This window comes from Lemur catta, chromosome 16 (genome assembly GCF_020740605.2).
Source record: "Lemur catta isolate mLemCat1 chromosome 16, mLemCat1.pri, whole genome shotgun sequence".
NCBI classification, from domain to species: Eukaryota; Metazoa; Chordata; class Mammalia; order Primates; family Lemuridae; genus Lemur; species Lemur catta.
Genome location: NC_059143.1, coordinates 28607518 through 28751696, shown reverse-complemented (window position 1 = coordinate 28751696; position 144179 = coordinate 28607518). Strand labels below are relative to the sequence as shown.

The 144179-nt window shown below is 35.8% G+C and overlaps 1 non-coding gene and 1 pseudogene across 1 annotated transcript; both read right to left on the bottom strand.

The window, feature by feature from the left end:
* Nucleotides 1–42563: 42563 nt before the first annotated feature.
* On the bottom strand, nt 42564–125094 carry LOC123621717 (annotated as a pseudogene).
* A 7687-nt stretch (nt 125095–132781) lies between these two features.
* LOC123621969 lies at nt 132782–132885 on the bottom strand. The gene has a single exon (XR_006729347.1). It is a non-coding gene; the product is annotated as a U6 spliceosomal RNA (small nuclear RNA).
* Between the last annotated feature and the right edge of the window lie 11294 nt (nt 132886–144179).

The window sequence follows — 144179 nt, the reverse complement described above, 5'->3', positions numbered from 1 at the left end:
TACTATCAACCTCTGCTACTTGCACCAGTCAGACTGCGAAAGGTTAGCTTTTGTATTTGACCTTTTGCCTCCCCTCCAAAACCATATGTCTTGACTCTAATTTTTAATGTGTTGCCCAGAAGAGAAATTGGCTATCTTTGCCTCCTGCCCTTCAAACAAAAGGAGCAAGGGTACTTTTAAACAATGGGATAAAATCTGATTGCAGGGATACCACACACATCAACCAGAGGTAGGATCCCCTCACTGATGATTAACAGTGTTGTTCTCACCTGGTGTCCAGAATGCCTCCATCAAAGGGATATCTATCAGAAAATGGTTTTGGTAAGGAAAAAAACCAGCTTCAGTCAGGATTATCTTCTGCAAAACTAACTACTGTCACTCAAAGTATCTCCTCCATCCCCTGGGCAGTCCACCACCACGGAGCATAAGGGGAAGAGGTAGAGAAGTCTGTTGCTACTGGCCTCCAGGAAGTAGGGCAAGTTGTAGTTTGCCTTATCAGCTTCACAAAGAAGTAGAGGTAGATATATGTGGTTGAGATGATGTGTGTCATATCATAACACACCATCTAAGGAATTGAGACAGCATGACTCTCTATCTTCTGCTTAGAGGGGTACAACCCTGACCCAACCTTGAGCCCATACCATTGCCTCTTTGTTGAGAATGGGGTCTGCTTTAATGGTTACTGGGCTTCGTCTATGGAGGCAAAGGGTGGAGCAGTCAGTTACCTTAGCATTCAAAAGGGCCGGCCATAAAGTCTACATGTAAGTGCCTGCATGAGGGTGGTATGTGTGAAATGTTGGATAGAAACCTGATAGATAGCAACAGAAATCTCTAGAAAAATGTACAGCTTATTACTGGATTGATCCGTTTTATGACCAAGAGACTGAATTATACTTAAACTCTCCCACAGCTTAGATGTATCATGTGTGCCCCAAACCCAGGCAGCAGAACCCACAGGGGTGTTTCCCTGTGGCATCTATACCCAGGTCAGCGTAATGTACATATGAAGAAAGAAAGAAAACAAATAACAGTGATCATACTAATACAGGAAAAACAATGGCAACAAAGAAAATTCGGAAGCCAACTACAGAAAAACTGAATCAAAATCTCCCTAATTCAACAACTCTGTTTTCGATATTTGTGTGATTAATTTACTCCATGTGCATTGTATGGTTAGCTCTATCCACAGTAGCTACATTCATGTTTAAAATAATGGCAGTATTTAAGGACAAAAAATACACACTGATTATCGCATTCCCCTTCATAAAGGTTACTTACTGAGTGGAGCAGCACGTAGACCTGTAGACCCATTTTATGTGGCAAACCTTAATTATTCTACTCCCTCACAAGATTCCACCAGTATTTAAAGCATATTATTTTAGAATAAAGGTTTCACTTTGCCTAAGCATTAAGACTTAAAAAAAAACATTTAACTTTGACATTTCATTTATAGGCATTTTAATTATCTGGATGGTTTCCTTTAAATGCTAGATGTAGGCAGAGGAATTTTGTACTTATATAGAAGAAAATGCTTCCAGGACTCCCTAATTTTCATGTGTTATGAATTTTAATGCCTTATGCGGGTCAGGTTTTCATAGCTATGAAGAGGGAATACATTGACCTTAAACTATTGTACAGTTGTAACAGTATTTTTAGTCTCTGTTTGTTATGGGCAGACAGGAAATATATTTTGTTTATATTTTCTTTTTTAAAAGTTCTTGCAGCATAAGTAAGAGAGCCCCAGGCATCCAACAAAGGTCTCACATTTTTGCTATTTTCTCTTCTTATTTATTTATTTTTATTTTTTTAAACGATGAGGTAACAACAAGACAGACTGTATCTGCGTGGCTTTAAAATCAGTGGGCCATTGCCTAGCTTGTAAGGGCAGCTTTGCTGGCAGCAGCCTCTCCTGCAGATAGGACCAGCCATCCACTTCAATGTAAGGCCACATAAACTTGGTTATCTGTGGCCGCCACTCTTCACTCTCTGTCCCCCACTCCTGACAAAACGCTTTCACTCAAGTGCCCAGAGTCCCTGTTGCTCCTCGATGCTCAGGAATTTTCGTGGGCTGCCCTACCCAGCCCTTTCTCCCAGGGTATCAATCCTAGTTATGTATTTCTTGTGTTTTCTCATACCTTATCAAAATGTAACCGTTCTCACCACTATTCTCTATCTAGACTCTTGTTTAATGATCAGCTTTATTAAAGAATATTTTACATGAAATTATTAATATTTCACTCCCTTTAGGTGTAGTTTGTCTATCTAGACTCTTGACCAGTAATATAACCAACGGATTTAGAATAAGCTATTAGTAATAGAAGCTCTTTGTCAGTGATTGCAGATAGGGACAAGTAAACATGTGGATGGATGAAAAGGAAGATGTCAACATATTGTTTCATTTGTCATCATTTCCAGACAATACATGCCCTTCAAGTTTGGGTACCTAGAGGCACAATTGTTCAGCTATAACAAATGACTCACCAGTGGTGTATTTTCCAGCTTATAGCAAGTAGATGTTGGGTGTCTGTGCAAGTAATTAAATGTTTTTTAAAATAAAAACCTGGCCTGGCTACACTCAAGCTGACAATCTAACAGTTTGGGTTATGAAGGCAATGGAAGCCCAATTTGTGATTTTGCATGAATAACTGAAATGATGGGCAATCAGGTTTTTGTTAGTATGATAATCAAAATATTTTCTTTTCTTAACACCAAAAGTGCATATTGCCATATACAATATGATTTAATTCCTGAAAAACAACTGAGATTTAATGTTCTCCAGCAATTTGTGCATGTAAATATTGCTCTCTTCCACATGATCCCTTAAACAGCATTTTTTTGGATCTCCAGTGTCCAGCACAGGACTGAGCATGTGACAAACTATTAATAAATACTCACTATAAATACTCTTAGACTTCCCTTGTGTTTTGAAGTCCCTGCATGTCATGGAGACCACTGCCAACAAGCCTACGATGGCCCTGTGATTGCACATTTGCATCCTCCCAGGGAATCCATCTAAGTGAACTCTTCTGCATCTTAGAATAAACCCATGCCAGTTTCTTTCATGATGAAGTTAAACCACAACCCACAAACTTCAGTAAAATGAAATATTTTCAAGGTCAGAAAAACCTAGGAAGGTTTTGTCCCCCACCTCCTGAACTCCCTCCCTGGACCTGGATTGGCCATCTGTTGCTCTGGCAGATTTACAGTTCATTCACACTGTGAGTGATAGGAGGAGGAAGTGAGCAGAGCTAATCAGAGCTAAGTAGTTAACGAGCAGAGGGCTAACGAGCTGGTGAGTTAACGAGCTAAGCAGAGAGTTAATGAGCTGCTGTTTCCCACTACATGCAAGCAAATATATCTTTCAGGTGATTGTTTACCTTTAGAATTCTTAGCAGATGTCCATAATGGCATCGCTAGGTCTTTGACAATTCCCCAAACATCTCTATTTAAAGCAAATTCAGCCATATCTTTAGTCCTAGGTGTATGCGCTTTCCTTGCCACCGTTATGACCTTGAAATGAAGCCACCTTACTTTTTGACTCAAGCTGATGACCACTCCATCATGTTATTTTGCATAAATAGTATGGTCATTTACATAAAATTAATGATGATTATCTACGGGGCACCTATTCCGTACTAATTAATAGGTATAGTACTAATGATGTAGGAGAATAACAAAATTTAAAAATTAGTTTCCATCCCTTAAGAGTAGGCCATCTAATTGGGAAGAGACCTGAAGGACAGTTGAAGGAATAGAGAAAATAGAGTATCAGGTATTGGTGAGGATTGTTACTAGGAATGTGCAGAGCATGGATTCCGTTGTGTGGGAAGCCAAGAGAGGGCCTGGGGGTTCAGGGCAGACTGCGCTTTATCGGGGCCTTGAGACTGAGGTCATGAACTGAATGTTGTATTATAGGAAAGATATTTTAGAAAAGAGAAAGTAAAAATAAGACCTGAGTCAAAAGTGGCTAATTATGCCACATTACCCCAAATGTAATTTTACATCAATTAGATATGAAGTGCTTGTACCTGGGTCTGAGTCAAGTTGGCAGAGTTGCTGACAGAGGTGAGGCTCACTTGACGCTATGGGGCATCAGGCCAGGTCAGACGGGGTCTCCCAGGGTGTCACCCTGCCGTTAAGTATGAAAAGACATGCACAGTGTGGATTAGTGTATTATGAGTTCCAAGGGAGGTTGAACTAGTGAATCTTGCAAGCTTTTCCTCAGCCATGTGTTTGGCAAAGAGGAGCCAGGTGCCATGTTGCTGCTGATCACCCAAGTTAATGGTTTTCAACTGGGGATGATTTTTGCCTTCCAGGATGATGTTTGAGAATATCTGGAAACAGTTCTGATTATTAAAAATTATGGGGAAGGGCCAGGTGTGGTACCTCATGCCTGTAATCTCAGCACTTTGGGAGGCCAAGGTGAAGAAATGACTTGAGGCCAGGAGTTCAAGACTAGCCTGAGCAGCATAGTGAAACTTTATCTCTAAAAATGAAAGAAGGAAAGAAAAATTAGCTAAGTATGGAGGTGCACACCTGCAGTCCTGGCTACTTGGGAGGCTGAGATGAATGGATTGCTTGAGCTCTGGAGATCAAGACTATAGTGAGCTATGATCAAGCCGCTGCACTGCAGCCTGGGCAACAGAATGAAACCCTGTCTCTCAAAAAAAAAACAAACAAACAAACAAACAACAACAACAAAGTAATGGGAAGGCTATAGCCCCCACAACAATGAATTATCTGGCTGAAGTAACAGTAGTACTGAGGATGGGCACATCTAACTTAAACCTACTCCCTAAAAAAGGAAGATTTTTCTGTTTGTCACATAATTCACATCTAGCAACTGTTTCTTTGGCATTTTGAAGCACTTACTTCTGGCTCCTTTTGTATGCTACTTTCCCCATATCCCTCAAATTTGTCATCATATCCAATTTTTAATCATTTCTGTATTCAGTAAATATTTCTGTACTCAGAGTACAAGCTTTGTGCTTAAAGTTACAGAGAAGAAAAACTAGATATCGGGTGTGCCAGTCCTAGAGCTAGAGATATGAGTCTACACATGCAAAGATAAAAATAACAGTAGTTACCAATGCAAATTGGAAAACAGAAAAAGTCATATGGTGCTATTTATCTATATACTAAATGAGTAACAAAAATTAGCAGGCAGTTAGGGCAGGGGTCAGAAGGAGAAGGCCAACAGGATAGGAAAGTCACAAGAATGTGAATATGCTTAGCTAAGGGACCCTTTAGCTATTTATACGGACTCTTTAGTTATTTTACCTTTACCCATAACATCTTTATCTAAGGTAAAAAGGGGAATTTCTTTAATTGAGCCATGTGCACAGTTGAGGGGACAGTGTCCCTAAATAAACTGCCCTCATTAACATAGTGAAAATCACACCCACTAGCACCATGACAATTTCCAAATACCATGGCAACTCCTGAAAGTTATCCTGTAAGGTTAAGAAAGGGAAGAGTTCCTGGTTCTAGGAACTCTCCACCCCCAGGAACTCTCCACCCTTTTGCCAGAAAATGCATGAATATTTCACCCCAGCTTAGCATATTATTAGGGAATACCTTAAAAGGACAGACGCTGGGGTGGCACTGTTCTTTATTGGTGTAGTCTGCTCTCTACCATCTTTGAGAGTGTACTGTTCTTTCTATACACTGTCTTCATTAAATTGCTTTGCATGTGACCCTATGTTCAAATTCTTTATTGTGTGAAGGGTCAAGGACCCTCTTTGCCGACGCAGGTGGTGGTTTGCGCCGTTATCTCTCCCACCTCAGCCTCCCAGAGTACCGGGATTACAGGTACGGTGCGAGCCGCAATGCCCAGATGATCTTTCTTCTATATTCATTCATTCATTCATTTTTCATTCAAAAAGAATTCCTGGTTGAGTCTATTCTGTGGAAATGACTGCCCCTAAAATAAAAGTGGTGATCAAGGAAAGCAGATAGACTCATGAGGAGCTAATCTTAAATGTGAGCAGCAAGGAACAAATAAAGGAATAAAGAACATTTTTTAGATAAGTGCTAGGATTAAAAAAAAAAAGCAGAGTGAGAGGAAAGAAAGTGATTATGGGGTAGAAGTGGCAGGCTATTTTAGAGAGTGGTCAGGTCCAGGAAGGCTGCAGTTTGGGGGGCGATATTTCAGTGGAGACCTGATTGGGGAGGAAAATAAAGGTTTCAAATGATCTGAGAGAAAATCATTCCAGTTAACAAAACCTCAAGGATAAATGTTTAGACAAGACAATAAGCAGGGTTGAGCCATTCACCAATGGCAAGGAGGCCAGTGTGGGCAGGCAAGAGATGGGAGAAGAGGGTAGAACAGGAGCAGAGGCTGCCATGGAGGGCTTTGTAGGTCAAAGAAAGGAGTTCAGAGTCCATTCAAAATGGAATAGTCAGTTATTGAAGGATTTTTGGCAGAAGAGTGGCATTAAACAAATTACATTTTTAGAAGATTTATTCCAGTTGGTTCGTGTTTAAAAATGTGTTAAAATTTAAGGATTACTGAGATGAAGGAGGATGGAGGAAGAGCAGGGCTCTTGGGTGAAATAGGGGATGGGATCACAGACATCTGTTGGTTCTGGATATATTGGCTTTGAGAACACTGTGGCACTTTGGACTGCCAGCACGCTTCACAGGAGCACCATTCTGCTACATACTGTTGTCATTCATCCCCCAAAGCACAACTTCTTTTGCATCACCTCATTCATTAAAAAAAAAAAAAGTCAGTATTACCTCATTCATTGTCTACCAAATAAAATTCACGTTCTTCAGAATGGCATTCATGTTGCTCCATGTACTAGCCTCAGTCAACCCATCTACCCTGAGACTCTATTTCATAACTCTTTAAGAACTAGACAAGTCAAATGAATTATAGTTACTCATATGCAACCTATGACTTTTTTTCAAGCAGTGTATTCCTCTTGATGTCTCTATGTTCAACACGTTTTCACTTTTCCCCAACTCTATTCAAGAATGGCCTCTACCAACAAGCATTATTGCACCTCCCCTTCCTCTGAATGCTCCACATTTCTGAGTCCGTGGGGCTCTTCTTCCTCTTCTGGTAATCATTCCTTCTTCTCTGCTCTAAGTTCCTTGAAGACAAAGACCATGCCTGTTTTATCATTGCTACTTATGGAGAGCCGATCTTGGTACCTTGGATATCGTTGTTTAATAAAAAGTTTGTCAAGTGACTAGTCAGGGAAATCATCACAGAGGAAGGAGGAATTGATGTAAAGTTGGAAGATGGGGCAGGATTTGGATGTGTAGGGAAAAGAGGGAGGCATGACTATTGGGGAAAGGCACAGAAACTCAGATTTGTGAAAGTGGAGTGTGCTTGCAGAACGGCTAGGGAGAACATTCCTGAAAAGGTAGTTTTCGATCTGATTGTGTCAGGTATTAAATACTAAGCTGAGGAGTAGTGAATATTTATTCTCTTATTTTTTTCCACTTTCTTGTACTTAAAATAGACTGTCATAAAATGAAAATGTCACATTGTAGCCAAATGGAAGCCAAAGCAGAACATCTTCAAGAAGCTAAATAGTTGTCATTTAAGATGGTATCAGCCAGTATGGATTCCAAAATCTTATGTGCAAGAATATTTATAGGGCTCACAATAATCTACAGCTAGTGAACATGACATTGTTATAGATGAATCCTTGAATGCACTATGCTATGTAAAGGGCAGAAGGACTGTTGTAGTTTAGTCTCCACTGTGGAGAATTGGAATACTCCCAGGAAATCCAGCCAGTGTGACTGTTAGACCTACTGGGCGTGGATATCAAGAGGTGGGAAGAATGCAGAAGCAACACACATATTTAGGTGTACAGCCATTCTGGACCTGGGGCAGTCAGATTTATTATATATCCCACCTCCTGCTGGGAAAGCATATTCCCTCTGATAAGCACTTCTATGTGGATTCAATCAGCTGGATAGGAAAGTTCAAGGACCCTAGATTTCCATGCAATGATTCAGGGAGTGGCAGTGTGGCAGTCTCAAACATGGCTTTTGGCAGTACCTAGATCTGGTTTAACTACTTACTAATCTTTTGATGTGGAACAATTTCCGTAAGCCCCGTAAACTTCAATTCTCTTTTGTACAATGTACTTGCCTCACAGGGATGTGTGTACATCTGTATGTGTGCATTCACACACATGTGAGAGAGAATGGCATGAGATGATTTATTTAAAACTTAGAATACGGTATCTAATATACAGTAAAAATCAAACTTGGCAGCTATTATTATTCCATTTTAGAAGTGACAATAACAATAGAAACCCAACCAGAGTATAACAAGGTTGGCTTTGAAGCAGTGGGAAATAGAGAGGTTGAGAAAGATGAGTGAGGGGAGGTAAAAGGCAGAAGAATGGTAGATTTTGGACTGCCCACAATCTAATTTTTCCTGACTGGGAAAGTGAAGATGTCTAAACTCTGTGTCATGACACAGAATTTCATTCATAAAAATGCATAAAAAGACAATCTCCTTGGAGAGAGTTGTGACCTGGATATTGATTTTCAAATAATCAATTAAACCGAGCTTCAATTTTCTTATCTGTAAAATGAATATATCAAAGTTTTTTCCCACAAGATTGTTGTGTGTATCATTAAAGTCTTGAGTGTAAAAGTATCTACCTCAGTGCTTAATACATGATAAATGCTCAAAAATACTTATTCATTGAAATGTATCTGGAGTTGGATAAAAGTAATTAAGAAGCATATCAGTTCTTGACATAAAGCCACCGTGATGGTAAATTATATGTGTCAACTTGACTGAACTAGAACACCCAGATATTTGGTCAAATGTTGCTCTGGATATTTCTTGGAAGATGTTTTTAAAATGAGATTAACATTTAAATCGGTGGGCTTTTAGTAAAGCTGATTGCCCACCATAATGTGGGTGAGCATCATGTAATCGTTAAAGCCATGAATAGAACCAAGAACTGACCTCCTCTGAGCAAGGAGTTCTGCCAGCAGACTGCCTTTGGACTCAAACTGAAACTCTTCTCTGGTTTTCCAGCCTTCCAGCCTGCCCTGTAGATTTTGGAATTACCATGCAAGCCTCCATAATCGTGAGTGAATTCCTTGAGGTCTCTCATCTCTCTTTCTTTCTCTCTCTGTATGTATTGGTTGGTTCCATTTTTCTGAAGAACCCTAATACTGTAACTGAGTGCTGCAGTCAGAAAGACTTAAAATTTCCAGCAGCCAACAGATGGTCATCCTTCTTAGTGGGACAAATCAGTATGATGTGTAGACCTGGGAGGCAGTAATGTTGCAAAAGACTGACAAAAGCAAAAACAGATGTCAATGAGTACTGGGATAAAAATTCCTCCCTAGCAATAGGGATTCCCTGAAGAGGTTTTGGTACATAGCATCTGGCAGGATCCCACTGCAAGAACAATTGTATATTGTTTGAAATATGCTGCATATTTTTATGACTAGTAGTGAAACATTTGTTCATTCTATAATAAAATTTAGCTCTTCTTAATTAATTAAATCCCATCATTAAGAGAATCATTTCAGATATATTTTTTTAAGTTGAAATGCCTGAATTGAGTGTAACTTAAAGACATTTTAAAACTACTTATTGTATTTTATTTTAAAAAATTCTAAAGTATTGTAATGAACTGAACTGAATGTTTGCCGGCCCTCCCCCAATTCATGTTGAAGCCCTAATCCCCAATGTCTTTGGGAGGTAGTTATGGTTAGATGAGGTCATGATGGTGGTGCCCTCACATGGGAATGGTCCTCTTATAAGAAGAGACCAGAGTGCTTGAGCACTCTGAGGGCACAGAGAGTAGGTGGCTATCTACAAGTCAGGAAGAGAGCTCTCACCAGAAACCAACCATTCTGGCACCCTGGTCTCAGATTTTCAGCCTCCAAAACTGTGAGGAAATAAATTTCTATTGTTTAAACAGCCCAGTTTATGGTATTTTTTTATGGCAGCCCAAGACAACTAAGACAAGTATGTTATCACTAAAAATGACATTTTAAACAAGAGCAATGAAAAATTTCTATGAAATCATTCTTTTATCCTTCCATATTATGGTGCAATATTTGTCTATATACATGGGCATTTTGAACATAGCTGTTCATCATAAAAATGCCCATATTTGACGTCATTATCCCTCTGCTAACACTGGATAAATCAAATAAGTGCACGGCTTACAATTATGCTAAGCTCTTTTTAAGCAAAATTTTATGAACATGTGGGACCCAATAGATATATGGTTACTTACAAATTTAATCTATCTTAACCCACTAAAATTTTATGATCACAGATAATGATATGATGAATAATAAAAAAACACCATATATACCCTGGATGGTATCGTATGTTAACATTTGCATAAATGGTGTATGTTAACTCCATTTACATAAATGGTTTAGATAAATTGTGACTATTACTATCATTAGGTGTATTAATAATGTGTCTGGTGTCAATTTTAATGGAGTCTGTTTGCAGTTGGTGACTCTCATATTAAGCCTCTTTTTTACCATTCATTTAAAGTAGGTTTAAGTGTCTCTCTACCCATAGACCAGCATCCAACTGACCTGACACAGTGACTTTCAAAACCCTTTTCAAAATATATATTTATTAGACTAAATATGCTATCCTTTGCTATCCTTCCATGGCAAAGACATAGAATTGGAAAATTTATAACAACTTGCTTCCCACAGGCTTTAGGTAAGTGGGGAACAGCCCTGGGCATGGATTCTGGGAAGTCATTGTGAACCAGCAGAACCAGGAAGTCCTGCCTGAGAGGTCGCTAATACCCTGCCCGGCCAAGACTATGCTGTCAGGTGTCTGCTATGACTAGATGTGGACTGGTGTCTCATTAAGCTTGGCCAAGGTTACAGTTCTTGGTCAGACTGCTTGTTTTACCCTTCACTTTGATCTGAGGTCATAGATTCCCTGTCATTTCATATTTGCATAATGAGTGAAATACCCATCAGTAATAAACTTGTGAGTGTGAAACAGGTGGAGTTGCATAGGGAGCATTCACTCTTGGTAGATATAACATTTTAGTGTTGAAAGGGTTAGGGCTTGGTGTTTGTGAGAGGACCCAGGAAGGGAAGGGTTTGAAACAAAAGTAGTCATCAAATCAAAGGACTGGAACAGAGTTTCTCTGTGTGGGAGTGTGTGTGCATGTGTGTGTGTGTGAGAGAGAGAGAGAGAGAGAGAGAAAGAGAGAGAGAGAGAGAGAGAGAGATACACCACGCAACAGAGAAGGTCTTTTTACTTATTATTTTGTTGCTGGATAGGAAGACAATAGCAAGACATGAATAATGAATAGGTATTTATTTCATGTTTTGCCTTCCAAGAAAGATATCAGTTTTTTTATATGATACATGCATTGTATAACTCCCCAACGGACACCCCCTGTGCCTTTTGACACCTGTTTACAATCAGTGAGACCCTTGTCTATATATAGTCCTGTTTTCTAGTTTTATCATAAAGCTACCCAGAATTGGAGGATACCTAGAAACCCAAACTAGATATTTTTTGGGGTGGGGGGCAGGGGCAGCTTCTATACATCCAGACGAGTGTGGAATATTACATATTTATCTCTTACCTTTTCAATATTTTTCTTAATTTCTAGTTTTAAAGTAATTAATAGAGAGTACTATGAGAACACTGAGTACTGTCAAGCATAGAAGACACATAAAAGAAGGAGACAATGAAAATATGATCCCTGTAATGTGGAAAAAGCCATATGTATACCTATCTATGCATGTATACATATGATGTGTACCTATGTGTGTCTATATATATATATGTTTGTGAATATATCTACACTCACATATATATGAGAAATAATTAGGGAACAAAACAATGTGCAATTTGTTCTAGCCATATGCAACAGGAGATTTTACAGAAATATGCTGGAAGAAGTTTATAACTGTACAGTACAGGCTGTAAATGTAAGAGAGAGTAAGGGAATAAATGTGACACAGTAAGGGGTGCTGCAGTTTTAATGTGGTTTCATTTATTCCAAAATTAACTGTAGTGAAAATAATAGTCCCTTGCAACTCTATAGTGTTTTAGAGCTTTTAAAAGCTTTCTCACACATCCTTTCATTTGATTCTTTTAACCAAAGTGTAATGCAGACACAGCAGGCACTATTTACTTCCATTTTACAGATGAGGACATTGATTCTCAGGACAGTTTAGTGATTTGTACACAGTAAATGGCTAACTAGAGGATAGAATCACCTCCCTGTACACTAACTAGAGTCATTATTATTCGTATTATTGCTTTACGTGCGTCAATTGGAAGTGACCAAACCTGTCTGTCTGACTGACTCACAATATTTGGTCATTAGGAAGACGTTAGCTTTGGTGGTTTGTACCCAAAATATGGAGTTTGCTTGATGAGAACAGCTAAGTTGTTCACTTGATTAAATACTTTTACAGTTATTGAGATATATTCCTTTTGATATTTATTCTTGTTACACCTTTACCAGTAAGAAGCTAAAGAAAGAGAACTTTTTTTGAATTAAGGAGTACAACAATAATAAATAATAAGTACATGGAGACCACAAATATATATATAAATATACACATACACACACATAGTTGATTAGTTTATGAAAGCTCATATTGTTTTCTCCCTCAATATATGCCATTCTTCTCCCCACTCCCAATTGAATACCTTATTTTTTAAAGGTTTCATAATAATTGCTCAGGCTTTCTCCTAACTTGAAGGATACAGTTGGCAGTACTTGTTGGAACACCTGTTCAGAGCATATCCAGGTTCTAAGAGCCACTCTCCTGGGAAGTGATTTCAGGCTGTGCTTCTCAGTGGGAGGTTTCCTGCTGAGAACTCTCTGAAAAATCTCTGACATTCAAATGCAGGGCACTTATTTCTTGATGATATTGTTGTTATTGTTTTTTGTTGTTGTTTTAGTAACATCTTCCTCCAATAGTGTTTCATAAAATCAAATAAGGATTCAAATCTAGATGCCCATATCTTCAATTTAACCTAACTGAGGCAGCTTCAAGTCATTTTTAAGACTCTGAAACTGCTTAGCACGAAAAAAAAACAAAAAAAAACTGTATGTATATATATATATACACACACACAGTCCTGACAATTTCCTCATTTGAACAATGGTAACTCTAGGACTTAACTTGCAGCTATAAGATGAGAATAAAATCATGTGAAAAACATGAAAGTAGCTAATGTGAACCTGGCACAAATAGCACATGATAAATGTCAGAGTATATCTCTACTTAAACTTCTGTTCTTTCCTTTCTATATTATATCTTGAAAAAAGTTAAAGAACATGAGTTGTTTTTTGAATTCTATTATGATGACCTAGACCATGTGAACAGCTGATGTCTCTGAACCTCATTTTCTGAAGCCCTTTCTAGCTCCAACATTTTTATGAATTTACAAATGTTTCCATCATTGAAGAAAAATAGCTAATTCTGATCTGTATTAAAGTCTTTTAACTGCAATAATTTTCTCTAGAAATAATAATAGGAAATTTATAAAATATAGGGTCTAATGTGGATCTTATATTTAATATGGGTCTTATAGTCACCTCTTTTCAGACAAGCTGATGAGCTCCACTGACAGTACACTTTTTTCCATACCATGAGGCATGAAGTAGAAGAAAGTTTCAATAGTAGTTGTAAAAAGTCAATTAACTGTCTTCAATTTCTGGGAAATACAGTGTGAAATTTATGCTTGAACATGAGGTCAAGCAGCCAGATGCCGCTGGATTTCACACACATGCAGGAGAGAGGAGCTGTTCTCTCACATACTCTCATGGAGGATCTTCTTATAATATTTTTGTTCAAATGTTCCCATGTCATATACATCCATATCAGAAAACAGGTGATACCTACTATGACCATGATAAAAATTGTACCAGATGTCAAAGGATGACACTAACCTACTATATGAATAGCCTATTTATTAAAAAATCTGATGCATTCTAACCACTGTTTAGTAATTTTGCAGGTAGTTGTTATTAGAAAGCTGTCCTTTTACAGGAGAAGATGTAGAACATTCTGTGGTTGGATACTGCAGTCACTAGTTCTAGAGTCTTAATAATGGAAACTTCTGTATTTATTAAACATTCAATAAACCAATGAGTGATTTGGTAACTGCTTCCAAACACCTACTAAGTGGAAAGTACTGAGTTAGTAACTATAGGAGACAGTCTAATTGGGAATATAGAAGTGATACATGGGGAAGAAAACCTAATCATATATTTTCAAATGACAGAGGATTTACAATAATAGTATATTTTCAGGTGCCAGGAAAACGAGTAATGCAGACAGCAGAAGGTGTTACCATATTGAGTAATAGGGGAGCTCTCGGTGGTTTGGAACAGTAAAAGGGGTAAATGGCATCTGAACCAGGTTTTTGAGAATGTGGATACTGAAGAGAAGAGTGAGAGATTGGTTTAAGAGTGATGTCAGCAACAGTAATAGTTCTCATTGGTTCTCCATAACATTGAATAAAATTTATTTTTAGTTCAACTTAGACAAATTTATATTTCTACTAGTTATTTTTGCTAAGTAATTTTAAGGGGGAGTAAAATAAAAATAACATAAAAGTCTAGAAACTGGTTATTAATGACAAAGATTCCTGGCTCTAGCTTCTATTAATACCTGTTAGAAGCCTCCCTGAGGTCTGTCTCTCAGCAATGAGGTTGTCCCAGTCCCATAAGCAGTAAGATACTGAGCAGGATGCATGTGAATTAGCTCCAGTGCCAAGACGATGGAATCCTTGGTTCTTCCCAGAAGTTGTTTCTGGCCACTGCTTGAGGTGTGGATTCATTCTTTCTGTAGTTAGGATCCTCAGATTCTCTCCGACATATATGCATCCATACTTGGGTCTCAGGACACTATCTCTTGACTTATCCCTCACTCACTCTCAATCTGAATGTCCTGGATATGTTTTTTAAGAGTTGCTGTGTTTTGCTTGATATCATTCCATCAGTATGTTACTAAGGGTAGTTATATTCTTCACCATAACATCTAAGTCTCCATTTGGCAGTTTCTCTCCTTTTGGCAAAATAGATTTCTGTTTTTCTAATTCATGTAAACTTCCATTACTTAAGGACATTTATAGCACCTGATACAGAGTCTATAATCGATGTTTGTTGAATAATTGACAAGAAAAAAATGACTCATATGTCTTGACTCCCAGAGTGATCCAGTCTTCTGTTCTATAAATAATTGTTAGTCCTGCTCCTTGCCCAGATTTTCTTTTGATGAGGTATCATTCTGATTCTTCTCATGGGGGCTTTTCTGTTTAGAATATTGTTGCTACCATCTCAAATTTATCAAAAGATTCAGGTAAAATACAGGAAATATAGCAAAAGCAATCCCTACAAGGGAGAAAAAAATAAATAGCATAGTAAATAAAGTCTTGTGGATCTTCCAACTAAATTGCATTGATAGATGCAGTCTACCAGGGTACAGATGCCCTTTCTACAGCCCTACTAGAGGAGATGACAGTTTTCCCAACAGTAGTTTAGAAGCCAATAAATTCAGGCCCACTAGTTGTAAACTCCTGGGGACAGGGAGTATATCTCCTTTTTCTTCTGACATACTTAGTAGTGCATCACAAAGGACAATAAACGCACCATAAAAACATCAGGAAAAAAAAAAGAAACAGGACAGAAGGGATTGGAAAGAACTCTCTGTTATTTCTAAAATGAGTCCTCAATAGGAAGTTAGGGAGGGAGAGGATACTCTTAATGCAGTCCCTCCTCCCCATAGCCTCTTCTTTATCTTTTCTCCCTTTTGTTGCATCACCAAGAAAAGAGGCCAGGCAATGCTGGCGAAGTCAGTGGCTGTGCTATTGGTTCTGTCCCTGTTTGCCATAAACTGGTGGAAAATGTATATAAATATATAGTGGGAAAAAAAATCACCTCTAAAAACCAGTATGATTATAATTATTTTATAAATGATTATTGAATGTATTCTCATTTATTTGATGGGATTTTCTTTCTTTCTTTCTTTCTTTTGGAATAACAGCAAATGTTTTAGGAAACACAAATACTTAAATGCCAAAATCTTCCAAATGTAGCTGTTCACCCATATCTGTGTACGTGAAGATACTCTAGTGTAAAAAAATACAACTTTCTTGTAGTTATTAGAAAATGAAAAAGGGAATTATATGATATCCAGGATATGAGAGATTCCCAGAGAGATGTCCCTGCCCTTAATGAGAAATCACAGAGAAGGCTGCCATCGCTTGCTTGGACGCCTGGGCTTATCAGCGGGTCTCAGAGTTTAGGCCTCTGCGATATTGAGTGAAGATTATAAGCCAGATGGGCCACAAATTCTGTCAAGCCTTCTTGGCAGCTGCTCTCATTACAAAAGCCAGCCAGCCTTTTCCAAAAATAAGAATGTGAAGCAAATTGGGCTTATAGACCCTTATAATGCAATTGCACGCAGAGATAGGGGCCTGAGCGGGCAGGCAGAAATATTATTGATGGCTGGTGAAAACAGGGAATAAGATGTTATTAAGGCAACTCAGAGATAGATATCGATAGCTAATATAAAGCCTTTATTGGTTTACAGGCTCTAGGAAAAAGGGTTCATAGCTTCAACCCTTTACTTTGCTTTTAATTTCACTGGAGGTGCAAAGTTTATGAATAAAACATATCTTCACTCATGATTCTGATATTAGTCAGTACTTTCTCTGTCCCTTGTTCACTAGAAGCAAGAAACATACACTAACAACATGAACCTTAGAGGCTTTTTCTGAGCAAGAGAATTCTATATGTGTGTTGTAATGAGGAGGGACCATTTTCAAGAAACACTGAAGCTCAACAAAATAAGTAAATAAATTGCATTTAAAAGAAAGTTTCCAGAACAAAATACCAAGGTATAGCATCCCAAATAAACTACGTGATAAAAGAGACAGTAACTTGCATGATACAAAAACTCAAATTGAGAGGGAAGGAGAGGGTCACCAAAGGTCCCAATGAGTCTTACTTGTAGTGCTTAAGGAAACAAGGTTCTGCAATGATACTGACTTGAGAATAAGGGATCAGATGGAAGAATTCATTACTAGTTTCTTTGGACTTTGCATATTACAAGTGGAACTGATCCTTGGCTTCCATCTGCCAGGCAGTACCATGATGACAATTTTGTTCAGTTTCTTCCAATCTAATAGAAAATAATAGCTAAAATGCATATAAAACTGACTAAACTAATCAACCACCCATTTGATGGGCTATTATGCAATCACTACACTTTCTTTCGAAGTATTTATAAAATCAAGGGTGCTGCAACCCAGTTTGTATTACAATTAGAAATAGAGCTCAATTTGCACTACCCCTCTTTTCCCTCCCCTCTCCCACCCAGAAAGCAATGTAGAAAGCACAAGAATGGCATGTTTTGCTGATGTCTGTAAATCACTCATTGAATTGAACTCTATGTAATTTGAGAGGGTGTATTTACCTGGTATATACATCTGGCTGGGTCAAGAATAGATTTTTCAACTAGAAAACCATTTGCTTATTTTACAGACCACCCAGCAACTGTCAGGACACTCTAGAATTATGTCATCTGGGACATGTTTTTTTATACACTTTAAATTTAGATCATCACCATTTGTGTGCTTATAAGCACTTGACTAATATATCACAAATAACTTCAAGAGTAGCGATACTATGTTAAATCATCTTAAGAAAACATGAGAACTTTGAGGAATTTTTTTTCCTCACATCTCTATTTACTATTGTTTGGTTGAAATTTCAAAAGAATTCATTTTTTTAATTTTAATCTCATCAGAAAATTTATATATTTCTTGTTCCAAAAGTTTTTCTTTCAAACTAATTGCAATGCCTTTCATTTTTAAACTTTTTAAAAATGATTTTGTAACTATTGACAGTTTTTAGAAGAATTTTAATAAGTTAAGAACTTCCACTTCCAAGTTTTTGTATGTTTGCTGTGTTTCTGTGTCCAGATAAGAGTTTCTTTAATGAGTAATGCACTTATGTCATTTCTGACAACTAAATAATTTAAAAAAGGAAGCATTTCCAAATTTATGTTTTCTTTTTCTTTCTAGCTATATTGAGGTATGACTGACAAACAAAAATCATAGGTATTTAAATTGCACATCATGATGAGTTGATATATTTATACATGGTGAAATGATTACCACACTCAAGCCAATTAACATATCCATCACATCACGTAGTTATCTTTTTTCTGTGTATGAACGTGTGGTAAGTACACTTAGAATCTACTCTTTTAACAAATTTCAAGTATATAATACATGATTATTAACTGTAGTCAACATACTCTATATGAAATTTCTAGAAATTATTCATCTTATCACTGAGTGTCTGTACCCTTTGACCAACATCTCCTCCATTACCCCACTTCCCAGCCCCTGGTAACCATCGTTCTATTCTCTGTTTCTATGCATTTAACATTTTTAGCTTGCAAATATAAGTGACATCAACCAATTGTGTCTTTCTGTGTCTTGCTTATTTCACTTAGCATGATGTCCTCTAGGTTAATCCATGTCACAAATGGCAGAATTTCATTATTTTCTAAGACTGAATAATATTCTGGTATATATACCACATTTTCTTTATCCATTCTTATGTTGATGGACCCTTACACTGTTTCCATGTCTTGGTTATTGTCAATAATGCTTCAGTGAACATGGGAATGCAGATATCTCTTAGAGATAGTGATTTCATTTCCTTTGGATATATATCCAAGCATGGGATGGCTGGAGGATATGGCAGCTCTATTTTTAATTTTTTGAGGAATCTCCATACTGTTTTCAATAACGGCTGTACCAATTCGTATTCCCACCAACAGCGTACAAGGGTTTCCTTTGTTCCACATCCTCTATAACACTGTTACAGTTTGACTCTTTGGTAATAGCCTTCCTAACAGCTGTAAGGTGGTATCTTATTGTGGTTTTGATTTGTACTTCCCTGATGATTAGTGATGTTGAAAACCCTTTTTTGTAGCTTATTGGACATTTGCATGTCTTCTTTGGCAAATGCCTATTCAGTTCCTTTGCTCATTTTGAATCATGATTTTTGTTCTGTTTTCTTGTTTGGATTTTTTGCTATTGAGTTGTATGCATTTTTTTAAATATATTTTTGAATATTTTTAACCATTATCCAATATAGGAGGTGGACATATTGCAAATATTTTCTCCCATTCTGTAGGCTACCTTTTCATTTTGATGATTATTTCCTCTGCTGTGCAGAAAATTTGCAATTTCATGCAGCACCATTTGCTTCTTTTTGTTTTTGTTGTCTATGCTTTAAGGTGTTATTTCAAAAAAAATGTTCAATGTCAAGAAATTTTCCCCCTACATTTTCCTCTAGGATTTTTATAATTTTATGTCTTGTATTTAAAACTTTAAGCCATTTTCAGTTGATTTTTTTACACCGTGCTGTGAGATAAGGGTCCAATTTTATTCTTTTGCTTGTGGACATCCAGTTTTCCCAACATCATTTATAGGAGAGTCTATCTTTTCTCCATTATATACTCTTAGCACTTTTGTGAAAGATTAGTTGCCCGTATTTGTGTGGGTTTATTTCTGGGCTTTCTGTTCTGTTTATGGTTTATGCATCTGTTTTTGTGGAATTACCACACTGTTTTGACTTCGATAGTTTGTAATACAATTTGAAATCAAGTAGTGTGATGCTCAAGCTTTGTTCTTCTTACTCAACTTGTATTACCTATTTGAAGTCTTTCATGGTTCCATAAGAATTTTAGGATTTTTTTTTTTTATTTCTGTGAAAAATGCCATTGGAATTCTGTCAGAAACTGTATTGAATCTGCAGATTGCTTTAGGTAATATGGATATTTCAACAATTGCTTCTTCCAATCCATGAACATACAAGATATCTGTTCATTTATTTTTCTTCTTCAATTTCTTTCATAAATGTTTTTTAGTTTTCAGTGTACACATCTTTCAATGCCTTGGTTAAGTTTATTCTTAAATATTTTATTCTTTATGCTGTTGGAAATGGGGTTATTTTCCTAATTGATTTCAGATATTTCATTGTGAGTGTATAGAAACACAACTGGTTTTTAAATATTAGTTTTATATCCTGCAACTTCACTGAATTAATTAATGAGTTCAAATAGTTTTTTTGTTTGTTTGTTTGTTTGTTTGGAGTCTTTAGGATTTCCTATATATAACATCATGGTATTTCAAACAGAGACATTTTGTTTCTTCCTTTCTGACTTGGATGTCTTTTATTTCTTTTTCTTGCCTGATTGCTCTTCCTAGGACTTCCAGTACCATGCTGAGTGGAAGTAGGAAGCACAGTGCACACACAGATGCTCACAGTGAGTGGGCATCCTTCTCTTATTCCTGATCTTAGACAAAAAAGTTTTCAGCTTTTCACCATTAAGTATGATATTAGCTGTGGGCTTGTTATATATGGCCTTCATTATGTTGAAGTATGTTTCCTGTTTACCTGATTTGTTGAGAATTTTTATCATGAGAGGACATTGAATTTTCTGCATCTATTAGATGATCATGTGATTTTATTCTTCATTCTGTTAATGTGGGTTATCACATATATTTATTTGCATAGGTTGAGCCATCTTTGCATCCTAGGAATGAATCCTGCTTGATCATGTTGTACAATCCTTTTAATGTGTTGTTGAATTTAATTTACTAATGTTTTGTTGAGGATTTTTACACACACGTTGATCAGGGATATTGTGCTAGAATTTTATTTTCTTGTAGCATCCTCATTTGGCTTTGTTATCAGGGTAATGCTGACCTTATAAAATGATTTTGAAGTATTTTCTCCTCTTCAGTTGTTTGAAAGAGTTTAAGAAAGACTGGCATTAATTTTTTCTTAAATATTTGGTAGAATTCACCTTTGAAATTATCAGGTCCTGGGCATTTCTTTATTGACGGGTTTTTGATTGCTGATTCAATCTCCTCATTTGTTATTGTCTGTTTAGATTTTTCCATTTCTTCATGGTTCAGTCTTGGTAAGTCGTATGTGTATAGAAATTCATCCATTTCATAGTAGTCTCTTATAAATCTCTATATGTTTGTGGTATCAGTTTGAATGTTTTTTCTTTTGTTTATAATTTTATATATTTAAGTCTTTTCTCTTTTTTTTTCTTAGTCCAGGTAAAGATTTGTCAATTTTGTCAGTCTTTTCAAAAAAAGCAATTCTCAGTTTCTTCAATCTTTGCTATTGTTATTCTAGTCTTTAAAAAATCATAATTTTTTAATGTGATCTTTGTGAGTTTGTTCCTTATGCTACCTTTGGGCTTAGTTCTTCTTTTTCTAGTTCCTTGAGGTGTAATGTTAGACTGCTTATTTGATATTTTTCTTTCTTTCTTATGTTTAATGTTGTAAATGTCCATCATAAAATTGTTTTTGCTACATCTCATAAGTTTTGGTTTCTTATGTTTCCATTTTTGTTTGTCTCAAGACTCTTAATTTCTCTTTTGATTTCTTCTTTGATATATTGGTTGTTCAGGAGCAAGTTGTTTAATTTCCTCATATTTGTGAATTTTCCAGTTTTGCTGTTGTTATTATTGATTTATAGTTTCATAACATTGTGGTTAAAAAACACTTAATATGATATCAATCTTCTTAAATTTGTTAAGACTTGTTTTGCAGTCCAACATATTATCTTTCCTGGGGAATGGTCCATGTAATGTACATTTAAGAAGAATATGTATTCAACTGGTGTTGATAAAAATGTGTGTAAGTCTGTTAGATCACCATTTGATCAAAATTGTAGTTTAAGTTTAATATTTTCTTACTGATTTTTTGCCTGTATGATCTATCCATTGTTGAAAGTGGGGTATTGAAATCTCCTACTATCATTGTATTGCCATCTATTTTTCCCTTCAATTCTGTGGATGTTTGCTTTATATATTTGGAAGCTTCAATTTTTGGTTCACACATTTTGCAATTACTTCATACTCTTGCTCAGTTGATCCATTTGTTATTATATAATGCCTTATTTGTGTCTTGTAACAGTTTTTCATTTAAAGTCTATTTTGCCTAATGTAACTACAGCTGACCCTGATTTTTTGTGGTCTTCATTTACATGAAATACTTATTTTTATCATTTCAGTTTCAGCCTCTGTGTTTTTTAAAGCTAAAATGACTCTCTTTTAGGCAACATATAATTGAGTCTTAGGGTTTTTTTTTTTTTCTTGTTTGTATTTTTTTTTAGTCATTCATCCACTTATGACGTCTTTTGACTGGAAAATTAAATTTCTTTACATTTAAATAATTATTGATGGGTGAAGACTTACTATTACCATTTTGTTAATTACTTTCTCTGTGTTTTGTAGTTCCTTTGTTCCTTTCTTCTTCTCTTGCTATCATCCTTTTTGATTTGTTAATTTTCTATAGTTGTGTATTTTGTATATCTATTAGAGGTTTTTGCTTTATCTATGGTTAAAATGTGTCTTATGTAAAAGACTTTCTAGTTATAACATTTTATGTTAATCTTGTAACAATTTGACTTTGATTGCATGCAACAATTCTACACTTTTACTCTCCCATATTTTATGTTTTTGGTGTTATGATATTCTTCTTTTTATAATTTGTATCCATTAATGAATTATTTTAGTTAAATTAACTTTTAATATTTTTGTATTTTAGCATTTATACTAAAGTCAGATTGATTTATATACCATTACTGTATTAGAATAATCTCATTTTGTGTACATATTTACCTTTACTAGTAAATTTTATAGTTTCATATGTTTTTTATGTTACAAATTAGTGTCTCTTTATTTTAGCTTGATGAACTCTCTTTAGCCTTTGTTGTAAGTCAATCTACTGGAGAAGAACTCTCTCATCTTTTGTTGTCATAGTGAATCTTCATCTGTCCTTCATTTCTGAAGGATACTTTTGCCAGGTAAATTATTCTTGCTGGGAGATGTTTGTTTTTTCCTTTTTGCACTTTGACAATACCCTGCTACTCTTTTTTGATCTGCCAGGGTTTTGCTGAGAAATCTACTGATAGTCTTGTAAAGGTTCCCTTATGTGTGATGAGTGGTTTTTTTTCTTGCTGTTTCCAAAGTTCTGTTTGTCTTAGATATTTGACAATTTGATCATAATGCACCTGGGTAAAGTCCTTTTGATGCTAATACTGTTTGGGTATTTTTCAGCCTCATGGACCTGCATGAGGATACCTCTCCTATGATTTGGGAAGTTTTAAGTCATTATTTCTTTTTTTGTTTTTTTTTTTTTTATTTTTAATATTTTTAGTTTTAGTTTATTCCCCCCACACACACCAAGAGACAGGATCTCCCTCTGTTACCCAGGCTGGAGTGCAGTGGCCCAATCATAGCTCACTGTATTCTTGAATTCCTGGGATTAAGCTATCCTGCTGCCTCAACCTCCTGAAAACTGGGACTACAGTTAGAAGCCACCAAGCCTGTCTCATTTATTTTCTTGTTATTTTTTGTGAAGATGAGGTCTTACTATGTTGTCCAGATTAGTCTCAAACTCTTGACCTTAAGTGTTCCTCCTAATTCAGCCTCCCAAAGTGCTGAGATTATAGGAATGAGCCACTATACCTGACCATTATTTCTTTAAATATACTTTCTACTCTTTTCTCTCTCTCTTCTCCTTTTGAAACTTTCATAAAGTTTAAATTATATCTATTGATGGTTTGCCAAAAATTCTATACACTTTCTTTCTTTATTTTGTTCTTTATTCTATGCTCTCTTCTGACTGAATAATTTCAAATGACTTGTTTTCAAGTTTGCAGATTCTTTTTTCAGACTGATCAAGTCCACTATTGAAGACTTCTATTGCATTTTTTTTCATTGCATCATTATGTTCTTCAACTCTGGAATTTGTATTTGCTTATTTTTTTGTGATTTCTATCTCTTTTTCTAACTTCTCATTTTGTTTATATATTAATTTTCTGATTTGATTGAGTTCTCAATCTGTCTTCTCTTATAGCTCTCTAAGCTTCCTGAAAGTAATTGTAGGCATACCTCATTCTATTGCCCTTCAATTTATTATACTTGACAGATATTGCATTTTTTACAAAGTGAAGATTTGTGGCAATTCTGCATTGAGCAATTCTATCAGCATTATTTTTCAAACAGCATGTGTTCATTTTCTGTCCCCATCACACATTTGGATAATTCTCACAATATTTCAAACTTTTATATCATCATTATATTTGTTATAGTGATTTGTGATCAGTGATCTTTGATGTTACTATTGTAATTGTTTTGGAATGACATGAACTTCACCCATAGAAGATAACAAACTAAATCAATAAATTTTGTGTGTGCTCTGATTGTTCCAGCCACTAGCCATTCCTTTATCTCTCTCCTTCTCTTCTGAACTCTCTATTTCCTGATACACAATAATATTGAAATTAGGTCACTTAAGAACCCTACAATGACCTGTAAATGTTCAAATGAAAAGAAGGGTTGCCCATCACTCACTTTAAATCAAAAGCTAGGAATGATTAAGCATAGTGAGGAAGGAATGTTGAAAGCTAAGGTAGGTCAAGAGCTAGACCTTTTGTACCAATTAGCCCAAGTTGTAAAGGAAAAGTTTTTGAAGAAAACTAAAAGCACTACTGCAATAAACAGACAAATATTAAGAAAGCAAAACAGCCTTATTTTTAATATGGAGAATGTTGTTGTCCTCTAGATAGAAGATTAAACCAGCCACAACATTTCATCAAGCCAAAACTTAATCCAAACAAAGCCCTAACTCTCTCCAATTCTATGAAGGCTGAGAGAGGTAAAGGAGTTGAAGAAGATAAGTTGGAGGCTAGCAGAGGTTAGTTCATAAGGTTTAAGGGAAGAGGTAGTCTCCATAACATAAAAGTACAAGGTGAAACAGCAAGTGCTGATGTAGGAACTGCAGCAAGTTATCCAGAAGATCTAGCTAAGATCATTGATGAAGGTGGTTAGAATAAACAACATATTTTCAATATACACAAAACAGCCTTCTAGTGGAAGAAGATGTCACCTAAACTTTTCATAACTAGAGAAGATAAGTAAAATTCCTGGCTTTTTGAAAGTCAAAGCTCAAAACAGTGGCTGACAACTTCTTGTTAGGAGCTAATGCTTCAATCTAGTGATTAAAATTGAAACCAATGCTTCTATTTCATTTCAAGAATCCTGTAGTCCTTAAGAATTATTCTATATATACTCTGAGCTATCTATATTAAAATCCTAAATGATAGCACATCTGTTTACAGTATGATTTACTAAATGTTCTAAGCCCACTTTTGAGACCTACTGCTCAGAAAAAAAGATTCCTCTGAAAATATTACTGTTAATTAATAATACACTTAGTCATTCAAGAGCTCTCATAGAGACATAAAAGGATATTGATGTTGTTTTGATGCTTACTAACACAATATCCATTCTTCAACCTAGGAATAAAAAAATAATTTTGACTTTCAAGTTTTATGATTTAAGATATACATTTCATAAAGCTATAGCTGCCATAGATAGTGATTCCTCTGATGGATCTGGGCAAAGTAAATTAAAAGCCTTCTGGAAAGGAATTACCATTCTTAATGCCATTAAAAACATTTGTGATTCATAAGAGGAGGTATAAACATCAACATTAATAGGAGTTTGGAAGAAGCTGATTCTGACCTTCATGTGTGATTTTAAGGGATTCAAGAATTCAGTGGAGGAAGTGACTTCAAATGTGGTGGAAATAGCAAGAGAACTAGAATTAGAAGTAGATCCTGAAAATTTGACTGAGTTTGTACAATTTCATAATGAAACTGAACAAGTTTGGAGTTTCTTCCTGTAGATAAGCAAGGAAAGTAGTTGCTTGATATGGAATCTACTTCTGATGCAGGCGTCGTGAATATTGTTGAAATGGCAACAAAGGCTTTAGAATATTATATTAAGTCTCTTAATAAAGTAATGGCAGGGTTTGAGAGGATTAACTCCAGTTTTGAAAGAAGTTTTACAGTGGGGAAAATGCTATCCAATAACTTCACATGTTAAATATTTTGTGAAAGGAAGAGTTCATTGATATGGCAAACTTCATTATTGTCTTATTTTAAGAAATTGCCACAGCCACCCAACCTTAGCAATTACCACCCTGATCAGTCAGAGCTATCAATGTTGAGACAAGACCCTATGCCAGCAAAAATATTATGACTTGCTTAAGGCTCTGGTGATCATTAGCATTGTTTAGCAATACAATATTTTTCTGTTAATATATATACATGTTCTTTTTGTAGGCCTTGATAAACTGAAAAAAGAAAAGTGTAATTCACTTTACTTTATTGCAATATTTGCTTTATTGCGGTGGTCTGGAACTGAATTTGGAATGTCTCTGAGATATGCCTGTATTTTGAATACTTTATCAGGCAATGGTACATCTCCATATCTTTGGGGTCATTTACTGGAAAACTGTTGTTTTTCTTTGGTGATGTCATGTTTTTTTTGTGTGTGTGTGTGTATTTCTTAATGTCTTTTGTTGCTTTCTTCATATTTGAAGACACAGTCACCTCCTCTAATCTTCACTGGCTGGTTTTGGGATGGAAAAACCTTTTCCAGATAGCCTGTCTAGGGAGTGTAAAGCTCTCTCTGATCTTTACTATGGATGTTCTCATTCTGCTCTTCTTGTTCCCTTTGGGTGGGTGAGGAGAATTATTAAGATTGTCTGCCTCTTCTGAATCCCACAAATCCAGACCAGGTTTTGAGAGCCTCACATTTATTTTCCCTAGGCAGTATCCTAAAATGGTTAAGTTCGTGTGCATTCCCCTAATCCCACATCATTGAGCTACTAATTGCACGTGCTCATGAGCCATCTGCAAAAGCATATACCCACTATCTGGGGGGAATGTGAAGAAATCTTGCTGTACATGAAAGGAAAGGTACACAGTGTGTTGGGTGTGTCTGTGGGACAGTTGGGGAGTCTTCAAGCAAGGCAACCCAGATGGCTCTTGTATAGGCCTCCTGACGGAGTCCATAAAGTAGTTAGTGAGATATGTAGCTCATTGTTGAGTTTTCTGTCTTGTTTGCTGTGACCTCCTTCCTCACCTCCCTGATTCTTTCTCCTCTAGCCATGAATCCTTGCCGAACCCCTCAATATTCTGTTTTGGTTGACAAAAAATTGTACCTTTTGGGCAGCATCTCACACAACTAGGGAAGCTGGGCACTCACTCTTCATATTCCCACTTTCCCTTATGGAAGGAATAGGAGGTCAAAGGTGTTTCCCTCAGCACTGAACTGTGACATCATTGGGGATGGGTGACGTGTGAAAAGTGACACTTTTCTTACCCTCTTCAATGCATCTATTCTTAGATTTTTGTTCCAGTGGTGTGCTGGAACTTCTCTGCTGGACTCCCAGACTCTTATAAAAGTGCTTTCATCAGTGAGTAGTTGTCAAAATCAGTGCACTGTGGAGAAATGATGATAGAAAACTCCTATTCTGCCATCTTGCTGACATCACTTATTTTTTTAAGTAATCATATAGATAATAATAGTCATTGGATTGGTTGGACTAACAGAGATGAAACCTATGTATATACAAATTATTATTTTTTTCCATCTAAGTCATTGTAGTCATGTAAGTGGAAATTTGTGATATCTAAATGACCCATGATTTTCCAAAAAATTCCAGTAGTTCTGGATCATTGAGGTTATTACATCCAAAGTTTTGAAACTTTAGAAATATTTTATTCTCTGATTATATAACAATGGTCATTAAAATGTCAGAAAATAGTCAAATGCATTTCAATGTGTGTAATAATGTCAAACTCACATCAATAGTTATTTCATTTACATCTCTATGACTGACAATCAAATAATTCTGATAAATAGTTACCCAAGATTATTTGTCTATATTCTGTATATTTTAGTCTAGATTCTCCAGATAGGTTTTAAACTCATTGTAGAGAGTATTTATGACTTTAAATTTTAAATGTTATATTATTTTTGGTCTTTTTATCATGAAATACCTAATGCTAATCCATATACTTAACAAAGACAGAAAATGTGTTGAGTTATTTCTAATTTTCATCTACATTTCCTTAATGGAAACTCCTACATGGAAGATATTTTTAGAAATTGACCTTACACTATTGAGTGTCACCTGGCATTGAAAGGGACTTGTATTTCTTCTTCTCCAATCTATTTGTCCTACTCACACAGACTCAATCATTAGTAAAATGCATTTACTAAAATAATTGTAACTAAGTAAGTACGTTTTATATGAGGACAGGGTTGTAGTGGAAAGAAGGGAATGTATCAAATTTAAAAAATCACATCTACTACATGAGGGTAGGTAATTTTTGTTCTTTGTGATGCAGGCTTGGGAATAGCATAAAATTACAGTAAAAATTACCATGTCAGCACATGCAAGCCAACAGAGAAGGACCTTTTGTTCTGTCAGTTACTTTATTTCAACTCCTACTGGCTCCAGGGTCACTGAAATGATGCCTCTTTGCTCTGTGACCTCATTTTTACATCTTGTAGTGTCTATGTCCAGAGGGCCACTTGAGGGCACAGGATTCTTGTGGTGCTTTTCAGCTCTGGGCTGTCAAGTCTCCTTAGCATCAACCATCACGTTGCCTGTGAATTGGCAATTGACATACAGGAACGAGAGCTCAGAGGTTCCCATCAGACAGATTATTGAAGTATTGAGCTTAGGAGAAGAAATAGAAAACATCCTTTTGCTCTCTCCTTTCTTGCTAGTATTGCAGAATTCTTTAATTACATTGACGCCTAATCACATATCCTTGGATCCTATCGAGTAATTCTCGGATTTTTCATTCTATCCATCACCCAGAGCAAAAGTTTGGTCCAAATTTCATTGAGTGGGTAAAGGAAGCAGCTTGTCTTTGTCAAATACTGTAAATAAAATTCTATTCTACATTTTTTTCATGTAAATATTCAATAAATGAATACTGAATTTCTTAAACCACACATCTAAACATTTATTTTCAGATTTCATATTGGAGTTTTCTCCTAAATGCTTGAAGTCTCCATTGTTCTTGCTCAGCAAAGATATTTTTTAATTTGAACACAGGATAACAGTTTTGAGATTCTCTTAACTTATTAATTATTTTAGACTGAAAAAATCTTTTTTTTTCATATTGTACTAAAATGGACCTTAACTTTTTTAATCTACAAAATAAAATTATCATTTGGTTTATTTAAAAAGATCTTAATAAGAAATAAAATCTGTAAATGGAATATAAATAAGTATAAGATAAATAGATATCCTAAACTACTTTAGATCTATGGTAATATTTTGAAAAGAAAAAAAACCTCTGAAACACTCTAATATTTTCTCAGTAGCCATTGCAAAATGAATGAGAAGATCAAGTGAATTCAAGTGAATACTTCTCTGCTTTCAGATAAAACAAATGAAGAAAAACATTGGTTTATCTCTGAATGTTCTAGAGCAGAGTTTTCTGGCTGTTTCCGAAAAATTGTATTTAGGATTCTGGTTTTATTATGACAGAGAAAGAATATATCGGCTCCCCCTCCCAATCAAATGAAAACAATAGGAAAAACAAGAATCTGTCTTTGTGATAAATTTAGGAGTGATCTGTAAATCCAAATTACGATGTAGGAGAAATGGCCACCATAAACTTAGCAATGGGTGGATCATGCAAAGACAAGGACTGAAAGAGGATACCTGTAACTGTGCATTATAAGGGAGCTAAAGAACAGAGCACTCTCTCCAGAATCGGCACAGTGGTGATGGGAATAAAGCTCTATATTCGAAATAAGAGGTTTTGGAGTACACAGGCTCACTGCTGAAGATTCCTGGGGCCCCACTTGGCATTATAGAATAGCTGAGGGAGCAAGATATAGTGTACTGATGTGACATTTTTGAAAGCTCTGCCTGTCATTGCAGCGAGATGTAAGAGAGACTGGGCTTTTGTGAGCAGCCTCAGAGCTGCCCCACTTTGTCATTGAGGAAAAGTGGTCTTAATAAATCAATTCTTTTTCTCTCTGCCTTTTTCTGTCTCTGTCAGTCTATGGATTTCACTCTCTTCCCAGATTTCCAATATATACAGTCAGGCATATGTGCACAGGGATTCTTAATATGCACATGATTTTTATGACTATAGAGAACAAGAATTTGACCCATTGAAAAGAGATAAGTATAAGTGCTAAAGAATTTCCATAAAACAGACAATTTTGTGAAGAAATATTCTGAAAGACTCCAGAGGTTTTTTAACAAAATAAATAGTTTCTATAAACAAAAGCTCAAAGAAGAGACAAATGGTTTAAAGGAAGGAATACTAAAATAACAAATAGATTTTAATAACCTAGGAAAGATACGAAAAAATAAATGAAACGAAGAAAAAATTAGAAACTTCAACACAATTGAATTATCATTACTGAAACCACAGTTAGAAACACAAGAAAAAATAAGCCTGAAAAAGGGATTCAAATTAAATTTAAAATACAAAATTGAAAAGGATTGGTGATATAAAGACATAAATGAAAGATAGATAAAGTAAGGGAATATAAGCATAATTGATGTACTGGTAGAAAGACAACCAGTGAATGAGAAAAAAATACAAATCAAACAAATTTCTAGATGAAAAATGAACCCTAAAATCTACAAATTGGTAGGGGAAATTTCTTCTCAGGGAAAACTGATATGTATCATTCTGGAGATATATCCAGATATATATCTGGAGATATATCTGGTAGTATTAGTGGACTTCAAAGATAAAGAAAGAGCCCTAATGGCATAAAAGCCAAAAAATTTAAAAATCATCTCTCCTATAAAGTTAGTAAAAGTAGACTGGCTTCAAGTCTACCCACAGTATCATTCAAAGTTTTAAGACAGTGGAGTACTATGTACATTGTTCATATTTTCTTTTCATCCCAAACCGTTATGCAGGTTCAAAGTCAGTTGATAGATACATATTTTCAAGCTATAAAGAGTTTATGGAATTAAATCTTATTTAAAAGAACAGCTATAAAACAATATTCATCTGATCAAGAAGCAAATGAAGATAGGTGATGAGCAAAGAATCCATGTAAAGTAACACTAGGGATAAAACAACTGTCTGAAGCCGATGAGCATTCACTTCAGGGTCCCTTCCTTGCACAGGCACCTTCCAAGATTTCAGGGCACCTAGTATTGTGTTCGCATGTTCGTACATTTTAAAAATTGTGGGCCGGGCGCAGTGGCTCACGCCTGTAATCCTAGCTCTGGGAGGCCGAGGCGGGTGGATCGCTCGAGGTCAGGAGTTCAAGACCAGCCTGAGCAAGAGTGAGACCCCGTCTCTACTAAAAATAGAAAGAAATTATCTGGCCAACTAAAAATATATATACAAAAAATTAGCCGGGCATGGTGGCTCATGCCTGTAGTCCCAGCTACTCGGGAGGCTGAGGCAGTAGGATCGCTTAAGCCCAGGAGTCTGAGGTTGCTGTGAGCCAGGCTGATGCCATGGCACTCACTCTAGCCCGGGCAACAGAGCGAGACTCTGTCTCAAAAAAAAATAAATAAATAAATAAATAAAAAAATAAAATAAAAATAAAAATTGTGAACAAAAGATATTATAACCACTATGGGTTAGGACTTCCATCTTTATTTCAGTTTCTTTTCTGACATATTTCTTCTGTTCGAAAAGCCACAGCCATTCTTGGGAACCAGCTAAAAGAAAGTTGACTTGGGAATATCTTTTAGTTGGAATTGATGTGGTATATTCATGAGATCACTGTCATTTCCGTGGGCTTGGTGGGAATATTTCATTCCTACCACCTACTATACTCAGTGTGAAGTTACAACATTGTAAAGCCACAGGTCATATGACAATGTAAATGAATAAGCATTAAGAAGTGTGAGGGCAGCAAAAGAGAACATGTTTTGAAAAAAGATAGAGCTAGATGCTAGTCCCTGGAAAATCCTTTCAATTATCAGACATTCTGTCAACAGCTAATTAAAAGTGCATGTTTTCTCACATCAGAAATATACGCAATATGCAGTATATACAATTATAAATGCACTGTATTCATTTGTAACATTTTTTATGGAAATCATGTCAAATAGAAATGATGTATATGTAGTGTGTTAATCTGTGTCAATGCTACATACAGGAAGTGAGTCTGTGTGGGAAGTCATATCTTGTATCATTTCTTATTGTACATAGTGACATATCTTGGCCTGATGTCTGAGGTCTGCAGATGAAAGTGAATGGAAAATGACCACCAGTGCAGCACACAAAACATAAATGACAAAGAGGTTAGCAAGTGTTTTCACTGAAAGCAGAGTTTAATAAGGGTGTAAGAAAATGGAAAATGCTGTGAAATCTTACAGCTTGTTTGACAGATATTCTGATAAATGTTATCCTAATTTGATAAGTATAAAATAAATTTACATATCAAATTATAGGTTTGTAATCAATAGCAAATTATGAAACTGCAAGGAACTTTTCTACTTATAAAAAAAAATCCATGAGCTTCCTGGAAAACAGACTGAATTATATTTCTGTTCACTTTATAGAAAATATTGCAAAATAATTGTCATATAAAAAGGTTATCCAAGAGTCTGCAGCCAAAACATAGAGGGACAAAAGTATTTTAGACGTGTGTCTGATTATTAATAAACATGTATAATTTGTCTAGATTCCTGATGCTTGTATTTATTTGATTCTTGACACTTCTAATTTGTTGTGATTTCTCAGTCAAAAGAAATGTTTTCTTACCTATTTTTTCAACCATAGTTTGGATTATTTTCATTAATAAAAAACAAATTGTTTATGCTCTGAGCTCCACCAAACCCAGATTTGCCCTTGGGGTTAGAGAAAACAAAATTTTACATAATATAAATAATGACAATGTGGAAATAAACAGATGGTCAGAGTCTGTCTAAGTAGGCTGACTCCCTTGTCAGTTTTGATAGGTGAGCGTTGATAGAAATTTTTTAAACCTTATAACTCAAGTCATAGGAGTATAATTGAAAGTCATAAATAGAACAACTAAAATATCTAAGAAAAAAATATATATATAACATTGATTTCTATCAATGAAGAAAGAAAGAAAAAGAGCTGTATAAATAAAAAAGAATAGCTAGGTACTGTGGCTTGCACCTGTAATCTCTGGAGGATGGGGTGGGAGGATCGCTCAAAGCCAGGAGTTCTACACCAGCTTGAGCAACATAGCAAGACCCTGTGGTTAAAATAAAAAAATAAATTCGCCAGATGTGGTGGCTTATGCCTGTAGTCCCAGCCACTCAGGATGCTGAGGCTTGAGCCCAGGAGTTTGAGACTGCAGTGAGCTATTATTGTGCCACTGAACTCCAGCCTGGATGACAGAGTAAGATCACATCTCTGAAACCAAAAAATTAAAAAAAAAAGAAAGAAAAGAAAAAGGATGGTTCATTTCCTTCTATTTAATTGTGTGGGGTATTAATAGTTACTGACAAAGTTGGGCAACAAAAAGCAAGACGTAGAGGCATGAAAGTATTTCCTAAATTCATATTTTAAAAAAATTTAATTATTTTCATATGCATTCATTAAACCTCATGTAATTTATGACAATACTAATTTTGAATGATGGGAGAGAGAATGTTGGAATAAGTGGAAATTCAGTAATTCATTGTCATTCATATTAGGGTGCTAATAAACATTCCTTGGGGAAAAGAGAAATTAAAGCTATATATGAAAGATATAAAACAGATTGAACATGCACAAATATCAAACAAACAAAAGAAAATACACCTGATGTAGAGACATTTATGTATTAAGAAACACTGAAAACTGAGAGTGTAACAAAAATTTACATTTTAAATGAACAGTCCATGAAATTGCTTCAGAAAATGGAATATAAATGTAGTTTATTGGGACACTTGTTCTTAATGTATTGTTAAAATCTAAGTTTTTATAAACAATGCAAAGCAAGTTCTTTCCAAATTTATATAACAGATCTAGCAAAGTAATCCCTGAGTGCTATGCTGTGCAAAACCCTTGATAAACTTAAATTTTAGAAACATCACCCTACCCCCGCAAAATGGGTACATTGTGTGTATATTTTACGTGAGTGTATCTAAAATGAATTCTTTTGTAAAGGAGAATTATTTTCATAGACTGCCTTCTCAAGGCAATATAAGTTGGATTCTGTTTACAGTTAGAAAATAAACAGTTAGTTATAAATATTTTGAAACATATCCACTGAGCAAATCAGAATGAACTCTCACCCTGCCAGGGGTGTTAGTTCTAGGGCTGAATGAACAGCTCTTTTGGAACCATGTTTGCCAGTATTATAGAACTGTGCCAACAACTGGGCAGAAGTGGAAGAATGAACAGATGATTTTTTTTATTCCCCCACCAGACCTTCAAGACACATTCATTGTTGCACCCATGACATAGCTACATGGTGACTGTCCTATCACACCCACTTTGAAAAATCCACATCAAAGTCAATGCAAACAGACAGAAAAATTCACCTTCAAAACTCTTGAACTAAATCACAATCTGCAGGGTGATGTGTGGGAGCAGTCGTCTATTTATTTCCAATTACTTGAGAATAGCAAGAAAAATTTGCTTCCAATATTCTTGCACCCCAGCTGGTCTTCAGCTTTCTAGGATGTGACATCTAGAGTCATTAAAGCCAGAAGCACTCGTTTTCCAGAAGAACTGACTAAATGTTTCACTGTGCTGGCTGCTGTTGGCTTAGCTGCTACTTGCTTTAGTTGTACTTCAATTTCTCTTTTCATTTTAGGTTTTGGTCTCCCCTTTTTTCCATTATACTGAGTAATATATGACTCTGAATGATGTGTGTAATGGGAAACTGGGGTTATGTTTGTACTTTATTGACACAGCTGCCCCAAAAATGGCTTAGCCTACCTCTCTAAGTAGTATAATTTATTGTACATTATCCCCCACTCACCTACATATAATGGGAAATGAGAGAAAAAGAGTGATGAATTATAATTTCAACTCTTTCCCCAAACACTTAAAAAGAATCCAACCCCCAATCATTAAACTTGAAGCCAGCAGCTCTTTCTCCTAGGACTTTAGGTCCTGAGATACATCTTTTATTGCAACACAACTGTCCACTGGTTTTGGTGATTTCTGCTCACCCAATGGGGACAATTTGAGGCTCTGTTATCACCACATTACCCAGAGCCAGAGGCTATCCTCTAAGAATATTTCTATCTCCTTTACTAAGGAAAGGAAGTGATGTATTGTTTCTTCCACTCAACACAGAAACTTTTACCCATCCCATATTCGAGTACGGTGATGGTAAAACTTTGGGAAAGGAAATTCTTCAGTTATGGATTAGAAGACATTGTCGTTTTGTGTTTCCAGTTTGCAGCTATGAATTATAATTGATGTGAATTTCTTGGCTACTGTCTATCAGCATCTCCCTGACACAGGACAAATAAACTTATGTTTTCCAATTAATAAAATTTTGTATAAAGAATAGTGTATTTATGTACTTAAATATTTATGTTAGAAGAATTAACTAACTTTTTAAAATTAAAATAAGTACATTACAATGAGCAACCTTGGTCATCAAAAGTGTAATTGCAAGCATTGTTTAACATTTTGCCAGAGATCAAAAAATGTTACTTGGGTGTGTGTTAGGGGAATGGTAGGGGTGGGGGAGCTCTGAGAGCTTGTTATAAGGACAACATCATCCATCAAAGAAAACAACATTCTTATAGACTAAAATGCCAAGCTACAATTCTGCTGGATACTGATAGATGGTATTTACTTGCTAGGGTTTGAATACCCCCTCCAAAACTCATGTTGAAATTTAATTGCTACTGTAACAGTATTAAGAGGTGGGACCTTCAAGAGGTGATTAGGTCACAAGAGCTCTGCCCTCATGAATGGATTAATGTGGTCATTGTGGAAGTGGGTTAGTTATTGCAAAACTAGGTTTGTTGTTATTGTTATTTCTTTCTCTTTCTCATGTGACCTATGTCTTCTGCCCTTCCACCATCAGATGGACTTTCTTTATAAAGTGGATGGATTTTCTTTATAAATTATCCAGTCTGTGGTACTGTGTTATAGCAGCAGAAAAATGGGCTAAGATACTACTTTATCTAAGATTGTGTGTGTTTGTGTGTATGTGTATTTTGTTTTACATACAAACATATCTACCTAAGAATGTGTATTTTGTGTATATTTTGAAGTGTTGGAGTAAGAACACATTATTCTTTAAAAAATAAAAAATCTAGTCTCTAAAATCCTGCTTGGAAATGAGATAATAAAAATGAAAATACTATGCAAATTGTAACATGTTACACATATGCTAATAATTGCTTTTTTATTGTATTTAGTTGTTGTAATTATTAGTATATGGTAAAATGATCATTTTCTAGTAGAATAGTGAGCCACTACTTTAAGCGGTTATTCAATATTTAAATTGTTCTACATTCAAGTGTTATGTTTTAAAATATGAGTGCATGGCTCCTCTGCTATACCTCAAATCCTTAGTTGCAGAAATGAATAATGAATTCTATTTGGTACAATGTGATCTTCACTAAACTTTCTTGGCTATTTTCCAGTCACTTTTATTTTAGGTAAATATAGGGAAATTATTTTTAATTTTTTTAACTTAAATATAATTGTTTGGAATCACCAATACACAGTCAAGATAGAAAATAATCTACTTTGTAAGGCAAAATATCTGATTATTTTCAATGGAGGACTATTTTTTCCCAATATATAATCAAACCACTGATTTCTCTATGTTACTCTATTTATTCAATCAATATTTATTATATATTATTACTTTGTACCAGGCACTTTACTACCACTGCTAACATAGCTGTGAATAAATAGACACAGTCTGTCTTCTTGATACATTGTGTTCAGTGGAGACACAATTAAATACCTGCCTTAGTGTTTTGTATTTCTATAAAAAAATACCTGAGACTGTGTAATTTATAAAGAAAGGAGGTTTATTTAGCTCACAGTTCTGCAGGATGAGAATTGCAAGGATTCTGGTGAGGGCTTTCGTGGTGCCTCACAACATGGCATAGAAGCTCAAAGGAGAAATAAACATTTGTGAAGAGTGGGAAACCTGAGGGGCATCCTGGTTTTCTAACAACCCACTCCTCAGGGAACTAATCAATTCCCATGAGAACTAATCCAGTCTCATAAGAACAAGAATTCACTCACTACCTCAAGAGTGGTATGAAGTCATTCATGAGAAATCTGTAACCATAGCCCAAACACCTCCCACTAGACTCCACCTCGCAACACCACCACCTTGGGGATCAAATTTGAACATGAGCTTTGGTGGGAACAAACAAACTGTATCCCAACCATAGCAATACCCAAATGAATATCTTAACTCTAATCATTGCAAGTACCACAAGAAAGAGAAAAGAGCAGAATGAGATATGACAAACTATATGGCTGGTAAAAATAGAACAAAAGAGAGGGAATTGGTCTACAAAGATTTATGAGGATGAAAAATTTAAGAATAAAGGGGAGTTAGTAACGTATGAGTGATGAAAATAAGAGGTGTCCATGTCCTGAGACAGGCAAGAGCTTGGAGTGCTCAAGATTTGCTCAGCCTCTCAGAGAGAGGCTTTAGTGAAAGTACACCAAGGAGGGCTTTGAATTTGTCCTTGGTGAGATGATAATCTGTAGGGATTACAAAGGAAACCTGCATTAAATAATGAGTAGTATGGAGACAGAAGTTGGTGGTGGGTGGGAGATTGTGTAAGCTGGCAAGGAATGTATTCCAGGGCTTCAGGTAGGAGTTGATAGGGATGTTTTCCATCAATAAAATAACCACATATTTATGGAGATTAAAATGCTAATCTACCCCCTGATTCTCTGATGATGGATATGGAAAGGTGTCAGCTGAGACCAGATATATTTAAGAACAAGAATATACAGTATTGATTATAGATTTAATATGGAGAATGATGGGAAAAAGTTTCAATATTATCTCTTAGGATTCATCAGTAAAGTGAAATGTACTGAGATACGGGACACTGGAGAAATATAACTTTGGAGCCAGATCAAAAGTTTATTTTTCACCTCCATTTAGTTTGAGATGCCTCTGAGCTATCTTCATGGTGCTAGGGATGCCCATCTCTACTTCATGGAATAGGGTTCAGAATCAGGAAGTCCAGGGGTCTTCTTGTAAGGGCTTCACAATCCCATCAATGTCCCAGACTTCTTCAATCTTTCTTCTGTTCACATGTGGTTTCTTTGGTCCTTATTGTCACATGGTGATCACAAGATGGCTATTCTGTCTCCAGTTTCACATGCACAGTCTAAGTAGGAAGGAAGAAGGAAAAAATAAGGGGGAAAATGAAGCACCTATATCAGAAAAGCACATCTTTTTTTTTTCAAAAATCCTCTGTAGACTGCCAAGTATAGCTCCTAAGTTTCGAGGGAACGAGGGAGATGCAGGGTGTATGTGTGTTTGTGTGTGTGTGTCTGTGTGTTTGTGTGTGTGTGTCTTATTTATTTAAACTGGGTATGTTGTACTAAACACCTTCTTTCTCTTTTTCCATCTATCTCTCTATCTCAATCTCTCTCTCTCTTTCTTTTTTTCTCCTTTTTCTATCTTAGTAAGAAAAAAGAGGAAAATGGGTACTAGAAAACAAACTATCAGAATTTTCCACTCAGATGTCATTTATGACCTGAGTGAGAATAGTGTCAATGGTATAGTTGAGGCAAAACTCAAATTTAAGCCATCAGAAGACTAATTACAAGAGAAGGATGTGTCAAAAGCAAGATTGAGAAGGAAGCTTGCCTGAGAAGGAAAGGAGAAGAATGAGGCTGTATAAATGGATGTAGTGTAAATTTCTATTAATATTTACATTTTTGGGAAAGGACCCCTGGCTCTTCTGCTCTGTACTCCTGTGGCACTTAAAACCTGAATAGCCACTCAACAAATAACTGTGGAATTAATGGGCAATACTAACAATGCTGAATTGTTTTTGGTCATCCTTTTTTACATGTAAGTACAAATTCAGTGAAAAGAGTACTTTTAAATGGAACTGAAATATGCGGAGGCATCAGACCATACAGAGCTATGTAAACCTTGCTAGGACTTTTGTATTTTAACATGAGAATTGTGAAAATCAGTGAAGAATTTGTACTCGCACAGATATGATCATATTTACAGTTTCAAAAGGATGCTCTCTGGGCCCAATGTGTGTGTGGGAGGGAATCAGGCTGGAAGTCAAGAATTCAAGATCTACTACAGTAGAAAAGACAAGGGATATGAATGTTTGCACATTACTGGCAATGGTGATTTGGACTTTCCATGTTCTTTATTATTATCTAATAGAAATAATTATAATATTATAATAATTAATATATTAGTAATCTTTTGAGTGCTGCTCATGTACCAGTCATGATTCTAACTGCTGTCCCTTGTCTATATTATCTATTTGTACCCTGCCCCCTCAGCCCTTTGAATTAAATGGCATATAAATAATCCAGCTCAGCAGATTCTTGCCAAAGGTCATGCATCTGGCACATGGCCGATGGAGCCAGGATTTAAGCTCAAGTCTGTCTGGTATAAGAGCCCACAAGCTCGCCACACACTCTGGGAGGCAGCAGTGTTAGATAAGGGCTCAGGGGCTGGTCTCTCTGCAGCCTACCAAGGCGACTCAGAGCCTGCATTTCTGAGCTCGCACATCTGTGTTCAATTCCACCCTTCATTCCTTCCTTACTGTGTGAACATGGGCAATTATTTACCAACCACTCCTTGTCTCAGTTTCCTACTTGGTATTAATAAAATGAAGATGATAATAATAGTGCCCAACTCATATAGTTGATACAAAGATTAAATGAATTAATATTTTATAAGTCCTCATCACAAAGTAAGAATGACACATAGAATGATATAGGTGATCAGTAAATAAAGTAAAATTCTTCATTTGTGCTACCTATTAAACCTTCTATGCAAGTTTTACTTTGATGTACCTCATCCACTTAGATATTTTATTTTCAAGTGGATATGGAAAATTAATCTTTTATTTGACTGTGTCCTCTCATTGTTTTTCTATGTCAACTTTGACTTCAGTTGCTTGATTTACTTAATAACCTTCCCACATGCAAGATATTCAGTGCTAGTCTACAAATTTGCTATTACCTTGAAAAACATGCTTTCTTTTACATTAATTGTACATATGGTTGCGGGAAGACAGTTTTTATATCTTGGATAATTCTAGCATGTAACTAGCCTACATATAACTAATATTTCATTTTGCTCCCTCTATTGGTAGACGTGGTGTCATTTTTCCCAGACATTGTCTTGTGAAAGCAAGACCCAGAGAAGAAATAGAAAGTGTAAGAGAAACAAACCTGTATCATTGCTGGCTGTTTACTTCTAACAAACAAAAAAAGAAGTCATCCCTTCTCTGGCTAAAGCAGTTTCAGCTGAGCACTGAAAATTGCATTTTACGTTGGCTATTGCCACTACTGAAAAGTTCATTTTTTCCTCATGTGCCAGTAACAATGTATTTGCTAAACCAATCACAAGTCTAACTATAAGAAAACAGTACACTAGGCTACCTTAGGGAGGCCTGGAAGTAGTGGGATGGAAGGAAAGCCAGGTGATTTGACTAGAACTGAATTTTACTTGATCTTAGCCAAAACACCGAGAAGCGATAGAACTGAATTTCAACACTCTCAGCTTCATTTTGATAACTCAGGATTTTATCAATTACTTGGATCTGGTTTTGGGCAGACTTTTGGGGTGGGCCATTATCAATTCCAAAGCTATAGACACCCAAGAAAATGAGGAGTTTCTGTAAAGACCTAACAAAATTTGTACGCTCAGTCATGGTGTCTATCTGGAGAATGGTACATTCATAGAGTTAGGCAGTTATGGGAAAACAGGGCTGAGATTCCTTCTATAGATATCTTTTTGCAATCATGGTCTTTATGGTTTTGAATTATTCTCTATCCCTTGTGTCAATCTACCGTTTTTTTTTTTTTTGTTTTTGTTTTTTGTCTTGGGCTGCTGTCTCCATGGTGACAGCCATGCAAATAGCAACACTGAAGAGAACTTTAAATTTTACTAAATTCACAGGGAAGGAAGATGAAGAAAGAGAAGTAGATGTTTAAAAACAAATGAAAAAAAAAAAAAAACTACTTTTTTCCCCTACGCTTACAACACTACTAACACCAAATGTGTGGGTTTCTTCCACACCAGCAATTCTCCAATTTTCTGAACACCAACTGCATGTCCTAAAATCAAATTCAATTCTGACACTATCTACCTGGAAGAGTCAGATCCCACAAGTTAAGGGCTTAGTTTCACAAGACTGCTTCCACTTCAGATGTCAATCGCAACTTTGAGCCTCCAGTACTTCTGACCAACTAGCTATAAATCAAGGGGTTCTCAGGACTGTCTCTCTTAGGTTCAATAATTTGCTGAAATACCTCACAGAACTCAAAAAAAAAAAAAGCCCAAAACATTGCTTACATTTATTACAACTCAGGAAGAGCCAAATGGAAGAACGCATAGGGTAAGTTATGGGACAGGGGCATGGAGCTCCCACATCCTCTCCAGGTATGCCCGCTTCCCAGTACATCATCATGTTTTCACCAATCTGGAAGCTCGCCAAACACAATTTAGGGTTTTTATACAGGTTTCATTACATAGGCATGATTAATTAAGTCATTAGTCATTGAGGTTATTGCCTGGATACAGGGAAGGGGGCAGCAGGGGCTGTAGAAAGTTACAACCCTCTAATCACATTCTTGGTTTTCCTGGTAACCATCCCTCCTCTCATCCTTGGGGGTCTTCCAAAAGTCTTCTCATTAACGTAAACTCAGGTGGATTTGAAAGAGGCTAGTTATGAGTAACAAAAGACACTTGTTTTATCTTTATCTCTCCTGAGCTGTGTCAGGAACCCGAGACAAAAAATAAATATTAACAACAAATGATGTATAGCCCTTAGAACTTAGGAAATTACATGGGTTTAGGAGCTCTGCCCAGGACTTAGTGACAAAAACCAAAATACATATTTATTATATCATAATATTATAGATGTGATGACCTGGACATTTTCTGTTGCCTAATCATTAAGGACTAAAGCCCAAAGCTGAGGAGAAAGGATTATCAAGTAGACTAAGGGCATCCCAGCTCAAGGACATTATAAAGGGCACAATGGAAAGATGTGAATGCACCTTACATGGCTAGATTTTGTTTTTCCCTGTGTGCAAAGACTAAATGAAACTGGAGTTGGGAGGTAGGTACAGTGAAGAAAGAGCTGGTTTGGATGACAGAGTCACAAGAGTGGTCGATATTAAGGAAAATGTCATGTTCGAAGTGGGTGAAATTCATCTGGTGTACCCTTTTTTCCACTCAGAAGCCAATGAGACTCTAAGGCACCCTTCCTACAATTTGAGTGGTATTCTGTTTACTTTTTTTTTATTAGAATACCAAGTTTATTTCACATATATATTTTTGTCTCCCCACCATTTCCATGTCCTGCTACTACTATGTCCTAGCATAACATTCCATACATACTTAAAACCAAGCAAAGAATGGAGTTCCATCTTTAAAAACTGAACAGGTATTTTGGACAACGCATTCTTGGCAGTGGAACCTGGACAACATTTATCAGACACGGTAGGGAAAGTTCTCACTCTGCATTACAAAAAGTACAGCCAGATATCAACTGTTACAGAAAGCAAATAAGATGGAAAATTTTAACAAACTGTTTAAACTATTTTCTTAAAGAGACTTCCTTCACTGCCAGAGATCTTGAATAGCCTCCTGGTCAGTCATCCAGAAGCAATTCTTCACATAATTGATGAACTTGCCTTCCACTTTGGGAAGAGAACCACTTTTTTCTATACTTGCTTGCATTTTTGCCCTTAATGTCTTCCACAGAAATAGGTCCTTTTGGTGTTGTAGGAGTTTTTTTTTCCTGTTTTTTGAAGGATTTTTGACCTTTTCATCTTGGCTTTGATGCTTTTGAGTCTTTTCCATTCTGGTTTGATTTTTGTGCATTTTTGGGCTGGAGTATCTCATATAGATATCTTCACTGGAGCTTTTTCTTGAGTATCCTCATCATTTTCATCATCATCATCTTCAGCAGCAGCAAGTTTTACTTTTTTCTGTGGAACCTTGCTACCACCTCCAGGGGCAGATCACTTTCCAGATATACTTAAGAGCTTCACATCCTCCTCCTTTTCATCTTCTGACTCCACATCTTCTTCTACAGCTACTAAGTGCTGCCCACTAATATGCACAGACCCTGAACCACACTTCAACCATAAGACCACAGCCAGTGTTATTTCAAAGCCCCCAAGGGAAATCATTGGCTGTACAGACATTTTCAAAGTTGTCAGTGTTATTTTAGTTGGACTGCTTTCATAATCCATTGCCTCTTCTTCAACAATGCGCAATGCATCCTTTGTAACGCCCCTAAACTGACTGTTCTTAAAAATAAGTGGTGCTCATTTTCATCATTATCCACCTCAAAGTGATATTCTTTTGTTGGCCTTTTGTTTGGCCTCACAACCAAAATTCTGGGGCCTCAGGGGGCTCATATCCATGCCCATCGAATATTCCACAGGGTGGTGGCATGCACTTAGGTAGGAGAGAAAGCAGACACGGATACAGGACTACTTCTCCAAAGAACAGCTGCACAGGACAGAATCACTCCCTCTGTTTCCTTTTTAAATGTATGCCTAGGCATCAGATTTGAGAACTGCCACTTTGTCTGTCTGGGGAGAGCAGAGAATTGAAAAGCAATGGCAAGACCCAGAGAGGGAGCAGGCTTCTTCACTATGCAAGGGCAAGAAATTTTTACCAGGCAAGTGTCTATATGTGAAAAGGAATCCATGAGTCAGGCACACTTCATCTATGGGGACTTCCCCCTTGCTGAAGTGACTTCATAACAGAATAGGCTGAGGTCTATCAGACCCATACTACACACTTGCCTCCTCTACTCCTCGCAACCAGACCCCCCAGATCAAGGTTGTACTGGAGAGAGCAGAGTAAATGAGATATAAATTGAGTTTAAGATTCAAGTTTTAAACTGGCTTGAGTTTTTATAGCTAGATCAACTGGAAAGTTATGGTTTCTGCCCAAGATGTCATTAAAGGACAGGAAAGAGAGATTTAGCAGAGTAATGTTGAAACCTGTGGTTGGGGAAAAGATTCATATTTATATCCTTCTGCATAATTTAGAGTCATCAATAAACTGTTGATATATAACATGTATAATACACATGTAGCAAAAATTAATCTTAAATCTTCTTGTTTATTTGAGTGTTTACTTGTTTATTTTCTCTCTCCTTTCACTAGATTATAAGCTCCATGAAAATCCCAGGGAAAATAAGTGATTTTTATAGTTATGCTGCATTAAATCAGCCTAACAATTGTAAAATATAAAAAGCAAATTTTCTCAATCCATCAATGTTTATTATTATACATTTAAATTTCCAAGAATCTCCCAGTCCTCTGCTGTCCCGAGACTCAGTAATTCAATTGCTCATTTCCGCATTTATTCACTCAATAAATATGTATTCAACTTCATGCACATTGCAGTATGGTAGGTAGTGTGGGGACTGCAAACAGACTTAGAAACAGCTTTTTCCAAAGAACATAAAATTCGAGCAGGGCTGACAAGATGGAATTCAGTAAATCAGTTGAGAAGAAAGTGTGAATTGTAGAATGAAGCTGTATTTACAGATGTTGTTAGCTTTTCAGAAGACGGCAGGTTGGTCAGATGCCTGGTTATCATGGAAGCAATAACAGACTTGTGGATCATGAGGATTTGTTAGAGAAAGTGAGGATGTAGAAGAAATAAGATAGAGTCATTAATGAAATTTGAGGGCCTCTCCAAGCAAATCATTAGGCATTTGTAGGATCTGATGGGAAAGGACCTAGAAGACAGGACTGAGGAGTTTGACTTTACTGGAGAGAAAATCTTATACCCTCTCGCTGTAGGAAAGCCATAAAACAAAATCATTAGAGACTAGTGGCAGACATCTGAGGAGTATTTAAGATCAGGATTGGGCCTGGAAATTGAGATGAGACTCAGGATTCCGGTAGAGTCAAGCTGTAGGTAGCAGAAGTACACAGAGGCAGAGAAACAGGCAATTGTGTTCTTCCTTCTCCCAATCACTCTTATAAATCTAAATTTATAATCTTAATGATAATATTTGCTATATGATTACATGATTTTAGAATTGTGTTGGGGCTAATAACTGGAGAACAGAGATTCTAACCCAAACTTCCTTAGCTGACTGGTTTGAATTGAGAAATTTAGAGGGCTATGGAGAGCAGTTTTTGTCTCTATGGTATAATCCAGGAAATGTATTAATATAAGATTTTTACATTTGATGTAAACAGTCGGGGCCAGTATTCAGGGAGCTGACTACTTCTATGGTCTCATAGTTCAGCCACTGGAACATCCACAATGTGAACAAACTGAATTTAAGACCTTTTCATGTCGCTTTTACCCTTAAGAAAAGCTCAATGACTGCTGATCAATATGCTATGCAGAACTCCTTCCTGAAACTGCTGGATAATTTTTACTGCAGTTATAATTATAACATTTACTCATTTTTTGGTGTAATTACTGATGTTCACAGTAGCTCAACTTGAATATTTCAAAATCATTTGAATATTAATTTAAAATATATTTCTTCTGTTTATTCTTCTTTTATTTTTAGCTGCTACAGTTGCTTCCTTTCTAAAAGGAGCCAAAGCCAATTGCTTCCTTTTGGAAGCCTGCCCTGACCTATGCCACCAAATGATGAAGTCGTAGCACATGAATTCTGCACACTGTTCATTTGTCATTGTGATGTTGTGATATAAATAATAATAAATACATATTTGGTATTCATCCTGGGTTCCTGACAGAGGGTTCCTAAAACTCTTAGAACTTCCTGAGTGACAGGGATGAAGGGAGTGTCTTTTGTTATTCGTAATAAAACACTTTCAATCATACCTGGGTTTATGCTAATGAGGCAACTATTGGAGGATGGGGGCTCCTTGCCAGAGGAAAGAATCCTGTGAGTAGAGGGCTGGAAATTTAGTCCCAATCCCCCACCCCCAGGGGAGAGAGAGAAAAGATTGGGTTTGAGTCAATAACCAAAGGCCAGTGATTTAGTCAATCACATCTACATAAATAAAAAATACCCTAAACAAGGCGGTTTGGAGAGTTTCTGGGGTGGTGAATACACCCCAGTGCTGGGAGGGTGGTTCCTCCCAATGAAATTCCTGTACTCAGAACCCTTCCAGACCTCACCCTATGTACCTCTTCATTGGGCTGTTTGTTTGTATCCTTTATAATAACCTTTATGATAAACCAGCAATAGTAAGCAAAGTATTCCCCTGAGTTCTGTGAGCTGTTATAGAAAACTGTCAAACCCAAGGAGGGAGTTGTAGGAACCCTCAATTTGTTGCCAAATTAGATGAAAGTGTGGGTAACCTGGGGACCCTCTACTTGCAATTGGCTCCTGAAGTGAGGGGACAGTCTTTTGGGACTGAACCCTTAATCTGTAGGATCTGCACTAACTCCAGGTAGTGAGTATCAGACTGAATTGAATTGTAGGACACCCAGTTGGTGTCTGCAGAAAATTGGACAGTTTCTCTTTGTGGAAAAGACACATATTTGGTGTTAGAAATTTTATGAGTAGAGAAACTTTTTTTCCCCATTTAGTCATTAATTATATACTGAAATATGTAAATCTCTTCTATTGTTTTTAATTAATTGTCTTAACTCTGTATATGCTTGTGAATTCAAACAAGTTTTAAGTTCCTTGAGAGGAAGGGTGGTGGACCAGAAATTGCTGTAGCCATGACGCATAATGTTTATTATTTTTAAAATGAATATTATATCTGAATTAATAAAATATGACCACCTTCCCTCGAGTCATTTTCATGTGCCTTTCAGAGATGGCAGTGGGATCCAATTTTCTTTTTTTAACTACTCAAATGCCCTCACACAATCTGAGTTGTCCACAACCTCTCTCTTTCTCCCACACAATTTCCGTCATCTATCAGTAACTTTCTGAATCTCTTTAAGATATTAAATGCTTTCATTGTCATCTTTCTTGCTGTCTGCCTGAAAATAGAGAAACTAGTTTCTGCAAATGTATTAAATAAGTGGTAATCTTATCCAAGTAGTATAATGACGTACTCACTGAATCAGAGAAGTCATGGTAGAAATTTTGGAAAAAAAATGCTCTTTTTTTATCAATAATCTAACTGCTTTGATAGCTATCTACTCTACAACCTGAGCCACGTAAACTCTTGGTGATTCTAGGAAAGCTTTATCTATGGTGTTGATACAAAGCTCTTAGAGTTGGTTTTGAGTTCTTTTTGCAATATTTTCTTTGCACTGATTTTTCTTCTGAGGAATAGAGAAGTGTGCACAATTAAAAAGAGATCTGCAGTATGAAAATCTGGGGAGTTAGGCCCCAGAGAAGCAGGTAAGATTGCAGCTTACATTAAAATATTTTTGGTTCAGAGTAAATCCATCTCATGTAAAGCAGCAGTATATGAGTACTAGGATACTAGGAAATAACAACTTATAAGCGATCCACTTATTTCTTACAACTCTGATGATCTTATTTATACCAAAGCCCAGGACAGCCATTTACATTGTGCCTATTCCCTCTAGTATAATCTGCTGGGATAGAGAAGAGTCTTATAGACACACACAGTCTCACCTTAACTGTACTACAAATGCTTGATCATTAGTAAAAGTTCTATCTGCTCACCTCTTTTAAAGAATAATTTTCATTCTATAACAATTCAATATTATAAAAAATATAATTATCTTTTAACCAGTGATCTGAATTAGATGCCACAGGAGGAATTGCTGGACTTCCAAGTACAACATGTTACCAATATAAAGATAGTTTGCTAATTTGAAATGATTTCTAGTTAATATTGGGAAGATTTCTGGAAAGTTCTTCAAACTTTCCTGTGACATCCAAGGATCTTTCTCCACTATTGACCAAATCTAAGTAGTCCTTAAATAACACAGTATGTGGATAGTCAATTAAAACCTTGTGGTGTAGCCAAAATAATTGTTCAACTTTGTTCATGGTTCTAAGAACAAATTTCTGATCATTCCACATAATTTGCTCAAAATGTTATTTTTATTCCTTCAACCATTGAAATTTAAAAAATAAAACACAAATGTTGGAAGGAATATAAGAGAATTCAATATAACTTATTATTTAAAAGTTGGTCACTGAAGTCCATATCAGCATTAAATGGCTCATATAATTTACTTGTGTAAAATTGCCGAGTCTTATTATCTCTGACACTAAAATAACCAAAGCAGATTGAGCATTTAAGCACTTAGTGACTAATTCAAGTTGTAAACGTTCAATGGTACAACTGGTGAAGAACTTGGGTGGGAAGAAAGGTGGGGATGAAGGTTATTGATGATCCCTGATTGCTCTGCAATAATCTCAGCAACGGTATAAAGTAACTGTTATTATCCTGATGTCACATATGAGGAATCTGACACAAAAAATTTTGTGGTTTGCTGAATCTTATTCAAACAGTGATGGACACTTAATACCAAAAGCCCCTCTTTGTTGACAGATCTGGTACTTACTGACTGATCTTAACTGCCTTAAGTTTTGCTGGCCATTGGTACATGTATTGTCTCATTTACTTCTCCAAGTAGATTTTAATTTTAGTTTACTTCTATGTTATGCTTGATATAACAGAGACTTAGAAAAATTCTGAAGCTTTATCACTAGTGAGTGATAGGATGAATTTGAGGCAAAATCTATCATATTTCACTCTGATACAACATCCTGGTATATGCTACCCTCAAACCAACAAGAAGGAAATGTTATTTCCTGAAATTTTCAGAACTGTAGCAGAATAAGTGTTATAGAATCATAATCATGAGTGTAACTTTCTTAACATGATTAAACGTGGGATCTTCTGATTCAAAAGAGACAGTGTGAGAATATAGAAACGCATAGGACATTAGGGCTTACTAATCTTTTGCAGATACATTATCTTGTATTGTTGGTCCTATGTTATTACATATGATAAGTAAATACTTCTTAACTTTTATTTTATTCCTTTTATTTTCTTCCTTTCAAGTTAGAACAATAAAAATATGTAATTAATTCAGGAGTGTGTTTTTGTTCAGCTTCTTGTTTTACCTCGACCAGAGGCTTTCTCTTTTGGGGGGCACTACAGCGAATAATAACTTGATAAAAATGTAACTCTGCTCCATTGACATTCATGTCAAAGGGAGGTACTTGTAGCACTGGAAACTCAAGTCTGTATACATACAAACTTATAAGCATGCCTATGTTTTAGCCTATCTTTAAACAATTTTTATTTTCTCTCAGTGCCATCCTTGGATAATGAGCTCACTAATAATAAGCTACGAACTAACTTGGTAAAATGGTACCTCCATTTATTTACACTAAGTCTCTCAATCAAACTTCAAGACCCCATAAAATAGAAATAAGCCTTCTTTTTCTTCACTTATGTACTTCCTGCAATTCTGTTTCCTCTCTTGAAATACAGTCCTATTTTTGCATACTAAGTTCTATTACCCTCTATTTTTCTCTACCTCCTTCACAAATAGAGTCTCATTGTGCTTTCTCTGAAACTTCCTTATATTTGTCATTCCATTGATGTAAACATGCTATTAGTCAATTCAACATTCAAGGTGAGTTCATAACACTGACTTACAGAAGAGCATTATAGTATTTTCCATATTATTCTCAATCATACCCTCATTTTTTTCCCCAACATTGTACATTGAAATATTCACAATGATGCATAGATCCTTTTCCTGAGAGGTTACAATGCAGGGTGAAATAAGAGTACTTTCTGGTAATATATTACTTGTCACACAGTGATTTCAAAGCACTCTGTTAACAAAGAAAGATTATTATCATCAATTTAATGGGAACCGAAACACATAACTTAAATTACTTTTTCAAAGTTGAACAGAAAGTAAGTTACGACGTTATGAGCATAATTCATATTCTTGTCATTATAGTGTTTAATTCTATCTACTGGAACACACTTCCTTTCAGACTGTCTTCTATATTACAATTTACTGCCCACTGGGCAGAGCAGAAGCTCAAATTCACGGATGTGAGAATTCAGCTATATTTAGGCAGCATCTAGTTTTATCTAATGGTATGGTGGCATGACTTTGGTTGAAACCAAAGTAGAACTGCTTCACTGCATCTGAAACTGCTCACACTGTCAAATGTCCAGTTTTCTGTAAACAGATTGAATACAGGGTCAAAATAGAAATTTGAAGAAAAGAGAATAGCGAACCACTAAGACAAAAAAAGGGAAGAACAAGCACTCATTTTGTCACCTGAAAATCAACACAGAACTAACTCTGGTATTACTGTGTTCCATTATGTGTATATGCATATAGGTATGCCTTTTAAATATTAGGATTATAATTTATATAATATCTATTTTTTTACATTTTCATTTAATATTTTTGGGCATTTCACATTAATGAGCACTTTTCATAATATTTTAATGAGCCAACTTTTAATTGGTTCTTTATTTTCATAAATATGTGCATATGTATACATACATATATAATTTATTTAACCATTCTATTATTATTGACCTTTTTGTTGATATTTACTGCTATTATACTTAGGAGAACTTTAAGAATCCTTATATATTGGCCAAATTATTAATCTCTTCCTTTTGTATCAGGCTATTTTTTATATTGTTTAAAAATACTATATGCTGCCCTGAGGTAATTGAGGCATCATCCTATATATTTTCCTAATAATTGTTTGCACTTATTTTTAACATTTTTATTAATTTTTAAAAAATTTTAAATATTAATTTTTATGGCTACATAATAGTTGTACATATTCATAGAGTATATGTAGCATTTTGATGCAATCATGCAATGTGTCAATCAAATCTGGGTAATTGGGATATACATCATCTTAAACACTTATTTCTTTGTATTGGGAACACTCCAAATCTACTATTCTAATTATTTTGAAATGTTCAATAAATTATTGTTAAATGTTGTCACCCTATTGTGCCTCTGAATACTAGATCTTATTTGTTTTATTTAACTGTCTTTATACCCATTAACCAACCCCTCTTTGCCCCTCACCCCCACTACACTTCCCATCTTCTGGTAACCACCATTCTTTTCATTACCTCTATGAGATCAATTTTATTTAACTCCCGTGTTTGGATGAGAACATGTGATATTTGTCTTTCTGTTTGTAGCTTATTTCACTTAACATGATGTCCTCTATTTCCACCTGTGTTGTTGCAAATGACAAAATTTTATTCTTTCTAATGGTGAAATAATACTCCATTGTGTATATATTCTAATTTTCTTTATATATTCATCCACTAATAAACACTAGATTAATTCTGTACCATGGCTATTATGAACAGTGCTGACATAAACATGGGAGTACAAATGTCTCTTTGATATACTAATTTTTCTTTGTTTTGGATATATGCCCAACAGTGGGATTGCTAGATCATATAATTCTATTTTTAGTTTTTTGAGGAAACACCATACTGTTTTCCACAATGGCTATACTAATGTACATTCCGATTAAGAATGTACAAGGGTTCCCCTTTCTGCACATCCTCACCAGCATTTATTATTTTCTGTCTTTTTGATAACAGCAATTCTAAATGGGGTAAAAAGGTATTTCCTTGTGGTTTTGATCTGCATTTTTCTGATAATTAGTGATGTTGAACATTTTTTATATACCTGTTGGCCATTTGTATGTCTTCTTTTGAGAAATATCTATTTCGATCTTTTGACCACTTTCAAATTGCACTATTTGGTTTTTTGCTATTGAGTTTTTTGTGTTCCTCATATATTCTGGTTATTAATCACTTGTCAGTTGAAAGTTTGCAAATATTTTCTATTCAACGCGTTGTGTCCTCACTTTGTTGATTGGTTTCCTTTGCTGTACAGAAGTTTTTAGCTTGATGTGATCCCATTTACCAGTCCCTGCTTCAGTTGTTTGTGCTTTCGAGGTTTTACTCAGGAAATCTTTGCCCAGACCAATGTCCTCAAGATTTTCCCCAATATTTTCATCTAATAGTTTTATATTTTCAGGTTTTACATTTAAGTCTTGAATCCATTTGATTTGATTTTTGTATATGGCAAGAAATAGGGGTCTAGTTTCATTCTTCTGCATATGAATATCCAGTTTCCCCAGCACTATTTATTAAAGAGACTGCCCTTTCCTCAATGTATATTCTTGGAGCATTTGTCCAAAAATGAGTTGACTGTAAATGTGTGGATTTATTTTGGGATTGTCTATTATGTTTCATGTGTCTATTTTTATGCCACTACCATTCAGTTTTAGTTATTATAGCTTTGTGGTATAATTTGAAGTCAGGTAATGTGACACTTTCAGCTTTGGTCTTTTTGCTCAGGATTGCTTTGGTTATTCTTGGTCTTTTGTGGTTCCATATAAATTTTACAATTTTTTTTTCTATTTCTGGGAACCATGTCATTTACATTTAGATAAGGATTGCATTGAATCTGTAGATTGCTTTTGGTGGTATGGATATTCTGACAATATAGACTATAAGAATATATTCTATCTTGGGGGATTTATTTTTATTGATATAGAGTTACAACAAATCAAACCTCTAGCATTGGGAATGACATATTAACTTTTTTTGGTGTTTATGGCTTCTTTAAGCATATGTTCTTTATCTTTAAAGTTCAATAACTTTTTTTTACACATTTATTAACATGTTGTTATGGATCATTCTGAGCCAACCTGACCTACTTTATTACGTGAACTTCCAGTTTGTAGATGCAAGGCTTCTTTCATATTGAGAAATATTTCTTAAATTACACATTTAGATATTTTATTCTGTGCCATTATTTTGGTTTCACTTGGATATTCCTGCAAGGGACACACAGGATGTCATTTTCTGTCTTAAACATCTCTCATTTTTCCTTACTCTTTGTATCTTCTTTATCTCTGTGTTTTTCTTTCTCAAGTCTATCCTCTACAGTTTATAATGTGTTATCTGTGGGGTCCATTTTCCTTTGGGCCCATTTTAATTTAGTCTTCATTTCTAAAATGTATTTTTTTTTTATATTTCTTTTTTTGGTTCAAATTTTCGTTTTACCTACTCTCCCAGCCTGACTCTAGCCTCTTGTTTTCTGATGTTTTCATCCCTGATTTCCTGTTTTGGTGTTTGGCTTTCTTTCACAGTTAGAATTGTATCACATGCTTAAAAAAATTAACATATAAAATTAATGTTGGTGATTTGATTTTTACACACACACACACACTTAATGTCTATATTTTCTGCTGATTTCCTTCCATATTTCTTTTTTCACTGTGTGTCTTCTGATGGATTCTATGTTTACTTATTTTTGTAATATCTATATTTAAATGAAATGACTTTTTTTTGGTTAGAACCATCAGATACAGATTGTCCCTATGGAAAAGGATGAAAAATCAGAGAAATGGTCAAGATTTCTCTCTTCAAAGTTATCTTCCCCTGTAAATAGAAGGATGGTCAATTTCTTGAAAATATGGTCCTATATCTAGCTTTGACTTCTTTGCCCCAGGATCTAATCTTACTCAGAATACATTCTGCCACCAGCACTCGTGTCTCTCCTTTCCTTCACTGGCTGCCTGTGTCAAGGGAGAGGGCATGGGCCTCTTGGCATTCAGGCTCTATTCAATCCCAGGCCTGATCACAGAAGTGCCAGTCACGGTAACCAAGGTAGTGCCTCAACCTCTGGGCAGCAATTACTGGCTGTCCAATTCTGAGATCTGGCATCTCCAACCATGTCTGTCTTTCTTTTCTTTCTTTTTCTTTCTTCCTTTCTTTTCCTCCCTTTCTCCCTCTCTCCCTCCCTTCTTTCCTTCCCTCCTTCCTTCCTTCCTTCCTTCCTTTTCTTTCCCCCAGCTGTAGCCTTCTGTCTAAATTCTGCTGTTTGAGGTTCTTTTGCCCACATACACATGATTAGAGGATATGGTTTTTTTTCCCTTTGATTTTTGTAATTTTTGTCATCTAGATTTAATGTAAGTTAAAAGTATTTCTGTCTTTGTATGTGTTGTACTTGCCCATCCTCTTTTTAGTATTACATGGGTTTAAGAGAATAAATAGAAACATTCAGAATTAAGCTAACTATATTCCTAGTAGACCCTCTATTTAAAAAACAATCTTCATATATAATGTAAAATTGAGCACATAATTACGGTATTAAAACATCTATGCACTGTGAGTAATTAAATGCTAAGTAAGGCTTAGATGTGATTGAAAGAGGTCTACCTTTCAGGTGTGCATTAAACTGTGGAATGTTAAGCCTTAGTAATGTTGGACCATGTTTTTAGTGCTTAAAAATAGTTGGGTATGCTTCCTCTTTGACTTTTAAGAAAACATCTAACTTCGAAACTTATAAAAGTATATAAGTAGCTATACATTTTTAAGACAAGGTAAAATAATTCTGTAAAAGAGAAAATGGAACACTTTTTTAAAAAAGGGGGGGTTTAAAGTAAAATCTGATGATAGATATAACAAGGCCAATCACTCTCAAATTCTGTTAACAAATTGTCTTATAGTAGCACAAATTATTTTCCAACTAAAGTCAACATACTGGACACAGATATAGAATGAAAGTGATAAATAATATCCTGAGTGATAAGTAATTTCATAAACATAAGAATAGAGTTTCTTCATTGTGTTTTGGTATCCTAAGTTGGATGACAACTAATTGGCAATGAAAATTTCCGAAGTTGTCAACATATGGGTGTTATAAGAATTTTACAAAATGTTCCTACATCTTGAAAGAAAATAGTCATTCTAAATGGATGCTGTTTAGCTTCTTTTAAAGTTTATACAAAACCTTAAAGTTATCTTTAAAATTAATCAAATAAAATTTAAATATAGAAATCAAATGTACTTATATCATTACTAAAATTGATTGTTATATTCCACATGAAGGAGAGATTAAGTTTTGGAGTAATTGTGCTATTGATGTTAAAATGTTTGTTACATGGTCAGGCTATGTAATATTATTAGCAGAATATTATTATTAGACAATGTAGTTTAGAACAAAATCAAATATGGACATGCAACTTTATTGGTGAGCTAGTAGGAAGGCAGGGATGTGGGAAATCATTCTGGTTGAAAGAGAGTTAGGGTGTTAGGCAGGAACCAAATCTGCAGGAGGCAGATAGGAGCCAGGAGGGCAACTGGTTTCTAGGGATGGAGAAACTGGGCTGGGGGTTGGGGTTGGTGGGGGAAAGGGACTGTAGGAAAATGCAGCTAACAACCACAAACTGTAGGAACTTAAGGTTTTGAGGCACACACACCTGTGGAACTGCAACTTCGTTTGAAGAACACCTGTCAATCATATATAACAATCATCTGGTAACATCCCACACCTCCTTTAAGCCCTCCCCCAGACCAGGCCAATAAAAGGAAACCACTTGGGAGTCCTCAATGTCTTTCTCCGCTCTTGGAGACTGACCTGTGCCTCTCTGGAACATACTCTTACTTTGTATGGCTCCCTTTTCTTCTGCCTTGTCATATCCTCCTTGTGTCTTCTTATTTTCCCGAGTTTGGTGAGACATGGTGAGTACTGCAAATGTGGTGCAAACCCTGGAGTTCCTGTCCTTTTTGTTATGATGCTAGGACCCAGGAAGTGGCATTTTGCAAATCCAGTCCTGCTATATGCCAGCCCAGGTCTTATAGGACTCCCCTCACCATCAGTCAATGGGCTTCCTGTTCTCTGTGGACAGTGGTTTGCCCTCAGGCTGAGGAAGTAATGGAGCAGTTGAGGAGATACCCTGACTGGAAAACTCCCTGACTATAGTGAGACTCCTGTAGTAACGTAAGTATTCTCTCTTTCTAACTAAAACTTAGCTTTCTAGGACTGTTTTATTTTATTTATTTATTTATTGAGACAAGAGTCTTGTTCTGTCACCTGGGCTAGAGTGCCCTGGCATCAGCTTAGCTCATAGCAACCTCAAACTCCTGGGCTCAAGCAATCCTCCTGCCTCAGCCTCCCGAGTAGCTGGGACTACAGGTGTGTGCCACCACGCTTGGCTAATTTTTTTTATGTATATTTTTAGTTGCCCAGCTAACTTCTACTTTTTTAGTAGAGATGGGGCCTTGCTCTTGCTAAGGTTGGTCTCGACCTCAAGTGATTCTCCTGCGTCAGCCTCCCAGAGTGCTAGGATTATAGGCATGAGCCACCATGCCTGGCCCCTATGCTGTTTTAGACATAGAGAACTGAGGGTAGGTCTATCCCCCCCACTACCATCTGCCACATGGTCATGATGTGGGGAGCTTCACTGGTCTCCAGAGCCAGGGGAGGGCTCTGACCATGGGGATAGGACATAGTGTCCTCATGGTGAAGTACTGCCCAAGAGAGGAATGTCTGAATGGGTGGTGGCTGACTCATTGGACCAGGGATACCTGATCTGAGGAGCAGTCAGAATAGAGGTTTCGGACACAGCCAAACTAATCAAGCCCTGCTTCAATGCAGAAAGGTTTCAGAGCACCACCTAACTAAAACTAAGCAAGCTCTGAGCCAAACCTGCCAGATATAGGGAAGCCTGGTCCAATAAGTAATCTACTCTTGGTGTATTCTGTTCTCTTCCCATTGATAACATGGGACAGGAAACCCAGTCCCCACCAATTCTCTCCCGGGATGTCTGTTAAGAAACTGGAAGACCCTTGGACTTGACTGTCTCTGCAAAATGAAACTAGTGTTTTTCTGCAACACAGGCTGCCCCAATATCAACTGCTGGTTGGAAAATCCTGGCCTGAGAATGGGAGTCTTAACCCAAATACTATCCTACAATTAGATCTCTTTTGTAGAAGGGAGAGAAAGTGGTCAGAAATTCCCTATATTCAGGCCTTTATATACCTGACAGATAATCCCCAATATTGTGGGTCTTTTGTGGAGAGGTTTCAAATTAGAAGGACAGAAAAGGTCTGGGTGCCTCTTTGGCTCTGGACAAACTTCAAATTTCAGAAAAGAAATCAAGTGAAGACAAAGGAACTGTGGCTGTAGCCTCACCCCAGAGGAGCCTCAAACTCCTTCAGAATATGGTCCACTCCCTCCTCTTTACCCCTCTTTTCCAAGTCCAAATCTATCTTCAATATCTCCTTTACAGGAAGTATCAGGGAACACAGGACAGCCTGGGAGGGTCCATGATCCATTCTCAATGGGGGATCTAAAACAGATAAGGAAAAACTGGGAAGCTTCTCAGCTGACCCAGGGAGGCTCCTAGAAGAATTTGAACACCTGATGATTGTTGTTTATTTAACCCGAAGGATATGTGGGTCATGCTTTCAAATTGTTGTTCACTAGATGAAAGAAATAGAATTTGGGTAGCCAGTAAGTTTTATGGAGATCAGCTCCATGCACTAAATCAAAGTCTTCCACCTGGAAATCAAACAGTCCCACAGGGGGACCCAGGGTGGAATTGCCAATAGGATCAAAGAGTACCCCACCTCCACAACCGTAGGATACTGTGCCTTATAGGAGGTATGAAAGCTCTTCAGGTGAAGAGCTGGTGAAGTTAACTTTTCTAAATTGGCAGAGCTAATTCAAAGAAGGAAAGAGAGCTCAGCAATATTTAGAGAAAGAATTGTTACAGCTGTCAAGAAATATACTAGCATAGACCCTAACTCACCAGAGGCAATAAGAGTAATAAATACTTCATCAACAATTCTTATTGTGATATTCACAGAAAACTCCAGAAGTTGGAGTTTTTCTGAATTCTTGAAGTCATTTTCATCTATATGGTGATTAAAGCCACAAAAGTAGATTAAATTGCCTAGAGAGAGTTTGTGGAATACTAGATTTACATTAACTTTGATATAATAACTTGGTTATTTATAAGCAAATTTTATAACATATTCATAGAACAATTTTATCTTTTCATGACTTGAACAGCTAGGAAGTGTGTTTTTTATTTGTATTGTTGTTATTCTAATGGGAAATAATATTGTGCCATAGAAACAGCCCTGTCTTTCCAAACATGTAGACAAGGGTTGAAATCTAGTCTGACACTTGACTTCTGAGTGGATAAAATGAGGAAATGAGGTAATCAAAGAGCAACACATAGCACATGGCCTGACTTAGAGTCAGCTTCTTACTAAATATGAGCAGATTTTGTTCCTAGTGAATTTGCCATTTGTGTGAGCATAAACAATAATTAATACAAAATCAATAGTTATGGATTATTGTAGGATATTTTGTGCCTTATAGGAAACAAGGACTTTAATTGACTTAAAGAAAACATGAAGGGGCAAGGGAGACAGATAAGAGAGTTCTGTATTTTCATCTTACATGAATCATTATCAATTTTTCCTTTCCTCTGAACTTTTGGTTATTCTTGCTTTGAAGTCAGTCAGAAAGCCTCTGATTTAGGCTTTTAGTGTCTCTGTAGTCTGCTAGGAGAAAATTATGCATGACATGGTGTAAAGAAAAATAGATTTAGGAACCAAATCCTGTTTCAGATTCTAAACTCATATTTGTACACTGAACTGAAGGACATAATTTCAATTTGGGGGCTTAAGTTTTACTATATGTAAAAGGGGGTAATATATACTTGCCCTGAGTGTATAATAGGGTCCTCATTAGAAGAAAAAAAAATGTGTATATGTTAAAGTGATATAAATAACATGATATTAATATTATGAGTATATTTATACTTAATTGGCTTATTACCATGTGATTCTTAGTATTTATAGCCAAATGAGATTGTTAATACTTCCTTTTATTTCATCTCATCAAATGTATTGACATATTTGCCAAGACGTAAGAGTGATTGTATTTGCATCTATGATGGCTCATCTCAATTTTTTTTTGGATTTTTCTCTATTTTTAGTCTATGATTACTTTTTTGAATTAAGTTAATTCAAAGACTTCTTCTATGAGATATGGTGCTTTGAATTATTGACATTTATAGCAACTTTTTTTAAATATACTTAGGTGATACAAGTGAAATTAAGTTACATGGATAACTGCACATCAAAAAGATAATACACTACAATCAAGTGGATTTTATTCCAAGGATGCAAAGATGGTTCAACATATGCAAATCAGTAAATATGATCCACCACATAAACAGAATTGAAAACAAAAGCCATATGATCATCTCCATAGATGCAGAAAAAGTATTCAATAAAATCTACTTCCATTCATGATAAAAATCCTCCAACACTATCACAGAAGAAACATACCTGAAAATAATAAAAGCCATACACAACAAACCCACAGCCAACATCATACTGAATGGGAAAAAGTCAAAACCAACCTCTCTAAGAACTAGAACAAAAAAAGGATTCCCACTTTCACCACTCCTATTCAACATAGTACTGAAAGTTCTAGCCAGGGCAATCAGGAGAGAGGAAGAAAGAAAAGGCATCCAAATTGGAAAAGAGTTTGTTAAATTATCTCAGTTTACAGACAATATGATCATATATCTAGAGAACCCTAAAGACTCTGCCAAAAGACTCATAGGTTCCATAAATGAATTCAGTATAAGTTTTAGGATACAAGATCAATGTACAAAAATTAGCAGCATTTATATACACCAATAGTAATTAAGCTAAAACCACATCAATGAAATCAATCCCATTTATAATAGCTACAAAAATAAAATAAATTACCTAGGAATACATTCAACCAATGAGACAAAAGATCTCTACAAGGAAAACTATAAAGTACAGATGAAAGAAATTCCAGATAACACAAATAGAAAACCATCCTATTCTCATGATTACAAGAACAAAGATTGTTAAAATGACCATACTACTCAAAGCAATCTACAGATTAAATGAAGTTCCTATCAAAATATGAATATCACTTTTCATAGAATTAGAAAAAGATAATCCTAAAATTCACATGGAACCTGGAAAAAGCCCAAATAGCCAAGGAATCCTAAGCAAAAAGAACAAAGCTAGAGGTATCACATGTTTAGAAATGGGTGCAGTTGATTGTATGTAAATTGTACCTCAATAAAGTTCATTAATGGTACAGGGCAATTAAAACAAGCAGTTTTCATACACGTTTCTACATGGATGGTTCTCATAAACATAATATTAAATTAAAAAAACAGGAATCTATGTCAATTTTGAAAACAAAATGAACTCATGGTTACAGAAGTCAAAATAAACTATTTTTGAGAAATAATGATCAGAAAGGTTACAAGGAAAATTCGTGTATGCTAGTGACATCTTATATATTGAATTGAGTAGAAATTATATTTTGTATGTACTTTGGAACAATTCATTTTGAGATGTACTTATAATTTACATGTTTTATATAAATCTGCCATACATAATTTTCTAATTATAATAGAAATAAATACAAAGGATGGCTGAGGAACCCGAGATGATATGTACAGACTGCAAAGAAAGAACTTAACTATATTACAGATACATGACATGTGCACACTGAAGTGAAAGGTGAAGAAAGGCACTAACCTCAATAACTTGGTAAAACAATGTTTTGAGTAAATACTGTTAGGCAAGAAAAAACTGTAAATAAAAATTTACTCTGATGGGTAGATTTATTTTTCACAAAGGTTAAGTTTAGCAATTCTGACTGCATTTATGCAAGGTTTGAACAAGTAAATATATTACAGATAATGAGAACCAGGTTTCTCTTTATAAAAGAAGTAAAAAAAATAAGCAAAATAGGAAAGACTAGAATGAACTCTGAGGTTGTGTGAAAGAGTGAGAGATACCAGAATAAACTCATATTGGTTTTGATAAAGTAAATATAGATATCTTTGTATACATGGGTTAGTATAAATGCATATATTTTCTAGTATGTGTGCCGAGAGGGCTTAAATCAGTGAAACATCAGTAGCAATGAATACGTCTTTGTTCTCTAAATGTCATTTTCCAAGGTTCCTCGGAGAAATGGTTGAATCTAGAACTATGGCAAGGAAAATATCATTGGACCCAAGAGAATATAATGGGGCTAGAAAGTGTAGATGTGCTATTAAGAAAGAAACAAAGAAGCAAAGAAAGAGAGAGAGAGGAAGGAAGGAAGGAAGGAAGGAAGGAAGGAAGGAAGGAAGGAAGGAAGGAAGAAAAGAAGGAAGGAAGAAAAGAAAGAAAGAAAGATGGAGGCGGAGGGAGTGAGGGAGGAAGGAAGCAAGGACAGAAGGGGGGGTATGGGAGGAGGAGGAGGCACATATCAAAAAGACAGGAGCCAACATGAAATAACTCCCAGTGGCCAAAGCTGAAATAATTTGAGCAACAAAAAAATAGCAATAGTACTAAATTATTGCCCAATCTATATATCTGTGAGTCTATTCCAACATGAATGAATAAATGAATGAATGAATAAATAAATAAATAAACTTGCACAGAAGAGTTACAGTTATTAAATGTGGAAAGAATGTGGGAAATAAAACAATTACCATTGGAACGCCACATTAGTAATTACTTTAGGGAAGATCAACCAAATGCTAGCATTAGTGGGTAAAACTTGGAAGAGAAACAGGATATCTGCATAGTCTAAAAATATCTTCTTTAAAAGATTTTTCATTGCTGTGCTTCTTTGAACATACATTCAAAAACTCTTTCATAGTTCTCCCTTCAGGAATTAAAACTTAATTCCTCTCCCCTTGAGCGTGGACTGGACTTAAAATCATTTCAAAATAAAAAAGTTAAAAAGAAAAAAAAAGAGTTGTCAACATTTCTAGAAGACAGAAGAAAGACTAGAGCTAGAGATATAAATTTAAGAGTTGGAGTTGAAGAGATAGAAGTCGAAACTTGGAGGAGGAGAAATTAGATCACCCAGAGAGAGTATAAATAGTTTTGAGAGAAAAGAGCTGAAGGCCAGGTCTTCTAGAACAATCAGGTCAGTCCAGAGATTTAGCAAAGAGAAATTCTATAAAACTGTACTTGTATGTTTGAGAACAACATCACGGTCATGGTGCAGCTTTAAAGACTGCAGACACGTTGTCTAAATTCAGTCTGAATTTCAGATCAAGAGAATAAGTTAAACTGTCATACTTCACTCACTTATATTTAAAATGAGGCAATTTTTTGTCCTCCTTTTTTAAGGGACTCCCAAGAAATGCTCAGCAGAGTGACTAGCATTTGATAGATACTGAGTAAAGGATAGCCATTTTTCATACGGACTTTGAAAGAAGGCCAAATAAAGTGAAAGGTGTGTATCCCTTGATATCTGCTCTTGATTAATTTCAATGATTAAAATTGGGTTAATTTGAAGAATTCCAAGGGAACCATCATCAACATTCAAGAGTTGACAAAATATCTGCCTGTTGAGATGCCTTCTATCTTCTAAACCATTTCTACTTGATTTTTGCAGCCTTTGTTTTTATATCAGAGATAAGAGTCCTAGCAGGTGGAAGCAGAGAGATGAGGATCTAGATATGAGGCAATATTCTCTCTTGGGGATTTTTTTCTATTTGGACCCATTGCCTCATCATCCTGCTTATCTCACCTCTGAAATTATTACTTGGAGCAAGTGTAGTTCAGTGTTGGAGTGCCTCCAAATCACCAATGCTTCAAGCCTCAAACCACATATTTGCCCTTCTTTAATTAGAGATTTTTAAATTAAAGGTTTATAATAGCAATAGGGCCTTTGTCCAGTTGTCTTGAACCTGAGAGATGTAGCATAGGTAATGCCAAGATTTATTGTCTAAGTAAACAGTCAAGAAAGTCTATAATGAACTGCAGCAATCCAGCCAAGATGTAATGGGGACATGAATTAGTGTTTTATTCTTCCCTTCAAGACAGAAGTAGTTTTGTGCTCCAGAAAGAAAGGGGGTGAGAATTATTATTGTTATTTAAAATAAAATTATGAAGAGGATTGGAATTAGAATTTGACATTAAAAATTGTTCTGAATTTTTAATGAAATTCCTGTTAAGCATTTATTTCAAGTTTATGGAATAGTTGAAAATACATTCATCGGTGTATTAAAGTGATTCAGAAGACAGGTAACGGAAAAAGAGAAAAACCTTCCCCACTTTCAATGTCATTTTCTAATAATTTAACTGTAAGACATTCAGACACTGAAGACTGAGTGTCAATTGACTGGAAAGAGCTTCCTTTTGGTCAGGGAAAAATAATTCATATATCAATGTTATCTTAAGCGATTCCTTTGAGTGATGATACGTAACCACTTGGGAACAAAGAAGTGAACCCTATCGGACTATGCTGCACATTTATAACTATTTTGGGAGAGGTGAGCCACGATTGTAAGTAGTGTGCTCTGCATAAAATAAGTTCCCAAACTTTTCTGGAAGTAGCCTAATGAAGTAACATGACGTTGCAGGTATTTTAAAAGTCCTCAAGAACCAGAATTATAGGCAATAATACCATTTTATTGTAACCCATTCTCTTCTTCTAGATGAGTAAATTTCCACGAGGTACCAGGGTGAAGGCCAAGCAGCATGCAGCTCTCCTTCTGTTCCCTTTGCTGGGTTCTTGGCCACAGGATGTCCTGTGTCCACAGGGCTGAGCAGAGGATCATAGACAGTTTTGATGGGAACAGTCACGAGTGTCTGGGTAGGATCTATGGCAGCAAACACTCTGGAACTGCTAACATTTGAAAGTTCCTTATTCCATTCAGAGGCAAACTATGTATAGTGGAATCCATGAGTGTAATCAGAAGAAAATTTCTCTCTCCTCTTGCCATTATGGAAATCTTCAGTTTCACTTTATTTTTCACTAAGCCTAATCTCTGTCCTAAGGTCAATTTTCTACTTTTCATTGTGTCTCCCTTTCCTTGGTTTCCACAGGTTTGCTCAAAGAAGGCATGATCCAAGGCAGGGCTGACAGTTAAAATATCCAAGACTGTTCAAGAACTTTGGTTAACTATGTGTTAAGAATTTTTCCATTAAAATGGAATCCATATTACACACACAAAAAAGCGATATGGTTTCTGTGTTTGAATACTGGCTCCTCCCCTTATTAGTTGTGTGACCTTGAGCAATTGCATCTCAATTTTCTCATCTCCAATCCAGGGATAAAAATAATATCGATGTCAGAGAGCTGTATGAGAGGATTAAGTGACTTACATATGGAAAAGTCTTATGAAAATGCTTGACACACAGAAACACTCAGTAAATATTATCTACTTTCAACAAATTATATAGTTTTTTTTCCAGCACATAACAAAAAACACAACCAAAACTGACTTAGGAAAAGAAAAAAATTCACTGAATCATGGAACTGAATAGTAGAGAGGTAGATATGGATTTAGTCACAGCTTGACATAGGGTTTTAAACAATTTCATCAAAATCTGATTTTGTCTTCCATGCCTTGGGTATACAAACTCTGTGAAGACTTTATTTTCAGACATCATGTGTTGAGCTTAGTTACAAGATGGCTGTTAGTAGTTCTCCGAGATACATGCTTCCCCAATGATATCACATAGAAAAGAACAAGAGAATGTGTCCTGGCATTTTCAGCTAAAGTTTTGTTGCTGGGCAATTGAATGATGAGAAAATTGAAGCCTGAGGGAAAACAACACTGATTGGCTCAAACCTAGTTCATTTCATATGCTCTTGAGTTGGAGTCAGGATATCTGGAAACATATAAAATGATACGGACTCAGGGTTAGGAAATGTATGGTTCCAGAAATAAATTGGGGAACCAGTACCCAGAAGAGGATGTGTCTTCTTGGCTGTAGAAACAGCTAATTCTCATAACAACCTAGAAATAAGACCATAACAAACTAAAACTAAGATGATAATATATTGCATGGGATTAATTGGAATGAGATAATAAAAATTTAGAACACTGTAGCAATGATGATGAAAATAATAGGATAATACATAATGGTTAATATTATATTTTTCTTTTATATTCAAAAGCGTTTTACAGTTTTGAAAGAATTTCATATATGCAATCTTTCTTTTTCTGTGCAGCATCTTGTGAGATACCCATACTGTCATATTCATCATTGTACTTAGGGGGAAACTGAGGCTAAGTTTTGTTAAGCAATTTTTCCTAAGGCTATACAAGTAACTAAGAAGAACTAAGATAGGAACCCAGATCTACTACCTTTTAATCTTGTATCACTTTCATTATACCACTCTATTTTATTAGAGAGGTCTAACCAGTGGTTAATACCCTGAGAAAATGTCAGGAGGAAAGCATACCTATGTCAAGTATGGACACCTTTACAAGATATATGAAGTGGATAGCAATTGGTAAGCACTGCCTGCTTGATGCTTTAGAATTCTACTATATGACACTGCTATAAAAATCATGCCACTCTCTCTAGAGTGGGCAAAAACCTTAGTTAATGGAAAAAATGATTAGAAGTAGAAAGCTGCTCAACAGCTCTAATGGTCTCAATTTTGTTCACAAAATAACTTATAAACCATTCATAGTATTCTACCAGTACCTCCTTCTCCTGATTTATAATCTCTTTTTTATGGGTTCAGAATAGAATCAATGGTCTGGAAGAGCACAGGAGGGTAATGTTTCTCAGAAGAGATGATATTAGAAAAAAATGTGCTGCCCTTGCAGCTTTTGATGCACTTTCTCATTGGTCTCCAGGTTGTTTTCTTTCTCCAGTGCGATCTGGAAATGTACAACCAGAGGATCTCAATAAATGCTCCAATGTGTGACCGGCTAATTTTATTAACATCAGTTCTCTATGAAATGATGCTACATTTACTTGGCACCACCTGTGAGCACCTAACATCTTGGCTTCACATTTCTCTGTGAATTAAGTTTCAGTAGGACTAAACATCAATGTGCATTTCCTCCCTCAAAAGTACTATCTTCAGAAGGAAAACACCCTCAATGTTTTTATTTTGTTTTGGTTTTTGCATCAGGGCTGTTCCTACTACTGCTTTATTCATAACAAAATAGTATCTTCTGTCGTCCACAGCCTCTTTTCCATTCCTTCTCTGAGCTAGCAAAATTTATTTTCAAAATGCTTTGTTAGACTTAGAAGTGCTCTTTAACCCTGCACAAAGTAAAACTAACCACAGTCTTATGAACATTTAACAAACTAGTATCCAGTTATTCCAAAGAGCTATTCCTCCATTCATTCACCCAATTATTATCAAGACTTGAGAAACACAATACTTGGAATTTAAGAGATTATACCTCCATTGCTTTTACCAAAAACTATCAGCTCGGATTTTGCTTGCAAGTTACTGTCTCCCTTTGTCAAGACAGTTATTTGTCATAACAAAGAAGTGTATCACCATTCTATGTAAGAGAATCCAACTGCTTGTCAAGATCCATAATATATTTGTCACTCCTGCTATGGGACACAGCCATGGAAAGTAATCATAAGTGTTGTTTTAGATATGTGATTTATATCAGCTTTTGCCTTAGGGTAATTTAAATAAATTATGATAAAATAGCTAATTTTCTCTTGGAATTTTGTCTGGTGGTTATAAAAAAGTTAAAAAGATAAATTAATTATCATCTAGTAAGTCCCTATATGGTGTCATGCTTGTATTCTAAGGATTGAGAATTTATATGTCCAAAAAAAAGAAAGAATTCATACCTCTTAATGAATTCTAACTGCAAAGATAAAGCCCAATGCTTACGTTGTGATTTTAGATACTGAGGTATGATGATCAGACTTTTGATTGTGATATTAAATCATACTTAATTAAGCAAAGGTGAAAAGAAGACCTCCTAAGAACTTGCTTTTAGATAGCAGTGCCCCCAAATGCCACAGAAGCCTGTATGATGGTTAAGGTGGGAAGCATCCTCTCTAACGATTGAAATTACTCCCTGCCATGCTCCTGGAATGGCTACCAAATGCAGTCAGAAGCATCTATTGTATTATTTCAGGAAGAAAAACAAATTCACCCTTGACCATGCAAAGGTGGAGTGAGATCCATAAAGCAATGTTGAGTTGGGTCTCTGTTCTTCTAGCATACGAGCACAGCTCTCTGACAACTCTTCTGGTTCATGGAAGCCATCTTTTGCTCTATGTATTTGCGTAGCAAAACAGGTTTTCATTAACTGCACACAGATGCAAACATCTCTTTCTTTATCTGTACCCCTGTGCTCTGCTCCATGGCAGATGAAATCATAGAACATTAAAGCTGTCTGCCTTCCAGTCCAGAAGTTCTTGCTCACCTGATACTGCATGTGCAAATGATTGTGTTTTTGTGATTATGCATTTTTTTCCTGTGGAAAGGACCCATAGATTTAACCCCATTCCCATGATCTCCCCAAAATTGAATGATGACTTGTCCAATCCAGTACTATTGTATCACAAAGAAGACAGGAAAATATATAGGTCTCAACAGAGACAATAAGTACCCATAGCTTGTTTGAAGCAGAGGCAAAACTACAGCTCAAGTCTTCTATCACTCAGACAGCTGCTACTTGTACAGGAAGACTGGATTTCCTTGAGTACTGTGCCAGTAGTACCCCAAACAAAAGAAAAAAAGGATAAGGAAATGAAAGAGGAAGAAAGAGAGAGATGAAGAGAGAATGAGCTAGAGAGAAATATTGGAAAACACAATGCTTCCAAATGTTAAGACTTCAAAAGCCTGTATCTTCTATTGTTAATACAATCTTTTATTATTTGCAAATTTTGTGTTTAGGGTTGTTATTTAAATGAACTTCCCTTTCTTTACAAAGATAACAATTACAAATTAGCTTTCTTGAAGTTGGTTCTAGGTCATCTCTAAAACTAAATCATATACTAAAATTCTATTAAATGGAAAAGCTGGTTATAAAAAATATCAATCAATATATACTGGCCAACTAGAAAAAAATAGAAGATGGTGTTTATTAACTCCAACTTTCATTTTTCTTCTATTAAATTTTAGAAACTCTCACTGTTAAATGCAAGATAATGTTCAAAGAATTAATAGATACCCCATTGAATAAGAAAATAAATACAATCTACATATATTTTGCAAATTGAGCTCATATATATAAACATATATTAATAGTAATACACATATAGACATGTGTATTTGTCTTAGGAATTGATTAATGTATGCATAGTAAATACTTGGCCTTAATAGCCTATGATTTATGGATTATATGTAGGTAAATTGTCACTCACTCAAAAGGTGGTTGGCATAGCACTTCCCCTCCCAATTTTTGAATGCTGTTTCTCTAGAGCAGTATATTTTAAAGTTTGGACTGTGAATCACCTGGTTACTAATATGATTGTTAGAAGGAAGATTCCCAGGTTTTCCATAGAATTGCTGAAATTACTGAATCAGTATCACAGGGGGAGGACCTGGGAATCTGAATTTTGTGAGAAACTCCACAGAAGGTGCTGGCGCACACGGGTGTTTGACACCCATTCCGATGCCTTCAGCAGCTGCCATGCGCCTTACCCGGCAGGCCACCGACACCATGGAGGAAGTGTGATACACAGAAGATAAAATTTGATTTGTCACAATTAGTCAAACTCAGTTCATATTATGCCGACGAAAATAGGATAAAAAAATCTAACTTAAAAGAAAAAGAAAATCAAACTACTATTGACTCTCCTTTAATAAAAACACAATGAAACAAAAAACAAATAAAAATCCCTGACATTGGGTCTGCCTTCTCATCCTGTTTCTTACAAAGACATAAGGGTTTCGTTTTTGTTTTTTAAACAGGTTTATTGAGGTATAATTGCTATGCAAAAATGCACATTTTAATGTATTCAATATGATGAGTTTGGATATATGCATACACTCAACAAACCATCACCATAATGAAGGTAATAGACACATTCATCACCTCCAAAAGTCTCTTTGTGCCTTTTTTGTTGTTGTTGTTGCTGTTGTTTTTATGAGAACACTTAATAAGGGTTATACTATTTGGGAAAAAGAGCCAATATTGTTATTTTTCCCTATTTCATTTAACATTTGTAAGAATAACTTTCACTTTGTTTACTTCTTCCATCAATTAAAATATGGTTACTTGGAAAGATTTATAAGGTCATCTGAGTGGGTTTATTCACATGAAAAAACAACTTATTTGTTTTAAACTACTTTAAAAGGTGGTCATACTCTGTCTTTTAAGTCTATAAAATTATAACCATAGGCACAGATATAGCAGGAAATAGTATTACTCAGATGATTCAATTTATCAACCACATAAGGAACTAGTATTTGACAACTCCATGGCTGGAATCATGCAGCAAGCACTGTAATGTAGAGTCATGAATTTTGTTTAAATTGTTCTGTGTGAGTGTGTGTATGTGTGTGTGTGTCAGTGCACATACGTTGTGTATAAATAACTGCTTGCCAAATCCCAAAGTCAGTTTTCAGCCTTTTTCTTATTTGACTTTTCCATGTCATTTTACGTAACGAGCTATTCTTTTATGTCTGAGCTATTTTTTCCAGGCTCTTTTAAACCACACTCATCTGGTTCTCCTCCTACTTCATTGGCTATTCTGCCTTAGTCAACTTTACTTACAGCACTTTCTCATTCTGACCTCTAAATGCCCTTTATCTACATACATTCCCTAGGTGAACTGGTCCAATCCATATCATTTAACTGCCAAAACATGCTTCTGACATAAACATTTCTACTGCTCACCTTTATCTCTCCCTTGAGCGCCACACTCATATATCCAATTGCCTACTTACCATTTCTACTTGTATGTCTATTCAAACATCTCAAACTTCGTATGTAAGTACATAAACAAACAAAAGATATTTTCTCCAAATACACCTTCTCTTCTCCACATTTTTCCATCAGAAGTAGCTACACAGGCCCAAAACATAATAGCATCCTCAATTCTTCTTTCTTCACACTACTCCTCCTATTGCCTCATCCATCAGCAAATCTGACTGATACTGGCTTCTGAACGTTTATTATATTCACCTATTTCTTCCATTTCCGACACAATCACCTATGAATAAATCACCATTATTGCTCAGGCACTACCGCAATAGCCTTCTCTTTGTTTACTGAGTCTACTCTTGCACGTGCGTGGTCCATTCTCCACACAACTGCCAGGTTGATTTTATTTTACTTAAGATCATGCTATCCCCATGCTTAAAATCCCTCTATGATTTCCAATCATGCTTAGAACAAATAAGAACTTCTTGCCTTGGTCCTCATGGTCATATGTGATCTCACCATCGCCTACTTCTCCAATATCATTTGCCAAGATTTTGTCTCGTATTGGCAATGTTCTAGCTCAAAGACTTTCTTTCCTACCCTTATACCTGTGAAGGTCATTACCATTTGCACTTATGGGTCCTTCTGTCTAGAATTAACCTCCTTGGATCTCTTCCCATCATTAGTTACTAACAGAACTGCCACTGTCACTGATTGTAGGGCAAACCATTCTTTAGTGTCTCATACCATTTGCTATCATATTCCACTTTATGATTTTTTTTTCTTTGTTGCTCTCTAAACCCATAGTATTTATTATTTGGTCAATCCTCACAAATATCAATTATAATGGTTCTCATCCTACAGGCAGAGACTTTTCCCTTATTCAGCATTGACTCCCCATCACCCAGTTTAGTGCTCATACTCAATAAATAATTCTTGAGTGACTATTTATAGTTATCATCACGCCACTCACTACAGAAGGAATTTTCTCAGTAGACCAAGAATAACAAAACTTGGCTTAATCAAAATTCTGAATTAAGTAAAAAAGTAAATATACTCATCTCCTGGTTTAAACAATACATCTAAATTTTAGGAAAAATGTGGCAATAAGCAATGGATACTTTTATAGTAATTTAATAAAATATTTAAAAATAAATTTAATTCCATGTGCCTGGTTCCGCTCAAATTGAAATATTTCATTTATACCTTCTCCATCTTCAATGGCCTGTGTGAATCTAGAAACTGATGTTCACAATGATGACCCTGAGGCTTTGTGAAATTTATAGTGAGGAGCCATTTTATTTGAACCCTTGACCGGTTTATCTGAGGTATGCAAATGTATTTGGGAATTTAGCAGTGTTTTTGGATGGTCAGAAGTAAAACAGATGCATCTGCAGCCTGACTGATAATTTTGTTTGTTAAGGTTTTACTATAGAAAGCTTGCAAATTAACTGTTCTCCAAACAATTTTAATTGTTGTATGAGGTCCCATAAATATTGTATGAGGTCATTTTTTATCTTCTAATGGGAAAAAATATCCAGCACATCAGCAGAAATAAGAATGGATTTGAAAAGGGCATCTCTGTGGCAAGTCAGCACCCCACATTGCTGTGGAAGCAATACCAGGTATACCCCAGCTGAGTTGTGCTACACACACCCATCTGACAGGCAGGTGGGCAGACACTTGGAGAAATCTCAGCCCAGACATTTATAGCTTAACTGTGACAGATTAGAACCAGTTCTAGATCCAAGTCTTACCACTTTTTAAAGCACATGTATCTTTATGGGGAGGGAAATAATTCAAATAAATAAAAATTGCTCATTCCACTTACTTTGAAAATCTTACTCAAACATGATTTTCAAAATAGTGAACCAAATATGTCTTTGTCTTCTAAACAAACACTTCCAAAAATTTTGCTCTAAGAAGTTAAGGTTACAGGGTCACTCAAGGTCTCATTCTAAGAGGATACGATAAAAAAAAAAAAAAAGGTGGAGGAGGACTTTGTAAATCATGGAGGTTACAGAACTGAAAAGAAAATCCTTTGAAGAATAGGTCATCGGTTTTGATATTAAGGAATAAGATATGAGATGCACTTTGAGGAACTGTAACCTAACCAAGCAGCTCACACATAGCGGTTTTCATTAAAAAGTTGCCATTTATCTTATCATGGTGAGTTTATCTTACCATGAGCTGTCATTGAAAGGATAGGGAAATACTATGACTTACTACAGCACAGCAGAAAAAAAAAGAAAAAAGACAGATGGCAACTTTTTAATGACAGACACTGTTCTCCAGGGTTTATTCACATTTCCAAATTCAGGAGCAGCCACACCATCAATACCAACCTTTGGGACTAAACTGAAAGGAGACATTAACGGAGTGAAATGTGTATTAGTATTAGAATCTGGAAATCTTGGGGAAAATTTGACTGCCTTTGAAATCTGTCCCGCTCATATGGAAAAAAAATAGCATGATATGAGACAACTTTGTATTTTAATGTTTTCATTTTAACGTTTTTAAACAATGTGTATTTTAATGGCATTTGTAACTGTTTAAAATATAATTTAACAGTTAAAAACCTGCTGTTTTGAGCCACATTGGAATTAATCTGCTTTTCTCTGTTTTTCAACTTCCTTATCTATAACATGGAAAAAAAAAAGAAATATTCCCAATTCATGGGCTGTGTTAAGAACTCCAGAAAACAGGGAATACAATACTATTGTTGTTGCTGTTATTGCTGTCAGTGTTAACTAATGACGTACACTGTACTTGATATTGTATTCAGTGAATCAAATGTTACCTCTTTACATAAGAAAAACAACTCTACTACTGGTTCTCGAACAAAGGGAGGTAATTTTTTAAAATATTATTCTTAAATCAGTCAGTTGAATACCACATACCCGTAAATTCCAATTCTGCAAACAACGGCAGGCATTGTTTAGTCCTTTTGTACCCTCAAGTGCCAGAGGACCATTTAGAGAGAACTTTCCTTACCTCCATAGCCTTTCCCTGTTAGCCTATCTCATGGTCAGTTCTCTCTCTCTTGGCCACTGAGAGCCACACATTTTGGTCCTTCTTTATACATGGCATTCTGTTGTTTTGTATCTGAGTCTTTTTCTCCCAGTTAAGTATAAATTCCTTGAGAGTGAATACACATGACATATTTTTTCACGGGCTTCTGCGGTAACCTATCCCAGTGTGAAGCAAAAAATTAGAACTCATTAATGATATTTCACCTTAAATTAATACAAGTTAATATATATAAACTAAATTTTCTATACTATCATTATATTTGCCTTCCCTATACCCCTAAATTGATCAATGTGATGAAGAAACAAAACACTAAACTAAAAAACATTGTAAAGCCTGTTTTTTTTTTAGAATATGGCTTTCCTAGAAAAACCACTTACTCTCTGGGCCTTGGTTTCACCATCTATTGAATAACAAAATCCCACAGGTAACCTAAAGCTCTATTCCAAATTGAATATAATTTAATTAAATTTGGCAAAATTTGGCATACATTCAGTAATTTCAATATATATTTCAAAAAAATAAACTAGACCAGCATATGTCTTCACCACATGTGATGACAGTAGCCATGGTCCTCACAATTCGAAACAACGGGATAAAAAAGCAAACTGCATGACCACTACTTGTTTTACTTTAAAACAGAATAATACTGAAAATATTTAAAACCTGAAAGTCATTTCCTATTAGACTGATTTAATTCCCTTCAGTGTTTCACTCAGAGCGTTTTTCTTTATTTCTCCATTTATCAGATGCTTAAAAACTCTGAAGAATGAAGTTAACTAATTGCCCATTAGATGCCATGGATCTTTCATCTACTTAAGGATGTCTCCTTGATGCAGTTCCTCTCATTAGACAGAGCTGTGAGCTTTGCTGTGCACTCGCAGATGGGATCCTGGCTTCTGCAGCAATGGGCACTTAAGCTCCAGGAAGCCCTGTTTAGACAGGGATGTTTTAATAGAGCAGTCCACATCCAACCTCTCACTCTTGTCTAAGTACCTGCTGGTGATGATCACTTTGCTTCCTGCTGCTCTAAGTGGAGTCATTAAAAGAAATGCAACTTTCAGCATGATTGGAAAAGGGTGGAAACTTCCTTCTTCATCAGAAGGTCAGCCTCACCAAATGTTTTACCTGTCTGCCTCCATCCATTTATTCATTATGAGGAAATCAGATAACCCTTGTTAAAGAGTTCTAAGAGATCAGTAAATCTCTTTTTGCTCCTAGTAGTTGGGAAAAAAAGAATAAACAAAAATTTAGGAAATTGATGGTTTTTCCTACTTTTTTTTTTAGATACAGGCAAGAAGATTATAGTACTCTTGAATATATTTCAGTGTTTGATGTAATTAAATTTTGGATATTTGTATCCCCAACAACTCTTCAGCCCATTATCCTTTGGTAATAGACAGTGATAAATTGTTAGTGTGGGATTATTATTGCTAGGATAAGACTGTAAGAACTACAACTTGAAGAATAAAAAAATAAATTCAATGGTGAATAAGTAATATAAACTTTTGAAAACATTCATTTTATACATAAATTTCCAGTTAATCACACATATTTTCCAAGTAGCTAGAGGAATTAAGCTTTGTTACTTCCTGAGGAATGTACAAAAGAATCATCTGATATGACATCCACTCACAGGATTCTGAAATTTATTTGGATAAAATGAGATGTATATAAATGATGAATCTATAATTAGATATGAAACAAACAGAATAAAACTATAAGCCAGCATAAAGTTAGGTGCTGCATTTAATATCAATTATAAAAAATAAGCATAAGCTTATTATATGCAATATGCAGTCAAGCTATTCAAGAGATTACAGTTATTTAGGTTAATGATCTCTATGGACTTTTGGACTTGAAATGATTTTTAAAGAAGCAGGAGAGAAATTTTAGATGAAAAAATATAATGAACAGAAGCTGAATTAATTTCTTTAACTCAGAGATTCTAATGCAAGCCCTCATCTGGGAAGAGCTCTACCTCTTTATCTCACTCCTGAAGGACTTTATCACTTTATTATCCACATGGTCTCTATGCCCATCTATTTTATTTTTTATTTCAATTGTATATTTATAAAATTGCACCCTCCACTTTCAATAGCCTCAGGGTACAAGCACCAATAAAATTCCCATTGATTAAAGTATTAAAATACATGAAAAGGAACAATAGCCAGCAGCAATAATGATTAAACACATAAGTATCAAACAAAACAAAATTGTGTTAAAAACAACAGTCTCTTCAAATCCATCTCTTACAATGGAGCAGGCCACCTTATAATGTAGGAAAAAATAGGTGAATTGTAACTATATATAATAATCCTGGCTATAAAATATAGTAAAACTCTCATTATCATTTGACTTAGTTTCTAGGAAGTCTTAGTATAATTTTCTTTCACCTCTGTGTACCTCCATTTCTTTAGCTCTCAAATGGGAAGGATACTGTTCATCATAGAAAAATACTATCTGGTAGGGACATTGTAAGGAAGAATCAAATAAAAAATTTAAAATGACTTAAGAAGTGGATCAGTACAAATATTAGTTATTCTTCACATTACCTAGCATTTTAATATTATTTTGGAATATATAATCCCTGTGTTGTTATTCTTATTCTGGTAATAGAATCTGTATTTTCAGAGATATACTCTGTGGTTGCAGATGTTATATAGATGAACATAGGAATACTACGTAAATACCTATAGCTTTATTATTTCATTAATTCTTATGGCTGATGACTATGTCAGAGGTAAAATGACTCTCCCTTCTATGATACATTTCAAACTTTACTTGGTGCACTTATATAGCTCTTAGTGAAGTGATAAAGACTGAATTTTATCAGTTTTGTATTGCCACTACAAACGCCTTGAGCATGTGTCTGCCCAGCCATTTTTCTATTTAGACCTGTAAACCCAACTCTACTCCCAAGGAGACCCTATCTCCCAAGGAGAACATCAGGCTTATTTTCTGTGTGTGTGTGTTAATTTTCAAATGCTAGAAAACTATTCTTTATTGTAGCTTTCACAAAGTCTGTTTCAAACACTTAGCAGACACTCACATGCACCAACACACACATAGCATCTTCCATTCGAATGCCTGCATGTTATATCCTCATTTCCATTTACTTCAAAAGAGTGAACACCATTGGTTTTTATCCTTATTGTAAAAGTATGGTGGGGGAATAATTCAACAAAAATCAGACCAACTATGCATGCCATCCAACAACAACAATAATGGCAGCAACAGAGGTTAATGATCCCTATGTCATTTCATCATCAGAGCAGCAGGCTGAGTTCTTTTTCTTTGCTGGAAGCTGGTGAGATGGTTACCATGCTACTGGCAACTGTGAACCACTGCAAAAATAGAATTTCATGAGAATGGCTCACATACGAAGGCACGGCAAATTCTGACACATCTTACTGATACTTATGATATATCTTCAGGTTATAGAATTCTAAGATCAAATTGAATCTGTTAGCAGCAAGATCACATACGGTAAACATGTACTTATACATTTGGCAGATCTTTCTTAAACTGTTAATTCTTATAGATAAGACACAGAAATGCAATACTATAAAAGGAAAGAGGTCAAACATCTATGAATTTAAGGCCAACCCTACATGTAGATGAAGCAGTTGACATAATGAGTACACATAAGCTCCATTGAGCATGCAACTATATTTTCTCTCACAATAATAAAAACTGAAAGTCAGCCTTTGGGTTATAATTACTTTTACTATATTATGAACATACCATGATATATTTAATCAACAGATATTTATTGAATACCTGTTAATGGAATTCATTACTCTAGAATAGGAGTTATAGCAGTAAACAAAATATAAAATGCTAGTTTGAGGAGACAAATGTAGAGACACAAAAATATATTTCTTTAGGTGATAATACGTGTTAGGAAGACAAAGCATGATAAGGGCGTAGAAAGAAATGGAGATGGGGAAAGAGAATGATTTTAGATAAATTGGTCAGAGAAAACTTTGTGCAGAGAGACCTGAGGCAGTGATCAGTTATCTGTGAGGAGACTGTTTGGTGGGGGAAAAAAAATGTACTTTTCAGGGCTCTAAAAGTGTTCTTGGGACTTTTATTAAATAGCAATAGCCAATGAATAGCTGAGATGAGTAGACAAAGTTTATGATTCCAAAGCAAACTCCTGTAGCACATTATACATTATGAAGAATTTGTATCTCATTATTTGATTTTATGTTTATAACAATCAAGTATATTATGTAGCACAAATATTGTCCTCCAATTTTCAGATGGCAAAATCTGGGTTTCCAATATTTATTTCTGTTTTCTAAGCTATTGGTGTAGAAATGGTAAATATCAAGGCTAAGTTCATTAACTCAAAATTTAGTAGTTTTTCCAGTATCTCACACCTTCCCTATTGGTAGATTCCTTCCACATCTAGGAGTCTAAATCTTTAAGAATTTGTTTTCAAAAAGTGTACATAAAATACTCATATGTTGATGAAAATGTTTGCAAATTAACCCATGGGTATAGAAAAAAATGCTATATTTTATCCTCAAAAGTAGTGTTCTTATGTAACAGAATATGTATTGAGAGGAACTGAAAGAGAGCATAGGCTCTAATGAAAATAACTTATAATTTTTTACAAAAAAAGATACTTTTGGATTATTTATTTCTCACTTTAAATACCATAAAATAAAGGGCCCCACCAAGTAAGCTTGAGGGGTAGGTAGCCAAGAACCAGTAGACACCTTGGGAGTAGGACATTATAAGATGTCTAGGGTCTCTAATGAAAGTTTAACTCAGATAGACCACTGGTAGTGACAAAACAACTCTTACATTCTGTACCATGAAAGACTCTGCATCCAGAACATGTCCAGAAACAGATGAAAGAGCAACGGAATAAAAAATACCATATTTGTTTCTTCTATTTGTGTTGTTGGGAAGATCAGCCATAGCAGCCCAATCAATCACTCCACTAGTGCATCAACAGTGACCATAATATCTGTCCTTCCTGATAATTATCTGCCTTGCCCAGTCCTTGGCAAACTCACCCAACTCACAGCAAAATGTAAAATATTGGTCTACCTCAACCTCAGGCTTAGGTATAAATTTTCTGAACACACGTGTGTGCGTGTACATGCACACAAACATTTGCTTCTGTTTGTCCATATCCCATTTTAGATGTGAAGTATTCTTTGCTATCTATTCAGTTTTCTTACTCTCTTACACTAACATGAGAATATGGGTGACAATGGATATTGAGTTAAAAAACATATACTTTTATTTACACACAAAAATATGTATTGCAAATCTTTCCACTAGTTAAGTGGAAAGATAAGTGCATAGATAAAGTATGTGTGTGTGTGAGTGTTTTTGGAAACTCTTTAATAAATAAATAGTTTGCAAAGCAATGACTTGTTGCTCTTCTGTGAATACGTAGTTTTGTTTCTTAGGCAATGCTCTGAAAGGTGGGGTGAGGGGGGCTGTTCTTCTCCATGAAGTATGCTATGCTGAACAAATCCAAGAAACTCTGGAGAAGATTATATCCTCCTGACGGCCCAAATGTGATAAGTATATCAAGATTTAGTGTCCCTTTATTAGTTTCTCTTACAAGAGAATATCACAGCTGCCAAATCTGAATCATTACCCTCATTTTTCCTGATATAATCAGTATGAAAATGGTGACTACTTGGATATTGCTTCCATGTGAGCTTTTCTAACTGAATAAGGTAAGATCAACCTTACTGTATCACTCACTGATTAGAGTTCTGATGAATGCTGCTTCTTTTATTTCCATTCCCAGGTTGAGATAATGCATATGCTCTTGAATTACTGGGCTCTGCACCTGCCTCTGGTATCAGACCTTTCTAATATGTTTTCCAAGAATTTGGGGAACCCACAGCCTTTTGGGAAAGTTTAATTACTACTAGAGTCTACTCTTTCATCTCTTTTTTGTTTCCCACAACTTTAGACTAAAAGAAAAAAAATAAAATAAAAGCCCCAAAGCTGTATGGTGTGTGTATTTTTACTATATTGAACAATGACCTAGTCCAAAATAGCACTGGGTCAGCAGTTCTACATACAGATACTTTACAGTTTTACTGAAACATTTTTAAAGAAAGAAGGCAGAAAAACATTGAAAATTCACCACCCCCCAAAATTAAACTGACAGGAAGTCTTTTGCTGTTATCTGAAAAGATCTGGTATTAAATATAAAGACAATTGAGCTGGGTTGAGAAAACATTAGGTGGGTCTCCTGTTGTTCACTTCTTTAAGAGGAGCAGCTTGGTCCTCTGGAAATAAAATGGGGAGAAAATACCTTTCCCACAGACCTAGGAAATATAACAGACAACAAATCAGACTCTCGTCCACTGCAAGAGCAGTATTCTTCTAATGAACAGATTACTGTCCCCTTGCAGAGCTACCAATATGACTTTTCTCTTATGCTTATTACAATACTGCATGTACTTGACAAAGAGTAGGAGGCAGATCAGGAAATGCAGGCTGAGTGATTGCAGAGGATATGCTATGAAAAGTATACTTTCCATAAATAAGACACTCAAAATCTTTCTCTAAGTCAAGTATCTTATGACAGCATGTAATATGCACACAATAATAACTTTAAAAAAGGCAGAATTTATTATCATATATCAGAGGTTGATAACCTATGGCCTGAAGCCACTGTATATTTTTATAAATAAAGTTTTATTGAAACAAAGCCATACACATTCCTTTATGTATTGTCTATTACTGTGTTCACACTACAACAGCTGAGTTGAGTGATTGAAACAGAGACCATCTGGCCCTCAAAACCTAAAATATTTATGATCTGGTCATTTACAGAAAAATTTCATCATCTCCCTTCCTCCTTCTTATATAATTAAATTATTCAGAGATGATTCTAAATTCAGGATATTCAGAGCTTAAGGCCTTGCTCTCTCTCTCTGTCTCTCTCTCTTATTCTTTTTCTCTCACATTCTTTCTCCCTCAGTCTCTCAGCACTATATTCTGTTAGGTTCATTTCTAGATAGGCTTTCTCTAAACGATGACAAAAAATTGTCACTGGTAGTTGAAGATTACACTGTCATGTTAACAATAACGGAGAAAGCAAAACATCTTTCAAATATGTGGAGCAGAAGCCCATGGAAACTTCAGGCCTGAATAGCTAATGTTGTCATTCTTCAACTATTTATGGAGGCCAGTGAGATCAAGTAGTGAGATTGGGCAAGCCTGCCTTACATACTCTCTGGTCAGGGACATGAGCAGGGTAAGGTTAATTCAAACCCCATACATTGCACATGACTATATTTGACCTATGGAAGAGTGGTAGACCAAGAAGTGGGGCAGATATAAAATATGTCCACATCAATGACAGTAGAGAGAAAAGGAAAAGTGTTGGTATCTCAGTGTGTTTAGGTTTGTAGATTTTACTTGTTCCATAAAGGGTTAAAGTGATAGCCCAGGTGCTTAAGGCCCTCAAACCATTCAATACTGTAGTAGAATGGACATTTGGTACTATTATAGCAATTGGCCCAACTGGCCCTCCTGCTATTACTCTAAGAAAAAATTTAAACCAGGATCAAAATAAACAATGTCAGATTTTTTAAAAAAAAGTTTTTCACACATTCTATATATCCACAGGTCTAAAGTCTGATTTTTTTTTTGCTGATTTAATATAGTCATGCAAAAAATGGTTATTGAGTTCTGATTATGATTGAGTCATGCCCTATTTTTAGGTGCTGTTATAAGAAGGTGAGAAGACACTAGAAACAAGTTTTATGACTATAGACAAATTCTCAGGAAATTTATAATGGCTTCTAATTGTTTAAGGACAATAAAGGCCCCTGTGAATTCTCTAGTGAAGAGAAAGATATCTATTCTGAAGTCTTGAAGTAAGAACATGTTACAACTTGAATGTGTCCCCTCTAAAATTCATGTGAAACTTAATCCCCATTGTGGTAGTGTCAAGAGATGGGACCTTTTGGGAAGTGATTAAGATAGGAAGGCTCCATCCTCATGAATAGATTAGTGCCTCATAAAAGAGCTGGGTGGAACTAGATTAGGCCCTTTTGCCCTCCTGCCATCCACCTCCTGAGGACATGGCATTCGTCCCCTCCAGAGGATGGAGCAATATGACACCATCTTGCAAGCAGGAAAAGCAGCCCTCACTAGACACTGAATCTGCCTGTCTTGATCTTGGAATTCCCAGCCTCCAGAACTATGGGAAATAAATTTCTGTTGTTTATAAATTATTCAGTCTTTGATATTTTGTAATAGGAGTACACATAGATTAAAACTGAACATATCTCTGATTTACTAGAAAATTTTAGAAATTTGTATGCCATCATAACAGTATACCATGTGAATACATTAGATAGATGAAACACCTCATGGACCCAACGGATTAAGGTAAAATAATCTGATATAAAAAGAAAATGGGACAAGAAATAGAAATGAAAAATAGATCATTGGCATAAGAAATATTAATATACTATTTAAAAGAATGAGCTTAGGAGTATTGTAAGTCTTGCTTCATTTACAGGATTTTGTATTACTGAACATCACAAAGTTACAAAGCATATAGTAACAAATTCATCATTTTTAATGGTTAAGTTTAAAAATTTTACATATACATATACATATATATATAGAGAGAGAGAGAGAGAATGTAACAAAAGACCAAATACAACAGAAAGAGAAATAAATAGCAAATAAACAAAATATTTAAGATTCTAGTCACAAAAAAATGTCAAATCTATTGTCAAAATAAATATAAATTAATTAAAATTTATTTATAAAGATATCAACTCTCAGTTGAGGGGAAAAAGTAAATCTAAGAGGAATATTATTTAAAGAGGTGACAGAATGGATAAAAATAAGGTAAATGAATGATACTAAGTAGTACTAAAGAAAATAAAAATAAAGTGGCAATATTATTTTTAGATGAAGTAAAATCTAAAGCAGTTTACATTAAAGTACAATGAAAAGAGTCTATTTCTTATATACATTTATATTTTATATAGGAAATTCACACAATTTTATGTACCAAGCTTTATATCAACAAAATATATGTTTTTTAAAAACTCTTTAAAGTAAAATGAGATACCGGGAGATTCAATCTGTATAAAGTCTCAAACATAGCTCTATCAGCATTAGACATAAAGTAAGTGCAACAAATCTTCAGTATGAAAATAGATAATTAATATAGTAATTAAACAAGAGTGAAAAGTTTCCAGATATGATGAAATAAATGGCACTGGATATAATTGTTCACTATGAACAACTGAACTGGGCTAAGTTTGCATGAAAGTATTTTCCACTATTGGATAACAGGAGGCATAGCACTGTGACCCTGGGTGGAGGGAATCAAATGAATCGAGCACCTCAGCTTTCTCTGGGATGGAAACTGCCAAATCATGGGGGGACCCACAACATCTCCAAAGGGAGGGAGAACTCACTCTGAGCCTAGTGATTCTGCAGAGTTGAAGAGATGGAGATTGGCATTCAGGGAGGCTGAGGCAGCTGGACATGGTGAGGTAGAGGTGTAGAAAAGGTAGGCTACTCAGAGAAAGACCTCTACAAGTGAGCATGAAGTCCTTTGCTAAGTACTCTGCCATGGAATGTAGAGGGAAACTTCACAAAGCTGTTCAAAGAATGCCCAGAGATGATAAACTCAGTGAGAAAATGAATGCTTTCCCATAAAGACTGGATTACACAAGGACATCTGACAGAGATTCTATTAATGCTGTACTTGAGTCCTAAGCTGGGCATAAGACAACAATAAAAATAAATGAAATATTAACATAAATAAAGGAGATTATTTCATAACAGAGAGAATATTGACAGTAGTAAAAGTATAAAGACAGACCTAAAAGCATATTATATACATATAATTTTAATTTTTAGTACTCTACTATCAGTAATTGGCAAAACAAACATTCTATTAGGTTTCAGAAGATCTGAACAGCATTATTTAAAAAAATTACCCAATTGATATTTATACAACACTAAATTCAAAACACAAAATTCTCTTGTAGTGTACATGAAAGAGTCCCAAGATAAAACATACACTGCTTTTCCAAAATTAAAAGAATTCTTAATAAATTTAAAAATAGTAAAATAATGTACAGTATGTTTTATATTGACAAAAAATATTTTAAAATGTAATAACACTGGTTTAAATAGCCAGTGGGTTCAATAGCAAATTATAATGAAAATAAGAAAATAGTTCAACATAAATAATAAAACATAATATACCATAGTCTGAGGACTGTAACTAAAGCATTTGTAAGAAATTTATAGTTTAAAATGTTAATATTAAAACAAAAAGAAGTTTTAAAATTAATGGTTTAAGCTTCCAACTTGAGAACCTAGAAAAAATAATACAAATAAACCCAAAATAAGTAGAAGAAAAGAAATGATAGAAATAATATAAAAATCAATTAAACAGAAGACGAAAAAAATCAACAGAAGGCAAAAATATTAATATTAAAAAGTTGATAAAACCAGGAAAAATGATGATGAATAGAAGAGGGAAAATAAAGACTTTTAGTACTAGGAATGAAAGTGGAAACATTACTAGAAAATGTGACAAGAATATTAAAAGAAAGTGATATTTCAGATCAATAAAACTCATGAAAATTATTCTTCTCACCTAAAGATTTGCAAAATTAATACAAATCTTTATTTCCCTAAAATTTGTTGATTTTTCACAAAAGTGTCAAGGCAATTCCCTGGGTTTGGGGGGAACAAAACCCTTCAACAAAGGATGATGGAAAAACTAGATATGTATATAAATGAAAAAAATGAAACTAAAACTTTTACCCAGCATCATACACAAAAATTAATTTAAAACTGATCATGGATACACTGAAACGTACAAGCTAAAGCTATAAAGCTTCCTGAACAAAGTAAAGAAGAATATTATGTTAATATAACTCATTTAATTAGTTATATAAGTCAATGGCATAAGAATGGTAGTGATAAGTGGAGGGTTGAAATGGATGGATTTATTTGCAAAATTATTGAAACTTAAATATCAAAATAATTATGTTCACAGACCAATAATGTGAATGAATACATCTTGCCTCTCAATATTTGAGATATTAAATAAGTTATAACAAATGAAGTGACAATAATTGAATCAAACTTTAATGTAAAATAAAATAGATTATTTTTCTGAAACAAGGATGTGTGTTTCTGTGTGTGTAGCATAGTAGACACTAAAAATAATATTCTCCATAAGTGAGAAGTAAAATTAAAAAATTAAGAAAGTATTTGAAAAAGCCATAGTAGAGTCTTATTTCACACCATATTAGAAGATAAAGTACATAAATATAAAATATTAGGTTAATAATTTGCATTTTACATATATTTACACATCAAAATGAGACAGATTTTAAATATTTATAGAAATATAGAAAGAGAGAGGTCATCATAGAGACATTTTTCTAAAGTTGGGGCATAAGTTTGTCCCTGAAGGATAATCAGATTTTGGTAGAGATTATAAAGACCTCCTAACAGAAGCATTTGGTTAATTTCTTAGGAAACTGGGCAAGATAACATAGACACCTAGATAAAACCCATTCTCTAGTTCATATGCTTTGCCAATGATGGGTCAGCAGAATCATCTTTTGCTGTGAAAGATGGCATAGTAATTGTGGGCCCTTCAATAAGTAACATAAAATGCAATCAAGAAAGCAGCCTCCAGAAGCACTCAGCCGGAAATGCTGAGATGTATTCTGCACCAGAAAATAGCAACTGTCTTAAAAACAGTCTCTTATTGATTAGAGAGTAGGGCAGGACATTTTTAAGGCTCACTCCCTGGAAACTTTACCATGTTGTTTGTCATCATGAAAATATGTGTAGTTTTTTTTCCAGAAAAAAAATACCGGTAGCCATGGAAGAAATATTAGGATTAAAAATTCAGACACTTGCCTTTCTTCTGCCCCCATATCAACAATAAACCTATTTTATAATACCCCCCAGGTAAATGTCCTGCCTATGGTTGAAAAACACCATCTATATGTTGAGGACTCCAAAACCTACATCTCTATCCTCATTGACTTCCCGAATTACCAAGAACAGTGATTATTTGGCTTATTCTTAATAATCTCTAATAAACCTATTAAACATGCTCAAAACATAGCTCTGTATTTATACCATAAACCTGTACCCTACGCATGTCTTCCCCATCATAGTAAATAGGCACTATGGCGTTGCTCAGGACAAAAATCTAAACATTATCCTTTCCCCTACAACCAATCCATCAGGAGATCCAGTAAATTTTACCTCCAAACACATTATAAACGAATCCACATTTCTCCATTTTACTACTAAATATCACATCAACCTATTTTCTAAACGTCTGCCATTGCCTTCTACTGGCTTCCCTCTTTATTGTGCCCAATATCCATTTTCCATACATCATTCACACTGACACTTTAAAAATGAAAATCTGATCATATGCTCATTTGAAAGCATCTAGTAGCTTCCCATTGCACTTAGGATAAAATCCAAAAACTAACTCTTGGCTTACAGAATTCTTACAAAGTTTTGATCTCTATCTCCAACCTTATCTCCTACCACTTTCTCCTCACCTTTACATTCTAGCACTCACCAATGTTATTATGTCCCTTAATTTTTCAAGCTGTTTTCCTACCTAGGGTAGATATCATCAGCGTTTACCACTACCCAGCTCTTCCCTGGGTCTATCATGTGAAGTTTTACTTCTAAGCCACTCTCTCAATTGAACAAGATATTTGATAAGATCAGGATATAAAATGAAAACAGAAATGACATCTCACTTCCAGGCTAATTCAGTGAAAAGCCTATATATGATTCTCTAGTTTCTCTTTCCTTGCCTAACTAACAAAGACGCCTTGTTTTGCAAATGGCACAGGAAAAATACAGTAGAATGTCAGGCAGGTGGAGTCTAACCCTGAGATTCCAAGTGGCTTGATGAAGCAGAAAACTTGCCAACCTCTTTTAAATGAGCATTTTGAGAAGTATCTTTTATATATTAAACCATGATCAATTTAGCCTTCCCTGAATAATATATCACCTTAGGGTCTCGGAATGAGCTATTGTATTTGCTCTAAAAGATCTTTTTTTCCCATCATTCCATACTTTACTTCTTGTCATTTTGATTTTAGTTTTAAGTAATATCTCTTCAGAAATAACTACTATGATTGCACAATCAAAATTAGTGCCACTCCCACTTCACCCCCAGCATTCTTTCAAACATTCTCTACATATCTCTATCAGATATTTTTCTGGTTCATTTATTTATCTGTTTCTTTGTTCACTCTCTATCTCCCCTTAGTCCCCAGTAAAATAACCTTGAGTTTTGTTTGCTGCTTTAATTCTAAGACTTCTATTAAGGCCTGGCACATTGAAGGTGATCAAAAATATTTCCTAGACTATCTGGCAAATTAGTGATGGCTCTTTTTCTTATTTTGTATTAAACTTTTTTATTTTATGTTTCCGTTTTTACGGCACCAAAGTAATAAATAAACAGGTAAAGTCAAAAGGTCTATAATTACCTGCAGAGTCAATTCAACTAGTGTCTGAAAACCTTGTGGAATTATATCTAGGCTTAAGGAAGAAGTACAATAGTATTTGTCATGTGGATGACTTAAACTTTATTTTTCATAGAAGAAAAGTATATTCTCCCAGAGGTGTTTATATAAGTAATACAGTATAATCATTTTGATATTTGAATAATAACATAAAAACAGCTTCTTATAAGACTCAGCAAGTGTCCCCATAAATAAACCCATATTATGCATGTACCTTATGTGCATGATGCCTGAAGGTACCTTAAAGGGGATACTACAAAAAGCATGAAATCATTGAAAGTTTTCCATTTCTGAAAGCATTCAAGGCAAACATCAGAGATAAAGATCACTTGAGCTATGTTTGTCTGCCTTATGGTGTTAATTAAGCGCCAGTATTTTTTTCTCTTGAGAAGCTCAGAATTAGATTCACATTCTCCTCTGAGAAAGACAAGATCATAAAGTATACTTGTCACATGGTATAGGCCTCCCACCCTTATGTGAAATCCCCAGGAGGTATTTTCTGTTTACATATTTCTCAACTATTATTTAAGGCTGTAATTTTTTTAAAGTACTGTATATATTTTATCAGAGTGATAAATCTTCCAATTTCATAGAAGGTAAAAATGAAGCAGTTAAGATCAGATATCATTTAAAGTTATTTAGTGTCATGTTAAAATTCAATCTATATCTTTCACTGGTGATAAAACTATGTTTATTTACAGAGTACATACTATCTATGTACTTATTAAATGAGGTAGGTGCTATAGATGGTAGAAAAGAAGCACAACACACAATCTTGGTATTAAAGAACACATAAGGCCATTAAATTAAATTTAATTATATAAAGTTATATGGCCCTTATATAAGCTAGCATATATTCAAGGATTACCCTAGGGACAAGGACAGTTTCAGGGATGTCATTAACAATTATCAGGGATGAGAATAAAGATATATGTAAAAAATTCTAAGTGATAATACAAGTACCCTAAGTATATAAAAACAAAAGCCAAGTTTATAACAGGTGACTTTAGGAATACTCTCAAATATGTGAAATGAAATATTGTTTGTTGCAACTGAAAAGATGTCAGTTAGAAACTATTGTAGTAGTCCAGTTATCTGGACTTCTGCTTCCAGCCAAGTTGGAGAAACAGCAACTAGACTACCATCCGCTATGGTTTCAATGTCCCCTCCAAAACTCATGTTGAGGCCAGGCGTGGTGGCTCACCTGTAATCCTAGCACTCTGAGAAGCGGGAGGATCCCTTGAGCTCAGAAGTTTGAGACCAGCCTGAGCAAGACTGAGACTCTGTCTCTACTAAAAATAGAAAAACTTACCCAGGCATGGTGGCAAGCACCTGTATGTAGTGCCAGCTACTCGGGAGGCTGAGGCAGGAGAATTGCTTGAGTCAGGAGTTTGAGGTTGCTGTGAGCTGGGCTGATGCCACGGCACTCTAGCCTGGGCAACAGAGTGAGACTCTGTCTCAAAAGAAAAAAACTCATGTTGAAATTTAAGTGCCATTGTAACAGTATTAAAAGATGGGACCTTTAAAATGTGACTAGACCATGAGGGCTTCACCCTCATGAGTGGGACTGGTGCTGGTATGAAAGGGTGAATCCAGTCCTCTCTTGTTCTCTGTCTTTGCTCTGCCACTCCTCTGCCATGTGAGGAACAGTGTCCCTCCCTTCTGGAGTATGTGGCATTCAAGGCACCATCTTGGGAGCACAGATTAGGCACTCGGAAGGAATCAAATCTGGCAGTGACTTGATCTTGAACTGTGCAGCCTCCAGAATTGTAATACATAAATTTCTATTCTTTATAAATTACCCAGTCTCAGGTATTCTTTACACCAGTACCAAACCAACTAAGACATCATCCTACCTGATCTCCATCACCACCACCAAAACCAGACAAAATTTAGGAAAAGGCACTTTTTAAGGCAATAGACATCAAGAAATAGAGGACCATGTTTCCTGACAGATGGGGGCAGGGGAAGTGAACCAAGTGATTTACCCCCAGATCACTGCCTTAAGAGAATTTCTAGTCTGCAGTAAAGAGAAAGGAAATCTAGGCAAAGCCAGATGGTCATACCAAGTGGAAAAGACAGAACTGAGACTCCAGGAAGACCAAAGCAGCAAGAGTTTTCAGGACAGAGTACCTGAGATTTGAGGCTGAGCAGTGAGAGAATTCCAACATCTGCAGATGTGAGAATTCAGCAGGATACAGACCCATGCATGCATGTGAGATTGTTACCTGAATCCAGGGAAAGGACCACCAAAAAGAGCTAGAGGAATAGTAGGTGACACTAACACAGAATGGGACATAGTGTCTGTTCTCACCAGAACGACTGGTAAAACTGCTGATTTGTGTGACACTGGCTAATCAGGAGTGGCTTGCCTCAGTAGTGAAAAGTAATTAACTCACAATTAAACATACCTCTGGTCTCACCTAATATCTTACAAAAGACCTGAAACAACTCAGTTTTGTACAAGAAACTTAACTGTATGCTAAAAGAAAGCCCCAAAATACAAGATTCCAAAAATATCCAGTACACAAAAAGAAAAAAATCATAATAGCTGCCATACAATCAAAAAGTATCAAACAAAGAAGCAGAAAATTAGTACCTATGATGAACAGAAAAAATAATTAATCAAAATTGACCTAAATTAAAAATAGCAAAGACTTTAAAAAGCTGACATAACTATATCTATTCAAAACTTAAGTAGAGCTATATAAGAAATTTTTTAAAAAAAATTTAAATCAAACAACCAGAGATAAAAATTACAGTGACTGCAACTTAAAAAAAGTTTGAAGAGATTAGTGACACTGATGGGGTGGGGAAGCTGCAGCCTTGAGGCCACATGTGGCCTTCCGGATCCTTCAGTGTGGGCTCTTGACTGAATCCAAATTTTACAGATCAAAGCCTTGTAATAAAGGGATTTGTTCTGTGAAGTTTGTATTTGGTCAAGGGGCAACATTTGGGGATCTGAAGGGCCACATGTGGCCTTGATGCCACAGGGCAAAAGCAAAAATTAGTGATATATGAAAGAACTTTAAGCAAACTACTATATGTGTAACTGGAGTCCACAAAAGCAAGGAGAAAAGGAGGGGAGAGAAAAACATTTTACAGGTTTTTCCAGACTTAATGAAAATTATAAACCTGAAGATTTAAGTAACTCAACAACCCCCAAGCACAAAATAACATGAAAATCTATACCACAGTATAGAAGAATCAACTTTCTCAAAATTAGTTACCCGCAGAAAAATTAAAAATTTTCACAGGAAAAAAAGACCCATTATACATATAGAAAAACAATTTGTAGGCTATCAGAGAATATTTCAAAAACAATATAAGCCAAAAGGCAATGAAGCAACATCTTTAAAGTGCTGGAAAAAATGAAATAACTGCCAACCTAGAATTAAAATATCCAGTAAAATTTTGTTGAAAATAAACACATTTTTTGGAATATGTTAGAAATGCTTTCAAACAAATAAAAACTAAAAGAATTTATCAATATCAGACTCTCAGATGAAGAAATGTACTGTTTTTCAAAGAAATGTGAAATGCTAAAAAATTATAACTATATTGATTGACATACAAGGTTTATTTCTTGCCATTTTAATCCCTTTAAAATATACCTACTAAAAATTAACAGTGGACTGTAGGCTTTAGAAATATGTGAAATAAAATGTGTGACAATAGAACAAATAAAAAGTAAGAAGGAATAATGTACAGTCCTTCTACTTTATGAGAAGCATTATAATATCACTAGAAGGAAGATTATGGTAAGTTAAAAATGCACAGTGTAAATCTTAAAGAGATATTAAAATAAAAATGGCATAGCTAATAAGATAACAAATGAGATAAAATTAAAAAAATAATTAAAAAAGGAAAATCTGAAAAAGGGAACAAATAATAGATGGGACAAATAGAAAACTAATAAGATGAAAGATTTAAACCTAAACATATAAACTGCATTAATTGTAAATATTCTGAAGACATTACTGGATTAAACAAAAGGACATAACCCAAATGTCTGTTGTCTACTAGAAATGCACTTTAAATATAAGAAATTCCTAAGTTAAAATAAAATTCAAGTAAAAGGATGGACACAACATGACATGCTAATAATAACCAAAACAAAGATGGAGTTTCTGTATTAATATCAGACACAATAAATATCACAGAAAAAAGTTATCAGGGGTAAAGAGGTCATTTCATAATGATGAATGATTCAATATGTTAAAAGGACATTACAGTGCTAAATAATTATGTATCTGATAACAAAATTTCAGAATATTGTACATAAAATTAAAAGCACATCCAGAAGAAATATTAATAGATACATCTACAGTTACACTTAGGCATTTTAATATCCCTCTTTTAATAATTGATAGAACCAACTGACAAAAAGTCTATAAAGGTATAGAAAAATTTGAACAATATTTACCAAGTTGACTTAATTGTCAATTATAGAATATGTCAACCGACAATGTCAGAATACCCACATAGAATATACACTGGGCCATTAAAAATAACAATAAAATGAGATTTAAAAAATACAACTTCTTAATAAACTTAACTGTTTCAAGTCACACTGATTGTGATATTTCACAATGAACAGTAGAATTATTTCTGTAAAGTTCCTAAATATTGAGAAAGTAAATAACATATTTCTAAATAATCAATGGTTAAAAGAAAAAAATAAAGAAAATGAATCCAAAGTCATTTGAATTAAATTAAAATAAAAATACAACATATATTTATGAGGTATTACAAAAGCAATATTTAAGAAACAATTTCATAATTCAAGAAACAATTTCATTAGCATTATATTGCAAGCCTATATCTTCATATTCGTAATAACATAGTGTCAAAATACTTTCAATATATTTTTATATTGTTTTCACTTTCATTTAGCTCAAAGTTTTTGTTTGTCTTATTTTTGTTTTTGTTTTAATTTTCCTTGGGACTACCTCTTTCTCTTAGGTTATGTTAAAGCGATATTTAAAATTTCCAAATTTTTTTGCACAGTTCAGATGTCTTTCTGATTGATGTCTAATTTACTCCTGTTACAGTCTGCATAACGTACTTTATAGGACTTATACTATTTTAAATTTTTTATAGTTTATTTTGTGGATCAGAATGTAGTCTACCTTGATTAATGTTCATTATAATATAATGATGAATATAAAACATATTTTTTTTCATTCTTTTATGGAATGTTCTATAGATGTCAATTAGGTCTAGTTTGAAATTGTTGTTCATGATTTCTACATCCTAAATAATGTTTTGTTTAATTGTTCTATTAGTTACTGAGATAAAAATGTTAAAATCTTGGTTCATCTATTTTATTTATTTATTTTTTTAGTTTTATCATTTTTTACCCTAAGCACTTGTTAGGTACATGCACAAGCAGAATTTTTATGTCTTTTGGAGAATAAACTGCTTTTTTTATTTTGTAGTGTCTCTATTTGCTCCTGATAAATTCTCTACTTCTGAATTCTACTTTATCTGATATTAATATATTAGCCCCAGCTTTCCTTTGGTATTTGCATAGTATATATATCATTTTCATACTACTACTTTTAAACTGTCTATTTATATTTAAAGCTAATTTCTTATAAACTTCATATTTATGGGTTTTGTTTATTTAATGTAATCTGACAATCTCTTCCTTTTACCTTGTAGACTTTTCGTATTTAATGTGATTATTGATGTGGGTTTGATTAAAATCTTTTTCTAGCTATTTCTATATTCTCTTAGGTTAATTAAAAACTTTAATAATTCCATGTTTTATCCTCTATTGATTTATTATACACACCCTTTATTTATAATTTATTTTTGCCCTAGGGTCTACTTTATACATCTTTAATTGATCAAAGTGTACATTCACAAAATACAGTACTGCTTCATGTCCAGTATAAGTACTATACAATTATGTTATCACTTCTTCCTTCCCATTCTTTATGCTATTTTTGTCACTTTGTCACTTTGTTACTTTGTATATGCTATAAGCATACCCTACATTATGTTTCTAGACACGTGTTAATATTTCAGAGTAATTAAAAATAATAAAATATTACTCCATTTATTGTATTTCCAGCATTTATCACTTTTTTAAGAAAAGCAAAATTTCAATCTGAGATATACACCTACACACACACATACACACACACCTGATGTGTGTGTGTATATTATACATTTTTGGGGGGTTCTGAAGAACTTTTTACTTGTTTTGTATAATAGGTTTTCCTGAGAAAGTCTTCATTTTTGAAAGATTATTTTCACTGAGTACTGAATTCTAGATTGACTATTTTAAAAAAATTCAGCACTTACAAAGGTATCCATTTGGGTTCTTATGGTTTCTGGCAAAAAAATATTCTCGTAATTCTTATCTTTGTTCTTCTACATATGATGCTTTTAAAAAATCCATCTGCCTTCAAGATTTCTTTGTCATCTGAAATTTTCAGCAGTTGGAATATATATTGTATTCAACATTCAGTTTGTTTAAAAATCCTTTATTCTTCTTGATTTCCTCTGAGCTTCTTGAATCTGTGGTTTAATATTTTATTATTCAGAAATTCTTGATCATTATTTTTAAAATAATTCTGCATTTCTCTCTCCTAATTGTTAAGTTATTTGATACTGGCTCAAGGATTTTAGACATTCATTTCTTCCTTTTTTTTTTCGTACTCTTTATTCTCAATAAGTTTAAGTTTGGATGATCTTTATTAACCTGTATTATTGGTCACTGATTATTTCCTCAGTTCTTCTGAATCTACTGATAAGCCCATCAAAGGTATTCTTCATCTCTAATCCTCTGTTTTAGTCCTAGTATTTATATTTAATTACTTCTAATTGCCATCTCTCTGCTGAAATTACTTATCTATCTTGTATGTTGCCCACCTTTTCATTATAGTGTTTGTTATATGAATCAAACTTATTTTATATTTTTTGTGAGGTAGTTCCAACATTTATCTTCTCTTTGAATCTCATCCTGATGATTGCTTTGTCACTTGGGAGTGTGCTTTCTCCTTGTATTTTTTGCATGCCTCATATTCTTTTGTTGAAAGCTAAAAATCTTGGTAGGATAGGAGACTGAAGCAAATAGTTTTCTGGGATTTTTGTTTTTTTTTTTCCAATTTTGTCCTGGAAATGAACATACCTTCATTCTGCTGGGATTTTAATACAGGGGTTTATGTTAATCTAGCTCATCTTTGGGCCACCTTTAAGGTTTGTCATTGCCATGGTTGCATTCACCACACTACTGATTTCTAATTTCTTTAATGATAACTGGTATTTAAGGTGGCGGTTAGTTTGCCAGAGTAATACCTGTTCGTCCCTGCACCTTAGGCTTTCCCTCTGTACTTTCCTTCCTAAAGGTCTTTTTGCTTTCTCTTGCTTCTCTGCTGCCCTTTCCTCTACAGCATTCTGCAGTTCTTCGTTATTTAAAGCATGTTGTTATGGTAGAAGTTGATGGTGAGGTGGATGCTCTCTGTTTTAACTTAGGCAGGCATAGTGTCAGAGAGTGTAGTCATCATTTCTTCCCCCAGCCCATTAGAGTTCTATTAATACAATAAGTCTAGCACATACTCATTTCTCTCTCCCAGGCACAGCTCTCCTATTGCCTTGCCCCAAGTGCACTGAGTTTGCACAATTACTCTAAAAAAATGTAGTGTTTATTGTCCTTCTTGCCCACAGATCAAGGCTTGGTTCTACAGGGGAGAGAGGCAATAAAGGTCTAGGAATAGTTTCATGCTCCTTCTGCACTGCTGGTTTTCCCTCTACTAGGTCTACATCACAATGGACACTTTATTAGGACTCTTATCAATCTGTTCTGTGAGCCTGTGAGCATCTTTGTGGGGTGTGATTTTTTTTCATATAACTATCAAACTATACGATATTTAACCTTTATACTTTTCAAAGCAATTTTATCATATTATTATATTTAATCTTCATAAATTGACAATTCAGAAAATGCTATTTTCTCCAATTGCAGACATGTAAACTGAGTCTCAGGATGTTTTAGGTTAGTGATGTGTTCACGTTCACACAAATAATGATAGATGTGTAATCAGAATATAAGACGCCTGACCCATTTGTCCACATATTCAATCATTCTTTCATTAGCATATATTAAGAACCTATCATGTATCGTATGCTAATAATATAACAAATAGAATAACATTTATCTTTTAAAAGCTTATTTCTTCCTTAATTCTGATCTTTCTGTTGTCAAGTCCTCCAGCTAATTTTTTTTTTTTCTGAGACGGAGTCTCGCTCTGTTGCTCGCTAGAGTGAGTGCTATGGTGTCAGCCTAGCTCACAGCAACCTCAAACTCTTGGGCTCAAGTGATCCTCCTGCCTCATCCTCCCAGGTTGTTGGAGCTACAAGTGATCGCCACCAAACCTGGCTATTATTTTGTTTGTTTGTTTCTATTTTTAGTTGCCTGGCTAATTTTTTTTGATTTTTAGTAGAGACGGGGTCTCGCTCTTGCTCAGGCTGGTCTCGAACTCCTGATATCAAGCAATCCTCCCACCTCAGCCTCTCAGAGTGCTAGGATTACAGGAGTGAGCCACCGTGCCTGGCCCCAACTAATTTTTAAAACAGAACCTGACTTCTGGCCAAAAATGGTAGACTGCATTGTTTTCTTCTCCCACCTACATTTTGAGAGTCTTTTGAAACAATTCACAATATTAAAAGGCATAAACTAACAGTAGTAATTTCCTTGAAAATAGTAAGCATAAGGAATCATGTTCACTAACAATATAAAGTAAGATGCAGTCTACAATACAAAGTGGCAGAAGTAAGAATTAATCTATAGGAAGTTCGTGGGAAATTCTCCACATGCAGAGTCAATATGTCTAAGATAGGGCTAGATAAGGTGTTGTGTTGAAAAGTATGGAAATTAATTAGGAAATTCAAAAACTAGAATGATGACCTCGGTGCCTTGCTTCCTCAGAATGCTGGCAGGATCTAAGACTGAACCCTAATTTAATTTACTAATCTTGGCAATCTCTTCTTTGGCAGAGAGGAAATAAGAAACATCCTCCAAAAATAGAAGGCCCAGGCTCAATTTTAAAAATAATATATATTGGGGGAGTGAATAGAACAAAGGGCTGGAAATTTTTTTCTATACCAAAGTGTGACTTTTGACAAACAATACCTCTACCTAATAGAAACAACAGGCTCATCAACATGCTAGAATCATGGTAATGTGAATAAATGACCTAAATGCCATTTATGGTCATTTCGTACTTTATAGAGATACAGAGATTATGAAAGCTTTTCTTAAGTGACATAAGAAGAGATAGCAAGAAAACATTTGTCTTATTTTCAAATTGATAAAGTTCTATACCTGTTCTAATGTGCAAGACAACGGGATGGTGATTATTATGATGGTATTTAGCATATCTACACCATTTTCTACATGTCAGCAACTGTACTGACTACCTAAACTATATCATTTAAAAATTATTGGAATCCTAAAGCATAAATGTTTTTATGCAAATTTTACAGATGAGTACAATGAGACTAAGATTATGTTACTGTGACTTGTATAGGAATGATCCAGTATAAAGAGACAAATAAATTTCTGTCTCTTGTTATTTACTATTAGTAGTCAGTGTCTTGTGCATTCTCAGTAAAATCCTCAGTTTGGATATTACTTAACTAAATCAGCATTTTATTATTTAATTAAGACACTTAATACCCAACACCACCATAATGTACACGACAAACTTAGCAAACTCTTTAAAACACATATGCTGTCATTACTGTCCTTAAGGTCTTAGAATAGAATGATTAGTTGCAAGAGAGTACTTTTGGGCCAGTAGCAACAAACATTATGAAAACTTTAACAAGCACATCTTAATGAGTAAAATATACCAGATTTTGTGAGAGAGGTAAAGGGAAACAGGCAAAGCACATAATTTTTAAAGTTGTATAGGTGGATGGTGTCATTAACTATTTATGTGATATAATGTCAGGGACAGCATTGAAGACTTCCAGATCTGTAGGTGTCTTCCTCACAGTATAAGACCTGAAATTTCACTTTAAGAGTGTCATACATTTCTGCTTAAAACCTGATCACTAGGAAAATGACAACCTTCCTGGGAGTAGTGATGTTTCTATCATCTAATACGAATAAACTTAAGATACTTTCTCTATGACAGCTTTTGAAAATAAGGTAACATAATCAATTGTTTAGGCCGGGCACGGTGGCTCACGCCTGTAATCCTAGCACTCTGGGAGGCCAAAGAGGGAGGATCACTCCAGGTCAGGAGTTCGAGACCAGCCTGAGCAAGAGCGAGACCCCGTCTCTACTAAAATAGAAAGAAATGATCTGGACAGCTAAAAACATATAGAAAAAATTAGCCGGGCATGGTGGCACATGCCTGTAGTCCCAGCTACTCGGGAGGCTGAGGCAGGAGGATCTCTTGAGCCCAGGAGTTTGAGGTTGCTGTGAGCTAGGCTGACACCACGGCACTCTAGCCGGGGCAACAGAGCAAGACTCTGTCTCAAAAAAAAAAAAAAGAAAAAATCAATTGTTTGGAAAATCTAAATTAGTTGTGTAGGTCTGGGGAAATGGACACAACAATTCTTGTCTTCATTTTTTGCCTGTGGCCAAAAATAATTTTATCAAAAGCTCCAGGGTTCTTTTGAATCTTCCTGTATGCGAAGAATAAATCTAATTCATCTGTGAAATCTGGGATTTGAATTAATTATTAATGTAATTTTTATAATTGATGGGTAAACAGAAAGATAGATGGAAAACATAGGGCCCATTCTACGTGAGTATGACCAATAGGGGAAGAAAAGTCTTCACTTTAATGTTTGGCTTCACATTTTTAATTTTTCATCATATTCATTGAAAATGTGCACCTTATCAAATAGCTCAGGGGCTAAATTTTAACTGTATTCAAAATAGATATAATATAAGTTTTATGAGGAAAAGGATTTTGATTTACTTGTTTACCTCTATTTAGTCTAGTATTTCTTGAACTTAGAAGACTGTCAAGTACATATAAGGATTAGATGAGCTATCTACCAACATAGCCCTAGACATAGTGATTATTCTTCAATTTGCTGTGACCTGCTAGCTGTGTGGTCTTTGTTGAGTCTGATAACAATACCAATCTCACTGGATTGTGGAAAAGACTGAGAGAAGTTATGTGTATTAAAGGCTTGGGACAGAATCTGACACATGATAAACACGTTTTTTTTTAATTAAAGAATTTTCAAAAGTTTAGAAATTCTATTATTAGTTGCATGTCTTTTAATCCCTAGTTGATTTGATTATTTTTGCCTTGTTGCTTCAGTTTGTTGAGAGGTGTTCTCAATACTAGTGATCTGCTTTTACATAGATGACTAAATAAATATTTATTAAATCTCTATATTCAAGGATCCATTCTGTTGATTAAGTTTAGCTTAAAGCTGCTCCTTACCTATTTTAAGTTCAGCCTAAAGGTTTCTCTATACACCGTGAACTAACTGGATGTGTAAATACACTGTAATCTACTCTTATGACAATCACAGAGTTTCAGCCAACCACAGGCAGCCAACTTTTCAAACTGTATTCAAATAAGGCAGACACTGGGCTTTAACCAATCTAGCTGTTTCTGTGCCTCACTTCCATTTTCTGTATGTCACTTTTCTTTTACTGTCCATAAGTTGTATCCAACCATTTGGCAGCCCCAGAATCACTCTGAACCTATTCTGATTCTAGAAGCTGCCTAATCCACAAATCATTCTTTGCTCAATTAAACTCTGTTAAATTTAATTTTTCTAAAGTTTTTATTTTAACAATTCTAAACCCATGTGATCTTAAGAAACTGCTTCTCAGTCAAAATCAAGTACATAAGTTTTAAATAAAATTAGGATAAACATTTTTAATATGGAGGAGTTGAGAACTATTCCTAGCCCATGAGACTTTAATCATTGCTAACCTAACCCAAAAAATCATATATAAAGAGGTAGTTGTAAACAAAAAATGGTATTCCATACTATAACCATTAAGAACTATTAAGATCGGTGTTAACTGGAGTTGCATAATATCAAGAAGTCCAAAAAAAAAATGAAATAATCCAGTCCAAATATCAGTGGTTATGGACCTCAAAATAACTGATGTTGTGCTGTGAATTAGAAACTTTTCATATTCCTGCTGCATTTGACATCATGTAGCCCCAGCCTTTTGGCCTTCCCCTTATGGTCCTATAAGAAAATAAGGTTTTATACTATGCCCCGGTGAAGTTCCAATTTCAAATCTAGGCAACAGACAGGATGGAGTTGCTACATGACTCTCTTCTCCTTAAAAACATATTATCCCCTAATGGATATATCCTCACCTTCCCACCCTTCCCTAGGAGAGAACAGTCTGTGGCATTTTAGAAATATGTGCTGTAAATTGGCAGGCACAAGCACCCTAAAAGACTATAAAATAAACATGAATACCCTTTGAAAAAAACTTTATATTTTCATCACATCCCTTGTAAGCTAACACACTGCACTGTTTACAGTCTTCCACTACAATATATTTTGAAACGATTACCTTCTTCTGAGTCATTTGTGTCATAATGCTCTCCATAGGTACCCATAAAATGAAAATGTAAGCCGTTTTTATTGGCCACACTACATCTTAATTGAAAATATTAAAGGGGATTGCTCTCCTACTGATTTTTTTCCCTCCATTTAATTGGCTAATCATATGATATTTTTAATGGAATAATCGTGAAAGAAAATATGAATCTAATTTAAATTCAAACTGGATTTGGGATATTTAAGAGATTATCCCAGAGTAGCAGAGGGTGCATGAGGCAATAAACATCTGTTCATTCCTGACCACTAGCCTTGGTGTTTATGAGCTTGGGGCATATTTATTTTCAGGAGACATGATTCTCTACATCTGAGCTTCAGCTGTTTTACTGCTGTGTTTTTTGTGAAAAATTTTAAATTTATCAGCAGATTTTTGTTCATTTTTTTTCACCTCTCTCCTTGTACTTATATCTACATGCAATTCTGACAAATGAGAAATTATCTCAGGGAATTACTACACCCTACTGAGAGGGAAATTTGGCCATTTATTTATTATTGGCTACAGTGTAGTGTAAATAGATGAACCAAATCATGTAACAGCAACTGGGCATGTCTCTGTGTAAGACCATCATGGCTTTAGTGATAGAAAATTAAATATTTAATTCATGCATTCATTCAAGTGCTTTTGAGTATTTGCCAATGTTATAACACAGTAGAAACTACTCTAAGCTAAACAAAGACAGACAAGTTCCAGCATCCTCAAAGAGTTATAGTTTAGTGAGGGAGATAGAGCCAACTTTTGTGAAATCTAAAAGAACACTTCTGTGGTTTTAGGCATTCAGGACAATACAAGCAAGGACACATACAAGTTTACAATGAGCTCATTAAATGAATGGTACAGGCAATAACTGATAAGCAAATTCAGAGAACAGAGTCTGATCATCATGGACTCAGGTAGCCAAGCAAGTGTTCACTCTAGGATATTGGCTGTGGATTTCAGGGATGCAAAATCTTCTGGGATTTTGATAAAAAGAACTCAAAGGGATGCTATAGGGTTAATAAATTGCCATGGCTGGCTAGCAAACGTAGGAGATAAACTTGTAAAAGTATATTAGCTGAAGTTTCTTTAGCCCTATCAATCCATGAGTACAAAAGAACTTTCATTAACAGCAATATTGCATACATGATGGGTTTCCATCCTCTGACTGATCCAAGCTAAAGTCTCCTACAAAGTTTCCTAGAGTATATCTAAGAATCTATAGGTGTCATCTTATATATGTTTACAATCATCACTCTGTCAGGCCTTACAGAATTTTCCCTTGAGCAAAGATATTGCCTCTCTAAGTCTTGCTACTCTCCCCAGGTTCCATAGTCTCCCTTTTGGCACTCCCACTGCAACACTGGGCACTGCCATTTTCTCCAGTGCTCTGCTAGACATCACCATCTCCTGGGACGTTTCAGTGCATACTACTGGTGTCTGGAAGCCAGATCCATAGAAGCCTAAGGTGTTCAAGTTTCATCTTTTTCCATGGTAAAGTGGGGTCCACTTCTTTCCACTTTGCATTATACTCACTTAGAAGAGTCTCAAGAATATACTACTAACATTACATTCTAAAGGCCCCAGAAGCTTTTGGTGAAACTCTTCTGTGTTTCTTATGGCTTCTACTATAAAACTCCTGAGGCCTCGGGCATGAAGGTAATGGGTTCTAGGCCATTCGTTTATTTCAAGTCAAGGCTTTTTTACTGGGTCAGCTTATCAGACTGGACTTCTTCCCTTCAGATGAATTCCAATTAGGCAGATGTCTGAATTATTCTATAGGAAAATGTTTCTGTAGAATCTTCCAACAGATCTCTAGTCGTATGTAGTCATTCCTGAGGCCCTGCAGCAGTGTTTAACACCTGTACCTGAGATAATGTACAAAATTTAGTATCTCACTAGAGACACAAGACATTGACGTGTACCAGGCATTATCTGTCTGTTGGGCTTAGATCTTGATAACTGAAATATTCTTACAGTATGTCTTTAACATATGAATTCAGTTACAACATAAGGAATCCACTTTGGACCCCTTTGGGCACTACCAAGTGACTTGTGTGAGATAATAAAATGGCTTCAGAGGCTGATCTTCACGTTAGCTCTTGGTTTGAGAATAGTTACAAAGAAACACATGTGATTTTAAATGGTTTTTGAGAGGAGGAAGGAAGAAGAGGAATGGCAATTTTGAAATTGTGCATTACTCTATTAAATAACATATATTCCATCTTTCAGTTAGACCATTTCCTGCAGAAAAGAAATACATTGGACAGGGATTTAAGCAACCAAACTGTTATTGATTGTCAGTGGTATAAATGATGATCTTAGTTCACTGTAGTCCATGGCAAAATTTCTTCCCAAGGTGAATACCTCATCAAATGGCCATTTGTTTCAGTTTGGGTACAAGATTTCAACGACACTCTTCCTCAGAAAACAGGAAAGAAAATTTTAGAAATATTACACAGTAATGTACTGGTTGAGAGATCAAAGTTAGTTTAAGCGAATCATGAGACAGAAATGAGTAAGCAAATATGGTCTGTGACCTCGTACTATTATTTTTGTTCTTGTATATCTAAGGTCTGTTCTTTAATGTCCTTTGTAAAACCAATGCCATGGGAAGGGTATATACCATAAACCTTTTTAAAATGGGTTTACATATAAATTCCCATTTCATATTAACTCTTTGGATTTTACCATCACTAATTTCAATGACAATTTGGATAACCTAGTTAGAAGTTAGGGGGTGTGGTTTTTTTGCAGATGTATAAGTTAAACATTTTATGTTTTTCTATGCATGTGTTTTATTTTTCTGGCCTTCGGTTTCTTCATGTATAAAATAAGGATTATTGAATCTGATGATCTAAGAGGTCTTGTGCTCTATCATTCTATGGTGCTCTGATTCTCGGATTCTGCCATGTTGGCTAAGAACCAATTATACTAGGTTTGCTGTCTGTCCCACAAAATTACATAGGAGATTAGAGAAGGAACTTTCTGGATCAGTCAAATATACTTGTTCCTGTTTTTCTTAATGTTCCATGTTTATATTCTTCCTGGTTTGCAATTACTTATATAAGGAGTTTGGGTTGATTTTATAATTGAAGCACTTTTTGAAGTGCCTTCCCAATTTCTTGTAGTTTTATTTTGTGTTTGATGATGCTGTTGTGAAACCTGGTACTTCCGTGAATTCTTGTTATACATGTTAGCCTTTTAGAATTTTATGTACTCTAGTCCTCACATTTGATACACATTGGAGACTATATAATTTTTAGCACCCATGTCTCAAGGCTGCTGAACGTGTTTCTGCTTTGTCCCTGACTTATTTAAAGATTATCTAGATATAAGATCCATATTTTCAAAAACTCATGGTATCAAAATGATAACCACAATGGAATAGGGATTTCATTTATGTCTTCTTGCAAAATGCAAGGTTTGTTTTCAGAAATTAGGAAGATAATATGAAATGCTATTTAAAAAGTTTTTTGGTATCTTGTAAACTTCAAAAACTTGAGATCCTGAGATCCTCATTTCTTGTCAGCCCAGGTAATTAAAGCAGTTCACAATTTTTACCATAGTATAAATTTACACCTTGAGGAAAGTTAATATCCTTCCTTATTTGAACCATCTTGAACTTGGAAATAGAATAGAAGACACACAGAGTATTCTAGACCCCAGATAGGTGACACTACAAAGAAGTCATTTCCTCTAGAAACAAAATTCTATAATTCTGGTGCAGAAACGGAAGAGATCCCTTTCCATGCAGCTTTATGTTCCTTTATCCCATAACTCCACACAGGACTGTGAATGCTACAGGACATCATGAAAAGATGAAATGTATTTTTGTTTATTTGTATTAGTTATTATTTTGAAAAAAAAATCTCTGGTTTTACCTTATATTAGTCCAGAGGTAATTTTGATCAAATATAACATGGGGACTTGAATGGAATATTGCATGACCTACATATTTTAGCTATACATTTTACTCTCTGGTTTTGGGTCTCCACTTGCTGAGTCTGATAGCTCACATTGTTTGCACGCATGAGATAACTCAAATAAACTGTAGAGAAGAGGCAGAGAAGAGGGTGAAGATCAGAACCTGGGGAGCTGCTTGCATTGAGAGGTTATATTAATGAAGGATAGTCAACGGATACAGAGCAGTAGGGTTATTGAAGGAGAACAAGAAGACTGTAATGAGATTACAGGCCAGGGAGAAGAACCGTTTAAGAAGAGACAGTCAATAGTGTCAAATGGTACAGATGGTAAAGAGGATAAGGACAAGAAGAGAAGGGTAAGTCTAGGAACGTGGAGGAAATTGTTTCTGTACATCATTGACGGAAACTATGGCATATTTATACTCTAGCGCACTCCACATGCTGTAGAGCAACATTGTATTCTTAAACAGTTTATAACCACCTGTTGAAAGGAAAAAATCTATAGTCAAATATATGTCAAGTTAGACTGTTGTTCACTTTGGAGTACAATGGAGACATGGTACAAATGAATGAAATTCATTCATTCATTCATTCATTCATTACATTCAATTAATTACTCAGAATTTAGCCCGGAGATGCTCATCCATAAATATTAAAACTTAATGCACATCATATGTCTTTCTCAGCCAATATCTTTGCATAACCTCTTTCTAATGGTGGACACTGCCTCTAAGCTTCTCACTAAACTCTTACATGCAAATGACTCATCCTCTTATAAAGCTTATTACTCTATTGAAACTTTATAGGACATGAAGTGACACAGAAAATTTAGAATCCCCCACTGTCATTATGATCATATTAATTAAACAATAAGACCCAGCAGTGCCGGAACTACATTATGTTAATTTGTATCTTGGGATGAATGTTCAAAGTGGTGCTTGGGAATGAAGCCACAAGACTCCTGTTAACATCATGAGGCTATGTGTATTAATGACGGACACCTGCACATCAACTTTGCCATTGCTGGTAGCTGTGAGTCCTGACTTAATCCCTTGTGGAAATATAAATGTGCCCCACATCTCTTTTTCATACTTCTGTTCAATACTATGTTGTCAATATTCTTCCTCATGCTAAAGATATGGTTCAAACATTTTAGGCAAATTTTGATAAATAATTAGAAAATCAGAGATGTTTGGGAGCATACATTACAAATTTCATGAGAAGACTTAGTTTAATGATGTCACATTAACATGTTATTGGAAACAAAATAGGACTGGAGTAGAAGCCCACCTAGCATATATTAGATATAAAGAAGATTTCATAGATTTAAACAATCTAGACCTCTAAAACTGAGAAGTGTATTAGGTGCCCTAGATAATGGACAGGCAAGATTCAGAATCTGGGAATTCCTGAATTCAGTAGACTTTCAGACTTTTCAAATTCAATGAAGCACTAAGGAATCTCATCTTTTGGACAAGACTATTTTCTCACCCCCATGTTTTCTACTCCCTGTTTAGTGTTGGTGACATTGGATCAATTCTTATTAGCTCTGCTTAGGAGAAGTTTTACTCTAATGCAAGAGTTCTCAATCTGTAGTCTCTGGTCCAACATCATCATTATCATCTGGGAACTTGTTAGAATATAACTTGTGAGGCCCTGTGGCAGATACGTGACAGATACACTCAATCAGAAACTCTGAAGGTGGCCCAGAAATCTTTGTTTTAACAAGCTCTCTGGGTGATTTTGAGAAATGCTAAAATTTTGAAAACAAAGCTACAATTGAGATAGTAATAACAGAAATGTTCTCATTATTTCTGTGCAGTCTCTGTCTTTTGCTTTCTTTGTCAGAGACAGAATCTTGGTTATGGACCTTCTAGAAAATTCTTTTAGGCATTTATGTTAAATTTTAATATTGTTTTAATTTCAGTAGGATTTGATAAGTCAGTTTGGCTCTCTCTACAAAATATGCCCATCAGGATCTGCCTAGATTTTTACCCGCAGGAGTCTGTAGTTGCATAGACATAACGGATATGATCACAGCTCCACCAAAACTTGGCTTTCAGATTCTATTATTTCAACTGGGCTCATCATCGTGCCAGTGTTGATTCTAGTCTCTGACCTTGTACCTTTTCTAGCATAGGAGATGCCTGTCTTGGTCCTGAAATAGAGTCAGTAACTTCTTTTTCTTTTCTGGTTACTGGATCCCTGCCTAATACTTTCAACCTCTTTCCCTGCCTTGATACATAGTTCCTATAGCACCGGAAATGTACCTTCCTTTAATAAGTCCCTCTGAGAGACTGATCAGCCCCAGAACTGAACTTCAAATACTACCTTATGGATTTATGAATATGTCTCTTTTCCTGAAACATTTTCATTCTCCATTATCTTGTTAAGATTCTCCCCTTCCTTCTTGTTGGATCTGCCAGATACTGGCTGCTTGTCTGGGCACAATGTCTAGAGCTATTCTTTCTGACTCAGTGTCCAGTTTTCCTTCCTGTCCATCTCCTGTAATACAGCCCATCTCTACCACTAGACCTTCCCAAAGGTATGTCTGGATCTAGCCTTTCCCAGCTAATACAACTCCATTCTTATTACTTCTTTTGTTACTAACTCCAAGATATGAAAATAGAAAGCCAACTTCTATCTAGAACTCTCTCCATTGCCTAGTTAAGACAAAGAAGATGAATATTACAGAAGTAGCAAACTGTATTTAAACTGACAAAGTATAGATTCAGAGCAGGACTACCATATTCATAACACAGAGGCTAAGAGATGAGTTGTGGAATCAGACAGTTTTGTTTAAAAATCTAGCTTGAGGTATGGTAGGTATATGACTTTAGCAAGTTGCTGAACCCTCCTAAACATCAAGGTTTTGCTTTTTTTCCTACAAGCTGGTAGTAATAATACCACCTTTGACATAGAATTATTGAAAAGAGAGTCAAAGGGAGAGCACCTGACATATATTACTCCCCGTAATATGTACATTATTGTTGTTACTTCATTCATTCCCTGAGGATACTCAGGTGAACTGCAATGTAGTTTCTGTTCTCATAAAGCTGACTATGAAGTAGAGGAAATTAGATAAACGTTTAAATAGCAGTAAGTATTAATGGAGATGAACAAATAAAATTATGTGTTAGATTGTGGGAGAAATATTTTTGACTAGGGGAATTTGGGAAAAGGATCTTGGAATTATTGTCATTTAACTTTATCGTGACATTTGGGAGAGAAAACATAACAATGTGTGACATGAGGGGCGGGAATTAAAATCGATCCTACACGCTGAACTAGGCATTGTTAAGGTACTATGTAATTTAATCTTCACAGTAAAATAACAAGATAGGGTTTATTATTTCCATCTTAAAGATGAAGAAACTGAAAGTTTAAAAGCCAATGTGAATAGGGAGGGTTGAGCAAAAGGCTGGGGAGTTATGGCTGGAAATAAATTAGGAATCTTGGAGTCCAAACCCTGATCTAAATCATAATTTCTCTTCCAGCCACCTGGAAAGAACAAGCAGGTCACACCATCTCTCTTTGAATGCCTTCACGAACAGGACATTCGTGAGTTGATTTATCCTATCACAGGAAAGTCCTGTCTTTCTAAAAATATTATTTTTAGAAAGACTATTGCTCTAAATACTTTAGATTCTTTCTCTATCTTTTCAATATTATGTCAGAAAAAAAAAAAAAGCCAGACAATCCAGGGGTGAAGGCTTGTTCATGGAATGGTAGATGGAGCTCAGCAGATGGCCATCTGGAGTAGGACACTTTTGAGGTTTCTAGAATGAAACAGATTGATCTGGATAAGATGGACAGCATTTATTTTTAGATCAGAGACCGTTTGGTGCAGCATTACAGGAGGGAATAAATGTAGCCAATATGTTTATTTCCCAATCCAATGATCATATTATAACACAACCTATATGAAGCAAGTGAGAGAGAAACAGAATGGCAACTATTGGATTTACATAAAAAGTCTGCTTAGGTACTTTATTTATTAGGGTGTGTTAAGATAGGTACTCAGATCAAGGAGAAAAGGAAGTAGAATGGGGTTAGACTATGTTTTAACCCAAGACATAAATTACTTCAAATTGAATTTTAAAATCATATTAATATACATCATGACCACTCTCATAATCCTGTTTAAATATGTGTTTTATTCATGCCAGGGATGTTTTTTCTGCCTTTTTGCCCCCTTCAAGGTATCCCACAAGGTTCATTTGATGCCACAATCCCTCCTTTGTTAAATATCTAGTCTCTCCCTCACTCTCCTCTTTATGATACTTATTTTCTATCCCACAAAAATCTAACAATGGATTCAACAGAGTTAAATTTTTCTCCAATTTTTGCATGTGTTTGACTTTCTTCCCCAGATGATTATAAAATAATCTCTAAAAACAAAAGTTATGTCTTATGCTTTTTCAGTGGATTTCAGTAAATATTTTGCTGAATGATGGAATTGATAAAATGAAATCATTATGTATATGCATGTTTGTATATGTGCATTTAACTCCTCAGCAAATAAAAATAAAAATATATGGCAAAGTATAAATCCACCAGAACTTATTATAACAGAGTGAGAAGAAGTGGTATAGTTAGTACATACTATGTAAAAACGTGGGAATTGCTAAGTTTTATTTTTTTTAATAATTTTATCCTTGAGATAGTTAAAAATCATCCCCCTGCAATGTTGTTTATAAGCATGTTTGGTTTTGAAATTTTGCTTTTCCCACAGAAACAACATTGGCATTTACTTCAGGCAACATACAAATGAGAATAATTTTAGATTTATGGTCGTTCTTTACAGACATGCATGGGCACAGCTCTAGCTCCCAACAGGAGAGCCGGGTGGTGGGAGCATGGGATTCCGTCTTTGTGGTAATATCATTTTTCTTTGCTCAAAGGCATACTCTTTGATGGTTAATTTTATGTGCCAGCTTGACTGGGCTGCAGCTACTCTTAAAGACAGTGGTGAAGGGAAATCTTCAAGCGGTGAATCTGGTTATTCACTTTGGTTGGGAGGAGAAATGGCCAGATGTCTGATTATGTATTGATTCATGGGCTCTGGTCAATGGTTTGGCTGGATTATCAAGGACTTGGAAGGAACAGGATTGGAAAATTGGTGACAAAAGAATTGGGGAAAGAGGTAAGTGAATAGACCTTTCTGAATGGACAGAATCATGAAGATATTTGTGTCCCAAATTGATGCTCAATAAAGGGTGACCTCAGAAGAGGAGGATTTTAATGATCAAGTGAGGAGGATTACCTGTTCTATGGATGCCAGTCAGCGTCTTTTCCCAGTAACTCCTGTCATTGTCCAATATGCTGAACTCATTAGTTTAGTCTTTAATATTAGCAGATAATATAATGTTTTCCTTAATAAAATGAACTATGTTATAATTAAAAATTAGGATAGAATAGTATAGAGGCATCTTGCTTCAAATAATTTGAAAGTGTAGAAAGTCTGCACTTGTGTATTTCCATGTTTGTGTTTGTGTTAAACCACATATGTGGAAGGTATTCCAACTGATGACAGGCTTCCAAAAATATGACATTCATAATGCATTCATGCATACCTACATGAATACATACATACATTCAGACTAAGAATTTTGCTGAATTTCACTTCAGATTTAAAAAAAAAATAAACGTTGGTTTCCAGAATTTAGTTTTAAAGAAAATTTTATAAATGCTTTTAAATATACCTTTAATTCATACATTAGATTAGAATGACCTAGAAAAAATAAATGTTCTTGCCAAGATTGCAGTTAGATCTGGAATTGAACTAAGAGCTTTGAACCTAATGCATTTTCTTTCCAATATATCATGTCATCTCAAACAAGAAATAATTGAACGCAAAATATGTGTTAGATGTTATTTTATGCAAAGAGAAAAGCATGACTGTTGTTTTCAAGTGTCCTGCAATCTAGTTGGGTGGATAATAATAACTGACATTTTCTTATACTCATTACATGCCCACTGACATAAATGCATTTTTTAAGCCATCAATATCTCTACAAAATAGATCCTGCATGCAAGTGAACACACTAAAGTTCACTCTGCTAAATCACAGATTCAAAGCAAGAATTAAGATTAAACTCAGGCCTTTTTCTCTCATTACATCAAGATCTCTCAATTCTGACCACAAGTCAGTTCTAAATGAGGAAGCTTTCAATATTCAGAAAAAAAATATTGCCATTTTTCTTTTCATCCATGATCTGGGCTTTTTAGAATTGGTGAAAAAAGAACAAATATGAAGAAGTATGAATAAAAGGAGAAAGCCCTGCTGTCTGTCTCTCCAAGTCAAAATAACGTTAATTTTCAAAACTAGAATATGTCCCAGAGTATCTTGTAAGAAGTATGTTACTGTTTCGCATGTTGTATCTTTCAAAGGCCAAGTAACCTGTGCTCACATAAGGCACAGACCCTTAATGGGATATGGCCACATTAGTGTTGATTTGGAGCAAATCATATTGTCTTTACATTGGACAATGCCTCCTGACATATTACAAAGTAGGAATACTGTATTGCAAACATGCTGCTTCCTATATAAAAATCATACAATACTTTTCATTTAGGCAAATGTAATGAAACCAAATCTGCCATGAATTTTCTCAAGCCAAGAGTTGTCTTGGGGTTGAAGAGAATCAATTTATAATTTGAAGAGCAATTATTTGGGCCTCTAGATTCCCAAAGGAATGAAGTGGAACAAACACTCACGGCAAGAAAAAAATTCAGGCATTTCACCTCTCCTCGCATCTAAGCTTGAACCTCAGCTCTGGGGCATAACTCAAGATTTGATATTAAAGAGTTTCATTTGCAACCAATTAGGCCTAGGATTATACTCTTCAGCCTTCTTGCATATGAGGACAATAGTGTGATTTCCAGTAACCTTATTTCCACTCCCTTACCCCTTCTCACATTCCTTCAGCAACATTACCGCCTTCATCAAAACAATTTCATTTGTACTTATGAAAGCGTTACAGCCGGTAAGCGGAAGGTACAGAACAAGCTTAACCACTGCAGCTTTTTTCCCATCTGAATATCACGAATCTTGTATCTCACCGTGGTGTAAGGTCTCTGATTACATCAACCTCTCCAAATTATGCTGAAATGAAGGCCATTCAATTTGCTACAATCAGTAACTTTTGAAAGAGCCCACATAATTGATTTCACAGTAATATAGGCATAGGTGACTGAGAGCCTCAGCTTCATTTAGACAATGTTTTCTTTCATTCCAAAGTGCAGTATTCAATAGAAATCAAATTTTTTTCCCAACAGTTGGCAGCTAAGCTTTGGCACATACAAAGTTTTTTTCTTCTTCTTTTTTTTTTTTATTTATGGTGCAGAAACATGAAAATTGAAATTAATACCCAGGGTGATCTAATAGAATTTGACAGGCTTTAGGCAAAATAACTTCTTTTTGGAGTTTGTACCATAAGGATTTCAGCCAACAGGCAAGGAGCCATTCTGAACACCATTCAGACCTATAGTGACATTTGTTACTGGGGTATTTTCTCAGCACCCAGCCAACAGAGAGCTTAGATGTGTATACGGCTATTATTAATATCTCAGACATTCCTGTTGCTATCTATTGTTTGCCTATTTATAGCATGATATGATTTTCACTACTTTTTTGACCTATGACTGCTAATGATCTCTATTTTCAGATACACATATGACTTTGAATCAGCTGAGCTTTCTTCTTTGACCTACAGATGGATAATAATACATGTTAAGCTCTTAATTTTACTGCCCAGAATAGGAACTAGCTGCCAAGTTATGGAAGAAGAAGCAGGTTCTGACCCAAAGAAGCTTATAGTCAAATACTTTTTGACTTGTCCTTTGGGAATTAGGCAGAGTATGCAATTTTAAATTCATGACTTTACTAGACAGAGACATTTGGTCGGGCATAAGGAGAAAACATGCCCTATCTCAAGAAGCTGGCATCTTTAGATTCAAATCCCAGCTATAACCCTGGCACCTATATGGCCTTGGAAAAGTTATTTATTTTCTCTGAATCTCAGTTTCTTCAACTATAACATTGGATTAATAATGCTTCTTAGGGTTTCTAAGAAGGTCAAATTAAGTTATTTCTGTCAAGGGTTTACCACGGTACCTGGCACTAATCATGAATGATTTTTTAGTTATTATTATAAAAGTTATTTTATTGCTCTAAATCTCCTTGCTCAATGATTCTCAGTGTATATGAGTAAGCCCTGAGTAACATGATATACTCAAATTCTACAGTTCCAAGTCATATCATGCACGGCATTTTTAATGCAAACATAATACAAAAGAAAGCATGTTCATTTCACTGACTATAGAGTCATAATATATAATTTTCAAAAGTTATTTCCTTTTGGAAATGAGGGATTGCAAGAGCAATTCTGATACTTGGGGCATTTGCAGAAGTCATGTTTGGCTGTGATCCATTGGGACCAAGAGGCTGATAACAGCACAATGTGCAACATTGTAAAACTTTACCGAGATCTACAGGATAAGCCAGGCAGTGATCTGGTTGTGGTGTCTGCCGCAGAGTGAGGCATTTGTGACAATAGAGGTGCATTTTCCACTTCTGGATCTGACCTTGTGTTGTCCGTGTACCATCAGACTTTACTGCATGCAATGTTGGAAGTACACCATTGTTTCTTACGTTTTCTTTCTTTAACTCCAGTTGCTCTTCTCTAATGTTCCTTCATATCCACCACATTGAGAAGACATTAGCCTCTATATGTGACAAAGATAATTTTTATTATTAAAAACCTTTATGTGGTTATGCAGTATCAATAAAATCAGAGCTATATGCTAAAAGAGATATTTACAGGATGTATTCAATAAATAGTCTAGGAAGCAAATGCAGAGAGAATCATTTTTAAAAGGGCACGATTTAATATGGCTTATTACCAAAAAAAAAACCCAAACAACACCACTTTCTGCTATTTTATATTTACTATCAGTCTGTTGTTAGCCTGTAAAAGAAAAAAAAAGAAATGATCGTAGTATCAATTTTCCGTGTAGTAAATAACCATGGCATATATCTTTAATGAGTTCTTTACAAATGATAACATAGTAATTGTAAATAAAAATCAGCCATGTGACATCATTAGAAAATAAACTTTTTTTTTAACCCAATAACATTAATGTAAAATGTTGCGTGAGTCTCATGATGTATTTATTACTTGAGGGAAAACCAGATTGACCTCTTTGGATGCTGAAAGTGGATGCTCTGTGGTGAGGAAAGCAAGATTATGATCAAAATCCCAGCAAAATCCAACCAAAGATCTTACTAATGATAGGGAGAATTTTCCCAGGGAATTCCACTCTTCATTCTTTCATTCACATATTCATATAACAAAATTGTTCTTGAAAATGTCATAATGGTGAGGCAACTCAGGCTTTTAAAAATTAGGCAAAAAGTATTTGACTAAATAAACTGCTTGATTAATATGGTTCAAAAATGCTGTATGCTTCTATATAGAATCAAACAGATAGTCCATGAAAAAGATTCATACCCTATTTTCAAAATCATAATTTTTAAATTTAATGGCACAATTTTTTATTTGGAAATATATAATTTTCTACAGTGAAAAATTCGCTAGCAGCTTTAAAAGTTGTCTCTTGATCTCAGCTGTTCACTCATTTGTGTTAGCTCTGTTCTACTTGTCCCTACACTCCTCACACTTCTGCATCATGCTTCGTGCCCCAAGGAACCAATCCTCATGAACTAAATTAAAGGGCACCTGACCTCTAGCTTCATGTTGGGCTTTGCCAATGGAAGTTCCCTACAGATGCCTAGAGGGCAGGTGGAGTGTTGAACTGGGGTATTCATTCTTCTTGCTCCTGTCTAGCCAAGTGCTGCAGGCTGGCTTTGTCCTTCTACCAAAAGCCACAACTCCTGCTTGGTGTTCCTCTCCTCTTCAAGTTCTGCAACCACTTAGTTCTCTTGTCCCTTTAGGGTGTGGTAATGACTCCCACTGTAACTAGCTACTGCGCCACATTTTATTGGTTTCTCTTAAGCCTGTGTGTATTTTTGTAAATAGTTGCTTTATTAATCTCTCCCATTTGAGAACACCATCTGTTCCCTGATGGGACCCTGAGTGGGACCCTGAGGTGGGAGATGCTGATTCTTCCCAGAGGTACAGCATCCCCCAGGCTGTCCAATCGACTAGCCTAAATTAACATTCTGAGATGCAAATTGAGAGACAAACTAGAAAATACTCCCAACAGCACAGCGAATCAGTCTAGAAGTCCTGGAGTGGGAAGGATGGCCAGGAGGAAAAGGAGTGACAGATTGTCATCCCATATGCACAGACCAGGCATCATTAGAATAGCAATGTTATATTTTGCTTTTTCACTTATCGTATGATTTAATCATTTTGTCATATTCTTAAGGATTCATTGTAAACATAATTTTGGATATATATTATTCCAAATGATGGGCTGGGTTTCTAGGATTCATAAATTCTAGATGTAGTAAGGAACATCCTTTAATTTTACGTGCTGTTCCGTTTCCCCATTCCTACCATGCAAGGTACAGTTGTACATGTTGCAGATCCCCTGGAAAAAAAAAAAAAAAACACAAAACCTCAGTGGCTGAATGAATGCATAAATTAAAGTTTTATTCAAAGATATCTGCATTCATCCTAGGCAGTCCTACCTAGGATGTAAGTAAGTATGCCCTTCCGCTGGTTTCCTACATTTGAGTCAATAGCTTCATAAGAGATCTAATCTCCTAGATTAGTAATATTAATTAATATATTAGCCATATCTTTAAAAGAGGGTTTTATGATTTACCTTGCAAGAGTGAGCAGTGGAAGGAATTCCAAACACAATGGCAGGTAGAAGTGAGTAGATATGTTGGGAGATTTCACAGATTATAAGATGGTCATCAGATCTCATAAAAAGTGGTGTCTGGGTGAGATGTTATTATCTTTTAAGTGTGATTGCCTGTGCCTAGCACACAGAATACAACTCTTGTCCATGTCACAGTCTGGTCAGACAGAGGAAAACACAGGCAATACACCATTTACATCAAATTGTAAAGAAAGATAGGAGCAATAAATAGAGAAATAATTTTTAGAGGAAAATTTATCAGATCTAGAAATCCCCCACCCTCTTCAAAAGAAAGGATGCAAAGAATAGAAAACATCATGCCACGATTTTATTAGAGACCAAAACTGCCCATGACTGTCCTAAACAGCTCTTACAGAATTGGGTACAAAGGGGTAACTACTGTCTACTTATCTTTGCTTCCTAGGCCTGAGCTAGGCGTCTGCTGCTATGAGATGCTGGCAATCACTGGTCTTTGGGTAGCTCAATCGGATATGCAGAGACCTCGCCACATGCCACATTACCATTCTGACACATTACCATTCCTCCCCCATGGAAATCTTTCTGGGTCTGCAAAGCTAGTCAGACAAATCAACCTTCTCTCATGTCTGCCCCATTTTTATATACATTTGAGAGTTGTTTAAATAAGCACCTCACCCTCTATTCTGGAGGCTTTGACTTTAGAGCAGTCAATAAAAAAAAAAAAAAAAGGAAAAATCCTTCTGTGGAAATTACTTCCCTATCCCACTTGGGTTCTGAAAATCTGTCCTTTTCTGCGCATCAGCCTGTGAAAGAAACAATTTAAGGGTTGTTTTGTTGTTGTTGTTGTGTGCGTGGTTTTCTTGAACATCAGAGTTCAATTATAAACTAGCCAGGAGATATATTTCTATACAGCAAATTTGAGCAGCCTTAAAGTTTATGCTGCTTAAATCACTTCAGATTGTGGGATATTCACATCTCTGAATTTTATGATAATGTCAAGAGAGCTTCTGGTGAGTCCCATTAATTTTTTTGGTATTGTTTAATTTTACATGAGTAAATATAATTACTCCTTTTGTCATGAAGAGCAAGTTCTAATACCAATTTATAATTCATGGAGCTAATTATGTTAACGAGGAGGCAATCATTCCTCAGCTATCTCCCCTGTAATTTTAAAGGATTTTGATTTTTTCCCCTTTCCTCTACAATTTCTCTTCCAGCTATGAAAAGGAAGTGTACACAATTCATCTGTGATATAATTATTTACCATGGCAACAGTTTGTGAATGGGATTGGGAAGTTGCACAGAAGGAGAAAGCAGCTTAGGGGGAACAGCCTAAAAAATCCTTTCAAGACAAGTGAAGAGGCCTTTCAGGTGGGAAAGGTTTTTGTTTTCCTGACATTTTAAGGAGGAGCTCAGGTTTGCCTGCCATTGTAAAAACTGTTGTTGATCCTAAAATGAAAGAGTCTATTTTCTACAGTTGCATTTCAGAAAATCATCTTGATTAAGAGAATGGCAGAAAAGACAAAGCCACGTTTTTCCTCTGTATTTGAATTAACAGCTCCCAGGAATGGGGGTGGGGGGACTGTTCGCCGGTGTATTATCAGACGGCAAATGAGAAAAACATTTGAGAAAAAGTAGACTCCTGTTCCTTTCTAGTCCTGAGACCAGTAATACCCACTCGGCAAAATCTTCCTTCCTGGGTGACAACAGATCCAAAGAAAGAAAGAAAAAAAATCTATCCAAATCCAGTGGTCCAATCTTTGGGCTTCAACTGAGGCTGCCACAAATTCTTCCACCATCTCCTCTGTTCAATGGGATATTGATTATTTCACCCCCATTTGTGTAATGCCAATGAATGTAATCAATATACTTCAAAAGAACACGAACATGCATATTAAAATAATAATAATATTAAAATACAAGCCACCATCTCTTAAGTGTTTGCAGGCTTTTGTCCTTTTGTTCACCTGTGAGAAATGTAACTTCTCATATTCTTCCTTTCTTACAGTTTTCTGCAATAACTAACATGTAACCTCAGCTGAAGCATTCTTGATTGCTTGATAAAATTACTTCTGCTTAATATTCCAAGATGCTAATTGCATCAAGAGCTGTGGAAAAAAGCTCACAACCAGGAATTGTATGAGCAGAAGGCTCCAGACAGCTTCATCTCCTCAGAAACATACAGAAGCAAGTGAGGCTAGAAAGATGCCTGGTGATACAATGTGTTAGAAAGAAAAGGTTAAGAGAAAATTGATCCTATTGAAAGCACAGAGTTCCTGTGTTCTAACTGCAGAACCACCAATTCAGGGGCACAACCACATTGTGACATGCTCTTGCTGATGTTATTGCATTTGAAGGGCTGTCATTTGAATACGCCTATGGCGTGCCTGGAGTTTGGTACCATGGTGTGTCACTTGAGTAGAACACAGGAATGTGCAAACTAAACAAAGAAAAACATATTTCTCCTTCCTATCTTTCATAGTTTTCTAGGAAAAGGGAATTGAAACTAAGAGAATGCAATCACCCTTTGGACTATTTAGCCTGATTAAAGAAGTTTGAAGAAAATTTACATTAGAAGAAAACAGTTAATATAATTTTTGAAAATATCTATATGAAAGTGATAAACTAGCTCAGCCCAGTGCAATTAAACATGTGTTTTCTTTATCCCTTGATTTATTCCATAGTCCTTTTTCATTGCATCTGGTAGATTTGGGATAAGAGAAGCACCACACAGTTTTGTAGAACATTAGAACTGGAAGAGAACTTTGAGGGTCATATTCTCATTTCATTATCTTAATAGATAAGAAAATTGAGTCTCCAGGAGGTTAAAAGAATAGCTTTAGGTCTCAGAGACTTCTTGCCTTCGAAGTTTAATTGCTTATTCAAGCAAGGTGTATAAGTAGGAAACACATAAGGAACTTTAAAATCAAACACAGAGATGATACATTTATACAACAGTGACAAATTCTACAGAAATTTAGGGAAGGAAAGATTATCTATGATGGTTAAGCAAGGGAGACTTCATGCAAGAGAGGCCATTGAAATGAGCCATAGATGATGCCTGTGATTTACTCTGGGGGAGGAAAGAGGAAGAGGTCCTTTCTTAAGTAAAGGAACATCAAGGCTGGCCTTGAGTTGGCCATGAGCAACACTGTTAATGAAATCTCTTTTTAGTTGTAGCATGAACTTTTTGCTTTGTGGCTTGGACAATGAGTAAGTGAGATTATTCCACCAAGAAAAGCATAATTGAAGACCACAGAAAAAGATTAACTACCCTTGATCCAGTCTCTACTACTAGGAGTAGGTGAGCTATAATATGACTAACAAATTAGTTTGTTCATTTAACCACACCCATCCAACAAACCCAGATACCTCAGTTTCATTACTGTTGGGACCATCATCATTCCAGCAACCACAGTGTTCCAGTCACTTCTATTACTATTAGGGGATTGATTATAGGCATAATTTTAGCCCTTTCGATAAATCTATTTTTTGTCCCTATTCTAACTTTGTTTGATAGTCTCCTCTTTTATTTATTCATGTCCTTCCACCAAATATTCTCATTCTGCCACCTTATTGCCAAATTTCTCAATCTTAAGTGCATGCTAGAGACTTCCCTGTTCAGAAATTCCTGCTTTGGACAAGAAACTCTCTTCTCAAGGTGCCCCATTCTAGCAGTGTACTTTGTAATGGAATGAAGGTGAGTTATTAATTTATTCACACTGAGTTGTTTATGTCTATAAGTGACTTTAAATGTGCCTCTTTGGGGGCATTTTCATTCTCACTAGTAGCTTCCCCTAAGAACTAGAAAAGCAGGAAAATGTGACTGTCTCCTGCAAGCTGAGTTGAGATGCCAACACATCATCTCTCTGGTGTGAAATGGAGGGTGGGCAATTGAGACTGAACAAAAGAGAAGAGAGGAAGCAATAGCTGGCAGTAACTCATCCCAGCACTGCTCAGGAGAACAGAAACTTTACACTAACGACCCTGACTATCTCAATCCCTTAAGGGAGTCCTCAATTTTGGCAAAGGTCAGCCTTGGCCACACCTATCCTATCAGTAGTTTCCTTTTTACTTCCCTTATTCCTATTTCTTGATCACGAGGACACCTGTCTAGGATTTGATGGGTTTACCCTACAATGTCTGCACTGGCCATTTGGAATTTGCAAATTGCTTTTCTAGTTCTTAGGAGAAGCTACTAGCAAGAATGAAAATGCCCCCCCAAGAGGGGCATTTGGAATCTGCAAATTCCAAATCCTGTTGCATTATTAATTCTCACAGTAAATTCTATAAATCAGCATTCTGTTTCCATACATCAACCTTACAGATTTAGTGGATGTGAGTTTTCTGTGAGTGACAGGAAAATGATCACCTGACAGAAATCAGACTTTGGCACCAGGGAGGCTGAGAGTCAACCCCAGGTCCAGAGGGGATCCCCCAGAATTCGAATGCCAATCCTACGCACCTCCTGGCCTGCTGACCTTTCCTGACAAAAATTCCTACTATGATTTATCTGTCTTTGGCTGTTTGAGAATTTATTTGCTTTTTTCTCCAAGAAAAAAATGGTGACTTGTTTAGGAACCCTAGGAAACACAATGTTTTCCTTTAAATCGATGCTTCTCTGCTGATGAATCTTTAGAGATTGCGTTAGATTAGTGGTAGATATAACTTAGATCAGCCTTTGTTCAGGCTGCCTCCCAGGGCACAGCCAATTCCTAGTGCACAGGCAGCACTTACTCCGTGCATATGTAAAGTTGGCTGTGGTGACCACTCTACCCTTCCATGAACATGTGGCGTGTGACTCCTGAAAATATTAGAGGAAGCCTATCAAGCCAGACGTCAAGGATCCTTCTGGGCTTAATGGGGTGAATATACAGACTGTGCTGCTGCAATGACCAGAAGCTTCCATGCCTCTAGGTGGGAGTGAGGGGGGAGAAAATTTTTATTGGAATCACAGCATGCCTGTTTGCAAACCAATAGTTCAAGGCTACGCTGTAATTAAACCAAAGTGACCTTCTATAAAATATTTCTCTTGTCCTTTCCCTGGCCCCCAGGTAAAGGCAAAGTGGTTGTTTAAGTGGCATTGACCATCTATGGACGTCCTTATTTATAAAGAAGTCCTTACCATGTGGCAGTCAGGCGATAGCAGTTGCAAAATGGTATTTCCCAGCCCCTTCCGCATCCAGATGGCTCATTTAAAGCATCATGAAGTGAAAGGAAAAAAGAGGAAAACATTAGCACAGACAGAATTGTAGCTTGTTTGCGGAAAATTAGAAGATGCACCCTTTGATTCCTTTGTGGCTCCCCATCGCCACCTCCAAATGGTTTAAAATTAAAATGGGGACAAAAAGCATCTCCAGATTTATTTGGCTCTGCCATATTAACCATAAAAAAGATCTAGCCTGTTCCAATCTTAACCCAGCAGTAAACTATAAATTCAACTTCCCCTCTCTGCTGGGGAAATAAAATCCAAATACAGTAGCATCCAAATAATTATCAAGAGTTGAGCTGTGCTGGCAGGGTGCAATGTACAAGATTCAATTTTAACTAGTGATTACAGACCGGCAACCTTCTAGCCCTGAATGTCAAACGGCCATGTCACTTTCTCCTGTCACGGAGTATGTCAGGACTCACCGCAGCCTGGTGACTTTTCATCAGAGGTAATGAATCTTGTACTCCTGAGATGGGAAATGTCACTGTGCCTCCAGCCCCTTCCTCTCCCCCCCCACCCCTACCCCTCATTCCCTTCCTGCCTCCTGTCCAGGTCCTAATAATTAGGAAAAAGATGTTGTGTGTGACATTACTTTTCACAGCCACACCAGGGCCCTGCTGCTGTCTATTTAAATTGTGTGGTCAGTATCCAACTTGTGACCATACGTGATGAAATGGCCACCTCAGTAGCCGGTTTATGGTATTGGAGTCTCATGCATCAAGTTCTCTTGTCCTTGAGCAATAAAATGGAAAAACAGTTAAGCTCTGACCTTATAGCCTGTATGGTTTGGGGCTCCGTCCAACTCCTGATAACTTGCCTTTAAATCTCGTGAACTTGGCGCTTTTTGTTTCTGACCTTTCTGCTGCTGAGGTGCCATTTGGGACACGGATGAGGATGGAGCCCAAATTTTCCTGAGTAGTGACAAGGAAAGAGTGTGCCGTGGCTTTCAATGGTGTCTCTGAACCCCAGGAGTTTGGTGTCTGACATAAAATGAGACTGCACAAAACATTTTATTATTTTTATTATTTTTTTACATAATGAAATCACAGATGATACTCATACAATTATAATCACTAGTTTTGGGAAACTTTTTCTTGAATATCTTAAATTCTTAACATAAATCCCAGAATCTTAGAGGCTTGAAGGGACTATATATGAATTGAATTAGGGAAAAAAATTATATGTGAACTAAGAAAACACTCTTTGTTTTTTATACATGTCATCATTTTTAAATATATTGAGTACCTATTATGTTCAGCATAATATGTTAACCATTGAAAGATATAAGAGAGCAATGTATGGCTTGATCCCTGCCTTCAGTTAATGTCAACAATAAGACACATGCATGATATAAAATAAGGAAATATGTATAATTTCCATATAAAGTAAGGAAATATGTAGTAACAGGAAGGAGATAGCCTTCCCTGTATGAATAACAAACCCCACAGGGCACAAGTCAATTAAACTCATCTCAAATGATGGAAAAGACACAAAACCAATATGGTCTGGAGTCACAGACTCAACCAAAGAAAAGGCATCAAGGAAGCACAGTACATGTCAACACAAGGCAGCATTGCTAGGGCTGGGAACATCTCTACATTTGGCTGTAGCACTTAGGTATCCCACAGAACACAGCGGTAAATTATAGCTGAGGTCAGTTAACCCACTGTCATCCAATATAAGCCAGACAGATGGAAAGGCAAAATCAAGGCTAATCATGGCGTCAAGCACGGCTCCAAAGGATCTGTGGGTTTCCCTTGCTAGGTAGACTTTTTGTTTTTCCTGAACAGCTTGGGGCTCTCTTATTAGTCAAGCTTCTGAGAGAACCACTGAATGTACTAGGGCTTGTTAGAGGAAGTTTGTTATTTCTAGATCTGAGACTTGCTTGCTAACCTTGCTTCCTTCCTTCCTCCCATATCATGTTCCAGACATCAAGCTAAGCACAAGCAGTAAGCAAGGCAAACAGGTTCCTTGTTATAATGTGGCCTAAAACTTGGTGGAGAAGATGAGCGAGCATCCAGGCAATTAAAATACAGTATGATAGGAAAATGAGAGAGGTTGCCACATGCTAATGGGGTTTTAATAGGGTGCCAGGCCCAGACATAGGAAGGTAACAGGGAGAGCTTTCCAGAGGATGCCCAAAGGTAAACAGGATGCCTTTACCCTTGATTCTCAAGGGAGCCATGGATCTCTGGCTACATTTGAGGTTCTTTGATGGGGGGTTGAAATTTCCTCTCTCAGTCACTAGAATGGGTCCTCCCTCACCAAGAGAAATGGGGGGGTCACCCTCATTAACACCAGCGTCTTTATCTTCAGTGATTTAATGTGACATTTAGAGGAGGCTTTCAAGGACAGAAGGGGGCTGCATTTAAGACACATGCAATATTATAATCAGGATTTTGTGGTGTGATGTTGCAAAGCGTAACATACCTTCTCCTTTGTTTCATTTCTCTGTGGCATTACAAGTCCTTGAGGAATGAGGAATGGGCAACAAAGTTAGAAATTTCTTTAAACCATCTCCTTGAAATGTTACAGAAAGTTGATTTTCTATTTTATTTATTCTTGCCATATCTATTTTTACATGTATTTTTATGTTTAAAATGTATCCAACAATTGAGACTCTGTCATGTGGTAGGCAAACTGCAAGTCACTGGAAGATCCAAGAGTAAATAAAAACAATACTTTTTTTCTGTTATACAATTTTCAGTCTAGGAAGGGAGAGAGATGTGGACACATAGTCACATGGCAATTTTATGCCTATGTAGATACAGGAAGCAATAAGTGGTGCTAAACTGTCTCTGCATGCAAAGTCTGGGATTGTGGTCCAAAAAAGTTCATGAATCTTTTAAAAAAAAAATCAAATGTCCATAAGCCGATATATCTTTTGAGTTTAAATAAGGTGCAAGCTGCCATTCCAAAATATGAAAGTGATTCCCCATTGATAATTAGAACTACTTGTAACTTCACAGATCAGGGAGATGCTACTCTGTATCCTGTGATGATCCAGGACAGTGCGGAAGTGAGGGAGGCAATAGGTGTCGCAAACAAAGATGCCTGCATACCCCTCAGTTAGACAAGATACACAACAGGTATACATATTTGGGAAGGCCTCTTATGAGGCAGACCGAATTAAATTGCAATTTTTTTTTTTCTCATCACCAACCCTAAAATCCCAGTCTTATCTTCAAGTCAGATTGATTGAAATGCATTTCTCTGGAGACAGAGAGACTCCCTGCCCAGTGGAGCTGAGCAGACAGGTGTCTCAGTATTTGTTAAAGCAGTCACCAAAGGGACGCAAATTCCTTGAAATGCAGGTGTGTCTGGGATGAAGGTGAGTGGTCACAGAGGTCGAACTCTAATTGGCTGACACACAGGAATGTATTGCAAGAGAAACTATGCTGTATGATGTTGTAATGTTGGATACATGCCATTATATTATTAATAATACATTTGTGAAAACACATAGAATATAGAGCATAAAGAGTGTACCCTAATGTAAACTTGGACTTTAGTTAATAGTAATGTATCAATATTGGCACACCGAGGGTAACAAATATACCAGGTTAACAAAAGATGTTTACAATAAGGGAAAAGGCAGAGGAGTGGGTTGATGGAGTATCTGGGAACGCTCTGTACTTTTCCCTCAATTTCTTCATAAACCTAAAATGCTCAAAAAAATAAAGTCTCTTTTTTAATACTTATACTATAGAGTGTCTATTCATATAATCCATTTTTGGTCCTCTTGTTTGTCTATGAGCTATGAAGTTAAAGTCTATGTTTTCATTTCTATTGAGTAACTTAATAAACATTTATTGAATGATAATAATAAAATCTAATGCTTATAAAATGTTTCTCTGCGAAAAAATATAAAACCGAGATGTGTAGGAATCCAGGCAAGAGGAGAATGGCAGCAGTTTGAATGGAAGAGGTGACACTCAGCACAAATGTTTGGGTGCCCAAGTAGGGTTCATTGGATAGCCAGAAAGCACCTCCACTTGGCGGAAACCTTTAGTGAAACTGGGCCAAGATCTTGGTCCATTGCTGTGGGAATATGCAAATATAGCTCCTCCTGCCTCTATATACAGTGTCCTCATGTAATTTTTTCTGGAATGTTTATTTAGCTATGTTCATCTTACTATTTTGCATTTTGGGGAAAAAAGGCTGTTGTACTTGAAGCCAAGAAACACCATCCTGAAAATTCAATTTAAATGCAAACTTCAGAAATTATATTTCAAATAGTCCTAAGAGGACTAATTAATAATTGTAAAGTGCTTTGAAGATGGAAAGTGCTAAATTAATGTCAATATTTATTTATTAATAATCAGAGAAGGTGATGCTGCCATCTTGAACTTGACTCTTTCACTATCAAGTGCTGACTACTACCATGATTTAACCCTCTTAATTGCCTTCTCCAGCCACCATTGCCGTGTGGGAATTCCACACTTTGTATTTAGTATTTCATTATTTTAAAACATTGCCAGTTATATATACATGATAGGAAAGAATTTCTGCATCTTGCATGCAGTGAAGCTGTGCTTTACAATGGCACTTAAAAATTTTGGCTTCATATAAAATCAAGTTGGAGTTAACAGCACTAAGTACAGTGGCCACGATAGAATAGGTGCTTAGTAACAAGGCTTTGAGTGACTAAATAAATGAAAAAATAATAATAATACGGTCTGTTTTATACGAAGTGAAATGCTACATTTAGACTCACTTCATAACTAATTTGTACCATTGGAAAACTTGATTCATATATTCATTGGATCTAAACAAAATGCTACTTTTATTTTTTATTCCATGAATGTTAGGTTGCAATCTTCACTGCCCCATATACTTTTCTGCAGTTCATATTACATTTGATGGTATGACAGTGAAAAGAGATGCTTTAAAAAATAAGTTCAACAAATGATGAAAATATTAAATATACATAAATTGCGATCAAACCTCGAGAGGGCTTCTTGACTTTTAACTGAAAGTTAGTTATTTTATATTATCCACATTGGACATTGTTACAGGAACTGCTGGCAGAGCCTGGAGTCCATGACTCAGTGTCTACTGTGTAGTCTTCCACTAACTACCAACTAGAGGGAGTGAGGACTCTGGTGTGAGAGATGCCCACCTGCACCAGCTGTTTGTTATTAGTCAGAAATCACCGTCACCTCTTACAAACAGCAGATATCTTTAGCTGGCTAAACATAGGAACAAGGTTTATCATTCAAGGAGAAGGGAGTTGGCAAAAGAACAATGAATAGTCAGCAAAAATTCACCTATGAGATCAGGTTGTGGTTTTCAAAACCAAGCTTCAAATCAATACAGAAAGGAGCAGGTGAAAGGAAGGATATATAGATCAGCAGAGAAATGCCACTTTGAATATGGCACAACAGGTCCTATCTGATAGGAAAGTCTGAGCTTCCTGGTCCATTTATTGATTAAATAAATATATTTTAAGCACCTGGCACTCAAGCCCTGAATTAGGCTTTGTGGCAGACACACTTATGTGGCATTTTGAAGATTTGAAATTCTGATTGTTCTCAGGGAATCCCCCCAAAGACTGAGATACTCAGCAAATGGGTGACAACCCAAACACCTGCAGAACCTTGCCATTTCCATTGGTTTTGCTCACCTCTTCAACACAAAGTCAGTAACTCCCAGATAGTTTTTTTTTTTTTTTTTTTTTTTTGGTGAAGAGCTTTCACAGCTAAGGGGGATAAAAAGCTAAAAATTTCAAAGGGAGTTATATACATATTCAATACATTCACTTTGGTAGAGAGCTGACTCTGGAGAGAACAAGGAAAGTTTACAACAATTTCCATATGAGCAAAGTAGAGGGTTTGCAAAAAGCATGCCCCTCTGGGACCAGCAATGTTTTATGGTCTAAGACACTATATCTATTACCATATGACAGGTAAATGTAAATTCTACATGATGGAAATGCAATTGTGATGAGATCATTTTTTTCATATTTCTAAGTTTTATCTCATTTGTCAGATTGCCTGTTTTTAAATAATTTGTACATATTGTCAGATACACAGTCAGAATGGACTATGGTTGACTGATCGATATAAAACAGACAGAGAACAATATCCTTTAGTCCCCAACCCCCGGGCCATGGACGGGTACCCATCTATGGCCTGTTAGGAACCAGGTCGGAGGTGAGCAGTGGGTGAGTGAGCGAAGGTTCATCTGTATTTACAGCTGGTCCCCATCACTAGCCATTACCCCCACCCCAGTCCGTAGAAAAACTATCTTCCATGAAACCAGTCCCTGGTGCCAAAAAGGTTGGGAACCGCTGAAAACAATATAAAGCAATACAAGCCAGTCTAGGGCCCAATTCTAACATCAGCACAAATGTATGGAAAGCCACAGGGAGAATTTCCAATTTTACTCTTTTGAAGGATCTGGATGCCCCAAGTTTCAGTATGAACTTAGAGGATGAAGTTTATATAAACCAAGCCTTAATTCCTAAAGCAAACTCAAATTGTTTACGATGAAGACAATCCTATTAAACTTACCGTCCTATCTTCACCTATGCTGTTGTGATGTTCAATGCCATGTCCATACCAGCTGGGCACTGCTGATGGCGACATTCCCACTAGCAGCAGAAATATCCTGTCAATATGCATTGCAAATATCCTTCAGCAAATACAAGGCCTTCACACTGTATTCTTCACCGTCGGCCTCTTCTGCTTCCCATTTTGTTTATTTTTTCTGGTTTCCAATATATCCATCCCGTTGATTAAGAAGTGGTCTGCTCTAAAACTAACATTTTAATAACAATTCATTTCCCTGTGGTTTGGCTTTTCAGATGCTCTCTGTTCCCACATATTTACAAGCTATGTGAGGTGGTGACCTATCCTCCACAGGACCTGGTGCCATGTCCCCACCACCTCCTGCCCTTCTGTGAGGTAAAAAAGAGCAGACAAAGAGGGGTATGTGGGAAGCTGCCCCAAAACTTCATCCAAGAAATTGATTTTGAATGATAAAATTATGTCTCAGCTACTACTCATGAGATTATGTTGAAATAAAGTTATATCGATTCCCTGGCATTTTACTTTATGGGAAAACATTGCTCCTGCCTGAGATAATTTTTTTACTATATTAATGCCCCCCACCTTTTGCTCCACATTTCCCTTCCCTCCCTAAGTCATTACTACCATACTTGGGTTTCCTACTAAATAAGAGTTCTCATTGTGTCACCCATTGTGAAGTTGTAATAGTGAGGACATTTCTTTCCAGAAGGAAATCAACTATTCAACTATATTATTTATTGTTTTTCTTTTTTGAGGGGGCTGGGGAGGGAATCAACTATATTAAGCTGCTGGGTATTTCACCTCTCATATCTCTATGCAGTTTTCTCGTCATGTTCCCTCTCCTAACTCTCAAGTCATTCATGGCCATTCTCATATTTCCACTTTACAGTTATGTGTATAAGCAAAGACTTGTTTTGTTTCCCAAGATGATAAATGCCAACCTTGGAAAACTTTCTTGAGGTCTAGAACTTTGTCCTATACTTTCATATCTTCTACCATACCAGAACTGGGTATATAGAGATGGTCAGATTTGATTTGATATTTGATTGATTCATTGACTGAATTTCTATGGTAAAGAGCACACTAGAGACAGCTGTTTTTTTCTATTCGTGGTGGTTCTGTGCTTGATAGATAGATGGTCTAAGCATAGTTGCAACAGAATTCTGAATACATGGGAAGAATCCTAAGGAACAGTATTGGAAATTCTGTGGTCTAAATTATAATTAAAAGAGTTTGATTATACTTTACAACTTCATATATGTTCATATAAGTTTATTTTTTTTCTAACTTTTACAAAAGAAAACAACAAAAATAACTATCATTGAAAAGGCATAAGAAAATTGTGTGGTCTCTCTCTTTCCTTCTCTCTCTCTCTCTCTTTCTCTCTCTCTCTCTCTCTCTCTCTCTCTCTCTCTCTCTCTCTCTCTCTCTCACACACACACACACCCCTCTATATATCAAATTGACTCCCTCCACGTGAAACACTAAGCATCTTTGTTGGGGCTTTGACAGCTAAATTAAATTAATTTAAGTTAAGTTAAATCAAATACCTTACATTGTATATTTAAGTTGTCATTCAAATAGTACAGATTTTTCTGGCTGTCATTTAGAATGAATTCAGTACCACAAGTTTTCCATTGAATGAACAGAGCTAACTGAGGGCATCCAAGAAGAAACCTTCGTAGATAATTGGCTAGCTCTGGGAGCTAGTGTAGCGGAACATGCTTCCAGATTGAATCAAATTCTGGAGCTCTACTGAAGAGAGAACTAAAAGATGAAAGCAAAAGTTTATATGCCAACTAAAGAATGATTTGTACTTTCATTTTTATCAACTTTTATTATTTTGCCTGGTATGCAAATGCCTTTATAATATATTTTAAAAAATAGTTTCTATTTTTAATACACTTTCTATATTATAAAGTATAACAAGGGCAAATTTCTGTTAATTGCAAGAACAATGAGCATATAAAATAATCAGGACTCTCTCTTTCCTTTTTTATTTTGAAAAAGAAAATATTAGCTTCATGGAGACTGACAGAATTGTCACTATGACATTAACAAGGCATAAGGAAGTCGAAGACTGAAATTTATCTCGTGTGTGAAATGTAAATGCATCACTGACAATAACAGAGATTAAAATGACCTTAAGCCCAAACAAACATCATTATATTTGATGTTAAAAGTTTAAATAACTTTTGTATTTGTGGATATAACACCAATATTAAAATTGCTCCTTTATTATCTACCCCAGATTTTCTTTCTCTCCCCCTCACTTTTCCTTTCTCTCTTTCTCTCTGTCCATTCATCCTTTATTGTTCATCGTGGTCTGTCCACACCTTAATAATGTACTGTGTTCCCCATTTATATTTGCTTTAATATATCTTGGTGTCTACTATCTGTCTAAAGCCACACAATATCATACCTAAAAGATATAAAGGCAGACATATCTATCTAAAGTCATCTGAGTATTGTGTGACTACAAGGATATTTGTCATCAATTATCCAGCTGCTGTACATTACATGTGGGCTACATCATAAGGCCTGTGGTTCTGTTTTATAATTCTGAGGCTAGACATTTCCATGTTCAACTCTCACCGCAATTCTTTCGTTCTTTCATCACTCCATAAATGTTTACTTGTCTCTCTTTCCTGCCAGATCCCCGGTTCCTTGGAGGGTACTGCCTTACTCATCACTGAATTTTCCATAACATTTAACATACTGCATTGTACATAATATGTGCCTATTGTGTCTTTGATAAATTAATGAATCATTTATGTTTGATTTCGATGAATGAGATGAGACAGACATTTCAATTTTAAATATTCTTTTCTATTTTTCCTGTAGGCATACTAATGTTACTAATATTGCGTAACCTGAATACTTGATGCAACTCTCTGGTCTATGTGGCAACATGATTCTACCTTTCTTTCCCTAGACAAACTCAGTGTCTAGCGTTGCTGGTTTGGGCCAAAGAATAGGGGTGGTGTAAGGCCTCCTCCAGATGAATGCAAAATCCCATTCACTGCAGTCTTTGTAAATGTCACCCCTAAAACTCATACAGTGCTCAGTCTGACATCTTTGGAAGCAGTGTCCTTCCCTCCCTCCCAATCCATCCAACCTCACGATTCAAAAACCAAGCAAGTCTCAATTGGCCTTGTCTGTGCTGTGACCATAATATATGCTATTGTTGCAGGAAGACATTACCCTCTCTTATTCTATGAACTCGAAAGCTAGAAATTCAGAAATTTCCCAAATTCTTAGAACACTGAAGACAATGACAATCGAAAAAACAACAGCGCCACTGAGTAGAATAACTAAGCCATCTATATATATACTGGTGGTATTGGGTGTTTTCTCTACTAAGTGACGTTAATCACAGAATGACCTTTCCTTTGGCAAGATGCCTAAATGGGAGACTCTACTGTAAATGAAATACAGTGTAAGTGTAGATCCCAACACATTAATGAACAGAATTTTTTAAATGGCAAAGATGTCTAAGGAAACATCCAGAGCTGGGCCAAAGGATCAGTGGTGATTCATGGCTGTTAATTTTTAATGAGAACTGAAAGAGAATAGTATTTTTAAGTTCTCCTAGGAGAAAATCAACAGAAAGATTTGGATTTGTAATTATGCAAGTTAACTTGCCAGATGGTATAATTCAAAATATTTTTATGAGGGAAGTATTTTCATTTTACAGACAAACAAGAGTGATTAATAGGAACTTCTTTTCTGGCCACCCTGAGCATACTTTCAATAAATGGAAACCTTATCTTATTCCCTGCTATGGGCCATGATGGAGCTGAATGGAAAGCTGTCCTTGTCACCTCTTATCTCTTATGTGCTCCCAGAGGAATTGAGGGTTGCCTTCATCATGTGGGTCCAAGGTCCAGCATGTAAAACTCTATTTTTTTGAACTATAGACATAGATATGTTGTAGCCTTTTAGTTCTAAATAACTTATACTTCCACCTATAAAACATTGACACATTTTTGTTCTCTTCCATTTCTCCATTACATGTGAACTTATCTTTCACTCCCCTGCCACATACCAGGTTTCTTCAAGGGTATTGCCTTAGTCATTATTGGATTTTCCACAATATTTAGCACAATGCATTCCCTTGCGTGAGTCTATTGGATTCTTGGTAAACACATGAGTCATTTATGTTTGATTTCAATGGATAATATGTAGGATGAAACTCAAATTTCAATTTCAGATATTCTCTCTGTGTTGTAAACTATCACTGTACACAAAAGCCCAGCTGTGAACTCCAGCCCCTGTCTCAGTGAATCACCCAGGCCACTTTCTGTTGACTTTTTTCCAACTAATATTTCCATGCTCCAGGGTTCCCTAGCACGTCACACACCTTGCACTACTTTAGCTTGACCAACAGTTCTTCTCCTTGTATGTTAATCTAGTGTTTGACTCTGGCTTGATGCACAGAGCTCAGGTTGGAGAAACCTCTTTTGCTCCTTTTTCTCTCCATCCACCTAAGACTATAACTATCAGTCTAATCTTTAAAAAAATATAATAATCTAAGAATTATAGAGTCAAAAGAGGCTTGAACATATAACTGTAATTAAGACAGTCACAGGGCTGGGTGCAGTGGCTCACACCTATAATCCTAGCACTGTAGCAGGCCGAGGCAGGAGGATCGCTTGAGCTCAGGAATTTGAGACCAGCCTGAGCAAGAACAAGACCCCATCTCTACTAAAAATAGAAAAATTAGCCTGGTGTCCTGGCATATGCCTGTAGTCCCTGCTACTCTACTTGGGAGGCTGAGGCAGGAGGATTGCTTGAGCCCAGAAGTTTGAGGTTGCAGTGAGTTATGATGATGCCACAGCACTCTACCCAGGGTGACAGAGTGAGACTCTGTCTCAAAAAAAAAAAAAAAAAAGAAGACAATCACAGTTAATATAAATGAGAAGAGGATCCAAATGGGATATCAGAGAGGGGAAGATGCTGGGCTATATACCAGCAACTGGACTACATCACTGAAAGCCCAGAAGTTGAGGGCACACACAATGAGAGTGAGTTAATAAAAATGGGTGGATAGAAGGGAGGCCAGGATGGATTCAGAAAACCATGCTGCTGTCGACACTGAACATTTTGAATCAGCACGATTTTATCCACCATAGGATGGATTTAAGCACCAGTAAATCACTCATAGACACTTGTGAAAATATTTTTCAGGGGTACCATATGTATTCTTATAATAACTGAGGAAAACGACTTGGGAAATATTTATAGAAGCAGAAAATTGCAAAAATTAAGCCTGAATTTGAGATTCTTTGAGATACAACATCTCAAATGCAAACAGAAAAATCTATTGAAATGCCTTAAGTTTTCTGATACTGACTACTATTATCATTTTTAGTTTCTTTTCAACTAAGTCATTGCAACTAGGTATATTTAAAAGGAGAACAAGTAGTTTAATAATGGAATTTTGGGTTGGTCACATCTGACTTCTTTCAAGGCATGGTTTGGGGGAAAAAAGACATGGCAAGAGAAAGGGCTATTGACTTTTATCTGGCTTTCATCTGCCTTTCATTTTCGTATAGTTTTCTTTTCAAATAGCTTAAAATCCATTAAAAGTTGTTGAAGTTAACACAGTGGACAGCACTGCAGACGCACAAAATGCAATGCGGTCCTTTAATTTTGCAAGTGTGCAAGGTGATCTCTGGTTCAACGTGGTGATAAAGTGCTTGCATTTGCCTCCACTTCTCATTAAAATAAGACAGAATCAAAATGGAATTAAACTCATAAACCTTAATAGGAGAGAGAACGAGAGATGGGGCAACACCCAATATTAGATTTCAAAGCACTGTTGAGAGATGAAAAATGGAAAGATACCATACATTTGAACAAAGAAGGTTGACAAATCTACAGGCAAAAATTAACATAGAAAAAGATGGCAGTAAAAGAGGGAGCTAATCTTCCTGGCAAAACCCCAAATTCTTTTGGAATAAAGTCAGTAGATATGGAGGATGGGATTATGAAAGGGGCCAAAATTGGAAGGAGAGAGGAGTAGAGAACCTGACTAAAATGCTGTCTCCAGAACAAGGAGCCAATCAGTCCCCTACTCCCCTCTTATCTCTTCCACATTCCTGGATATAACAAGTGTACAAGACACTTCATGTTGATTCAAGGCAAAAGAAAACCAAGCAAAATAACAACTATCATAATAACAAAAATGATGACCACTACATTAAAAAAATGCAATATAGCACTTGGGGAGAATTAGAAGCACTAGGTGAGAGCCAGCACCACAGAGTAAATTTTTTCGTGCTTTGGCAATCCCTTAGCAAAACGCTGGCCTCTCAGTGAGTCCAGTGCCTAGCTGGCCAGGTCAGCCTCCCAACTAAGGAGGAATCTCTCAGGGAAAACAAGTCTATATATACAGCAGTAGAGAAAATTCAGCTCACTACCTGGAAAAGTCTACCCAATGCCTCCTGTTTTAAATATGAGCAAATAACCTATAGTCACTCAGGCATATAAAGAAAACCAGCAGCATTAAAATGACAAGATAAACAAATAAAACAATTATAGTAGAAACAGAAATAACTCATGGAAGAGAAGAAATTTGAAAAGAAAATATAATTAGTATTCTCAGAGAGATTTGTAGGATACACCAAAAAATCAGTAAGATAGTCTAGGAACTCAACATGAACATAGAGCGAAGGGGACAAAGATACAGAAAATACGTGGTAAAATATAAAAAGTGTAGGAGAACAATCCACGATACCCAGCATCCAATAAACATGAGCTCTGGAAGGAGAAAGCAGAAAATAAAAGGAAATAAATAAGCAAACTAAAATACAGGAAAAAGTTGGCTATCTGAAGAAAGACATGAATATTTCTGCTTTTGGAAGGGGACTCTAATTACACACACAAAAAAAAGGTGGATTAAAAAAAAAAAAAAACTACTCCCAAATATATTAGGAAATTTCAGAACATAAAGAGAAAAAAAGAAGCTATCTCAAACTTTGCCAGTTGCTGTGGCAGAGGAATGAGAACCTGGTTTTTAAATGCCCAGGTCTGAGCCTGACTCACTTTCCTGCTCCTTAGTTCACTGGACAAAGTACGTCAACTTGGCTGCATCAGCCACGATGGGTCCAGGAAGTTCAATCACCCCATGTGCGTAGAAGGCAGAGAGGAGGAATAATTATTTGGGAACAGCACCAATGTCTTCAGTCATTGCTTTTACGTATCTTATAGATTTGTGCATGGAGCTGTTCTAGTATAACAGGGGTGAAGATTGTGGGGAAAACATGCAGAGATGTTTATTTTATAAAGGGTAAATCAAGAGATACGGGCAGAGACTGAATAATAAAAAGATATTGTTTGTATGTACTTTAATATGTATGCACTTATAGATGTTATACATAACATAAAATTTACCATGTTACTCATTTTTAAGTTTGCAGTTAGGTGGCATTAAGTATATTCAAATTTTTATGCAACCATGTCCACAATTCATCTCCAGAACTTTTTCATCTTCCCCAAGTAAAACTCTATAACCATTAAACAACAACTTCCTGTTTCTCTCTCTCTCCAGTCTCCAACAAACTCCATTCTACTTTCTGTCTCTATGAATTTGACTACTCTAGTTACCTCTCTAAGTAGAATCATATATTTGACCTTCTGTGTCTAATTTATTTCACTTATCTTAATGTCTTAAAGGTTCATCCATGTTGCAGCATATCTTAAAATTCTACTCTTTTTTTAAGGCTGAATTCTATTCCATAAAAATATAAAAATCTGCACAAATGTGCACGCTGTTCTTGAGCAGGGGCTGTATTCATCTCTGTATCATTCCAACTTTAGTGTATGTGATGCTGAAGTGAGCACTGAACATATTTTTAAGAAATTGTTTAAAATAATGATAACTACCTGAAAAACTGGAATATTAACTAAAAAGTGAATGGTAGATGGAAGTGAGGGTAATATAAGTGAGCTAAATATTCATCTTCGGTAGACAGGAAATGGCACTACCTAGATGTTATAAATTAAGAAAGAGTTATATCAGCACCTTGCATAGAACAAGGGATGCTACCTCCACAAGAAGAAACGTTTTAAAGAATAACAAGGAATTGCCTCTGGAAGAGCGACTCAATAATTTTAGAGGTAGAACAAAAGAGGTGGGCTTTTTAATTATTATTTTTAAGAAACCTGCATTACTGGTTTTATTTTATATACATATATATGTATATATGACATATTTATTTTATATGTATATGATCATAGACAGTGTCTCCAACCACACTAATACTTAATAACCAGCATTGTAATTCATAACTCCCCACATTTAATTGTGTCTACTTTTCATGGAACCAGGGTGCTTCTCTCAGGACAATTTCTTGAAGATCCTTGGACAACGAAGCCACGTGGAAAAGGACATGGGAATATACGTGGAAAGGCATAACAGTAGCCTCACTCCGAAGGCCGCCTTTTCTCCTTATCTCCATGTTGGAATCCTCATGTTACTCATGTTACTCTATTATCCATAGTATCATTTTATTGCTATAACTGCTACTACTGTTATTTTTCCCTTTTGATGAGATCTATCTGCCTCTTTTGGCACTGGTCTTGTTACTTGCCTGGAATGTGTATGAGTTCATTGAAAGCATCCTAGTTTACTTCCCCCATCCACCCCTGGACTTTCCTCAAAGGCCGGTTCTTGTTCAGCGCAATTTTCATATCAGCATCAGAGCTCACCTGAGAGTCTCTGGCAAAGGCTTCAGCAGCCAGACTTGTGTAGCAGCCCCAACCCCGACTATAGTTGTGTGAGTAGTACCTATGCATCCTCTGGCCCCCTGCTCCCTGGTTTTTCTTGGCCACCCAAAGACAATCACAGCTAGATCGTATTTCTCTTCCTGATTAACCCGAAAGCCCGAGCTCCTCCTAGCAGCATTACTTCATCAGAAGCTTATGGTAAAGCTCTTGAATTCACAAGCCCTGTGTGGCTGCACTCAGGGCAGCTGAGACAGGAGCACATTCACCTCCAAGTCTGACAAATGGAGGGAGGTGTAGTTCCATATCCTCAAATGGACTAGGGAATCATTTCAACTAAGTTCTATACTCACTTTTACTGAGAAAATTGTGACATTTCAAACAAATAAAAGAATCCTTTTGATCTGAAAATTGCAATAGGGTCTTCTCAAGTGTGTTTTCTTTCCTTAAAGTTGTTGTACTGTGATGTTCTTCTGATGTCAGTTACCATCTTTGCTATTAATACCTTTTGCAGATGCAGAAACTTGATTTGGAAAGTGATGAGGGATGGCAGCAGAATCTTCTATATGCTGCTCTTGTCAGTCCACATTTCCATTATTAAAATTTCCATACATTAGGGAAGAAAGTGAGAAACTTCTAAAATAAAATTGACCATAGTCACGTGGTGACTGAAACTCATATGAATTAAGAAATGCTTAAGAAAGTTGGGAATGTGCAACCTAAAAGAATGGAGTGAAAAGGCAATGTATTTTGAATGAGTTAAAAATTTTAATTCCCATGATGAGTTTTGTGACTGTCCATGAGTCACTCTGTGGTGGAAGGGATTTATGTCTCAATCCTTCCTTCTGTAAAACAGGAGCAAATAATGGTGCCTATAGTATATGTAATATTAAATATTTTCTTTATGTTTTTTGATGATAAGTAAGAACTTATATGTAAATTTGCATAACATCTTTAACATATAGAAAAAAATTCTGCTACTCATCATCATTATCATAATTACCACTGTTTTTTCTATTATTATTATTCCAAGGGGGAAAGCAAGTGCTAATGAATGAATGTCTGTCCCAGCTCAATAAAAGGCAGACTCTCTTAACAAATGAAACAACTAACCATGGGATGGAGAGTTCAATGAAATAATGAGCTTCCAATGCCCATCTCACCGGAATTCTGTAATTAAAAGGAGTTCCTGCATTAAGAAGTAGACTACACCTGATGATCATTAAGGTCTCTCTTACCTTTCAGATATAATGTAATGATTAAGTTCACGCAGCTCATTAGTGCCAATAAGTTTGAGGGTATCAATGTGGTCCCAAACTGTTCTTCTTTCTAGTTAATCAGGAGAGAGGTTGGCTGGGGTGTTTCTAGTCACTATTTCTGCACAGTGCTGCCAAGCAAAGTTGTTTCTCCCACCCTACTAGCAGGCAGGCCTCATTCTCCTTTTCTCTTTTCATCATGAAAGCCTCAGGAAGCAGAGACTGCCTGTTCTTCCCTCTACTCCCCCAAGAAAATGACAAAATGACATTCTTTCCCACTCTCTGTGAAATGATTTCTGTTAACAGCTCTGGAAAATGCTGCAAAGATGTGAGTGAAATGATGGCAGGATTTGTTGACAAGAAGGCAAAATGAGGGAATTCAGAAAAAATCACCCACATTAGCGACTGAGGAGCCTGTGGGTTCCATATGCTCCTCTCTCCCCGGGCCTGGGGTTGTCTCAGAATCATCTCCAGGGGATGGCAGTCTTCTTTTAAATGACTCAATCAATGGGGATTCTAATAGAGTCTAATGGATCTCACCATTACCAGACTTTTTTTTTGATGTTCAGCCTAATTTTTTTCTTTGATTAATTTAACCTATTTCTTTTCATTAGATGGTGGCAGTAATTTTGAAACAAAGGAAAGCATGCAAATTTGAAAAAAAAAAAGTCACTGTGAAAACTTCTGCTTAAAATATTCTTATTTTTGCAGCAACACAGGGCATAATTACTGTTCAAAAATCCTTCAGGGAAGTGTGGTTTCCCAAGCAGGTAATGACCACCTTGGAGTCTACCTTTCCTGATGGGATTATTCCTACCCTTGAGGCAGGGATTAGTAGGATCCAAAGAAAATTTACGTGCCCACCCAAATCAAGCTAGTGTACCTGAAATTCAATTTCCTGAGCCTCACTCCAGACCATTCTAGACTCTGTTTTTAGTATACTAGGTGATCTTTGAAATTGTTATATGAACTAGTGAGAGAATCAGTGAAAAATATTTCAGTCTGGGGGGAGTAGTCAGTATAATGTTGGATAGACATGGGTTTTGGGGTCAAAGATTTGTGGGCCCTGACTGTGCCACAATCATCTTCAACAATTTACTCATTTCTCAAAGCTTCAATTTTTGGCCTGTAAAATGATCAGGATAATCTATTTTTGACGCAGTAGTTCCAAGGCACTTTTTGAGAAGTCCCTATCGTAATTTATGGCAGAAGTCTAGCACTCAATAAATACTACAAATAATTATCCCTCCCTTGGTGTGCATGAGATTACCATAGATACAGGTGCGAGATTAGGGAAAGATTCATTAAAAATATTTCAAGACTACCGAAACCAGGTACTAACAAAAGGAATGCAATTGATTGTGAATTCACATGTTAACCTCGGAAAGGGAAATCATTTAGGACCAAAGTAATGAGGTAGAATCCTAGAAAGTCTCAATCTTAGTATTCAAGGGTAGAGGAAGGATAAAGGAGGTGGCATTTCTGGCAAGGAAACATGTGGAGCTCTTTAAGTGGAGGATAAGGTACTCAACTGGCATTAAGTAAATGACCCAATTTAAACAAAGTTGGGTGTTGGAGAATGAGTAGACAGAGGAATGGAATAGGTGGGGGAGAGCCAGGATGGGGGGCATATGAGAAGCCCAGACAGACATCATCACAATTTGAGAGACTCCCTTTTGAAAATGCTCATATCTCTTGTAAAAAAGCCGTTGGTGTGTATCCCAAGCAACATGACAAGTGTGTTACCTTGTGTCACAGATACAGAAGGCAGTGCGTTTAATATAAAAGCTCTCACTCTGGAATCATAAGATTTAATTTAAGATCTTCATTCTGCCAGAAAAACCTGAGCAAGTGATTTAACTTTGTACAAGTCACCTAATCTCATTGTCTTTCAATTTTTTCATCTGTAAAATGGGTACAATGCTAGCCCACTGCCCATAAAGATGCTGTAATGAGTAAATGAGGTCATGCATTTCTCATAGTTCCTGGGCACAAGAAAACACCCAGTAGGTGTTGGCTTAAAAATAATTCAAAGAACCATGCTGAGTGAGTTGAGGCAATCACTTTAAATGCAATCATATCTCACAGAACCACACGGGTAGCTCCTAAAATAATGCTGGTGTAATTCTCTAACGCAGTGACTAGCAAGTGTGTGTGTTGACTGTAATGTACAGGTGGAGGCATAGTATAACTGTGAGGCAGACTTTGCAGGACTGTCCTGTGAAATTTGGGCTATGTGGCTTCAGTGCACAAAACAGATGCTTAGCACATTTCAGTAAAATTTTAATTAGAATAAAATAACATAAAACAATGTACCAGAAACACAACATTTCATAGATGTTACGTGGTACTACAGTGGCCGCTGGGAAATTTTGTCAAATGATGTTTGAATAAAAAGGGTTGTAACTGCCTTTTCCCACCACATTTCTGGTGCTTGTAGTTTCTGATAATAATCTAGCCCTGTTGTCCCCGACTTAGAGAGAGCTCCCCTTTCCCGGCACATTTTCCATCTTCCCACCCACCAAACTCTTCCTAATTCGTGAAGATGATTGGTTGGGCTTGTTAATCTACCACACAGGTGTTTTGCTGAAGATAAGATACTCAGATCTGTAGTAAAGCAAAGACTATCTTATGTTTTATGTAGTAAAATTATTGATCACCAATAGAGAGCAAACCATGTTTATCTGGAGTACCCTGCTCCTAAAGGATTTATTCATGGCAGTAATACTTACCTATAGGAAATTGGCAGCGTCTCTGCTTTGCTGACTCTGGCCAGTAATGCCTTGTGCAAATGAATTTAGAGATTTTCTCAGCTTGTGTTCATATCCTACAAAAGGGAAATAGCCCAAATTGCACCTACTTGGGCCTGAATTATCGACTTCAGCTTTGAAGTGCAAATGAGCTGAATGAAAACATACTTAGGCTGCAACACAGAAACTATTCCTACTAGCTGACTGATGGTGCATTAACTGTCTGGTACAGAAAACTTTGCATTGCAATGGATTTGTAGTCCCCTGGTCCAATTATTCCACAGATGAAGGCAAATGCCATCTAGTGTATGAGCCAGTTAATAGTGGTCTTTTCTTAAAATTCTTTACTTTCTCTTTTTTCTGGCAATTCGAGTTACTGGATCACCCATAAAATAGTTCTTTCTTGGTTTATCGGGCCTGCTGCTTCTAAAGCTAGACTTATGGACTTGGGCTAGAAAACAAACTGCTATAAACAACTTCTCAGTAGGCTAAAATCATCAGTATTTATTGTGAATGAAAACTCCTTTGGAAATTTCAAATCACCATAATCCGTCTATATAAAAATAATCCTTGACTAAATGAATATGTCTGGAAGGAAAAATGAACAGAGCATTTATACAACCACACAAAATGTCATGTGTGAACAAATTATAAAAGATTTTCAATATTTTGCAACTTCAAAAAAAAAGCCTTTTATGGAGCCTAAACATATATGATTGATTTTGGAAAATAATATTAGAAATTTTAGTAACTTTTTCATGAAATCATAGCTATTTAAATAAATATATTCTTTGTTCACCACTACCCATCTGTACCATCTTAAATCATTATATAATTGAGAGGCTCTGCATGAAGATGTCCCCAGGGAATTTCTCAGTTAAGTTATCATAGTAGAATTTGCTTCTGAGGAGGGTCCCCTTCTTTGTTGAAAAGTGACAGATAGGTAATGTTTAACATCTGCTTCCATTAAAGGTACCATAAATATTCCTTTTGTAAGATTATAAATTTTAACAAATCTCTCATTCGCCTTTACTATCTTCCAAGAGAACTTTCTTTTCATACCCTAGAAATAGTACTTAAAGATTTTAGAGAGGAGAGACAGGAACTAGACTGAAAGAGGGACAAATAGGATTACATCCATTTTTCCTTTTGCAGGCCCCTATATTAGGAACAGTATTTTAAGATTCTCATGAGAACTTTACTACTGACGTGTCTACCTTTTTTGTACATAAATATCCTTTCTCCAGAAATGGCCCCAGGGAGTGTTTGGATGTAGACTCTAACATTGTATTCCCCACTAATAACACAAAGGAGAGGGTCTAGGAGTAATGAAATGCAGACACAATTCTTCAAAATCCATTGTACTTCACCCCGTAACTTTAACCATTTCTCTCATGACGTATTCATGCATAGATGTGAAAGAAGAACAAGGCCCATTGAACTGAATTTCCGATTGCTCACAAAGAAAGGACAGAACAAAGGGATCTTGCTAGCCAACGGATGAGCTAATCAAAGTCCAAATAATTAGCAGGTATTCGTTCAGTGGTGCTGAAGTTTGAATTCCTTACTAAAAGGGTAAAATTATCAGGCAGTGGGAACCGAATGAGAAAGAAGGAAAGAAGATGAACCCATTTAACTATAAAATTGTACCTGAGCCATTTCCCCAGATTAGATAGACCTAAAATCCCACTTTTTGCAGCTTCAAAATGGTTTCAGAGAAGTTTTTATTATTATCATTGTTCAATTTCATGCGTCTCTGCACTTGAACTTCCAGCCAGGAGCAGGAGTCGAACTGCCAGAAACGCTGTGAAGAAGCTGTTTTTCGTGGCATTTCCAGCCAATATTTTCAGGCCCAGGAGGTTTGAAGACACATCCAAACTTTTGAGCGCTAATATGATTTGAACCTCTGAGTCTTCTGAGATTTTTCTTTCCCAATCAGAACCAAATTACTAGCTAAGGAAGCAGAAGAACAGAATACAATTTCAGAAGTTATTTTCTGTACTGGATTCAATATCTGCAGGCCTCCTGATTTCTGTTATGTTTCTTCTCTACTCTGAACATTAAATGTAATATCTATAAAACTAATTATAATGTATATTATCAAGAGTGACCGATGTTTCTTGTGAATAGCCTCTTGGTGAAATTTCAGCCTCTATTTGAATGAGTATTCATTTTAATAAGAAAATGTATATGCTTAATGATCGCTATAGAACAGCTGTGTTCTATACAGACATATTAAATTATCATTTAATTTATCTAGCATTATAAGGGGCAAGTATTTCCTAGATAACCAGAATCTGGTTTCACAAGTCAAAAATGAGCTTATTTCAATATAGTGTGATGGAGATCTTTCTAAGCTGCCTCATCATGGAGAATGCCAAACATCATTTAACTATTGCTTGATAATCCTCAGTTACCACTGTGATTATGTCTGTGCTATCTGGAAATACATACTTTATCTTTAGTCTGAATTTTTCGTATAGCAATTTATTGTTATTATCTATAATTTCTTGTAAATGTCAGTCTGCCTGATTCAAACAAAACCCCTATCTCTTCTCTAATTTGAAACTTAAAATACGTTCTAACATGAATAAGCAGATAATCAAGTGTGGTGTGTTAAATCAAAGTTGTTAGGTGTTGAAAGGAGAGTGCAAGTACCTGCCTTTAATGCTGGAGCTTTTATGACAATTAATTTGTGTTGTCAGAGGATTTCTTTTTTCTGTTTATTTGCAGAAATGGGTTTATATCCCCATGAGACAGGATTACTGCAAGAGTAATCTCTCCACACATGTATTTAGCAACTACATTCATCAGTGATGTGCATCTTACTTAGGAGGCTGGTGGTACAAAAGTCACATACTTACACTTTAGAAAAAGGAATTTGAGCCCACAAGCCCAGAGACAAAGAAGACAAGTGCAGCGGAATGTGATTGGAGGGATACTGGCACGTTCACACCTGCTCCTGGATATTTTGTAGGGGCCTGTTTTCAAAATAACCTCAGCTTGTTAGGTGTAGCATTAGACCTAACATACAGTGAGTCATTATTTCCAAGCAGTTAAAATCATCATGAAAAGATTGCAGGTTTTGGAGTCAGCTTCAGTTCTAATACCAGCTAAAATACTTTCTAGTTTTTTGTTTGTTTGTTTGTTTGTTTTTTCTTTTTATCACATGCAAGCAATTTGCCTATTATTAGCATCATTTGAGGATAAAATAAGTTAATTTGTACCTTAATACCAGGAAACCCTATATCATTCTACTGTATGTCAGACATTAATCTGAATACCTTTTATATTAAGTAACTAAATCTTATAACAGCTCTATAAAATAGCTTCTACTGGTACCTCTATTGAAAAGCTAGGGAAATTGAGGCACAGAACTTGAGTAACTTGCCAGATGCCACATGGCTAGGAAGTAGAGTAGTTAGGAGTTGAACACAAGGAGTGTGGCTTTAAAACCTGTGTTTTTAATCATCAACATATACCATACTTAGGAGAGTATTGAGTATTTTTGTAATGATTAATGTTATGTTAGCTGGGAACAAAAAGAAGGTCTGCTTTTCTATATTACCTTCTCTCATGACCTGCCAGGTGTGTTTGTCATGTCGACCAGCTATCTTCTTGAAGAGCCAAGGACCATGGCCAAAGGGGACTGAACACTGTCTGGTAGAGATTTCAGGGCTGCTGCTGTTGGAGAACATGGCATAAGGAGCAAGGGAAAGACAAGTTCAAAGTGGGAAAAGGAAGGAGGAAAGGATAAATTACTATTTGCTGTCTGAAGACAGAGTATGAAGGAGGCAGGCCCTCAGGGCAGACACGTAAAGTGAGCTGATTGGCTGGGCACACAGAGAGGGATGAGGAGTGAGCCATTTGCAGGAAATTGAAGGTTTTCCATTGCTCACCTTTGTCTTACCGTGATCTAGATTCATTGTAGGTAAACCTTTATAACCCTTCTCCTCCCCATCTGTGCAATGATTATGGTGCAAGTGATCAAAAAATTGGATGTTTCATCCACACCTAAGTCTATCTGTCAGGGATATCACTTAGTATAAAAAAAGTCTGGTTTATGTTTTAAAAAATATATATTGAGCTAATTAAATTAATTAATGATTATACTATATATTTACATTGAATTTGGATTTTGAGGAACAAGGCTAGGAATAATGAAGCATTTAAGCAACATCAGATTTTAAGCTTATGTGTAAAAGATATACACAAATACATACACTCACCCTACTTATGCAATTATTATTAATATAAGATTTAAATAATTTATAACAATATGTTTAAAATATAAATAGTGCTGCAGAATTGGCACTATGGAAATGAGATGCTTCTCTTTCACAGTCTTGACAATACACACATCTATGTGGAGAGTGATTCTGCATGAGCTTTTAAGGAAGCATATCACTATCTGAAACCAACATCCAGAACCTCACCTAACTCCGTGCACATAAATCATGCTGTCGTCACTGTAGGGAATAAAAATTGCATTTTTTAAATGCAGTGAAACATGTTCCTTCCTTCTTCATCACCATCCTGATCAAATAACTGTGAAGAACATGACAGTATAATCATGGTCACATGATTGAGAGATCAGGAAACAAGACTTATACATATTTTCCAGTTCTTTGCCTTACTTTTGTCCTCAAATCTTATTTAGTTCATGATAGGTTTTCAATTTAAAGTGGGACTTAGGGTAGCCAACAATTGACAAACATAATAACAAGAGGCCCACAGTAGCGGAATAGATATGTCTAATTTCTAGGATTGTCTGTGTTTTAAAGAATTGGAACATTTGAAACATCTATTTAAGTATTTTATTGAGTATCAAATTCACAAGAAAAATTGGGGAAGCAGCTGTTAAAAAGGCACTGGTTTATATGAAAGTTTAAATTTTGTTTATGAAAAAAGTCTATTCAATTTTTTTATAGACGATGTAGTATCTTTTGTCTCTGTTACATTTTAAATGGCTCATTTTATTGAGGGCATCTATTTTGATTTTGAGAGTCTTAAGACAAATGGCAAAAGGGGGAATTAGGGCAGTTTGTTAGAAAGTATACTGGGCTGAATGAAGAGACTCCTGGGTTCTAGCCTTGGATTTATGCGAATGTACTTAGTGCCTGACTTCAGTTTATTCATGTATCAAATGAGAGTGATCAGTGTGTTCTCTCTGACTTTGACAGCCATCGTGAGCATGGACTGAACTAACATCTATGGATGTATTTTGTAATTTACTAGGTATGATGACAATAGTAATCTCCAATTGTATTGTTTTTAATTCCCAGATCCCAGCTCATCTATCAATGTATAAAAATAGCCATTAAATATGTGTTTAACTGAATGGAATACAACTATATAAACAAACAAACCAAACATACGAACAAATAAGAAAATAATCCACTAAGTCAAACTGCTTGGATGAAATGACAGTTTCAGTTGGAAGGTATTATTATCAGAATGTTTTTAAATAAATACAGCATTTCTGACACATTCAATAATTAATTTAAGGCCTGGCATGGTAGCTTACACCTGTAATCACAGCACTTTGGGAGGTTAAGAAGGGGGAAATCCCTTGAGGCCAGGCGTTCTAGACCAGCCTGGGCAACATAGCGAGATCCTCTCTCCACAAAGAAGAGAAAAAATTAGCTGGGCCTGGTGGCTGGCACCTGCAGTTCCACCTACTTAGGAGGCTGAGGTGGGCGGATTGCTTGAGCCCTGGAGTTTCAGGCTACTGTGAGCTATGATTGAACCACTGCATTCCAGCCTGGGTGACAGAGTAAGACCCTGTCTCTTAAAGAAAATGGTTTTAACATAGCATTTCTAGGTATAGATACCAGGGCCATCATAAAAAAATATTTCACAATTAATAAATCAAACCAATACAATGAAAACCAAGGTGTCTAAAAATTTGAAATGATTCTATAAAACTTTCCAAATATTCTTCTGAGAACTTAATCAGATTCTGAATATACCATGCCTGCCCTAACCATGATTCAGGCTATTAGTACATAGATTCCAAAATAATGAGACTATCAGAAAGGGAGATATTTATTAGACTTTATGGAGTTTTGTTCATTTGATATTTTCAGTGGAGTTGTAGTGCCTTACAGCAAGGAGAGGGTACCAGAGAACAATCAGTGGATCAGGTCCTTTATGTGGATGATGTGAAAAAGGGTAAAAGTCAGTACTCTCCCTGACCTCCTCTTCTTTCCCTGTGCTCTCACCAAGGGTTTCCCCATCCTACAGGAACATTTTTAGTTTCATTTGCATCCCTAGGGACTCAAATCCACAGTCTACCTTTGGACCAAACCAGCTGTGAAATGGCTATTTACCACATTGGCCCCAAGCAGAATGATGGGACTAATAGACCCATCAACGTTAGTTGATCCTCTGCCCACAATGGTTA